The sequence below is a fragment of the Elephas maximus genome, chromosome 1, assembly GCF_024166365.1.
Source record: "Elephas maximus indicus isolate mEleMax1 chromosome 1, mEleMax1 primary haplotype, whole genome shotgun sequence".
In the NCBI taxonomy this organism is placed as follows: Eukaryota; Metazoa; Chordata; class Mammalia; order Proboscidea; family Elephantidae; genus Elephas; species Elephas maximus.
This window is the reverse complement of record NC_064819.1, coordinates 145,666,293-145,810,471: the sequence shown is the minus strand read 5'-3', so window position 1 is coordinate 145,810,471 and position 144,179 is coordinate 145,666,293.

Genomic DNA, 144,179 nt, shown 5'->3' with positions numbered 1-144,179 from the left:
TGCCAGGCACTGTGATGAAATTGTTTCTGTCTTCAAGGAGCTTATGGTCTAGAGGGGAGACATACATTCAAACCCATAATTATATAAAATGAGATAGTCCTCTTATAAATATATATACCAAGTGCATTCAGAATATAGGAGAAGCTCCTAATTTTCTCTAAAAGATTTAAAGAAGACTTCACAGTGGCAGTGATGCTTGAATTGAGACTTTAAGAATGAAGAGTTTTCTGGGTACATAGGTGAGGAAAGTATATTTTAAGGAGAACAGGCAGAATATGCAAAGGAATGGAAGCAAGAAAGAGCACTACATGTTTTGTACAAGTAGTTCATTACGGTAAGAGAGTAAATTAGAATGAAGAGAAAGTGAAGGAAAGACAGAAAATGAGAATGGACAGGTCGTTAGAATCCGCATCATGAAGGTCCATGTATAAATCAGTTGTCGTGTTGCTGAGTGCCTTTGAGTTGATTTTCAACTTATAGTGACTCCATGTGACAGAGTAGAACTGCCCCATAGGATTTTCTAGGCTGTAATCTTTATGGGGGAAACCCTCGTGACGTAGTGGTTAAGTGCTACGGCTGCTAACCAAAAAGTCAGCAATTCGAATCTGCCAGGAGCTCCTTGGAAACTCTATGGGGCAGTTCTACTCTGTCCTATAGGGTCGCTATGAGTCGGAATTGACTCGACGGCTGTGGGTAATCTTTATGGGAGCAGATTGCTAGGTCTTTTTCCTGTGAAGCCACTGGGTGGGTTCTAACTGCCCACCTTTCATTTAGCAGCCCAGTGCTTAACCGTTGTGCAACACCAGGGCTCCTTGTATAAATCAGAAGGGGTTAAATTTCACCTTTTAGACAATTCAGAGCCACTAATGAATTTTGAGCCAAAATATAAAATAGAAAGGTCTCTCTGGTAAAATTGGAGAGGATAGACTCAAGGTGGGGAGGAGGATCTAGAGACAGAACATTCAGGGGTACTTCAAGGGTCTAGAAAAGAGGTGATGAATCCTGAAAATAGACTCAGGAATAGAGTAAGAATTTGAGAGACATTTGGGAGGGAGATTCACAGTACTGGAGTTTCACTGGAGTGAGGGTGCAGGAAATGGAAGAGTGTAATATGACTCAACAATCTAATCCAGGCAACTGATTTCAGTGACAGGCATCGGCAGTACATGGGGAAATAGGTATTGGAGGAAAGATGATGCTTGGAGATGTTTAGAAGATATTAAATGTGTAAATGTATAGAAGACAATTGGATATACATGTATATATGTGTGTGTGTGTGTCTGTAACTAAAAGAAAAAGAAGGTCTTGGCTGGAGATAAATAATTGGAGGTTATTTGCATTTTTTTTCTGAACAGCTGATTGTTAAACATTTACCAGCATACACTGCATCTAACCTGAGCCAAGGAGTCTGGGTAGAGTCTCACGGTTGCTCCTAGGGAGGCTTTTACCCTCTGATAAAAGAGGTGCATGAAGAGATCCACTACTAACTTTACTGCCTTTGGATTATGTTGAGTGAGGAAGTAATGCTAAAGATGAAGGTCAACATGCTGAGAATGGCACAGTGGAAAGATGGAAAGAGCTGGGTCCTTGATGACATCAGCGAATACACCAAGCCTGAACCTCAGTCTTCTTGTTATGTGAGGCTCTTTATGCCCTTGCTGTTTAAACCACATTCATTTTAGTATGTTACTAAATAAAATAAAATAAAATAAAATAAAATAAAATAAAATAAAATAAAATAAAATAAAATAAAATAAAATAAAATAAAATAAAATAAAATAAAATAAAATAAAATAAAATAAAATAAAATAAAATAAAATGATCCAAACTAAAAGTCCTCTTTCTCTGAGACAATATAGAAAGAATTAAAAATAAATGGAAAAGTGACTTTATTTTCTCTGTGGTTTAAGAAGCTAGATGATAAGAGAGGAGGTAATGCTGAGGACTGATGACAATAGTGAAGGGAATGGGAGAGACATGTAATAAGATTGACTAGATATCATATGCAGATGGTGACACCAATCTACATGGTTGTATACTTTTATCCATTTTGTCTGTGCTGGATAAGAAGAAAGTGGGTGTAGAGTGACTGATATACTTTTGGAACAAAGAAGAGCATAAGGCCTGGAGAACACAATAAGAGGAATGGACATAATAGAGTGAGGGGATTAGAAGGAAAAGATGTTTTGGTCAAAGAATGGACTTTTGAGGTCTAAGATTTCGACAGTGAAAATAGATCCAAGCTAAGGAGTCCTGGTGGCACAATGGTTAAATGCTCGGCTGCTAAACAAAGGTCAGCGATTTGAATTCACCAGACACTCTGTAGAAGAAAAGACCTGGCTATCTGCTCCCCTAAAGATTAAACACCAAAACGAAACCCATTGCCATGAAGTCTATTCCGACTCATAGCAACCCTGCAGGATAGAGTAGAACTGCCTCATAGGGTTTCCAAGGCTGTAAATCTTTATGGAAGCAGACTGCTACATATTTCTCCTGTGGAGTTTTTGGTTAACAGCCAAGCACTTAAACACTGTGCCATCAGGACTCCTTTCTGTAAAGATTACAATCTAGGAAGCTCTCTGGGGGCAGTTCTACTCTGTCATATAGGGTAGCCATGAGTCGGAATCAACTTGATGGCACACAACAACAACCACCATGTCTAGGATGCGAAAAAAAGGCCAGTGTATCTGGAATGTAGAGATAAAATTGGAAAGATGGTTATGAACCCAATGTTGTAGGGCAACCATACAAAGAATTTAGGTTTAAATGGGCTAAGAAGACTATTGAAGGAACTTAAGCAGGTAAATGACATGATCTGATATTTTTAAAAGACCACTTTGGAGGCTGTGTAGAGAATGGATCATAGGAGGGCAAGAAAGGAATCAGGACTACAGTTAGTTGGCTGTTGGGATAGTTTAGGTAAGAGATAATGATGGCTTGGACAAAGGTGATGCCAATAAAGAGAGAAGGAGAAGTTAATATATTCTGCATATAATTAGAAAGTAGAACCAATAGGATCTGCTGATGGATTAGATTATGGAGTAAGGAAAAGCAAATAATCAAAGGTAAACTAAATTTTGGTCTTTAGCAAAGTGATAGTGGCACCATTTACTGATGAGGAATTATTGGAAGAGGAACAAGTTGTAGTGGGGCAAATGAGACTATGAGAGAATCAAGAGTTCTAGTTTGGCTGTGTCACATGGAGATGTCACATAGAGAGTTGGATATTTAAGTTCAGAGATAAAGGATAATTTTGGGTACAGTGGTTGCTTCCACACTATCCTTTCTTTCCCACCACTTTTGTGTGGCATCCATATTATTTGGAGGGAATTGACTACTTGCCTGGCATCTAACATGGACCATGGTTGTTTTAACTCAACTTGGATAACCCATCCTGTCCTATGTCATCATTATTGATTTAGATAAACCAGATTTAAGCTACTGGGTTAAGCACATGGCATTACTCTATCCAAAGGTATTGGATCACGAATAGGTCTGTGAAAAATTTGGGCAAATGAAATGCACAGTCTCGTTTTCTGGGTTCTTCTGATAAAGAATGTTTTCTGCCCTTCTGAGAGTGCTGAGAAAGTTACCATAAATTAGTCTTCACTCTCATTTTGGATTGCATGACTTGTAGATATGAAGTCTGGAACTGCTGCAGCCATTTTGTTAAAAGGAAGGGCATTGGCTTAAGAATGAAGCTAATAATATGGAAGGAAGAGTAGTGAGTTGGGAAGAAACTGGCTACCCAATGATATCAATAAGCCCAAAGACCACCTTTTTTCTGAACTTTTGTTATGTGAGCCAATAAACCCACTTTGTTACTTAAGAAAATTAGAGTTTGAATTTTGTTTATTTGCATATGAGAATCCCAACTGATGACTCCTGAGCCATTAGCATATAAATTGTATTTAAAGCCATAGGATTGGATGAGAAAACCTAGGGAGAAAATGTAGAGAAGGAAGACTATATCCTGATGCATTTTAACCTCAGAGGTTAGGCCAAGGAAGAGTAGCATTCAAGGAGAGAGAGAAGAAACTGGCAAAGAGATAAAAGGAGAATAAGAAAATTGTGGAGTCATCCACTTCGAAAGAGGAAAGTACTTAAAGAAGGAAGGAGTGGTCACCTCTTTGAGATTCTGAGAGTTTAGGTAACCTGAGAGAAGACACAAGACCCTTAGAAATGGCTATATAGACTTGTTAGTAACTCTGGTAAGAATAGTCAGTGGCATTTGGGATGAAAGACTGGAGTAGGCCGAAGATGAGGAAGGTTAGGAAGCAGAGGCAGTAAATGGATATGACAGTGTCAAGAAGTTTTGCTGTGAAGAGGAGCAGAGAAGTGAGTCAGGAATGGAGGGTGTATTAGTTAGGGTGCCCCAGAGAAACAGAACCAACAGGAGATACACACACATACACATATACATAGAGAGAGAGAGAGAGAGAGAGAGAGAGAGGGATTGGTTTAAATCCATAGGTCAGGTGGCAGGCTGGAAACTCCAGCAGGACATCTATGTTATAGCCTTGAAGCAGGATTTCTTCCCCCTCCAGAAAACCTCAGTTTTTGCTCTTAAGGCCTTCAGCTCATTGGATAAGGCCCACTCACATTATGGGGGGTAATCTGCTTTACTTAAAGTCAATTGATTGTAAATGTTGATCACATGTAAATACCTTCACAACACCATGCAGATTAGTGTTTGACTTAACACCTGGGCACCATAGCCTAGCCAAGTTGACACACAAATTTAACTATCGCAGAGGGTGATGTGGGATCTAGGGGAGTTTGTTTTTAATTGTTATTGTCTTTTTTTTTCAGAGTGGAAATTACAAGCATGTTTATATGCTGATGGAATGATCCAGAAGAGAGGAAGAAATAGAAGATGCAGGAGAGAAGAAATGATTGCTAAAGTAATGCCTTTGTAAAGGTAAAAGGGGATGGGTTTCAGAGACTAAGAGGAGATACTTCATAGGGACAAAGACATTTCTTCCCTTGTCAAAGGAGAGAGAACAAAGACCATGAGCATGGGTAAAAGTTGATTTGTGGCAAGAAGATGGAGAAGTCTTTGTTCTCTCTTCTCAGGTGAGTATGAATGAGCATCATTAGCTAGGATTCAGGGAAAGAGTGTAATCAAAATATGTGTCATTTATTCTCTGCAGGACTCTACTAGGTTCTTGGAAAATGACAGTTTAAAAATATTTCAGAGTTGAAAAACTCTTTATGGTGAATATCTTGTGTATCAAATTCTAAAGGGTTGCTATATTTTGCAAGTTGGAAGTGATGGAAGGTGGTAGTTTCTTTCACTGTCAGTGTAAGGTTTAGGCACCTGGATTTGGATTCTCTTGAAGCTGGTTTCAGTAAAAGGGGAATTTAAAATTTTCTAACTAAAATAATCATAAGCCAATGACATATACAGTGAAACCTGTGAGAGCTGGAACTAGGTGGGATGCTTTTTTTTCTTTTCCTGATCTCACGAGTTTTCTGCCTTTGACAAGATACAGGCTCACCACTTTTCTATTGCTTGTCTTGTTGCAGTGAGAAATATTTGAGTTTTCCTTCTCTGACAGGTTTTCACTTTACACAGGCTCTGGCTTTCCCTGGTTTTACCGTACATTATTTTCTTCATAACATGGATTTTATGGATTGAATTGTGTCCCTCCAAAATGTGTTGTAAATCCTAAGCCCTGTACATGCGGATAAGGAGCCCTGGTGGCACAACGGTTAAGAGCTCAACTGCTAACTGAAAGGTTGGTGGTTTGAACCCACCCAAAGATTCCACAGGAGAAGACCTGGCAATCTGTTCCCATAAAGACTGCAGCCTGGAGAACCCTATGAGGCAGTTCTACTCTATTACATGGTGTTGCTGTGAGCCGAAATCCACTGGATGGCACCTAACAACAACGTACATGTGGCCATAATCCCTTCTGCCAAAGGGGTTTTCTCTGTCTTGTCAATGAGGTTATATCAGTGTAGGTGTATCTTAAGCCCATCAGTTTTGAGACATAAAAGAAGTAGCTTAGGCACAGAAGCAGCAAGCACAAATGGAAGGGAAGATACACAGCACACGAAGATAGCCAAGGAACAGAAACTAAGAGACAAAAACCCTTCCCCAGAGCTGACAGAGAGAAAGCCTTCTACTCTAGCCGGTGCCCTCAATTCAGACTTCCAGCCTCCTAAACTGTGAGAAAATAAATGTCTGGTTGTTAAAGCCACCCACTTGTGGTATTTCTGTTATAGCAGCACTAAGTAACTAAGACAATGGAGTCTATTTGTTGCGTTAATTAGCTTATATGTGTGGCCTTCGTTGATGTAGTCCTAGCCTTTTTTTCTTTTAAAAAATTTCCTGTTTCTTTGGTATTGGGAGAAGTTAGAGAAATAATTTATAACACTTTTCCAAAATCATAACTAAAATATATATTCTTAATAGCCTAGATGAAAGAAATTTCATATTTCATTTCTCTGGACAGTTTTATAATAAGCATCAAATTGAGAAATTGCTTGATATTTCAAGATGATTAGCTATGACTTCTAGTTATAAGCTAGTAGGAGGTTTTTATTACATCTCAATTATAGGTTTTAACTAACAAAATAATTTAAGTTAATTAGACTATCATAAAGACCATGTGGAGGAGGAAAGAGTGTGTGTGTGTTGTTTTGTGAACACTCTGCTGTGTTTGTCCTCACTTTAAAAACAAACCAAACCCATTGCCATTGAATTGATTCTGGCTCATAGCAACTCTATAGGGCAGAGTAGAACTGCCCCGTAGGGTTTTCAAGGAGTGCCTGGTGGATTCGAACTGTTGACCTTTTTGTTAGCAGCTGTAGCTCTTAACCACTACATCACCAGGGTTTCCATCCTCATTTTAAAAAAGAAAAAAAAAAATTTTTTTCTTTTCATTTTAGGCTATGTTAAATCACTTTTATTGCATGAAGGCACCTCTACCAATTGTCAACTTGATTCTAATTAATGGTAACCCCATGTGTGTCAGAGTGAGTAGAACTATGCTCCATTAATGGCTTATTTATTTACTGTTTTTGGAAGTAGATCACCAAGTCTTTCTTATAAGGTACCTCAATGGGCTCGAAATGTTAACCTTATGGTTAGCAGCTGAGTGCTTAACTGTTTGTGCCACCCAGGGGCTCTGTTAAAGTCTTGCCAGGGACTTGCAATACAACCTATTTGTGTGCAGCCTCTCTGACTGCACATTTCTGAAGAGCCAGCCCATCCGTCATGACCTGTTTGCAGAGTTGCCTTTCTTGTAATTGGTTTCAAATCCTAGATACACATGGCTGAGAACAAGGACCAATTCTATTCAGGCCAGTGAAACTGAGGTCAATCTCATTGTTCATAAACCAAAGAAGTTTGGGGCAGAGATGAAAACACAAGCCTTATTAGTTATGTCATTTAAAACATATGGCCCAAGAGGGTAAACCCGCACATTCACGAAACATATTTACTGGGTCAGGTCCTAACTTTTTGAAAGGGCACCAGCTAACACTACTTTAAAAATGTTTTGTTTGAGTAGACTGTTTCAATCTTCTAGTCTATACCTGAGTTTTAACTTAGATATGTAACTACATATATTATATACATAATATATGTAGTTTTTTTTATATGTAGTGATATATCATGTATATTTTTATATTATATACATAGAATTACATATATGTGGGTGTACATGTGAGTTTTTGTATATGTATGTTGTATGCTGGTGAGTCAATTGCAACTCATAGCAGCCCGATAGGACCGAGTAAAACTGCCCTATAGCATTTCCTGGGCTGTAATCTTTACAGGAGAAGATTGCCAGGTCTTTTCTCCTGCAGAGCAGCTGGTGGGTTTGAACTGCCCACCTTTTGGTTAGTAGCCACGCACTTAATCACTGCACCACCAGGGCTCCTTGTGTGTGTGTGCTATATATATATACATATATATTTTAATAAAGGGACCTTTAAAAATTATTTTTGTTGTTGAGAATATACACAGCAAAAGCACACCAATTCCAGTTTCTACATGTATACTTCAGTGACATTGATTACATTCTTTGAGTTGTACAACCATTCTCACCCTATGTTTCTGAGTTGTTGCTCCACATTAACATAAACTCATTGCCCCCTAAGGTTCCTATCTAATCTTTCAAGTTGCTATTGTCAATTTGATCCCATATAGATAGATCTTAAGAGAGCACAATGCTCAAGGCAAATATTTTTTTACTAGTTAAGCCAAACTGTTGTTTGGTTTTAAGAGGACTTCAGGGGATATTTTTGGTTTAAAGTTTAAAGATCATTTTAGAGCAATAGTTTTGGGGGTTCATCCAATCTCCATGACTCCAGAAAATCTGTAGTCCATGAGAATTTGAAATTCTATTCTGCCTTTCCCTCCTTTTGACCAGGATCCTTCTATAGAATCTTTGATCAAAATCTTCAGTAATGGTAGCCAGGCACCATCCAGTTCTTCTGGTCCCTGGCAAAGGAGGCAGTTGTTTGTGGAGACAATAAGACTCACATTGCATTTCCTCCTTTTATTTCTGACTCTCCTTCTTCCTGTGTTGCTCCAGGCAAATAGAGACCAATTGTTGTATCTTGGATGTCTGCTTCCTAGCTTTTAAGATTCCAGGCACTGTGTAATGAACTAGGAGGTAGAACAGAAACACTAAACATGTTATTAGGCCAATTAACTGGGATAGCCCATGAATACATGACCCTAAACCTCCAAGCCAAGGAACTAAATCTCATGTGGTGTTTGTTGTACATAAGCAGCCTCAGCAGCTACTCTTTTTTTTTGTCATTGTTGTAAATATATCTATCACACAACTTTGTCCAATTCAACTTTTTACAAGCATACAGGTTATTGACAGCAATTATATTAATCAACCCTTAATTAATGTAATTTTTCCATCACTACAAACCCAAACTCAGTACTCTATAAGCAATAACCCCCCTTTCACCCTCCCTCCTATCCATGGTAACCACTAATAAACTTTGGTCTCTATACATTTGCTTGTTCTTATCTTTTTATATAAGTGAGGTCATACAATATTTGTCCTCTTGTGATTGAGTTATTTCACTCAGCGTAATGTCTTCAAGATCCATTCATATTGTAGCATGCACAAAGAATTCATTTCTCTTACCAGCTACATAGTATTTCATTGTATGCATGTACAATGTACAATTCCGTTGTATGTATGTATTCATTCATCTGCTGATGGACGTCTATGTTGTTTCTCCCTTTTGGCTATTGTGAATAGACCTGCAATGAACACTGGTGGGAAAGTATCTGTTTGAGTCTCTGCTTTCAAGTCTTTTGGGTGTATACCTAGGGGTGGAATTACTGGGTCATTCTGGAGCCCTGGAGGTGTAGTGGTTAACAGCTCAGCAGCTAACCAAAAAGTTGGCAGTTCAAATCCACCAGCCACTCCCTGGAAACCCTATGGGGCAGTTCTACTCTGTCCTATAGGGTCACTATGACTCAGAACTGACTCAACGACACCTAACAACAACAACAAAAACATGGTAATTCTATTTTTAGTTTTATAAGGAACTGCCACACTGTTTTAATGGAGGGACTTTTAATGGTTTAATGGTAGGGTCAGTGGTAGGTGAAACAGAGTTCAAATAACTGATCAAAAATTTTAAAGCTGGCTTCAGAAGTGGTTCTCTTATGGCATTGAATGAATCTGTCACCTTAGGTCATGAGTTAAAACATAATTCTTAAAGAAGTGGAGCTCACTGAGTAATCCTTAGTGGTGAAATGTTTGATATGGAATTATTATTAGGGTTATCAGTAAAAAGTTTGATGGGCTTTCAGGTTGCAGGCTGGAAAGTAAATTTTGGGATCAGTAATTTGCCAATCAGTTTAGTCAATTGCTCAAAATCATACCTACTATTTTTATTTTTCTAAATTGTATCAAGTAATTTCTGTCCCCTGACCAATTCGGAGGTAAAAGATGTGAGGGCAGGAATTAAAAAAAGAAAATACAGTCCTGTGATGACTAATTTTATGCATCAACTTGACTAGGCTATGATTCTCAGTGGTTTGGCAGATACTTGACTGATTGCGCTTCCATAATGTAATACACACACCTTCCGTGATGTGATCTGTTGTGATCAACCAATCAGTTAAATGTGGAGTTTCTTTGGGGTTGTGATCTACCTCCAGAAAATAAATGGATGTTCTGGTAAAGCTTGATCTCTCTCTACCCTGCCCTCTTCTCATCTCCTGACCTTTGGCTCTTGGGACATAAGCCTGCAGATGTCTCCAGCCTTCTGCCTGACCTGCAGTTTTGGATTTCCAGTCCCCCACAATTTTGTGAGCCACAGAGTTCTCCAGCCTGCTGCTTGACCTACAGATTTGGAAATTGCCAGCCCCCACAATTGCCTGAGCCATTTCCTTAAAGTAAATCTCTCTCTCTCTCTACATATACATATACATACACACACACACCAGACACAGACATATAGACACACACACACACACACATGCACATATATGCCTCACTGGTTTTGCTCCTCTGGAGAACCCAAACTAAGACAAGTCCCAGTAGTTAACCTTGGATTTGTGCCTTTTCTTTTTAATGCTCTATTTTTTTCCCAGTAAGAGAATGCCATGCTTGATCACTGGGATTTTGAAGCCTTTGGTCAGCTTTGTTATTGGTTCAGATAAAGCCCAGAGTCAGGTGGTTGTTTGGACAAAACTATTTGCTTTTCGTCATGTCACCCAGACCTATCTTCAGTGACAACTTGGCAAGGCCAAGTAGGGAAGCTTACACAGCCCTGTCAGAAAGGCTGAGCTCAGCGCTGTGAGGAGAGCCCTACTTTAACTTAAAACACAGAGCTTGGCCCCATTTAATAGCTTAAAGCAGAAAACCAAGCAAACCCTGTTCTCTTCAAAGAGAAGCAGGCAGGTTTCTATTTTCTTGGCTGTGTCTAGCAACCAGAATTTTTAGACAGAAGATAATTTTAAGTTTTAATGTTTTTCTTCTTTTAAAATTTTTTAGATATATTAAGCTAAAGGAATGAAATTTTGGACAATTACACTGCCTTTCTTTTGATTCCTACTCTCTTGAAATCGAAAGAAAAGCATAAACTACAAGTCTAACAGATTGGGGATGAAATCTGAAACTTGAATGTGCTCTAATTTAGCACTGCCCCAGAGTTCTCATTTCTTCTTCTGCCGTAAGGAATACAGGGTTCCCCAAGCCCAGAGAGGTTTTCAGCTTCTGTGTTTCTAATGAGGGGTTTCTCAGAGTACGTTCCACACAGAATCAGTTCTGCAGGAGGATTATAATGCCTCACCCTATTTACACCAGGCTTGGCCTTGTGACTTACTTCCATCAATAAGATGTGAACAGAAGTGCCGTATGTCACTTCCAGCAAAAGCCTTAATGCCATCACATGGTTCCACCATCTCTCTTTTCCCTCCTCCATGAGACCAGCAATGGCCCAGATGGAAGCTACCCTTTCAACATTGATCCAAGAGTAAAGAAATTAGCGAAAGCCACAGACAACTAGCAGCTGTCATGGAAACAAGAAATAAAGCATTGTTGTTATAAGCTACCGAGATTTTCTGTGATTTTGTTGCTGCGGCAATACCCAGCCCACCCTTAAGGATACATTTCCAGAAAAAAGGGGTTCTTCTTGTCAAATAAATTTTGGGAATACTGATTGTTATATCTCCCTTAGAAAATAATAACGTACATTGATGTTTTTTTTTTTAAATTAATTTTTATTAAGCTTCAAGTGAACATTTACCATTCCAATCAGTCTGTCACATGTAAGTTTACATACATCTTACTCCCTTCTCCCACTTGCTCTCCCCCATTGAGTCAGCCCTTTCAGTCTCTCATTTCGTGCCAATTTTGCTGTCTTCCCTCTCTTTCTATCTTCCCATCCCCCCTCCAGTCAAGAGTTGCCAACACACTCTCCAGCGTCCACCTGATTTAATTAGCTCACTCTTCATCAGCATCTCTCTCCGCCCCCCGCTGACCAGTCCTTTTCATGTCTGATGAGTTGTCTTCGGGGATGGTTCCTGTCCTGTGCCATCAGAAGGTCTGGGGGAGCATTGCCTCCGGAATTCCTCTAGTCGCAGTCATACCATTAAGTATGGTCTTTTTATGAGAATTTGGGGTCTGTATCCCATTGGTCTCCTGCTCCCTCAGGAGTTGTCTGTTGTGCTCCCTGACAGGGCAGACATCGATTGTGGCCGGGCACCAACCAGTTCTTCTGGTCTCAGGATAATGTAGGTCTCTGGTCCATGTGGCCCTTTCTGTCTCTTGGGTTCTTAGTTGTCGTGTGACCTTGGTGTTCTTCCTTTGCCTTTGCTCCAGGTGGGTTGAGACCAATTGAGGTATCTTAGATGGCCGCTTGTTGGCATTTAGGACCCCAGACGCCGCATTTCAAAGTGGGATGCAGAATGTTTTCATTATAGAATTATTTTGCCCATTGACTTAGAAGTCCCCTCAAACCAAGTTCCCCAGACCCCAGCCCCTGCTTCGCTGACCTTTGAAGCTTTCATTTTATCCCAGAAACCTCTTTGCTTTTAGTCCAGTCCAATTAGGCTGACCTTCCTTGTATTGAGTGTTGTCTTTCCCTTCACCCAAAGCAGTTCTTATCTACTGATTGATCAATAAAAAACCCTCTCTCTCCCTCCCTCCCTCCCCCCTTTGTAACCACAAAAGCATGTGTTCTTCTCTGTTTTTTCTATTTCTCAAGATCTTATAATAGTGGTCTTATACAATATTTGTCCTTTTGCCTCTGACTAATTTCGCTCAGCATAATGCCTTCCAGATTCCTCCATGTTATGAAATGTTTCAGAGATTCGTCACTGTTCTTTATTGATGCGTAGTATTCCATTGTGTGAATATACCACAATTTATTTACCCATTCATCCGTTGACGGACATCTTGGTTGCTTCCAGCTTTTTGCTATTGTAAACAAAGCTGCAATAAACATGGGTGTGCATATATCTGTTTGTGTGAAGGCTCTTGTATCTCTAGGGTATATTCCGAGGAGTGGGATTTCTGGGTTGTATGGTAGTTCTATTTCTAACTGTTTAAGAAAACGCCAGGTAGATTTCCAAAGTGGTTGTACCATTTTACATTCCCACCAGCAGTGTATAAGAGTTCCAGTCTTTCCGCAGCCTCTCCAACATTTATTATTTTGTGTTTTTTGGATTAATGCCAGTCTAGTTGGTGTGAGATGGAATCTCATAGTAGTTTTAATTTGCATTTCTCTAATGGCTAATGATCGGGAGCATTTTCTCATGTATCTGTTGGCTGCCTGAATATCTTCTTTAGTGAAATGTGTGTTCATATCCTTTGCCCACTTCTTGATTGGGTTGTTTGTCTTTTTGTGGTTGAGTTTTGACAGAATCATGTAGATTTTAGAGATCAGGCACTGGTCTGAGATGTCATAGCTGAATATTCTTTCCCAGTCTGTAGGTGGTCTTTTTACTCTTTTGGTGAAGTCTTTAGATGAGCATAGGTGTTTGATTTTTAGGAGCTCCCAGTTATCTGGTTTCTCTTCATCATTTTTGGTAATGTTTTGTATTCTGTTTATGCCCTGTATTAGGGCTCCTAGGGTTGTCCCTATTTTTTCTTCCATGATCTTTATCGTTTTAGTCTTTATGTTTAGGTCTTTGATCCACTTGGAGTTAGTTTTTGTGCATGGTGTGAGGTATGGGTCCTGTTTCATTCTTTTGCAAATGGATATCCAGTTATGCCAGCACCATTTGTTAAAAAGGCTATCATTTCCCCAACTGACTGACACTGGTCCTTCGTCAAATATCAGCTGCTCATACATGGATGGATTTATATCTGGGTTCTCAATTCTGTTCCATTGGTCTATGTGCCTGTTGTTGTACCAGTACCAGGCTGTTTTGACTACTGTGGCTGTATAATAGGTTCTGAAATCAGGTAGAGTGAGGCCTCCCACTTTCTTCTTCTTTTTCAGTAGTGCTTTGCTTATCTGGGGCTTCTTTCCCTTCCATATGAAATTGGTGATTTGTTTCTCTATCCCCTTAAAATATGACATTGGAATTTGGATCGGAAGTGCGTTATATGTATAGATGGCTTTTGGCAGAATAGACATTTTTACTATGTTAAGTCTTCCTATCCATGAGCAGGGTATGTTTTTCCACTTAAGTATGTCCTTTTGAATTTCTCGTAGCAGAGCTTTATAGTTTTGTTTGTATAGGTCTTTTAGATCCTTGGTAAGATTTATTCCTAAGTATTTTATCTTCTTGGGGGCTACTGTGAATGGTATTGATTTGGTTATTTCCTCTTCGGTGTTCTTTTTGTTGACGTAGAGGAATCCAAGTGATTTTTGTATGTTTATTTTATAACCTGAGACTCTTCCAAACTCTTCTATTAGTTTCAGTAGTTTTCTGGAGGATTCCTTAGGGTTTTCCATGTATACGATCATGTCATCTGCAAATAGTGATAGCTTTACTTCCTCCTCGCCAATCCGGATACGCTTTATTTCTTTGTCTAGCCTAATTGCCCTGGCTAGGACTTTAAGTACGATGTTGAATAAGAGTGGTGATAAAGGGCATCCTTGTCCGGTTCCTGTTCTCAAGGGAAATGCTTTCAGGTTCTCTCCATTTAGAGTGATGTTGGCTGTTGGCTTTGCATAGATGCCCTTTATTATGTTGAGGAATTTTCCTTCAATTCCTATTTTGGTAAGAGTTTTTATCATAAATGGGTGTTGGACTTTGTCAAATGCCTTTTCTGCATCAATTGATAAGATCATGTGGTTTTTATCTTTTGTTTTATTTATGTGATGGATTACATTAATGGTTTTTCTGATATTAAACCAGCCTTGCATACCTGGTATAAATCCCACTTGATCAGGGCGAATTATTTTTTTGATGTGTTGTTGGATTCTATTGGCTAGAATTTTGTTGAGGATTTTTGCATCTATGTTCATGAGGGATATAGGTCTATAATTTTCTTTTTTTGTAATGTCTGTACCTGGTTTTGGTGTCAGGGAGGTGGTAGCTTCATAGAATGAGTTGGGTAGTATTCCGTCTTTTTCTATGCTTTGAAATACCTTCAGTAGTAGTGGTGTTAAGTCTTCTCTGAAGGTTTGGTAGAACTCTGCAGTGAAGCCCTCTGGGCCAGGACTTTTTTTTGTTGGAAGTTTTTTGATTACCGTTTCAATCTCTTTTTTTGTTATGGGTCTATTTAGTTGTTCTACTTCTGAATGTGTTAGTTTAGGTAGGTAGTGTTTTTCCAAGAATTTATCCATTTCTTCTAGGTTTTCAAATTTGTTAGAGTAGAATTTTTCGTAATAATCTGAAATGATTCTTTTAATTTCATTTGGCTCTGTTGTGATGTGATCCTTCTTGTTTCTTATTCAGGTTATTTGTTTCCTTTCCTGTTTTTCTTTAGTCAGTCTAGCCAATGGTTTATCAATTTTGTTATTTTTTTCAAAGAACCAGCTTTTGGCTTTGTTAATTCTTTCAATTTTTTTTTCTGATCTCTAATTCATTTAGTTCAGCTCTAATTTTTATTATTTGTTTTCTTCTGGTGCCTGATGGGTTCTTTTGTTGCTCACTTTCTATTTGTTCAAGTTGTCGGGCCAGTTCTCTGATTTTGGCTCTTTCTTCTTTTTGTATGTGTGCATTTATCGATAGAAATTGAGCTCTGAGCACTGCTTTTGCTGTGTCCCAGAGGTTTTGATAGGAAGTATTTTCATTCTCGTTGCTTTCTAAGAATTTCCTTATTCCCTCCTTGATGTCTTCTATAACCCAGTCTTTTTTCAGGAGGGTATTGTTCATTTTCCAAGTATTTGATTTCTTTTCCCTAGTTTTTCTGTTATTGATTTCTAGTTTCATTGCCTTGTGGTCTGAGAAGATGCTTTGTATTATTTCGATGTTTTGGATTCTGCAAAGATTTGTTTTATGACCTAATATGTGGTCTATTCTAGGGAATGTTCCATGTGCACTAGAAAAAAAAGTATATTTTGCAGCAGTTGGGTGGAGAGTTCTGTACAAGTCAATGAGGTCAAGTTGGTTGACTGTTGTAAGTAGGTCTTCCGTGTCTCTATTGAGCTTCTTACTGGATGTTCTGTCCTTCTCCGAAAGTGGTGTGTTGAAGTCTCCTACTATAAATGTGGAGGTGTCTATCTCACTTTTCAATTCTGTTAAAATTTGATTTATGTATCTTGCAGCCCTGTCAGTGGGTGCATAAATATTTAATATGGTTATGTCTTCCTGATCAATTGTCCCTTTTATCATTATATAGTATCCTTCTTGATCCTTTGTGGCAGATTTAAGTCTAAAGTCTATTTTGTCAGAAATTAATATTGCTACTCCCCTTCTTTTTTGCTTATTGTTTGCTTGATATATTTTTTTCCATCCTTTGAGTTTTAGTTTGTTTGTGTCTCTAAGTCTAAGGTGTGTCTCTTGTAGGCAGCATATAGATGGATTGTGTTTCTTTATCCAGTCTGTGACTCTCTGTCTCTTTATTGGTGCATTTAGTCCATTTACATTCAGCGTAATTATAGATAAATATGTTTTTAGTGCTGTCATTTTGATGCCTTTTCATGTGTGTCATTGGCCATTTCATTTTTCCACATACTTTTTTGTGCTGAGACGTTTTTCTTAGTAGATTGTGAGATCCTCATTTTCGTAATGTTTAACTTTATGTTAGTTGAGTCGTTACGTTTTTCTTGGCGTTTTTCTTGAGTTATGGAATTGATATTCCTTTTTGTGGTTACCTTATTATTTACCCCTATTTTTCTAAGTAAAAACCTAACTTGTATCGTTCTATATCGCCTTGTATCACTCTCCATCTGGCAGTTCAATGCCTCCTATATTTAGTCCCTCTTTTTGATGATTGTGATCGTTTATCTATTGATTTCCATGATTCCCTGTTATGTGTATTATTTTGTTTATTTATTTATTTTTTAGAATTAATCTTAATTTGTTTGTTTTTGTGCTTTCCCTATTTGAGTTGCGTTGATATCAGGACGTTCTGTTTTTTGACCTTGTATTGTGCTGGTACCTGATATTATTGGTCATCAGGCCAAACATTCTCCTTTAGCATTTCTTGCAGTCTTGGTTTAGTTTTTGCAAATTCTCTAAACTTGTGTTTATCTGTAAATATCTTAATTTCTCCTTCATATTTCAGAGAGAGTTTTGCTGGATATATGATCCTTGGTTGGCAGTTTTTCTCCTTCAGTGCTCTGTATACGTCGTCCCATTCCCTTCTTGCCTGCATGGTTTCTGCTGAGTAGTCTGAACTTATTCTTATTGATTCTCCCTTGAAGGAAACCTTTCTTTACTCCCTGGCTGCTTTTAAAATTTTCTGTTTGTCTTTGGTTTTGGCAAGTTTGATGATAATATGTCTTGGTGTTTTTCTTTTTGGATCAATCTTAAATGGGGTTCAATGAGCATCTTGGATAGATATCCTTTCGTCTTTCATGATGTCAGGGAAGTTTTGTGTCAGGAGTTCTTCAACTATTTGCTCTGTGTTTTCTGTCCCCCCTCCCTGTTCTGGGACTCCAATCACTCGCAAGTTATCCTTCTTGATAGAGTCCCACATGATTCTTAGGGTTTCTTCCTTTTTCTAAATTCTTTTATCTGATTTTTTTTCAGCTATGTTGGTGTTGATTCCCTGGTCCTCCAGAAGTCCCAGTCTACATTCTAATTGCTCGAGTCTGCTCCTCTGACTTCCTATTGCGTTGTCTAATTCTGTAATTTTATTGTTAATCTTTTGGATTTCTACATGCTGTCTCTCTATGGATTCTTGCAACTTATTAATTTTTCCACTATGTTCTTGAATAATCTTTTTGAGTTCTTCAACAGTTTTATCAGTGTGTTCCTTGGCTTTTTCTGCAGTTAGCCTAATTTCATTTGTGATGTCTTTAAGCATTCTGTAAATTAGTTTTTTATATTCTGTATCTGGTAAATCCAGGATTGTATCTTCATTTGGGAATGATTTTGATTCTTTTGTTTGGGGGGTTGGAGAAACTGTCATGGTCTGTTTCTTTATGTGGTTTGATATGGACTGCTATCTCCGAGCCATCACTGGGAAACTAGTTTTTCCAGGTAATCAGCTGGTACGCTGGCTCCTGGTTCTGAAAACGATCACTGTCTGCCCGTATTTTTTCGTTCTCCGTCTCTAAGTCTGTGTTTGTTGTTCAGAGTTCGTAGATTGTTATGTATGTGATCGATTCACTTGTTTTTCCGAGTCTTTGTTGCAAGAGGGATCCGCGGTAGCGTCCACCTAGTCCGCCATCTTGGCCCCGCCCCCTTGATGTTTTAAAGGATGTGAAAAATCCTGCAGGAAAGAAACTTGTTTATCACCGTTAACCTAGTATTTTCCCAATTACCTTGATTAAAGCATTATTTTTCACATATTACTTAACAACTTTTCACTGAACACACATTTATAAGAGCTCCCTAATGCATTTTTTTCTTTCTCTTACTGAAGGAAAGATTGATTCCAGAAGCTGGCAATTCTTGGGAGCTTTTGCAATTAATTACTACCTTCATTTTTTTTTGTCTTAGTCATCTAGTGCTGCTATAACACAAATACCACAAGTGGATAGCTTAACAAACAGAGATATATTGTCTTACAGTCTAGGAGGCTACAAGTCCAGTTTCAGGGTGCCAGCTCTAGGAGAAGCCTATTTCCCTTTGTCGGCTCTGGGGGAAGGTCCTTGTCATCAATCTTCACCTGATCTAGGAGATTCTCAGTGCAGGAACCTCGGATCCAAAGGACACACTCTGCTCCTGGCATTGCTTTCTTGGTGTTATGAGGTCCTCTGTGTCTCTGCTTAATTCTTTCTTTTTATATTTCAAAAGAAATTGACTTAAAACAAAACCTGATCTTGTAGGTTAAGTCCTGCCTCATTAATGTAACTGCCTCTAATCTTGCCTCATTAACATCATAGAGGTAGGCTTTACAACACAGGAAAATCACATCAAATGACAGAATGGTGGACATTCAGACAATCCTGGGAATCATGGCCTAGCCAAATTGACACATATTTTGGGGAGACACAATTCAATCTATGATACTTCATTTCTTTGTTCTTTCACACATTTCTTCATTCAATAATGAATATGTCAAGTACTGAACTTGTTGTTGGGGAAGATGCAGAGGCTGTGCTTGTCAGAGCTGGAGCTCCATTATCACTGCTCTTGTTTTCCACTACCGGAAGCAGTTTTCCTCTCACACGCAGATCCTCACAGTGAGGTTGTTTGCAGGTTGGAGATGGGAGGGAAAAATGTGGCGCAGGGGCAGGTGAATGGGCATCACAGCAAATCTGCTTAAGTTCATTGACAAAGAACCCAAATTAGATGGGGAGTGTAAATGCTTTGACCTTCATAACTGCAGGATAAACAGGACATGCTTCTTTAGGACTCCCCAAAATATGGTCATATTCATTTTTATACTCAGTGTGGCTACCTGAGAGGCTTTACTTAAATCTAGCTCACCACTTTTTTAGGTCTTTTTTTACATACAAATGGGAATAATTACTCACTCCTTCCTCTCAGCCAGATAGCATTTTTTGCAATTGTTGCTGTAACATTTATCGCATTATATTAAAATGTGTTGTCACCAAACATTCCACACTCCACCGCCATTAATTCGTTCTTGTTTTCCCGGTACCAAATAAGTCCAGTACACCCAGTAGGCCCTCAGTAATTGAGGAAAAAATGGAAACTTTTTTTTTTTTTTAAACATAGAGCCATAAGGGTTTGGCTTCTAGAATATCTTTTTGCTTACAAATTGACTAGAATCAAGTCTGCTCAAAAGCAGATGCATCTCTGATATGCCCCTCTGGTACTTCAGCCAAAGGTTAAACGTTAGCATTGTGTCTGAGATAGGATGGCCTAGTCCAGGTGGAGAAGGCATATGGTTGTCAGAGCAGGGTCTGAGGCAGTGCCTGGGACCGAGGTATGAGTTATAGGTCTGAACAGTAGGTAAAGGAAGGTCATTTAAAGGGCCCTCAACCAGTAAAAACAACAACAACAAAATCTATAGGGTCGCTATGAGTCAGAATCAACTCGACGGCAACGGGTTTTGGTAGTTCTCCTTTGGCTTTCAAAATGGTCCCTGAAACCACTGCTCAAGGAAGTAGCTGCCCTTAATACCTGTTCCACTCTCTTAAAATTTCTGGCTCTCTCCATCGGCTTCCCCAGTTTGGTTCCTTTCCCACTCCCTGCCTAAGCCCTCCTTCAGCCTCCACCGGATCCAGTGGGAGCTGTTTTTGTAGAATCTCCAGGTGCTGCTTCTCACCTGGGCTTGACTCCTTAATTCCTTTCATCTGGACATACTCATCCTTCTTTGATGGAGGGTTCTCCCTAGCCAAGCTCACCCTGCAGGTACCGCTTGCTTTGCAGGAGCCATGTCCCCCTGCATCTCCCATACCAGCTTTTGCTAGGACTTGTTTGCTGCCTAGCAAGGAGGAGTCCTGTGGTTCAGTAGGATTGGGGATGGAGCGGGGTGGGGGAGGGGGAGCTCTGCCACTGAACCTGGGGAAAGAGAGAAGGTTAGTGTTAGTGTTTCGGCAACACTATTTGAGACTTGGGATGTGTATTCTCAGAAACAATGGAGATGAGGTTCTAGAATATTCTCATTAAAGTACTATTTTGGCTATGCAATGAGTACTATTGACCATTGTAGGCTGATCTAAGCATTTCTATGGGAAAATGCTTTCTCAGTTCCCAAGGATGTTGTAAAGAAGAAATTTGATTCTGCAATTTGTTGGGTACTTGCCTGTTTCTCAAGTTTCTCCCATGGAGCTTAATGTTTTTCTGTCAAGATTCTGAGCTGGTTCTGATTTCATGATCAATTTAAATCAGGGCCAAACCATAGGTTCTTGGAAGTGAGTAATGCTGAGAAAAGAAAAGGTTTTTCTGAAAACATCATTCCAAAAAGGACCAGCAAAACCTGGGCACCTCATTTTGAACAAAACTCAGAAGAGTCTGACCTTGGATTTGATTCCTGTTTTTAATATTCAGGAAAAAGAATTTCATTGAAGTAACTTCCTCCTCTGTCACCTGCCCTTTCTTTCCAAGTTTTTTTCAAAGTATTACCATTAGAACACAAGTCCAGTATGATCTCAAAAATATCTCTTTGTTGAAGTGTTTGTCCTTACCCGTTTCTGATTGGATTGAAGTTGTAAGATGTTTTCTGAATGAAAAAAATGTGATAATCAGAGTTTCCTTATATTCACTCAATCCTGGCAAGCTTGGCTAAGATGTTGGGTGAGTTCTGAGGAATAGTTAGACTTGGTTCCTATTTTTTACAGCTTATCCCCACTCTTGTTCACATCAGCCCCTTAAGTGTCATTAAATGAGCTACAAAAATAATTCCAGTCTTTCTTTCCACACAGTTTGGTTTCTTTCTGTTTGCTGACTAGTTTAATTCCACCATTTGCAACAGTATGAAGTAAATTGGCTCAAGTTTAACACTCAGAACTTTAGAAGGACAGGGTTTTTGAAATGCAAGGGAGTGGGAGTGGTACTATAAAAAAAAAAAAGGTACTATAGTATTACCTTAATAATAAGGCAGTGTTTCTTCTCATTGGAGTCCCTGGTTTGTACAAGTGATAAAAGTAATGGGCTGTTAATTGAAAGACTGGCAGTTTGAGTCCACCCAGAGGTACCTCAGAAGAAAGGCCTTGAGATATACTTCCAAAAAACCAGCCATTAAAAACCCCATGGAGCACAATTCTACTCAGACACACATAGGGTAATCATGAGTCAGAGTTGACTCGATAGCAATTCGTAACTGGTTTCTCTCATACCCTTAAAATGCAAGGTGTGTTTCTTCATCATCTAAGAAAATTCACAGGCAGAGAATGTCCTTCTCTCTTATTTTAACTTTCTGGTTCCTACTTAAGTCTTATCTTGGAATGGAATAGTGAATCCAGAAAAGAGAAAAAAATAAAAGGCAAAGCAACACTAAAAAGCAAAATAAAATAAAAACTCTACTTCTGAAACGAAAAATAAATTGTTTTGAGTAAACCATGAAAGTATCTGCAAGGCTGCCTGCTGAGTCTCTGCTAAGCTCTGCTCCTTACATACTGTCCCGTCACAGGGGAGGGGGGAGAATTGCTTGATGAAAATCAGAAGTTGAAGCTCCAGGCTTCTATTAAAAGGCAGACCTGTCTTTAACATTTTTGTTTTCCTCCAGAGACATCTCACAGCAGCCCTCATTGCACAAACGACTCTGAATAAGATCCAATAATTAACACAATGGATGTTTAATATTTATCATGTTAAGATCTTAATAACCTTTAATAGTCACTAATCTTACAAACTTATTAAGAATCCCAACAAATTTGTGAGGAACCATTTTCCTAGGGTGTTTTATAAAACCACAGAGACCTATCAAATTTCAGCAAATCATTCCTTGAAGTGAAAATAATTAAAAAACTAATATAAATCAAAACAAATCCGGTGGTGTCTGCTTATGACTTAAATGGAATATTAATGTCAGTTCTTTGATGCTACTTGTTATGTCATGGAAAAAAATGGCTTTGAGTTTTAGTAGTAACAATAAGCAATTTTATTCAGAAGCTCATGATTATGAAAGGCTTGCAAAGCCTCTATGGTTTTATGGTCTGTGATACTGAAGTGAGAAGAACATTGCCTGTAGGTGGGAATTTTGTTTTGTTTTTTAAAAACTGGCCACTTCCCTAGTAGGACAGTGAATGAATTTAAGGAAAGTGGAATAGATGCAAGTCCAAACACTAGAGTTGATGAATAATATATTAGACATTTTTAATTCATAATTTTCTACTTTGTATCCTTTGATGATTAAAAAATAAAAATAAAACTTTTTTTTTCAATGGCAGCCCCCATTTCCCTTCTGCATTCTCTCTACTACTTTTCAGTTGAATGAATGTACCCTGGTGGATATATATTTTTTCTTATTGAGAAGAATTCTTTTACATCTTGAATTCCCAGGTTTTAATCAAACAGTAGCTCTCCAGCTCATCCATGGATGACAATTGTAGGCTTTCATTATTGGCTAGATTTTTTGCCCAGTGTCTAGGAAAGGAACATAGATTTAATTTCTGCAGAACTGGGTTATCTTTGGGTGTTGTTGTTGTTAGCTGCAATGGATTTGGCCTATGACTCACAGCAACCCCATGCACACAGGATTGGACTGTCGTGATCCACAGGGTTTTCACCAGCTGATTTTCAGAAGTAGATCACCAGGCCTGTCTTCCTAGTCTGTCTTAGTCTGGAAGCTCTGTGGAAACTTATTCAGCATCATAGCAGCACACAAGTTTCCACTGACGGATAAGTGGTGGCTCTGCTTGAAGTGCACTGGTTGAGAGCAAAGCCTAGGACTCCCCACAGAAGGTAAGAATTCTACCACTGAGCTGCCACTGCCCTCTATCTTTGGATACAGTCATCTAAATATTAGCCTGACATTTTTTTAAAGTAACTTTAAAAAAATTTCTAATTATAAAAATTACTTCAAGAAACTTAAATTTCAGAAAAGCTGGATGAAGAAAATAAAAATCTAGGAAGAACTGCTGCTAGCATTTTGAATTTCCGTATATTAATAGTGCCTTTTGTTCCTTTTAATTGTTTAATTTCACAGTAGTACATGTACGATTGCCCAAGAAAATACAAGATTCCCAGTTAAATATGAATCTCAGATAAACAATGAATAATTTTTTAGTATAACTGCCTCAAATATTACAGGGAGTATATTTTTACTAAAAAATGTCCACTGTTTATCTGAAATTCAAGTGTAACTGCATGTCCTCTCTTTTAATTTGGTTAAACTGGCAACTGTAAATACAAACTCACTGCTGAAATATAAATATATATAAACAAAAAGAAAATAAATCATCTGATTTTTTACATTCTCACTGCCCTCAGTATTTTCCTTAATCCTTTACTATGATTGAAACTAGTTTGGGTGTTTACTAACCAAATTATTGTAAGTGAAAATATTTTTCGAATGATTTATCTTCAGCAAAGAATATCAGCATCTTTACTTCGTTTGGGTATTCTTTCTTTCCTGGGAGCCATTTTGTTAAGAAGAGCAAATATGGATGCAGCTCGGAGCAAGAGAAAGCCAGAAACACTGCCAGAGCTATAAATTTTCAGGTCGTTAAGAATTTGCTAAAATATATTGATAAGGTAACCCAGGTTACAGATAGCTTATTGTTCTGATCCTTGGCAACCAGAAGAATGGCAAGGGTACCACTTGCTCACTGATGGTTGTGTGTGTTATTGGTGTGCATCTCCATTCTCTTGTCTGCCTGAAATATTGATAGAGCAGAAAAACAAACAAACATACAGTAGCCCAAGGTTGAGCAAATTTCCCTCTCTTCCTGTTTTTTGGTTGATCTAGGGAAGGTTGTCAAGTATATCATTTTACTTGGATCCACAATCAACACCCATGGGAGCAGCAGTCAAAAAATCAAAAGATGCATTGCATTGGGTAAATCGGCTGCAAGAGATCTCTTTAAACTATTAAAAAGCAAAGGTGTCACCCTGAGGACTAAGGTGCACCTGAACCAAGCTCGAAATCAACTCAATGGCAATGCACTTGGGCTTGGACCCAAGCTGTGGTATTTTCAATCACCTCATACGCATGTGAAAGCTGGACAATGAATAATGAAGACCAAAGAGGAGTTGTGCCTTTGAATTGTGGTGTTGGTGAAGGATATTGAGTAAAACATGGACTGCCGTAAGAACCAACAAATCTGCCAGAATGCTCCTTGGAAGCAAGGATGGCAAGACTGTGTCTCATATACTTCGGACATGACAGGAGGGATCAGTCCCTGGAGAAGGACATCATGCTTGGCAGAGTACAGGGCCAGCGGAGAAGAGGAGGACCCTCAATGATATGGATTGACACAGTGGCTACAGCAATGGGCTCAAGCACAGATACAATTGTGGGGATGGAACAGAATCAGGTTGTATTTCGTTCTGTTGTACGTGGGGTCACTGTGAGTCGGAACTGACTCTACGGCACCTAACAACAACAGGGAGGGTATGTATACACTCCGCCAAGATAAAATGGGAAAATAGGTATTGACTCTCCAAAGAGTTTTTCTGCTGTTTCTGATACCAGGACACACGTGAGCAGTGGATTGTGTTTGTGGGTGTGTCAAGGGGTGGGTGGAGTGCAGATTGTTGGGTAGAGATGTGGGCAGGCATGGTATGGCTCCTTAGACTGCAGAATCTAGTATGAGGCAGCATATCCCCTAGGCTTTCCATGTAAAGCCTGAGTGTATCAAGACATCAACGCTATTTTAATCAAGAATGTAATTGTTTTTGAAGAAGGAGTAAAGGTCAAGTAGGCTTCTTTCCTTCTCCTCTCAGGGATGGGTCAAGAGCAAGGTCATTTTATTAGCCCACAGAGCTGTGGGGAGGTTCTTTTCCTCTGTTAAGTGAAGAGGTCAAGGGCCTGAGCCCACAGGGCACGGTCTCTCTTTGGCCTTTCTGACTCACTTGATCTCCTCATTCCTACTAGAAACGAAGGGCCAGGTCTGCCTTGGGTCTTGGGAACAAACTCTCCCATTGAATTCTCGTATGGCATTTAGCTTAATAAAAGAATCCTCCCCTGCTTTCTGTGGACACTCTTATGGCTTGAATCTGAAGAATAACCAGAGGGTTATAAACCTAATTTTAAAATGTCACATATCAGGGAGGGTCTTTAGAGCTGGAATTGGCTCAACAGTAACTAACAACAATAATAGCAATGATTAAACTACTAAACTCTTTTTTTCCATCTGCTAAATTAAAGGTTGTCTTCTGTCTGGGCAGGAATTCAAAAGAAGACTCCTTCTGGGTCAACTCTTAACACCTACCCAGGATAAGAGGTAAGCCTTCTCCATGTCAGGCACTGAGCAAATTGTTGGAGAGAAAACAATGAAAGTCTCAGTAGTTGCCCCCTAGGAACTCTTCTGTGGGTAAAATAGATGAGAGAGGAAACAATTACAATATGAGAAGTGTTATGGAAGACTACAACCATAGAGATGGAACTTAGATTGGTATGTTTGTGTTTGCGTTTCGGGAGTGATGTGGAACAGAGATCATAAGGTGGTATAGAAACTGAGTCTTGAGGGATCTGAAAGAACAAGGTAAATAGGAATATTATTCCAGCAACTGCACTGAAAATACATAAAGATGGGGAGACTGTTGAATATTCAGAAAACTGCATAACTGCATGTCTGGATCCTGGAGCAGAGGGAGAGATAAGTGAACAGGGGTCTGGCGAGGAGGATGGGGACAATTATGAAGAGCTTGGTGAGCTTTGCTAAAGGGCTAGACTTTATGTTGAGAACCACGATGAAGAATTTTAGGAGAGTGCCATGATTGGACTTAAATTTTAGAAAGATATCTGTTGCAACAGCATGGATAAGGGACTAGGGAAGGGATAGACAGAGACAAGACCAGTGTGAAGTAAGAAAGGAACAAAAGCAGTACAATGGGGGCAGATACAAATGATATTTATGTCAATGGAATGTAGGAGTAAACAAGAGATGGAAGCAAAACAACTCTCAAGTCTCTGGCTTGTGACGCTAAGTAGATTATGATACCATTCATTAAGAAAGAGAAAACAGGAGGAAGATCAGACTTTGAGTTTGAGGCTTATGGGCTATCAAGGTAAGGCCTTGAACTTAGAAGAGAGGTTGGCTGGATTTACAGGTTTGGAAATCATTCGTATTTAAATGTTTTTATTGGTGCTAGGACCTATCTGTGATGTTCGGGAGTCTCTACAATAGGCAGGAACAGGCTTCAGTGTATTATTTTAATATTATTTTATACAGGGATTTATAAATATTCATATACTTTTATAGATATTTAAAGATATTTATTTTTAATATCTAATGGTCCTTACAGTAACTTTGAAAGATGGGAAAGACACTTTTAATCTCATTTTATAGATGAGAAAACTGAGGCTCGGTCTGAATGGCTTTCCTGAGGTCATACAGCTAGTTATGCTGGTCTTCTAACTTCAAATCCAGGACTCCTTCCAGTATACCATGGAGCCTCTTATATTACAGTGAACGATTGCATAACTAACCACATCCTCCTTCCTGTAGCAGGCAAATGTGCATCCCTTAAGAGTTTTAAAGCCCGAAGGTACAATGCCCACACAAAAATTATACCACAGCACTCTTGGCATGCACAACACCGTGCTAGAAGTCCTTATTTTGATGCTAAATGTATTCTTCGTGCATGCTTGTTGTCTGGAGTACAGTATAAAGAAAGTCTGGTTATATAAGGGCTCCATTTATCTGGGTGCTGGCTGATTTCTTTCTTTCAGTGCCATGGAAAATAGAGCCCCTAAGGCTGGCACAATTTTGAGATAAAATTATGCCCACTTCAGAATAGTACCTCTCCCGCAGCTCTGTAGGAGTAGTTGTGACCCCTGGAAGTGGATTATATGGAGAAATATATGGAAATCATGCTAGTGCATAAGGGAGTACCCTATTCTATTTCCTAGGTGGAGAAACCGTGGTTGTTCAGACTAACTTCTCCTTCTTCACCAGTGGGCAAGATCACAGGCTCTCTATAATAGCTCTTCAGGGGTTCTCCTAGGGGTCTGCATCCTACTCTCGCTCTGTGCTCAGTTGATCTGACATCCTCAGGGCTCCGCCTCTCTTCCAGGCCCAGCCTTTCTGGAGGGCTGCTTTGGCTGCTTTGGGTTGTATGCTCTGACTGGATCAGCCTTTCACATAACTCTTGGCCACAGGCAAAATCATACCTCACCTTCACATCCTTCCAGATTCCCGGGAACCCTGTGTGGTCCAGCAACCTTGGCTTCCACAATACTAGAGAGGTGACGAGAGTCATATGGACTCAGGAAGGGAGTTGACCTCAAGTTCTATGTCAGAAGTTTTGTTTTCCTAACTCCGGACATGTGGTTGGATCATTAAATGATATTCCTCATTGGCACTATAGTTAACTTACCCGTTTCCCTATCATTGAACATATTGGTTATTCATAAATGTCTGCTTCTAGATAATAGTACAAATATATTTGTCCATAAACAAAAGCCTTTTATTTCCTTGAATTATCTTCTTGAGTAAGTGGATTAATTAAATCACCTCAATTGGCACAGGAATCAGGAGTCTTGTGAATTCTAAAGAATTCCTCTCTACTAATTCTTCTTTTTTTTACTTAGTAAGAATATGTATATACGTGGAAATATACGTAACAAAACGTGTGCCATCTCAACAATTTCCACATGTGCAATTCAGTGACATTGATTCTTCTTCAAGTTGTGTAACCATTCTTGCTATAAAATCTTACTTTCTAGTGCCAAGTCTACTGAAATCTCTACCTGATCTCTTTTCTTTTTATTCAGTGATTTTAAGTTAATTTCTTATTTAAAATTTTTATTGTGCTTTAAGTGAAAGTTCATAAATCGAGTCGGACTCTCACACAAAAATTTATAAACACCTTGATATATACTCCTAATCGCTCTCCTCCTGATGAGACAGCACACTCCTTTCCTCTTCTATTTCTTTTAGAGTCCATTCAGCCAGCTTCTGACACTCTCTACCCTCCCATCTCCCCTTCAGACAGGAGATGCCAACATAGTCTCATGTGTCTACTTGATCCAAGAAGATCATTCTTCACCAGTATCATTGTCTATCCCACAGTCTAGATCAATCCCTGTCTGAAGTGTTAGTTTTAAGAATGGTTCCTGTTTTGGACTAACAGAAGGTCTGGGGGCCATGACTTTCGGGGCCATTCAAGTCTCAGTCAGACCATTAAGTTGGGTCTTTTTATGAGAATTTGGGGTCCGCATCCCAATGCTCTTCTGCTCCCTCAGGGGTTCTATATTGTGTTCCCTGTCAGGACAGTCATTGGTTGTAGCCAGGCACCGTCTAGTTCTTCTGGTCTCAGGCTGATGTAGTCTCTGGTTTATGTGGCCCTTTCTGTCTCTTGGGCTCATAATAACCCTGTGTCTTTGGTGTTCTTCATTCTCCTTTGGTCCAGGTGGGTTGAGACCAATTGATGCATCTTAGATCCCGCTTGCTAGCGTTAATACCCCAGACACCACTCTCCAAAGTGGGATGCAAAATGTTTTCTTAACAGATTTTATTATGCCAATTGACCTAGATGTCCCCTAAAACCATGGTCCCCAAATCCCCACCCCTGCTATGCTGGCCTTCAGAGCATTCTGTTTATTCAGGAAACTGCTTTTGGTTTAGTCCAGTTGTGCTGACCTGTCCTGTACTGTGTGTTGTCTTTCCCTTCACCTAAAATAGTTCTTATCTACTATCTAATTAGTGAAAACCTCTCTCCCTCCCTCCTTCCCCACTCTCATAACCATCAAAGAATACTCTCTGTTTAAACTATTTCTCAAGTTCTTATAATAGTGGTCATATACAATATTTGTCTTTTGCGGTTTACTAATTTCACTCAGCATAATGCCTTCCAGGTTCCTCCATGTTATGAAATGTTTCACGGATTCATCATTGTTCTTTATTGATGCGTAATAATCCATTGCATGAATATGCCATAATTTATTTATCCATTCATCCTTTGATGGGCACCTTGGTTGTGTCCAACTTTTTGCTATTGTAAACAGTGCTGCAACGAACATGGGTGTGCATATATCTGTTTGTTTAAAGGCTCTTATTTCTCTAGGGTATATTCCAAGGAGTAGGATTGCTGGATTGTATGGTACTTCTATTTCTAGTTTTTTAAGGAAGTGCAAAATCGATTTCCAAAGTAGTTGTACCATTTTACATTCCTACCAGCAGTGTATAAGTGTTCCAGTCTCTCCACAACCTCTCCAGCATTTATTATTTTCTGTTTTTTGGATTAATGCCAGCCTTGTTGGAGTGAGATGGAATCTCATTGTAGTTTTGATTTGCATTTCTCTAATGGCTAATGATCATGAACATTTCATGTATCTGTTAGCCACCTGAATGTCTTCTTTAGTGAAGTGCCTGTTCATATCCTTTGCCCTTTTTTTAATTGGGTCATTTGTCTTTTTGTAGTTGAGTTTTTGTAGTGTCATGTAGATTTTAGAGATCAGAGGCTGATCTGAAATGTCATAGCTAAAAACTTTTTCCCAGTCCGTGGGTAATCTGTTTACTCTTTTGGTGAGGTCTTTGGATGAGCATAGGTGTTTGATTTTTTAGAAGCTTCCAGTTATCTAGTTTCTCTTCTGCATTGTTAGTAATGTTTTGTATGCTGTTTATGCCATGTATTAGGGCTCCTAGCATTGTCCCTATTTTTTCTTCCATGATCTTTATGGTTTTAGATTTTATATTTAGGTCTTTGATGCATTTTGAGTTCATTTTTGTGTATGGTGTGAGGTATGGGTCTTGTTTCATTTTTTTTTGTAGATGGATACCCAGTTATTCCAGCACCATTTGTTAAAAAGACTGTCTTTTCCCCATTTAACTAACTTTGGGCCTTTGTCAAATATCAGCTGCTCATATGTGGATGGATTTATGCCTGGATTCTCAGTTCTGTTGCATTGGTCTATGTATCTGTTGTTGTACCAGTACCAGGCTGTTTTGACTACTGTGGCAGTATAATAGGTTCTGAAATCAGGTAGAGTGAGGCCTCCCACTTTGTTCTTCTTTTTCAGTAATGCTTTTTACTTATCTGGGGCCCCTTTCCCTTCCATATGAAGTTGATGATTTGTTTCTCCATCTCATTAAAAAATGTTATTGAAATTTGGATGGAGTTGCATTGTATCTATAGATCTCTTTTGATGGAATAGACACTTTTACAATGTTAAGTCTTCCTAACCATGAGCAAGGTATGTTTTTCCACTTATGTAGGTCCCTTTTGGTTTCTTGGAGGAGTGTTTTGTAGTTTTCTTTGTATAAGTGTTTTACATCTCTGCTAATATTTATTCCTAAGTATTTTACCTTCTTGGGGCTACTGTAAATGGTATTGGTTTGGTGATTTCCTCTTTGATATTCTTGTTGTGTAGAGGCAGCCAAGTGATTTTTGTATGTTTATCTTGTACCCCGATACTCTGCTGAACTCTTCTACTAGTTTCTGCTGTTTTCTTGAGGATTCTTTAGGGTTTTCTGTGCATAAAACCATGTCATCTGCAAATAGAGGTACTTTTACTCCTTCCTCACCTATCTGGATGCCCTTTATTTCTTTATCCAGCTTAAATGCTCTGGCTAGGACCTCCAGCACAATGTTGAATCAGAGTGGTGATAAAGGGCATCCTTTCCTGCTTCCCCATTTCATGGGAAATGCTTTCAAACTCTCTCCGTTTAGGATGATGTTGACTGTTGGCTTTGTATAAATGTCCTTTATTATGTTGAGGAATTTTCCTTCTATTCCTATTTTGCTGAGAGGTTTTATCATGAATGTGTGTTGAACTTTGTCAAATGCCTTTTCTGTATCAATTGAGAAAATCTTGTGGTTCTTATCTTTTGTCTTATTTATATGATAGATTACATTGAATGTTTTTCTAATGTTGAACCATCCCTACATACCCGGTATGAAACCCACTTGGTCATGGTGAATAATTTTTTTGAGTAGAACTGCGCCATAGAGTTTCCAAGGAGCACCTGGAGGATTTGAACTGCCGACCTCTTGGTTAGCAGCCGTGGCACTTAACCACTATGTCATCAGAGTTTCCTCTTAAGGGATATAGGTCTGTAATTTTCTTTTTTTTTTGTAGTGCCTTTACCAGGTTTTGGTATCAAGGATATGCTGGCTTAATAGCATGAGTTTGGGAGTATTCCGTCCTTTTCTATGCTCTGAAATACCTTTAGTAGTAATGGTGTAAACTCTTCTCTGAAGGTTTGGTGGAACTCTGCAGTGAAGCCATTTGGGCCAGGGCTTTTTTTTTTTTTTTTTTTGAGAGTTTTTTTTTTTTTTTTTTTACCTTTTCTATCTCTTCTTTTGTTATGTGTCTATTTAGTTGTTCTACCAGTTTGCGTCAGTTTAGGTAGGTAGTATGTTTCTAGGAATTCATCCATTTCTTCTAGGTTTTCAAATTTGTTAGAGTACAGTTTTTCATGGTAATCTGATATTCTTTTAATTTCTGTTGGGTCTGTTGTAATATCGCCCATCTCATTTCTTATTTGGGTTATTTGCTTCCTCTCCTGTTTTTCTTTTGTCAGTTTGGCCAATGGTTTATCAATTTTGTTAATTTTTTCAAAGAACTACCTTTTGGTTGTTAACTCATTCAATTGTTTTTCTGTTTTCTATTTCATTTAGTTCTGCTCTAGTTTTTATTATTTCATTTCTTCCAGTGCTTGAGGGTTTCTTTTGTCCCTCTCTTTCTATTTGTTCAAGTTGTAGGGATAATTCTTTGATTTTGGCCCTTTCTTCTTTTTGAATGTGTGCATTTATTGATGTAAATTGACCTCTGAGATTTCACTGTGTCACAAAGGTTCTGATAGGAAGTGTTTTCATTCTCATTGGATTCTATGAATTTCTTTATTCCATCCTTAATGTCTTCTATAATCCAATCTTTTTTTAGTGGGGTATTGTTCAGTTTCCAAGTACTTGATTTCTTTTCCTTGCTTTTTCTGTTGTTCATTTCTACTTTTATGGCCTTATGGTCAGAGAAGATGCTTCATAATATTTTAGTGCTTTGGATTCTGCTAAGGCTTGCTTTATGACCCAGTATGTGGCCTATTATAGAGAATATTCCATGTGCACTAGAAAAGAAAGTATACCTGTCTGCTGTTGGGTGAAGTGTTTTTTATATGTCTGTAAGGTCGAGTTGGTTGATTGTGGTGTTTAGATCTTCCGTGTCTTTATTGAGCTTCTTTCTGGATGTCCTGTCCTTCACCGTAAGTGGTGTGTTGAAGTCTCCTACTATAATCGTGGAGCAGTGTATCTCACTTTTCAATGCTGTTAGTTTGTTTCATGTATCTTGCAGCCCTGTCATTGGGTGCATAAATATTTAATATGGCTATATCTTCTTGGTATATTGCCCCTTTAATTAACATATAGTGTCCTTCCTTATCCTTTGTGGTGGATTTAACTTTAAAGTCTATTTTGTGTGAAATTAATATTGCCACTCCTGTTTTTTTGATTGTTGTTTGCTTGATAAATTTTTTTCCATCCTTTGAGTTTTAGTTTATTGGTGTCTCTAAGTCTAACGTGTGCCTCTTATAGACAGTATATAGACAGATAGTGTTTTTTAATCCATTCTGCCACTCTCTGACTGTTTATAGGTGCATTTAGTCCATTTATATTCAGCATAATTATGGATAGGTATGAGTTTAGTGCTGTCATTTTGATGTCTTTTTTTGTATGTTGTTGACAGTTTCTTTTTCCCACTTAATTTTTTGAGCTGAGTGGTTTATCTTTATATATTGTATTTTCCTCTTATTCATTGTTGTTGATTTTGTTTCTGCTGAGTCTCTATTTTTTTCTTGTATTTTATTTTGATGAGTAGGATAGTTGTCTCCTTTGTGGTTACCTTAATATTTACCCCTAAGTGTAAACCTAACTTTTATTTCTTTATATTGCCCTGTCTTCCTCTCCATATGAAAGATCTATGACTACATTTCTTAGTCCCTTTTTATTATTTTAATGTGGTCTTCTGTTACATAATGACATCGCTGTTTCTCCGTTTGGAGCAGTTTTTTATCTTGATTTATTTTTGTGATTTCCCTGTCTGGGTTAACATCTGATTGCTCTGTCCAGTGTTCTAGTCTTTGGTTGATGCCTGATATTATTGATTTACTAACCAAAGAACTCCTTTTAGTATTTCTTATAGTTTTTGTTTGGTTTTTACAAAATCCCTAAACTTCTGTTTATCTGGAAATGTCCTAATTTCACCTTCATATTTGAGGCGTGGCTTTGCTGGATGTATGATTTTTGGCTGGCAATTTTTTTCCTCCAAAACTTTATATAAGTCATTCCATTGCCTTTTTGCCTTCATGGTTTCTGCCGAGTAGTCTGAGTTTATTCTTATTGACTGTCCTTTGTAGGTGACTTTTCATTTATCCCTAGCTGCTCTTAAAATTCTCTCTTTATTTTGGTTTTGGCACATTTGATAATAATATGTCTTGGTGACTTTCTTTTTAAAATCTACATTATGGGAAGTTCGATAAGCATCTTAGATTGATATCTTCTCATCTTTCACGATATCAGGGGAGTCTTCTGCCAACAAATCTTCAACAATTCTCTCTGTATTTTCTGTTATCCCTATGTGTTCTGGCACTCCAATCACTCATAGGCTATTTCTGTTGATAGAGTCTCACATGATTCTTAAGGTTTCTTCACTTTTTAAAATTCTTTTATCTGATTTTTCTTCAAATATATTGGTGCCAAGTGCTTTATCTTCAAGGTCCCCAATTCTGCCTTTCACTTGCTTGATTCTGCTCCTCTGACTTTTTATTGAGTTGTCTAATTCTGTAATTTTGTTGTTAATTTTCTGAATTTCTGATTGGTATCTGTATGGATTCTTGCAGCTTATTAAAATTTTCATTATGTCCTTGAACATTTTTGATTTTTAGCTGTTTTATCTGTGTTTTCCTTGGCTTGTTCTGCATATTGTCTGATCTCCTTCCTTATGTCTTGAAGATTTCTGTATGTTAGTCTTCTGAATTCTGCATCTGGTAATCCCAGGAAGGGACCTTCATCCAGAAGATCCTTTGATTCTCTGTTTTGAGAGCTTGTTGAAGCAATCATGGTCTGTTTCTTTATGTGTTTTGATTTTGACTGTTGTCTCCAAGCCATCGATAAATTGTTGTAATAGTTTATGTTTCTTACTGTATCCTAGTTTCTCACTTTATTTTGTTTTGATATGCCCAAAAGGGTTGCTTGAGTGAGCTAGCTTGATTATTTTTGCCTTTGGGGCTCTCACATCCTGTCACCAGATGGCTAGAGCTGTTATCAGGTATATGAGCTTATGAGTCCATTCACTTTTCTTGTGTGGATTCAGCTCAGGTGTCCAGGTAGCTGGTCATCAAGTGTGTGGTACAGACTCTGTCTTACAGTCTTAGAGGGGCAGGGGTGTTTGGTGCAGGTACTGGTATCTGGTTGCAGCAGGGCATCACACTCTGCACAAGGTAGGGGGCTGAGAACTGTCCCCTGAGTGTCTCTGAGGAAAGCATGTCCTTCTTCCCTACAGCGTGCAGGTGGGTATGTTCTACACATGGACCATGGGCACCCAGTGCTTTTGGTCATAAGAACTGGGAGGTACCAGACATCCTTGGACCCCTGTCATGAGGGCTGGGTGACCTGAGAGGAGCCACCAGTCCTTAGGCCCCTGATGTGGGTAGGTTAGGACCCTGTTTAATAGGCAAAGCCATGTCAAATATCAAACACCCACCTCTCCTCCACACAGCTTAAACAGTTGTAGTTTGCCTTCAAGGGCCTATTCTCCTAGAACAGGCCCACACAGGTCCAGGCAGTAGGGAAAGGTATTCAAAGTCCATGGACAGTTTATGCCTGGACAGGAGCCACTTCTGTCCTGGGCTCCCTCAGTTAGTGGAGCTGACAAATTATCTTTTCCCCCTATAGTGAATTTATTCCTTCTCCACGTCCAGGAGCATGGCTCAGGGTGTTCAAATGGGCTTATCTCAGGCCCAGGGAAATCAACAGCCACTGAAGCCAGCTTGGGGGTGGGTGGTGCACTAAAACATATGCAAGTACTTAGCTTTTGCCGAGAGTGCCATTCTTCTCTAGTTCCAGAGGTGTGAGTAGGCTGTGCTGCTGGCTGTTTCTCCATGCAGAAACTGTGGCTGAATGCTAGTACCAGCCCGATGCAGCCGCTTCTGGGAATGGTGCCTGAGGGCTCCCGGCAATTCAGGTCCGGCAACTCCTCTCCGCTTCTGAACAGTCTCACTCTCCCCCTGCCACTTAGTCCATTTTCTAAATTGCCTTTGATGTTCAGGGCTGCTAGCTTGTCATAAATATAATCATTTCACTTGATTTTTCTGGTCTTTGTTGTAAGAGGGATCACTGGAAGCATCTGGCTATTCTGCCATCTTGGCCCCACCTCTAATTGAATTTCTTAGGAACTTCTTCTGAACTGTTGCAATAGTTTCCTACATAGTTTCTTCATCTCAAGTCTTACGTCAAACAGTCTTCCTAATACATCAGCAGACTGGGTTATTTCTACTAATAGAGATGCTTAATGTCTGAAAGGACTGATCGTTCCACATTCAAATAACCAGTCTTGCTAATACAGGACAGCCACAAACTATACCACAAGGAAATCTCAGAACAAAAGACCAGTCTTCGACAAGTGCAATCCCTGGGTAATTGGCTATTCTTCGTGAACAGCAAACGGGTGAGCAGTTTTCCCAGAAGTTGCCGTCCTGACAGTTAGTTTGCAGGCTTGAATATGAGAATAGTCAAGCAGTTTTGATTCTTTTTTTTTTGGTTTGCCCAGCTCAACTCCTGGACACACTTGATTAAAAGGACTTTTCTCCTATCAGGATGGAATTAAAGAGAATGCCCCTTTAGCGCAGGTTTTTAAAACTTTCAACATCTGCCTAGGGTTATATGAATCCTCAAAAGAGTTTAGAGTAAGGAAACTTTGTTATGATTCCTCTCTTCTATGAAGTTCATAGCATCATCCATGTACCAAGGTCTGAGTAGAGCCTCATTTTTCTGGGGATGCGTTAATCCAGCTAAAACAAAATGTACTTCACAAGTCTTTATGGTGGTGGGTCATAACTGTTAACTCCTAGCCTCGAAATCTCCAGGCTCAGTTCATCCTTTCCATGTTTTAATATTCAGAACTTTGGAAAACCAACTGAGTTCTGCTTAAGCATTTGGACGTGTGGTATAGCTAGAAGACAAGTCATATTCTCTGTTTATACCCCAAAATGTCAACCTTGCTTTCTACAAGCCTAGAATCTTGAGCATCTAGAACTCACCTACAGAATCCCTTCTTCTTAATCCTCCTAGTGATTCTAATTTTGAAATTTTTACTCTGTGTGTTATGAAAAAATCCATACTTAGTGAAGAAAACTGATGTAGATTCTAGAACATGCCAGTCATTCGCTTAGCTTTACTCCATATTGAATCAGAGAACTGAAGAATTATATGACTTTGTTATTATTGGTGTTAGGTACTGTTGAGTCAGTTTCAACTCATAGTGACCCTATGTGCAATAGAATGAAAAGTGGCCTTGTGCCATCCTCACAATCATTGGTATGTTTGAGACTGTTGTATGTTTGAGCTCCATTTGGTTGAGGGTCTTTCTCTTTTCATTGGCCTCTGCTTTACCAAACAAGATGTCCTTCTCCAGGGACTGGTCCTTCCTGACGGCATGCCCAAAGTACGTGAAAGTCTCACCATCCTTGCTTCTAAGGAGTACTCTGGCTATACTTTTTCCAAGACAGGTTTTTATTCTTCTGGTAGTCCATAGTATATTTAATATTCTTCGCCAATACTGTAATTCAAATGTATCAATTCTTCTTCGGTCTTCCTTAGTCGTTATCCAACTTTCACATGCATATGAGGCGATCAAAAATGCCATGACTTGGGTCAGATTCACCTTAGTCCTCAAAGTTACACTTTTGCTTTTCAACACTTTAAAGAGGTCTTTTACAGCAGATTTGCACACTGCAATACATTGTTTGATTTCTCTCTTTTTGAAAAAATTTTATCATGCTTTAAGTGAAAGCTTACAAATCAAGTCAGTCTCTCATACGAAAATTTATATACAACTTGCTATAAACTCCTAGTTGCTTTCCCCCTAATGAGAGAGCGCACTCCTGTCCACTCTCTATTTTTGCATCCATTCAGCCAGCTTTTGACCCCATCCCCCTCTCACCTCCCCTCTAGTCAGGAGCTGCCCACATAGTCGCATGTGTCTATTTGATCCAAGAAGCTCACTCCTCACCAGTATCATTTTCTATCCCATAATCCAGTCCAAACCCTGTCTAAAGAGTTAGGTTTAAGAATGGTCCCTGTCTTGGGCTAACAGAAGGTCTGGGGACCATGACCTCCAGGGTGCTTCTAGTCTCAGTCAGACCATTAAGTCTGGTCTTTTTATGAGAATTTGGGGTCTGCACCCCACTGCTCTCCTGCTCCCTCAGGGGTTCTCCGTTGTGTTCCCTGTCAGGCCAGTCATCAGTTGTAGCCAGGCACCATCTAGTTCTTCTGGTCTCAGGCTGATGTAGTTTCTGGTTTATGTGGCTCTTTTTGTCTCTTGGGCTCATAATTACCTTGTGTCTTTGATGTTCTTCATTCTCCTTTGCTCCAGGCGGGTTGAGACCAATTGATGTATCTTGGATGGCCACTTGCTAGCGTTTAAGACCCCAGACACCACTGTCCAAAGTGGGATGCAGAATGTTTTCTTAATAGATTTTATTATGCCAATTGACTTAGATGTCCCCTGAAACCATGGTCCTCAAACCCCCACCCCTGCTATGCTGGCCTTCAAAGCATTCAGTTTATTCAGGAAACTTCTTTGCTTTTGGTTTAATCCAGTTGTGCTGGGCTCTCCTGTATTGTGTGTTGTCTTTCCCTTCACCTAAAATCATCATTTGTTTTCTTGACTGCTGCTTCTGTGGGCATTGATTATGAGTTTAGGTCCCTAAAAAAATGCTTTCAAAGATCTACAATTTAGCATTATGCCCTTAGCCTTTGTGAACATCAGTAAAAAGATGGCCATGTGAGGAAAAATGAATCTGCACTGTTGATTAAACCGATGCTGAAGAGTAACCCATCATGTTATCTATAATCCCTTCTGTAAAGATCTGCTTGACATCACATCGATTCTCAGAGTCAGAAATGCCTGGCTTTGGAGAGAGACATCATTCAGCACCATGGCTACAAAACTAGGTTTCAAGTATCACTAGGGACTTCAAGCTAGGGTCTCTAGGAACCTGCCATTCACAGAGAGGGGGCAGGGGTCCTTGGGAGAATAAACCAGGTGGATAAGAGTGTGGACTCTACCCCCACTTCAACCAGAGCAGTTCTGCTTTCATATATGTTGTAGATTGGGTCTCCTTTCAATGATTTTTGTTTAAGAGAAGGGTTCTGTTGCTGCTGTTACATTCAAAAGCCTCTAATGTAGTAGTCAAAAGAACATGTGTTCTGGCTTCAAATGGTTCTTACTCTGTGTCATTGGCTAAGCTACCTACACTCCTAAAATCTTAGTTTGCCTTTGTGTAAAAAGGGAATATTAATAATACCCACTGTTATGGATTAAATTGTGTCCCCAAAAAATGTGTATCAACCTGGCTAGGCCATGATTCCCAGCATTGACAGATTGTTCACCATTTTTTTTTTTTTCTGACATGGTTTTCCTATGTGTTGTAAATTCTACATCAGTGATGTTAATGGGGCAGAATTGGAGGCAGTTATGTTAATGACGCACGACTCAGTCTATAAGATTAGGTTGTATTTTGAGTCAATCTCTTTTGAGATATAAAAGAGGTAATAGAGCAGGAAGATGGTGGGACTTCTTACCACCAAGAAAGTAGTACCAGGAGCAGAGCATGTCCTTTGGACCCAGGGTTCCTGAGCTGAGATGCTCCTATACCAGGGAAAGATTGATGGCGAGGACCTTCCTCCAGAGCTGACCGAGAAAGCATTCCCCCAGAACTGGCACCCTGAATTCAGACTTTTAGCCTTCTAGACTAAGAGAATAAACTTCTGTTTGTTAAAGCCATCCACTTGCGTTATTTCTATTATAACAGCATTAGATAACTAAGACACCTACTCTTGAGGGTATTAATAATACCTACTCTTGAGCATTTACTAAAATTACATTTAAAAAATTCCCATCACATAATTTACAGCCAATAAGCCTTAATTTCCTTATTCCTTCCCCCCCCCCCTTAAGTTCATAGAAGGCAGGTTTTGTGTTTTATTCTTTTTTTGTCTCCCTACTTCCTAGCACAGTGGTTCTCAATTTTTGGTGTCCTTTCAGTATCCTCAGTATAGCCAGGGACCATCTGTAATGAAAAAAATCCCCAGGGGTGTCATTCTGCACATATATTAAAAACAACCTACTTTGTAATAGATACTTACTCAGTAAATCCTTTCTAACTGAACTCTTGGGAAACTGTTTCTATTAATTGACAGTGAGCACAGTGTAACGCATCCCATTTTTGTTTTTACTTTTTGCCTTTGCTGACGGAAAAGTTTTGAACAGAAAAGTTCAAAACGAGTTTCTCAGTTGATGGCAGTAGGTTAACTTAGTTTTGATTGTTTGAAATTAATATCTCCTGCCAACTTCACTATCCAATACTTTTTTAAATCTCAAAAAAAAATTTTCTGTTTTATTCCATCTTTTTTTTTTTTTTTTTTTTTTTACTCTATGTCACTTCAAAACTCATTTTGGAAATATTTAGTACATGAATAATTTTTAAAAAGTAAACATAGCCCTTCACATATTCTTTGTTGCCCGTCTGGAGTTGACTATCTCCATGATTTTGCTCAAGGGGTTCCCTTTGCTTAAAATGTCTTTCCTTCCAAGATCTCAGTTATTAAAATCTCTGACATCCTGTGTGGCCCAGTTCCAATGCTCTGTTCTTTATGAAGCTTGCCCTGAACTTCCTTTGATCTTCCAATGAGGAGTGGCAGAATATCTGTGAACTCACTTCTGGTGTGAGAAATTTAGACAAGAGATAAGTGTGTCATTTAACAGTGTGAAGTGAATCAGTTTTAGAAACTTCTACCAGAAATTCTGAGGTACAGGAAAACACTTTAAGTTCCAGGTTTCAATTAAGGAAGCAGAGGCAAAGAGCAGAGGCAGAGAAGTAGAAAGAAAATGTGCTTCAGGGAAACAGACATGGATTTGAATCTTGGCTTGACCACATACCAGCTGTGTGACTTTGGTCCGTTAAGTGGAGCCTCGGGCTCCTCACCTACAAAGGTAAGTGTATCAGTTAAAGATTATGTTTGGTTCAAATTATAAAAATGACACTAGCTGGGACATGCAGGGCTTTATTTTGCTCGAGAAAAAAGAAGTCCAGAGGAAGCAGTCCAGGACTGCAAGGAATTCATGTTTCTGCCTTGACACCCTTAGCCTGGACTCCCTTCTTCAGGCTTGTAAGATGGCTCCTCTACCCCTAAACATGGTATCTTCTATTTCAAATAGAAAGACGGGAAAAAAGGCACAGGCCAGCTGAATTTGCTTCTTCAAATAGGGTTTCCTAACCCCCGCCCCCCATCAACCACCACTCACATGGACAATTTGAGTTACAAGGAAAATTGGAAAACATAGTTTTTTTTTTTTTTACTTATTTATTTATCTGGACACATTGATACCCTTCCCCCTGCCACCCCCCTAAAAAAAATCAAGTTTCTATTAGTAAGAAAAAAGGGGAGAATGGACACTGCATAGCAGTGCCTGCCATAGTAACATATGTGCTTCTTCGGTGGATGTGGAACCAGAAGCCTGTGAATTTTATTCTTCTATCTCCTGGGTTACTGATTTTCTCCTGTATTTTGCCATTTCTTTTATACCTTGACTTTGTAAATTGAATGACCAGGCAATATCACTATTTCAGCTCATATCCGCTTTCCCATAAAAGATAATTGTTCAATTCATATTTGAGCTTCTCTAAACATGGGTAGAACAGTAATAAGCATCATCATGTAGCTTTATTATTTTACAAAGACCCATTTTTCTCTTTACTAAAGTAACTTTGGGTTAAATAATAAGGAAACAACTAATCCATAAGGCCATACAGAGTACTACTTAATCCTGAGGTTGAGATCCCCAACTAGCACAAAACCAAACTAAGCCAAACTTGTTGCTGTCAAGACTACTCAGACTCATAGCAACCCTATAGGACTATAGAACTGCCCCATAGAGTTTCCAAGGAGTGGCTGGTGGATTCAAACTGCCGACCTTTTGGTTAGCAGCCGTAGCTCATGGTAGGTCTAAACCACTGTGTCACCAGGGCTCCAACTAGGACATGCAGGATTGAAATCTGCTCAGTGACTCTACTATTTTTATATGGACAGCCTAGACCAGAAGTAGATGAATCCCACCATGTCCTCGCACTGAATTAGCTAAGGGAGGCCCCTCAGCGACAGTAAAAAGGAATCTTAGACATCATTATTAAAAGAAAAATCACACTTGATGCTCAGATCTTATTCATTCTCCTTCCTGCTTTCTCTAAGAACTTCTCCTTCTATCCAGTCTGACTGCCCAGCTTTTCACTTCAAATGAGCAAAATAACCAGAAAAATGTGAATCTGAGGCACTTTTAGGGGGATGGGAAGTACAAACAGGAAAAGAGGGTTATGTTCAGGATCTACGGTTTGCAAAGTTGGAGAAGGCTTGTCGGAGACCAGGATGGTTGACTTTATAGTGACCTCTTCCTAAAAACCTACAATAAAGGAAAAACTCTTGTCTGAACCACAGTGATCCACCCCCTTCAAATTGTATTGTGTTATTTTTAGTTTAACCATAGTCTTAGTGGCAATGGTTTCCCATAGTTATTTCTAGCTTTTACTGACAGTATTTATGGTTAGAACAATCAGACCTACTCTTCCTCACTGATTTACCTTCAGATATCATTATAGGATTAACAGTGAATTCCTCTAAAAAAAAAAAAAAAATTGTACCTACAAGGGAGAAGAAAAAAAAAAAAAAGAAAGAAAGAAAGCATACCTATTCTAAAAGTCTCCTCTGGGCAACTTTAATTCTAATTTAGAATGCAATAGTCTGACTCCTGTTTCATCTGAAAAAAAAAAAAATCAGTTATTGAATATGAAGTAGATTAGAATTTGAAAACTGAAAATAGAGTCTATTTTCAAACAAGGTCTACCTTGACGAGGTATTAATGCCAAATAAGCCATTAAGAAAAAATTTACACTGGAGCCTGAGCAGGAGGTAAACAGCAATCAAGTAGAGATACTTCCACTTGAATATCTTTTCTAAGTTCTTCATTTATTCATTTGTTCACAATAATTTATTCCACAAGCATTCTTGAGTACTCATCCCCTTAAAGTGCAAATCTCTGTTACTGGTTCTTCTACATCTCTGAGATGATAGGCTTCAGGGGTGGTATGTCCATTTTCATAGCTAGAAAGGCTGAAGAATAGTGAAGTGGCATGGTTGGCAAGAGGCCTCAAGAGCCACTGAGCAGATACTAGGTCTTTTTTTTTTTTTTTTTGGTGACATACAGCAAAACGCTCAAATTCAACAATTTCTACATGTATAATTCAGTGATACTGATTACATTCTTCAAGTTGTGCCACCATTCTCGTGATCCTTTTCTAAATTTTTCCACCACCTTAAACTTACTGTCCTCTAAGCTTCTCATCTAATCTTTCAAATTACTCTTGTCAATCTGATCCCACATGGGCAATTTTTTTTTTTAAAAGAGCAAAATGCTCAAGGCAGACATTCTTGTCTGGCTAAGCTAAGCTATTGTTTGATTTAAAGAAGACTTCAGGGGATAATTTCCATTTATGGTTTAAAGATTATCTCTGGGCAATAGCTTCAGAGGATCATCTGGCCTCAATGGCTCTATAAAATCAGGATTCTGTGACAATTTAAAATTCTGTTCCACGTATTTCTCCCTCTTAATCAGGATTCTTTTATAGAATCTTTGATCGAAATATTCAGTAGTGGTAGGTAGGTGCCATGCAGTACTTATGGTCTCATGGCAAAGGAGGCAGTTGTTCATGGAGGCAATTAGCCACACATTCCATGTCCCCCTCCCATTCCTGACTCCTTCTCTCCTTCCTTTGCTGCTTAAGGTGAAGAGAGAGCAATTGTTGTACCTTGCGCTACTAGGTCTCTTGATGAATGGGTTTCATAAGTAATTTTCACGTAGCTTCCTTTCAACAGTAAATTAGAGATGAATGTGATAATGTGCATTCTGTCTGAAGAACGCTGCCAGATTTCATGAAAACTCAAATCGAGAAAATTGTAGGAAGCCACTTCAAATAATCACAGTTCCAAATTTCTGCACCAAATTGTTAATAATATTTTTCTTTGCTAAGAGCCCTGGTGGTGCAGTGGTCAAGAGCTCCTGCTGCTAACCAAAAGGTTGGCAGTTTGAATCCACCAGTCGCTCCTTGGAAACCCTATGGGGCAGTTCCACTCTGTCCTACAGGGTTGCTTTGAGTTGGAATCTACCTGACAGCAATGGGTTTGGTTTTTCATTTAAGTAACTTCTATATGTCACTTCAAGAATGTTTGGCCCTCAAACCAACAAAACAACGTAATCCTTTTATTTCAAGAAAAAATACTACATAGAGAGTGGGAGTGTTCTAGTTCAGTGTGAATGGCTTTGCTTAATATCTCTGAGTTGGTGGCATTACTGATTTGCCGATCAATGGCTTCAATGTCAGCATTTTTAGCTTAAATATTTTAACTTTTAAAATGGACATCTTAAATTATAAGCTGGTTTTTGTATAGCTTGCAAACGGAAGACGGTTTTTACATTTTACATTTTTTTTGTAACAACAAGCAGTATATTTATTAGCAATTGCTATTGGGCTGTCAAAGAAAAAGTAAGGACGGAGGATTGGGCAGAGGGAGAATTTGAGCTGCAAAGCAATCCCCAGGAAAGACTCAGCTGACCCTGTGGGAAGACGAGGAGCTGGAACGGCCCCTCAGAGTTTCCTTGAGTAGCTATGAGGGAGCCAGGTGTTTGTATTCTCACACTAATGTGTGAATGCAAGCTGATCCTGGAATGAGGTTAAGGCAGTTTTCTTCATCTAAGGCAATCAATCCTTAAAGAGGGCTAAGAATCAAAGATAATCTTATGTCGAAATTCCTAGCAGCTGGGCGAGCAAGTGCTTCATTCCTGAAGAGGAATCTAGTCGGTGCACCAGGGTATCCACCACACTTGATGTCGTTTGTCTGACAGGAGAGGGTTCAGACAATCATGCTGACAGCTATTGGTAGGAAATCTCAATAGAGCTTTATCGTGGGCCCCTCTAGATAAGTTAGACTTCATTTCTAGCTATTAGGGAAAATTACAGCACCCTGGTTGTATTTCTTCCAAGACAGAGTTGTTTGTTCATCCGGAAGTCCACGGTATATTAAATATTCTTTGCCAATAGCGACATTCAAATGCATCAATTCTTCAATCTTTATTCATTGTCCAGCTTTTGAATGCACATGAGACAATTGAAAATAACATGGCTTGGGTCAGGCATACCTTAGTCCTTAAAGTGACATCTTTGCTTTTTAACCTTTAAAGAGATCTTTGCAGGAGATGTACCCATGCAGTATGTCGTTTGATTTCTTGGCTGCTACTTCCATGAGCATTGATTGTGGATCCAAGTAAAACGGTCCAGTTTTGGGGATTTTTGTTTTCTTTATATTGAAGTGTAATCCGTACTGAAGCCTATACTCTTTGATTTTCATCAGTGAGTGTTTCAAGTCCTTTTCAATTTCAGCAAGCCAGGTTGTGTCATCTGCATATCGCAGGTTGTTAATGAGTCTTCCTTCAATCCTGATACCATGTTCTCCATATAATCTGGCTTCTTTGCTTATTTGCTCAGCATACAGATTGAATAATTATGGTGAAAGGATACAACCCTGGTGCACACGTTTTCTGATTTTAAATCACATACCCTAATTGTGTTTGATCGACTTCTTCTTGGTTTACGTACAGATTCTGCACGAGCATAATTAAGTGTTCTGGAATTCCCATACTTCCTAATGTTATCTGTGATTCATCATGATCCACATAGTCAAATGCCTTTGCATAGTCAATAAAACACAGGTAAACACCTCTCCGGTATTCTCTAGTTTTAGCCAAGATCCATCTGACAGCAGCGGTGATATCCCTGGTTCCAAGACTTTTTCTGAGACTGGCTTGAATTTCTGGCAGTTCCCTGTTGATGTACTGCTGTAACTACTTTTGAATGATCTTCAGCAAAATTTTACTTAAGTATGATATTGTTCAATAATTTCCACATTTGGTTGAATCACCTTTCTTTAGAATGGGCACAAATATGGATCTCTTCTACTCAGTTGGCCAGGTAGCTGTCTTCCAAATTTCTTGGCTTAGTTGAGTGAGTGCTTCCAGTGTTGCATCCGTTTGTGAAGGCATCTCAACTGGAATTCCATCAATTCCTGGAGCCTGGTTTTTCACCAGTGCCTCCAGTGCAGCTTGGACTTCTTCCTTCAATACAATTGGTTCTGGATCATATACTACCTCTTGAAATGGTTGCACATCGACCAATTATTTTTAGTACAGTGACGCCTTGTATTCCATCTTCTTTTGATGTTTCCTGCGTCATTCAATATTTTGCTCATAAAATCTTCCAGTATTGCAACTCGCGATTTGAATTTTTTCTTCAGTTCTCTTTCAGCTTGAGAAATGCTGAGCATATTCTTCCCTTTTGGTCTTCTAACTCCAGGTCTTTGCACATTTCGTTATAATACTTTTTCGAATTTTGTCTTCTCAGGCTGCCCTTTGTAATCTGTTCAGCTCTTTTACTTCATCATTTCTTCCTTTCACTTTAGCTACTGTACATTCGAGAGCAAGTTTCAGAGTCTCTGACATGCATTTTGATATTTTCTTTCTTTCCTGTCTTTTTAGTGACCTTTTGCTTTTTTTATGTATGATGTCCTTGGGCTCATCCCACAATTCATCTGGTCTTTGGTCATTAGTGTTCAATATATCAAATCTATTTTTGAGATGGTCTCTAAATACAGGTGGAATATACTCAAGGTTCTACTTTGGCTCTCGTGGACTTGTTCTAATTTTCTTCAGCTTCAACTTGAACTTGCATAAGAGCAATTGATGCTCTGCTCTGCAGTTAGCCCCTGGCTTTGTTCTGACTGATGATATTGAGCTTTTCCATCGTCTCTTTCCGCAGATGTAGTTGATTTGATTCCTGTGTATTCCATCTGGTGAGGCCCACATGTATAGTTGCTGTTTATGTTGTTGTAAAAAGATATTTCCAATGAATAGGTCCTTGCCATTGTAAGATTCTATCACATGATCTCCAGCATCATTTCTATCACCAAGGCCATATTTTTGAACTACTAATCCTTCTTCTTTGTTTCCAACTGTTTCATTCCGATCACTAGTAATCATCAGTACATATGGATCACATGTTTGATTAATTTCAGACTGCAGAAGTTGGTAAAAATCTTCAGTTTCTTCATCTTTGGCATTATTGGTTGGTGCGTAAATTTGAATAATAGCTGTATTAACTGGTCTTTCTTGTAGGCATGTGGATATTATCCTATCACAGCATTGTACTTCAGGATAGATTTTGAAATGGCCATTTTGACAATGAATGCAATGCCATTTCTCTTCCATTTGTCATTCCCAGCACAGTAAATCATATTATTGTCCAATTTAAAACAGCCAATACCAGTCCATTTTGGCTCACTAATGCCTAGGATATCAATCTGCAAATGTTCCATTTCGTTTTTGACAACTTCCAATTTTCCTAGATTCATACTTCACACATTCCATGTTCTGATTATTAATAGATCTCTTCAGCTGTTTCTTCTCGTCTTGAGCCATGCCACATCAGTAAATGAAGGTCCCCAAAGCTTTACTCCATCTCCGTCATTAAGGTCGACTACTTTGAGGAGGCAGCTCTTCCCCAGTCATATTTTGAGTGCCTTCCAGCACTCTACCAGACAATGTTCTGCTATTCTTCATAAGGTTTTCACTGGCATTTTTTTTTTTAGAAGTAAATCACCAGGTTCTCCTTCCTGGTCTTTCTTAGTCTGGAAGCTCCACTGAAACCTGTCCTCTATGGGTAACCCTGCTGGTATTTGAAATCCTGGTGGCATAGCTTCCAGCATCATAGCAACATGCAAGCCACCAAAACAAACTGACAGATGAAGACGAACACTTGACTCTAAACATTCTTCAACAGCTCCTAGTCAAGTCTACTTTATTTCGTGGTTATTATAATTTTTTGATTCCTCTCATTCTTTTTTTCCCCCCAAGTCTAAAGCATTCTCTTGCTGCAACACACATGCAAGCATTTATTTCATCTAGAAAACTTCTCCTATAATAATGTTTCTGCTTATCTTTTGGTATTTAAAATCTAACATTCTTGCAGTGGTTTTTGATCAATCAAATAAGTCTTTATGGGAGAAATTATTGAATCTGAATGCATAAGGTGATAAAAGAGGTCTTATTTGAAGGCATTTATACTTATGTTTCGTCTGTAAAGAAAGCACTCTTCTTGCAATTATATAAAACTTTGGTAGACATGAAGGGGAAAGAAAGCAGACTTTCAGGAAAGAACTAGCAAATTTGATGCTTGGATTGGCATAAATCTTGTTTAAAAATATATTTACAAATATTGAATAGAATGGGGTGAAAGTGCATAGTAAAAATGGTATAATTATTGTTTTCTCTGTCAAATTTGAAAAGATGCAAAATAAATCAAGGGGAAGTTTGAAGTAAATGTCTCAAACCATGCACAATAGCATTTCTTCTAGTGTTTTCTTTTATTCATAGTAATTATTTCTTTTATAACTCATAGTTCTCACCAAAAAAAAAATTTCTTGAGATCCAGGGCTCTGTAATCTTTTTTATCATTGTCTTCACCTCTAAGAACAAATCCTGGCACCCAGTGCTCAATAAATAAGTGGGGAAATTTTGTGACTCCAGCTTTTCATGAGTATACCAATCTCAGACTATACTTTTATTAAGAACAGTTTTGATGGATTCACTGACACATTAAAAAAGTGGTAAATATCATAAAAGTTATTCATATTTTACGATATAATCTCATTACTTCAAGATTTTGGACCTAATTCCTCAATGTTAATCAGTTGTTTTAAGTTAGCATGTAAGAAAAGGCAGCGTTTTCATTTTAAATCTTCTTTCTACTGGTAAAACAAAAGCTTTTTCTTTAACTTTTATTGTGCTTTAAGTGAAAGCTTACAAATCAAGTCAGTCTCTCATACAAAAATTTATATACACCTTGCTATACTCCTAATTTCTCTCCCCCTAATGAGACAGCCCGCTCCTTCCCTTCACTCTCTCTTTTCGTGTCCATTCTGCCAGCTTCTAACCCCCCTGCCCTCTCATCTCCCCTCCAGGTAGGTTAGATGCCAATATAATCTCAAGTGTCTACTTCATCCAAGAAGCTCATTCTTCACCAGTATCATTTTCTATCCCATTGTCCATTCCAATCCCTGTCTGAAGAGTTAGCTTTGGGAATGGTTTCTGTCCTGGGTTAACAGAAAGTCACCGGGGTCCTTCTAGTCTCAGTCAAACCATTAAGTCTGGCCTTTTTATGAGAATTTGAGGTCTGCATCCCACTACTCTCCTGCTCCCTCAGGGGTTCTCTGTTGTGTTCCCTCTTAGGGTAGTTGCAGCCAGGCACCATCTAGTTCTTCTAGTCTCAGGCTAATGTAATCTCTGATTTATGTGGCCCTTTCTGTCTTTTGGGCTCATACTTATCTTGTGTCCTTGGTGTTCTTCATTCTCCTTTGCTCCAGGTGGGTTGAGACCAACTGATGCATCTTAGGTGGCCACTTGCTAGTGTTTAAGACCCCAGATGCCACTCTCCAAAGTGGGATGCAGAATATTTTCTTGATAGATTTTATTATGCCAATTGACTTCGATGTCCCCTGAAACCATGGTCCCCAAACCCCTGCCCCTGCTACATTGGCCTTCAAAGCATTCAGTTTATTCAGGAAACTTCCTTGCTTTTGGTTTAGCCCAGTTGTGTGACCTACCCTGTATTGTGTGTTGTCTTTCCCTTCACCTATAGTAGTTCTTATCTACTATCTAATTGGTGAATACCCCTCTCCTACCCTCCCTCCCTCCCCACCTCATAACCATCAAAGAATATTTTCTTCTCTGTTCAAACTATTTCTTGAGTTCTTATAATAGTGGTCTTATACAATATTTGTCCTTTTGCAACTAATTTCACTCAGCATGCCTTCCACATTCCTCCATGTTATGAAACGTTTTGCAGATTCATCACTGTTCTTTACCGATGCGCAGTATTTCATTGTGTGAATATACCATAATTTATCCGTTCATCCATTGATGGGCATCTTGATTGTTTCTGTCTATTTGCTATTGTAAACAATGTTGCAATGAACATGGGTGTGGATATATCTCCTCGTGTAAAGGGTCTTATTTCCTTACGATATATTCCAAGGAGTGGGATTCCTATGGTAATTCTATTTCTAGCTTTTTAAGGAAGCGCCAAATCGATTTCCAAAGTGGTTGTACCACTTTACATTCCCACCAGCAGTGTATGTGTTCCAATCTCTCCACGGCCTCTCCACCATTTATTGTTTTGTGTTTTTTGGATTAATGCCAGCTTTGTTGGAGTGAGATGGAATCTCATTGTAGTTTTGATTTGCTCTTTTTTTAATGGCTAATGATTGTGAGCATTTCCTCATGTATCTGTTAGCCACCTGAATGTCTTCTTTAGTGAAGTGTCTGTTCGTATCTTTTGTCCATTTTTTTAATTGGGTTATCTGTCTTTTTGTTGTTGAGGTTTTACAGTATCAAGTAGATTTTAGAGATCAGGCGCTGATCAGAAATGCCATAGCTAAAAACTTTTTCCCAGTCTGTAGGTAATCTTTTTATTCTTTTGGTGAGGTCTTTGGATGAGCATAGGTGTTTGATTTTTAGGAGCTCCCAGTTATCCAGTTTTACTTCTGCATTGTTAGTAATGTTTTATACACTGTTTATGCCATATATTAGGGCTCCTAATGTTGTCCCTATTTTTTCTTCCATGATCTTTATCGTTTTAGGTTTTTTATTTAGGTCTTTGATCCATTTTGAGCTCATTTTTGTGCATGGAGTGAGGTATGGGTCTTGTTTCATTTTTTTGCAGATGGATATCCAGTTATGACAGCACCATTTGTTAAAAAGACTGTTTTTCACCCTTTTAACTATTTTGGGGACTTTGTCAAATATCAACTGCTCATATGTGGATGGATTTATGTCTGGATTCCCAATTCTGTTCCATTGGTCTTTGTATCTGTTGTACCAGTACCAGGCTGTTTTGACTACTGTGGCGGTATGATAGGTTCTAAAATCAAATAGAGTAAGGTCTCCCACTTTGCCCTTTTTCAGTAATGCTTTACTTATCCAGGGCCTCTTTCACTTCCATATGAAGTTGGTGATTTGTTTCTCCATCTTATTAAAGAATGTCATTGGAATTTGGATCAGAATTGCATTAAATGTATAAATCGCTTTTTATAGAATAGACATTTTTATAATGTTAAGTCTTCCTATCCATGAGCAAGGTATGTTTTTCCACTTACGTAGGTCTTTTTTGTTTTCTTGCAGAAGTGTCTTGTAGTTTTCTTTGTATAGGTCTTTTACATCTCCGGTAAGATTTATTCCTAAGTATTTTATCTTCTTGGGGGTTACTGTAAGTGGTATCGATTTGGTGATTTCCTCCTCGATGTTCTTTTTGTTGGTGTAGAGGAATCCAAGTGATTTTTATATGTTTATCTTGTATCCTGATTCTCTGCTGAACTCTTCTAGTAGTTTCTGTAGTTTCCTTGAGGATTCTTCAGGGTTTTCTGTGTATAAGATCATGTCATCTGCAAATAGAGATACTTTTACTTCTTCCTTACCACCCTGGATGCTCTTTATTTCTTTATCTAGTCCAATTCCTCTGGCTAGGACCCCTAGCACAATGTTGAATAAGAGTGGTGATAAAGGGCATCCTATCTGGTTCCCCATTTCAGGGCGATTGCTTTCAGACTCTCTCCATTTAGGATGATGCTGGCTGTTGGCTTTGTATAAATGCCCTTTATTTTGTTGAGGAATTTCCCTTCTATTCCTATTTTACTGAGAGTTTTTACCATGAACGGGTGTTAGAGTTCGTCAAATGTCTTTACTGTATCAATTGATAAAATCATGTGATTCTTGCCTGTTGTTTTATTTATGTGATGGATGGCATTAAATGTTTTTCTAATGTTGAAGCATCCCTGCATACCTGGTATAAATCCCACTTGGTCATGGTGAATTATTTTTTGATAATATTGTTGAATTCTATTGGCTAGAATTTTGCTGAGTGTTTTTACATCTAAGTTCATGAGGGATATAGGTCTGTAATTTTCTTTTTTTGTGGTTTCTTTACCTGGTTTTGGTATCAGGGATATGCTGGCTTCATAGAATGAGTTTGGTAGTATTCCATCCTTTTCTATGCTCTGAAATACCTTTAGTAGTAGCGGTGTTAAGTCTTCTCTGAAAGTTTGGTAGAATTCTACAGTGAAGTCATCCAGGCCAGGGCTTTTTTTTTCTTGGGAGTTTTTAAATTACCTTTTCAATCTTTTCTTTTGTTATGTGTTTATTTAGTTGTTCTACTTCTCTTTGTGTTAGTTATGTAGGTAGTGTGTTTCTCATAATTCATCCATTTCTCTAGGTTTTCAAACTTGTTAGACTACAATTTTTCATAATAATCTGAATGGTTCTTTTAATTTCAGTTGGGTCTGTTGTAATATCACCCATCTCATTTCATATTAGGATTATTTGCTTCCTCTCCTGTTTTTCTTTTGTCACTTTGGCCAGTGGTTTATCAATTTTGTTGATTATTTTCAAAGAACCAGCTTTTGATGTTGTTAACACTTTCAATTATTTTTCTCTCATGTATTTCATTTAATTCTGCTCTAATTTTTATTATTTGCTTTCTTCTGGTGCCTGAGGGTTTCTTTTGTTGCTCTCTTTGTATTTGTTCGAGTTGTAGGGATAATTCTTTGATTTTGGCCCTTTCTTCTTTTTGTATGTGAATATTTATTGATATAAATTGACCTCTAAGCAGTGCTTTCGCTGTGTCCCAGAGGTTCTGATAGGAAGTATTTTCATTCTCATTGGATTCTATGAATTTCTTTACTCCGTTCTTAATGTCTTCTATAACCCAGACGTTTTTGAGTCGGGTATTGTTCTGTTTCTAAGTGTTTGCTTTCCTTTCCATGCTTTTTCTGTTACTGATTTCTATTCTTATGGCTTTATGGTCAGAGAAGATGCTTTGTAATATTTCAATGCTTTGGATTCTGCTAAGGCTTGCTTTATGACCTAATATGTGGTCTATTCTAGAAAATGTTCCATGTGCACTAGAAAAGAAAGTATACTTGGCTGCTGTTGGGTAGAGTGTTCTGTATATGTCTATGAGGTCATGTTGGTCGATTGTGGCATTTAGATCTTCCGTGTCTTTATTGAGCTTCTTTCTGGCTGTCCTGTCATTCACCAAAACTGGTGTGTTGAAGTCTCTCACTTTTATCATGGAGCTGTCTATCTCATTTTTCAATGCTGATAGAGTTTGTTTTATATATCTTGCAGCCCTGTCATTGAGTGCATAAATATTTAATACAGTAAGATCCTCCTCGTATATTGTTGTTTTACTCATTATATAGTGTTCTTCCTTATCCTTTATGATGGATTTAACTTTAAAGTCTATTTTTCAGAAATTAATTTTGCCACTCCTGCTTTTTTTTGATTGTTGTTTGCTTGATATATTTTTTTCCACCCTTTGAGTTTTAGTTTGTTTGTGTCTCGAAGTCTAAGGTGTGTCTCTTGTAGGCCTCATATAGACAGATTGTGTTTTTTTATCCATTTTGCCACTCTCTGTTTATTGATGCATTTAGTCCATTTACAGTCAGCGTAATTATGGATAGGTATGAGTTTAGTGCTGTCATTTTGATGTATTCTTTTTTGCGTGTTGTTGACAGTTTCTTTTTCCCACTTAATTTTTTGTGCTGGGTAGTTTATGTTCTCTTATTGTCTTTTCGTCTTATTCATTGATGGTGATTTTGTTTCTGCTGATTCTCTATTTTTTTCATGTATTTTATTTTGATGAGTTTGATAGTCTCCCTTGTGGTTACATTAATATTCACTCCTATTTTTCTAAGTTGAAACCTAACTTTTATTTCTTTATATCGCCATGTCTTCCTCTCCATATGAAAGATCTATGACTACATTTCTTAATTCCTCTTTATTTTTTTACTGTTGTCTGATGTTCTGTAACGACATCACTGTTTCTTCATTTTGAGCATGTTTTTATCTTGATTTATTTTTGTGTTTTCTCCATCTGGATTGATATCTGGTTGCTCTGTCCTGTGTTCTTGTCTTAGGTTGATATCTGATATTATTGATTTTCTAATGAGAGAACTCCTTTTAGTATTTCTTGTAGTTTTGGTTTGGCTTTTATGAATTCCCTAAACTCTTTATCTGGAAATGTCCCAGTTTCACCTTCATATTTGAGAGAGAGTTTTGCTGGATATACAATTCTTTGCTGGCAATTTTTTTCCTTCATTTCTCTCTGTAAGTTATCCAGTTGCCTTCTTGCCAGCATGGTTTCTACTGTGTAGTCCGAGCTTTTTCTTATTGACTCTCCTTTGTAGGTGACTTTTCCTTTATCTCTAGCTGCTCTTAAAATTCTCTCTTTATCTTTGGTTTTGGCAATTTTGATTATAATATGTCTTGGTGAGTTTCCTTTAACATCTACCTTATGTGGATTTTGATGAGCATCTTGGATAGATATCTTCTCTCTTTCACAATATCAGGGAAGTTTTCTGGCATGAAATCTTCAAAAACAATTCTCTCTGTATTTTCTGTTATCCCTCCCCGTTCTGGTACTCCAATCACTTGTAGATTATTTCTCTTGATAGAGTCCCTCATGATTCTTAGGGTTCTTCATTTTTTAAAAAATTCTTTTATCAGATTTTTCTTCAAATATATTATTGCCAAGTGTTTTATTTCAATTTTGCTAATTCTGCCTTCCACTTCCATAATTCTTCTCCTCCGACTTTCTATTGGATTGTCTAATTCTGTAATTTTATTGTTAATCTTCTGAATTTCTGATTGGTGTCTCTCTATGGATTCTTACAGCTTATTAAGGTTTTCATTATGTTCTTGAATAACCTTTTTAATTTCTTTAACTGCTTTATCTGTGTGTTCCTTGGCTTTTTTTGGGTATTGCCTGATCTCCTTCCTGATATCTTGAAGAGTTCTGTATGTTAATTTTTTGTATTCTACATCTGGTAATTCCAGGAAGGGACCTTCACCCAGAAGACCCCTTGATTCCTTGTTTTGAGAGCTTGTTGAAGCTATCATGGTCTGCTTCTTTATGTGTTTTGATTTTGACTGTTGTCTCCAAGCCATCTATAAGTTATTGTATTAGTTTACTTTATGTTTGCTTACTATATCCTATCTTCTTTCTTTATTTCATTTTGATATGCCCAAATAGGTAGTCTGAGTGAGCTAGCTGATTATTTTAACCTTTAAATCTCTCATGTCCTGTCACCAGATGGCTAGAGCAGTTATCAGGTATATCTGTCTAGGAGTCCATTCACTTTTCTTGTAAGAATTTAGCTCATGTGTCCAGGTAGCTGATCATCAAGTATCTGGTACAGACTGTGTCCTACAGTCTTAGAGGGGCAAGGGTGACTGGTGTAGGTACAGGTGTCTGGTTTCTGCAGGGGGTCATGCTCTGAACAAGGCAGGGGGCCGACAACCATCCTCTGAGTGTATGTGAGGAAAGCATGTCTCTGTTCCCTTAAGCACACACGTGGGTGGCTTCTGTAGATGGACCATGGGCACCCAATGCTTTTGGTTGTAAGGACTGAGAGGTACCAGTTATTTTTGGACCCCTGTCATGGGTGGTTGGATGGCCTGAGTGGAGCTACCAGTCCTTAGGCCCCTGATGTGGGTAGGTGAGGGCCCTGTTTAATAGGCAAAGTACTGTCAAACATCAAACACCCACCTCTCCACTGCACAACTGAAACAGTTGCAGTCTGCCAGCAAGGGCCTATTCTCCTGAAATAGGACCACACAGGTCCATGCAGGGGTGAAAGGTATTCAAAGTCCATGGACCATATATGCCTGGACAGGAGCTGCTTCTGTCCTGAGCTACCTAGGTTAGTGGAGCTGGCAGATTATCTTTTCCCCCAATTGTGAATTTATTCCTTTTCCAAGGCCAGGAGAATGGCTCAGAATGCTCAGCAGAGCCTACCTCAAAAAAAAAGCTAGGAAAATCGATAGCCACTGAAGCCTGTTTGGGGGCCAGGGGTGTGTTAAAATACACTAAGTACTTAACTTTTGTTGAGAGCACCATCTTCTCTGCTTCTGGAGGTGTGAGTAGGCTGTGCAACTGGCTGTTTCTCCCTGAGGAAACTGCAACTGGAATGCTACTGCCAGCCTACCACAATCACTCCTGGGAATGGTGCCTGAGGGTTCCCGGAGATTTAGGTCTGGCAACTCCTCTCTGCTTTGGAACCATCTCTCCTTTCCCCTGCCGCTCAGTCCATTTTCTAACTTAGCCTTTCATGTTCAGGGCTCCTAGCTTTTCATAAATATAATTGTTTCACTTGTTTCTTCGGGTCTTTGTTGTAAGAGGGATTACTGGAAGTATCTGACTACTCTGCCATCTTGGCCCTGCCTCCCCAAAAGCTTTTACTTGATGCAAGCAAAAGCAGACAGAGTACGTTTCAGGGTGATTTTTAAATCATGCAATGTGTATTTTTTCACTTGCCATGTTTTCCAAAAGGCTATCTCTAGACATTATAACCTATTATACAAACAGGCATTATTATGTGAAGTTGCCTGAAAACAGGGCAGAAGAATTAAGTGATGAAAAAATTGAAGAAATTTTTGGATATAGAGTTATAAGTTTGAATAGAAGCTATCATTTATATTTATTGTAGCATAAATTGTCATGGTCTGCTTCTTTATGTGATTTGATATTGACCGTTGTCTCCGAGCCATCTATAAGTTATTGTACCAGTTTATTTTATGTTTGCTTACTATATCCTAGCTTCTTGCTTTGTTTTGTTTTGATATGCCCAAATAGGTTGCCTGAGTGAGGTAGTTTGATTATTTTTGCCTTTGAACCGCTATCCATTTTAATATACACACTTCATCTTAATCTTCCTGATGGCCATTATTATCTCACTTTATAGAAGAAGAAATTGGAAGTTAGAGCTTGTAAATGGCCATAGAAGCAATAAGTCCAATAATCAGCATTCCAACTCAAGTCTAACTCAAAAGCTCATGGCTTTAATTACTGTGAAATCTTCCATTAATAACCTTGAATCTAATTAAAAACTTGTCATAAAGCCAATTGATACAACAGGTTTGTAGTTTACAGCAAACCTTTCTGGAATGACTGTTTCATGCAGAAATGTCTGCCTACAGCCATGCCTCAACTTAAGACAGTATACCAGAATTTAAAATCATTATTCAATCTGGCAATTCAAAGGCCATCAAAGGCACTCCAGATAGAAGTGTTTTCCTCATCAGAGTTCGGTCTACTTTGTGTGACCTGTATTCCTCAGTGAGAAACACTTTGTTTTAACCAACTTGACTATGCACAAAATAGTAATACTGCTCTGTTGTTTTTGTTGTTGTTAGTTGCCATCGGTCAATTCCAACTCATAACGATCCCATGTGTGCAGAGTATAACTGGGTATTCAAGCTCTACAATCTACTTTGGAAGCTGATTGCCAGGCCTTTCTTCCAAGGAGCCTCTGGGTGGGTTTGAACCACCAACTTCTTGGCTAGTAATCGAGTGCTACCCAGGGACTCCTAACAGTGTTCTACAAAGGCAAAAAAACAAAAACAAAACAAAAAAAAACAAAAACAAAAAAAAAAACAGGACTTTGAAGATAATATTAAGGGCAAGGGGCTTATGCCTAAATTAGGTTAATCCTTCTATAGGGGTTAGGGCTTTTCCACGTGTTATAATAATTTCCTATCAAACTAGCTCTGTCTGGGAAAAAGGAGATTTAACTTCTAGAATGTTAGTAGGTCATTAAATTAGAAAAAAAGAGCTTACTTTATTTGAAGCCTGAAGACCTGGGTTCAGGTATTAGCAGCTACAGACCTAGAGCAAGTTGCTTAATTTCTGTGGGCCTCATTTTTCTTTTCCTTAATATAGAAGCAATAATATCTACTTCTCAATGTGTTTCAGGGCTAGAATGAAATAATATGTCTGAAGTTGTTTTCTAAAGCATAAAGAACTAAGCAAGTATGTTACCACTATAGGTAAAAATTTTATTAGTTTATTCTTTCTAGTGGTATTTTAAAAATGTACTGCAATTTATTATTCAGCTCTAAGGAAAATATTTAACAGATACTGTGAATTCCAAAGAATTGTTTCTTAATCTGGTCAAAATTGAGCAGAATGCAGGTGTGTGCCACAGAATACTTTATTTTTTCATAATTTCCACATTTGAAAAAGTTGCAAGGATTTATGGAAAACTGGAAGGGGTCACATGCTAAGTTTTAAACTAAAATGTATAACAAATATGAAATAAATACAAAACACTTGTCAGGTTTCACTGTTCCGATCAGAATTAAGATATCCTTAAAAGTAAGAATGAACACACACACAGATTAAGAAAGTATCTCTTAAATATTGGCTTCAATTTTTAAAAATTTTTATTGTGCTTTAAGTGAAAGTTTACAAATCAAGTCAGTCTCTCACACAAAAACTTATATACACCTTGTTACATACTCCCAACTCCTCTCCCCCAGTGAGACAGCCCGTTCCCTCCCTCCACTCTTTCTTTTTGTGTCCATTTCATCAGCTTCTAACCCCCTCTACGCTCTCATCTCCCCTCCGGACAGGAGATGCCAACATAGCCTTAAGTGTCCACCTGATCTAAGAAGCTCACTCTCCATCCCATTGTCCAGTCCAATCCCTGTCTAAAGAGTTGGCTTTGGGAATGGTTCCTGTCCTGGGCCAACAGAAAGTCTGGGGGCCATGGCCACCGGGATCCTTCTAGTCACAGTCAAACCATAAAGTCTGGTCTTTTTATGAGAATTTGGGGTCTGCATCCCACTGCTTTCCTGCTCCCTCAGGGGTTCCCTGTTGTGTTCCCTGTCAGGGCAGTCATCGGTTATAGCCGGGCACCATCTAGCTCTTCTGGTCTCAGGCTTATGTAGCCACTGGTTTATGTGGCCCTTTCTGTCTCCTGGGCTTGTAATTACCTTGTGTCCTTGGTGTTCTTCATTCTCCTTTGGTCCAGGTGAGTTGAGACCAATTGATGCATCTTAGGTGGCCGCTTGCTATTGGCTTCAATTTTGATATGGTGGTTAAAAAATATTTTTCTTAATAACTTACAATCATCACTAATATTTATAAACTGAAATAGGGGCATATATACAAAATTATTTTATATTAAAAAAACCTTCTATCATATCCAATACCCCTTCCCATCCTAAATAACAGTTTATCTATAATCCATAATTTCCAGTCATTTTCCATTATTTAAAGACTAAGTCTGGTCCAATCTCAAATGTAAGCCTCTGATTTCAAATCTGAGACACATTATCTTCTTTCCTCCTCTGCATCCCCATTTCATGGTAGCTTGTCTCCAAAGGCATCCTTAATGAACCATGCTCTTTGTCTTCGTCCTTTCCCTACCTGCTACACGCCCATCAAAGCTGAGCTGGCCTAGACTCATATTAATCAGTAGAATGCAGTGGAAGTGATGCTGTGCCAGTTCTGAGCCTAAGAATTAAGAAAGCATGGCAACTTCTTTTGTGCTTTTGGAGTGTTGAGGCACCATATTAAGAAACCTGGCATGTGAACAGATCATGTAAAGAGACCACGTGGAGAGAAAGGGAAGCATAGAATATTATAGAATCCTAGCTGAGCCCAGTCTTCCATCCCTGCCAAGGGACATTAGAACATTAGAGCTTACTCAAGCCTCCAGATAATTGCAGCTCCAACGAACTTTGCATGAAGCAGAAGAACCATCCAGTTGAGCTGGTCAAAACTCAGAACCATAGAAAAAAGCCATTATGTTTCTTGTACAGTGATAGATAATGAGAACCTTTTACTCTCTCATCTCTTTCTGGCCTGAGGAGGAGGCAACATGGTTTTCTCTTTCACTTCCCCCTTTTCCTCTTCTGCTTCTAGCTGTGTGTATTGGGAATGGAAAGAGAAGTGAGGGAACAGAGCCAAAGTCTTTTTCTTAACTGACCCTATATCTAGTAATGTGTTGGAGCTGACATATAATGACTTGAAAAAACTGATTTCTAAATTTTCAGTGATTTTACATGCCAGTTGTTAAACACACCTTTACATCTTTATTCAAAGTTAAATGATATAAACTTACAATGAATAAATTATATTAAAAACAGACATAATAAATATTCAAAGTCTGTCATTTCCTAATTATTTTACTATACTATTATCTATCCTGGTTGCACAGTGGTTAAGAGCTTGGCTGTTAATCAAAAGGTCAGCAGTTCAAATCCACCAGCTGCTCCTTGAAACCCTATGGGGCAGTTCTACTCTGTCCTATAAGAGTTGCTATGAGTCAGGATCGACTCAAAAGAAATGGGTTTGGTTTTTATTATCTATCCTATTGAAATTATTTACATGTATCTGTATGGAGGAAATACTATATAATGATGTGCTACGCAATTAGTGATGTCACACTGGTAGCTTAAAGTCAGCCACAGTGGAATTCTTTATAGCATAGAATCAGGAAGCATTACCAACTAGTATTAAGCATTTACCAGAGTCCTGGTGGTGCAGTGGTTAAGTGCTTGGCTGCTAACTGAAGGTTTGGTGGTTCAAACTCATTAGCTGCTCTGCAGAAGAAAGATGTGGCAGTCTTCTCTAAAGGTTACAGCCTTGGAAATCCTGCGGGACAGTTCTACTCTGTCCTGTAGGGTCACTATGAAATGGAATCTACTTGATAGCAATGAGTTATTTGTTTATTTATTTATACCAGGAGACCAATGCCTGCATCTTCACTGGCATATATCTTCATCTCTGGCTCATCCTGACAAGTTGGTGGTACCTTCTTTGTTGTAGGCATAGAAATGTTAGTTCTCTTAAAGGGTCTGTGCATGAGTGTTTCAGGGTACTGTGTGAAATCTGTTTAAATGTCAGAGTTCCTAATATGGGAAGTTTCTGCTCTGCCTCTTACAGCGCTCCTGATCTTGGCTTGTTGAAGAAAATCCCTCAGCCTCGTATTCGAGGTCCTGTTGCCAGCCGACAGCCCTCATCAGGGTAGAACTGGCAAAACAAATTGTCAAGCCCAGCCATCTTTCTTGATGTCCATCTGACCCACCAGATAAGGCAGGGCCTGAAGACAAAGCACTATGATTATCTAGGTAAAGAATTTACTGCTAGCCTAAGGAAGGGTCAGTGTTATGAGCTGGGTTTTGAGGAAGCAAATTATGAGACGAGATTAGCATTCAGGAAGTTTGTTAATGTTGGGGAGGATATGAAGAGAAGGAAGGATAATTGGGCAAAAAGGAAGCTGGGTTGCAGGTAGCCACAACAGGCTCTCTCCAAACCCTGTGGGGAGCTCTGAAGCTTAAATGGCCCATCGATTTTGTCCTGACTTTGGACAAGAGAGCTAGGCTTTTATACTGCATCAGCCAGTCATTGTATCTGGCCTGCCACAGGAGAGGACAAGAACTTGAGAAGGGAGGCCTCTTCAGCTAAGGCAATTCCCAAAGAGTGCTGATATTCAACAACCTTCCCAATAGCTGGGGGGCTAAATCTTTCAGTCCTGAAGGGAGACTCTGGCATTTATGTCAGTTCATCCCTTGTTCTGTTTAGATCTACCTATTTCATGTGAATTCTAGGCCAGATCCTACAGGATTCTGTTGGGCCTCTTTTCATGGGAAGGTTAGTGAGACAAACTACTGCCCTCACCAAAAATGATACTCATTATCTCCCACCTTTGCTAACTCTCTAGATTCCCCTCACCCTTGGCAGCATCTCTGCTGGTCTATGGGGCTTCCCTGGTGGGTGATCCAGACTCATCTCTGAAGGGTCCAAGCCACTTTCTGAAGCTGTGGATGCTGCATTTATTGTTTATCAAATAATTGGGCAAAGGAATACTAAGAGAAGCCCAGGCAGATCACATGGTTGCCAACCTTATTCCTCTCTGTCCTCTTGTCGTAACAGCAGCCCTTCCTCTTCCTGGTGATCAGGGTCATTACCTCTGCCAAATGGTGATTTTTCTTGTTGCCTGCTAGTCCCTTGGCATGAGTTACCTGAAGTGGTTGGACAGCAGGTGTAGCTTAGCATTCAGTGGGGTTCTTGTGAGGTCTCCTGGTAGAGGTGTTCCGACTTTGTAAACCAAAACTCTAAACTCTTACAGGTCAAACTTGGGGGCATGGGAAAAATGAACCCCCTAAGTGGAATGTTGTCGTTATTAGGGGCCATTGAGTCAATTTTGACTCATAGTGACCCATGTGACAAAGTAGGACTTCCCCATAGGGTTTACTAGGCTGCAATCTTTATGGGAATAGATTGCCAGGCCTTTCTTCTGTGGAGCTGCTGGGTGGGTTCGAATTGCCCAACTTTCTGTTAGTAGCTGAACATTTAACCGTTAGACTACCAGGGCTCCTAAGTAGAATGTTGAATCCAAAAAAACCAAACCCATTGCCATCGAGTTGATTCTGACTCGTAGCAACCCTACAGGACAGAGTAGAACTGCTCCATAGGGTTTCCAAGGAGTGGCTGGTGGATTTGAACTGCAGACCTTTGGGTTAGCAGCCAAGCTCTTAACCACTGCACCACTAGGGCTCCCAATATGCATTAGAACAAAGGGATTCTGCTTAAGTGCAAGGTCATTTACTTTTAGGCTCTTTAAAACTTTTAATCCGGTCTCCCTCTGGCCCCTGACCACTCAACAAACTTATCATGAAACTGCATTATAATAATAAAGGGATGAAAAAATTCAGTAAAATTCTAGGTGGCCAAGTATAATGTAGTAATAAATCAGAACATCTAATTGCCATTTCAATTAAGAGTCCTCAGTGTAGTCCTTACTTCAGAATTATTCGTGCTCAGCTCTTTGATGTAGGTTGGTAATCCACACACAGATGGCATCTCAGGTTTCTTTTCAAGTACATCTAGGTAAATATTTGTGTTCAATTTGACACAGGTTCTCACTGATGAATTTAAGCTGAGTGGTTCAGTTTGGTTTAATTAGGAGGTAGTGATCATGAACTCTGATTTGTTTCTCCTTTTAAAAAACAGTCACTTAGGACAGTCACAATCGAATTTGCTATACTCGTTGCTAAAGTGAAAAGTCTCATTGTGCTCGATGTAAGAGCTTTTAATTTCACACAAACTCTGAAAGAAATTAAAAGCCAGCTGCTCTAGTTCTTAGTTTTACCTAATTGATTCCTCTTACAAAACATATTGCATAATGTCTACCAGACAGCCATGAGAAAGATTTCCAAATAGTACCCCGAATTTGGTTCAGAAATCCTGGGTTCTAACTCCTGCTCTGTGATTTACAAGTTGTGGGAAGGAAAACAGATGATATATGAGAAACAGACTGGCCAAGTCTGGACAGAATAGGGATTTAATAAATGTTTATTGTTAAAGTGTATTAAAATAACTTTTATTTAGTAAGCTTCAAAAATCTCACTGAAATTTCTTATTATCTTCCAGAATGAAAGAAGCCTAACACTTTATGATTTGATTAATACCATATTTAAAAAACCCAAAACTTAAGATAACAAATTAGCTCAAGTTAATTTTATTGCATGTATAATTGTGGGGTATTAGACTCCACTTCTGGCTTTGTCTGTGGATTGGGATATCCCACCTGTAAGTTTGAGTCAACTGTGCATCTTAGAGTCTCACTCTTCAGAAACTTCACGGTTGTGGATTCTCAGTGACTCCTAGGGGAGCTCAGTAAGGACACTGACAGGCCTCCTTACCAGCTGTGATTCATCCACTCAGCAGCAAGCAGAGGTGCGTATGTTGTCTTGGAGCACAAGTTACCACTGGTCATTGAGAAACAAAATATCAGGGAAAGCAAAAGTGGCTCCTTTTAGGCGAACTGTTGGGAATTTCAGGCCTCAACTGTTTAAGGCTCTAGCGAAATATGATCAAAGCAAGGAAATATTCCTCAAATTAATTGCAATAATAATGCAGCAAGCAGTCATACCTTAAATCAGAAATCTCTATTAATTTTCAGTGGATTGTTCGAAATTGCCTAAAGTCAACTTATTTTGACCTAAAAAATGGAAGTTGCATGATTCTAATATTTACACACATTTACCATAGAATATTTTGTATTGCAGATCTCATGTATCAGCTGAACCCTAAAAGTTTATGTTTTTATAGTATAATTTTAGTATTAATTATGTTTTTGGATAGGAAGTATGTCTTATTAATTTTTTTTATTATACTGTGACGCCTAGTGCCTTTTGCCCAGAGGAAACATTCAAGCCATGCTAGTTACTGATTAAGTGAAATGATTTACAATTTGAAATCCTCTTATGGAATATGTGGTAATTCTCTATTATATATCCAGAATTCTGTCTATAATTTGACCAGAACCTCTCATTGCCTGGTCTTGTCAAATAAGGGGTGTTCACAGTAGTGGAAAGTTACAAGACCTTAATGTTTTGAAATGCTCCCAGAGCGATGATTACCCAGTCAAGCGCCATCTGATTTGAGGCCACACAAAACAAAGCTATTTCCACTTGATTTTGCTACTGATTAAAGAGCCAGGAAAAATGACACCCGTATCAGAGAATCATGGCACCATTAGCCAGAAAAAGCATCTACGCTTTTCAGGATGTTGGTCAGTAAGGGCCTTTCACTGGTGCCAGGACTCGGAACCCAAAACAATCTTTGTGTTTTGTCTCTGATGTTTCCTTTTGGAGACATTAAAGCTAAATCTTCTCTTCCATGCATAAATGGATGTCATCAGTTATTCCAAATATTGGGTTGATGTTATCAGCAGGCTCTAAAGATAAACTGACAGATGACTGACCTTCAATTGCTGCCCTGAACTAATCATCTGGTTACGTAAAGATGAATAATTGTAATGTGCCATCTGGGCATATAAATGCTGTGTTATTATTTGCATTGGGAGGCTTAGGAGAAAGCTTCATTACTTTACAGAGGGAATGGAAATTCCTACCTGCCAGCTGTAAAGGAACTGGGGTCCTCTTTACTCTGCTTTCTGTGACCTGATTGTCATCAAATATCTGACTTTGGCTCTTTGTGCAGCTGAGAAAATGAGGAAGTTAAAGGAGATGGAGAGGGCTTATAAAAGGTTGATGACAAGGGTACAGAAAGGACTAGACTCTTTCTTCCCATACCTTTATCCTCTAATGTAGCTCCCAGCATGCTTCCTAGCTATCTGGCATCTTGATGTCAGAACGAGAGATTATTTAACAAAAGAGACATTCCAATCAATGTACCTTTTACTGTGGCTAGAAAAGTGCTATATGGGCACACACACACACACACACACACACACACACACAAAGGGCAATGCACATAGATAAACTAATCTCCATGATACTAGTCTCTGCTAATGACACTCTACTAATAGAATGTAGCTGTCTGATTTCAGAAAGTAACCTCTTTGCCTCAATTTCCTTATCTCTAAGGTGATTGAAAGGATTAAATGAGTTAATACATACAAAGTGGTTAGAATAGGAGCCTGCAAACTATGGCTCATGGACCAAATTTACCAGCTGCTTGTTTTTTTATGACTCATGAGCTAAGACCAGTTTTTACATTTTTAAAATGATCACTATCTGATTTTTCAAGAAAAAATATTGCTGACCCTTGGCATAGAAGAAAACAAAACAAAACAAAATAAAACTCGTTGCTGTAGAGTCCATTCCAACTCATAGTGACCCTGTATGACAGAGTAGAACTACTGCATTGGGCTTCCAAGGCTGTAATCTTTATGGGAGTAGACTGCCACATCTCTCTCCCACAGAGTGGCTGGTGAGTTAGAACCACTGACCTTTTGTTTAGCAGCTGAGCTCTTTAACCACTGTACCACAAGTGCCCCTTCGCATAGAAGAAACCAAAACCCAAACCTGTTGCCATCAAGTTGATTCTGACTCATAGCAACCCTATAGGACACAGTAGAACTGCCCCACAGGGTTTCCAAGGAGCAGCTGGTAGATTCAAACTGCCAGCCTTCTGGTTAACAGTCTGAGCTCTTAACCACTGCACCACCAGGGCTCCTGGCATAGAAGAGGGCCTGTCAAATAGTACACGCTTTTAAAATGTAAGCTACTATTAATAGTATTATGTCAACAACAGCAACTACTCTATATTATGTCATATGCAACTATACTCTCATGTCCTCTGAATTAATTGCTAAAACCAAAGAAAAGGAACTAACTGTCAGGGTAATGATTCTTGGCTGACATCAACCCAATATGTTGCTGATTCGAAGAAAGTCTCCAAAATTTTGGACAGTGTTATGGATTGAATTGTGTCCCCCCAAAATATGGGTTGTAAATCCTAACTTCTATGCCCATGGTTATAATCCCATTTGGGAACGGGTTGTCTTTGTTATGGTAATGAGATAGAGTTAGTATACAGTGTCTTGAGTTGATCTCTTAAAAAATATAAAAAGAGCAGATTAGGACAAACAAGCCAGCAGAGATGGAGGAAGATAGATGCCAAGAGGCTCGGAAATCTCCAAGGAACTAGGAAGCAGAAGCTGAAGAGATGAGGACCTTTCCACAGAGCCTACGGAAAGGGAGAGTCTTCCTCTACAGCTGTAGTGCTCTGAATTTGAACTTCTAGCCTTCTAAACTGTGAGAGCATGAATTTCTGTTAAAGCCACCCACTTGTGGTATTTTTGTTATAGCAGCACTAGATAACCAAGGTAGACAACAAAAGGATGGATTCTTGAGAAACCATGGATTAGCACTAAAATGCTGTATGTATGAGATTTTTGAGTTCTAAAAGAAGTACCATGGACTTGGAGAAAATTTAAAATAATGCAGACAGAGTCAAAAGCATGACAGGTGAGACAAGATTAAAAAGCCTGGAACTCTGATATTAAAAAAAAAAAAGAAGTTTGAAAACGGACATACTAAATGTGGGCTAAGATTATGAATTAAGTAGATAGGGTAAACATGGATTTATTTTTAAGTAAATCTTTGAATACTAGCGTTACAGAGAATATGAAGTAGATTACTCTTCCTAATCACTGAATACTGGAATTACGGAACACTTCTCAAAGCTAGACAGAGACTATGCTCTTCCTTTTCTTGTGCCTCCCTAATAGTTTCCACATGCTACCAACTTTTATTTATCAAAATGGAATCATTCTGCAAAGCTGAACTGAATTTAACTTTCCAACTGTTCCAACCTCAGTGAATTCTTTCTCTACTAATATCCCATGCCACTTGCTTGGCAGTGGTTTACTGCTTAGTTTTTATTTTTTTAAATGGATTATAAGTTCTTTAAAGGAAGAAGTTACTATTTTTTGTTTTTTTAGGTTTTTCTCCAATTTCAAGTCAAGCGGTATTGTGTATATGATGATAATTTGCTATTCATTTCAACTTTCCTGCAGATGTTGGGAAACTCAGGAGGACATTTCCTCTGGAGCCAGGGTCCTAGATACAAAGTTGGTCTACCAACTAAATGCACTCATGCAAGATTGGGAAGTTGGAGTCTACCCTCCCTCTGCTTCACAGTTGTTGCTAGCCAGGGGGGTCATGAAGATATCGGATGCCTTTGCAGAGCTTGTAAGTGGCCATTCACTGGCTTCCCAGGCATAGAGAAGGGGTGGCGGCAGTGGTGGTCTCCTGATCTCTGGATTGCACCTGTGGCCGTGAGTTCTTGAAGAAACCTGCTCCAGTGGCAGCCTCCTGAACAGGAGAGGGGGGCAGCTGTCCTTCCAGGGCTGTTTGGTGTTGTAGTTATGAGAGTCCTTCTTGGAGGTCCAACCTAGGCCTTCTCAGCTGTGCTGACTATTCTGTATGCAACTAATTTTCTCTGTTACATGGCTTTTTCTTTTAACATAGCCAGAGTGGTTTGTATTTCCTACAATTAAGCCCTGACTGATGCGATGAAGATAGTTCTCAAAACAATTCCCTGAACTCCAGGTGTCAGATTTTTCTGCACAACATTTGAATACTTAGCAAAATTGTTTTACTCATAGTGATCACTGGGGAGACTATAAACTTCTTGAAGACAGGGCCTGTGTCTCATTTATTTTTTGCATGTCCAGGGCCAGGAGCACAATAACAATTTTATTAATTATAATTTAATTAATTTGTTAATTGTTCAATGAACCAATATTTACTGATAAATTGACTTCAACAAAGAAAAAACTGAAACACTGAGAAGGGTACCTTACTCAGAATAATATCGTTTTTTTTTTAGTGCAGTCAACTGTCCTGCTTCTATTAAATGATAAGCTGCTTATTGTTACGTCAATGATGCCATTGTGTTCATGAGTAACTCCCAGTGTTACTGAAACCGGAAAGGTAGGTCCTTGGCCGGCACACTCAGACTTGCCAATTATCCAAACACCAGTCTTTAAGAAAGAGGAAGTAACTTTATTGTAATGCACAGAGCAAGGAGCTAGGAGGAAGTTCCTTAGATCTGGCTCCCCGAGCTATGGGGAAAAAAATGGGGAAGCAGGGCTTATATGCGATTTGGACACTGAGATGGCAGCCGAGAAGGTGTACTGGGAGGGAAAATTCTAGAAGGCAGCCAGGACACCGGAGGTGATGTGGTTCTTGTCAGACCTCTTGCTTCAGAATAGGATCTGGGTAATGATTTTCCTTCTGATTCGTTCCTGCTGTTGCTGTGTCCTTTGCTGAGGTCAATTAACAGTCACAGTGGCCCTTCTGCACATGCAGGGTGGGTAAAATCTGGCTTGGGCTTGTTTAAGGACTAATGGAAATTCACTGGCATTCAGAGCATCAGATTACACTAGTTTTTTTGTTTTTTAATACAATGATAATTGCTAAAGAAGGTTTTAGGTAAGTGGCATTTAGCTACCCTCCATCAACCTCTCTGTTGATGTTGTTTTTAGGTGCTGTTGATTCAGTTTTGACTCATAGTGACTCCATGTGACAGAATGGAACTTGGCTGTAATTTTTATGGAAGTAGATCTCCAGGTCTTTCCTCCCACAGAGCCTCTGGATGGGTTCAAACCTCCAAGCTTTCTGTTAGCTGTTATTTTTGTTGTGTGCCGTCGAGTTGATTACGACTCATAGCAACACTATGGGGCAGAGTATAACCCTCCCATGGGGTTTCCAAGGCTGTAATCACTACAGAAGCAGACTACCAACATCTTTCTCCCATGTAGTGGCTGGTGGGTTTGAACTACTGACCTCTTGATTAGCAGCCAAGTGCTTAACCACTGTGCAACCAGGCTCCTTCTTTCTGTTCGCAGTTGATGCGTAAGCGTTTGTGCCATTAGGACTCTATCAACCTCACTACATGTTAAGTAATAAAAGTAAATATCAGACTAAATTCTGCCATGTATACAAATCATGACTAAGTTTTATTAGCAAATATGCAGAGGAACAGTTCATACAATCTTTTCTATAGGCTCAAGAATGTCCCATTCCTCAGTGGTTTTAAAAGGTGCTCTGACATCACAGTTCGGGAAGGCTCATTCAAGATTAATGCCCAGATTCCAGAGGCAGAGTTCTGCCATCTTTCTAGATGGTCGTACAGTGGTTAAATACTCAGCTGCTAACTGAAAAGTCAGCCATTCAAACCCACCAGCCATTCCACAGGAGAAAAGACCTGGCACTCTGCTTCCATAAAGATTATAGCCTCAGAAATCCTATAGGGTGGCTCTAATCTGTCAAAGAGGATCATTACGAGTTGGAATTCAACTTGACAGCAATGGGGTGTTTTTTTTTTGTTTTTTTCTGCTATAGATTATTTATGTATTCAGAATTTACTTAGCAGTCTCTGTGCCCTTTGTAACCATAAGGAAACAAAGCTCTTCAGAGTTCACAGCTGGACGCAGCAGGAACTCTGTGAAGTCACAGGATTCATTCTGAAGTATAAAAGGTACAGGCCTCCTTGGGTTCTTTGCCTTGGTTAATTTAAAAATGGAGAGTGCCTCTAAAATAATTTTAGCCAATCCAGATTTTTAACATTTCACCAGGAGAGTCAATTTCTAACCTTTGTCATATTAGTTAACAAAGCACTCTCTTCACTTGTAAAAAACCCTTTTCTGATATTCAGTATTCAAGTAAGTAAAACATTGGTTGTTGATTAAGATACAGAGAACAGAATCTCTTATAGCGCCATTTTTGGATTAGAGACTTCCTGATTAGAACACCAACATACAATCCAACCTAGATTAGCACCTGAGATGAGGTTTAGTTTAAGTAATTATGTTGTTGTTAGTTGCTGCAGAGTTGATTCCGACTAATGGTAACCCCACGTGTGGGGAGTAAAACTACTCCACATTGTGTTCAAGGCTGTGAACTTTTTCTGCTTTGGATGAAGGTTTACAGAGTAAATTAGTTTCTCATTAAACAATTAATACACGTATTGTTTTGTGACACTGGTTTCCAACCCCTCGACATGTCAACACTTTCCTCTTCTGGACCTCGGGTTCCCTATTACTAGCTTTCCTGTCCACTCCTGTCTTCTTGTTCTTGACCCTGGGCTGGTGTGGCCATTTAGTTTCCTTTTGTTTCATGGGCCTATCTAACCTTTGGCTGAAGGGTAAACCTCAGAAGTGATTTGAGTACTGAGTTCAGAGGGTGTCCTGGAGCCGTACTCTTAGGGTTTCTCCAGTCTCTGTCAGATCAGTACGTCTGGTCTTTTTCTGTGAGTTAGTAAATTTTCTACATTTTTCTCCCACTCTGTCTGGGACCCTTTATAGTGATCCCTGTCAGAGCAGCCGGTGGTAGTGGGAGCTGGGCACCATCTAGTTGGCTGGACTCAGTCTGGTAGATGCTGTGGTAGCTGTGGTCCATTAGACCTTTGGACTAATCTTTCCCTTGTGTCTTTCATTTTCTTCATTCTCATTGCTCCAGATGGGATGGAACCAGTGTAGTATTTTAGATGGCTGCCCACAAGCTTTTAAGACCCCAGACATTACTCATCAAAGTAGGATATAGAACATTTCCTTTATAAGTGTTGTTATCCTAATTGAGGTAGATGTCCCCTGAGACCATGGTCCCCAGCTCTCAGTCCAGTAATTCAGTCCCTCAGGGAGTCTGGATATGTCTATGAAGCTTTTATGACCTTGCTTTGGTCAAGTTGTGCTGACTTCCCCAGTATTGTGTACTGTCTTACCCTTCATCAAAGTTACCACTTATCTATTGTATGTTTAGTGTTTTTCCCTCCCCACTCCTCCCTTCCTTGGTAACCATCAAAGATTGTTTCTTTCTGCATTTAAACCTTTCCATGAGTTTTTATAATAGTGGTCTCATACAGTATTTGTGCTCTTTTGATTGACTTATTTCACTCAGCATAATGCCCTCCAGATTCACCTATGTTGTGAGATGTTTTGCAGATTCATCATTGTTCTTTATTGTTGGGTAGTATTCTATTGTGTGTATGTACCATAGTTTGTTTAGCCATTCATCTGTTGATGGGCACTTAGGTTGCTTCCATCTTTTTGCTACTCTGAATAATGCTGGAATGAACATGGATGTGCATATGTTTATTCGTGTGATGACTCTTATTTCTCTAGGATATATTCCTAGGAGTGGGATAGCTGGATTATGCTATATTTCTATTTCTAGCTTTTTAAGGAAATACAATATAGTTTTCCAAACTGGTTGTACCATTTTGTGTTCCCACTAGCAGTGCATAAGCGTACCAATCTCCCTGCAGCTTCTCCAAAATTTGTTATTTTCTGTTTTTTCATTCATAAGGCTGTGACATTTTGGAAGCAGATCTCCAGGCCTATCTTCTGAGGTGCCTCTGGGTGGGTTTGAACCACAATATTTTGGCTAGTAGCCAAATGCTTGTTTGCACCACCCAAGGAGTCAGTAATTAATGTACTCTAAATCTTATTGTATATGCTGAAATGTTTAGAATAAGTTATAGATGTTGAATATTACCTATTTAGAAAATATTTCCTCTATGTCCTTTGTGTCTAAGCTTGGAAGCTTCTAGATTTTTACTAATTTTTGTGTATAGTTCAAATGTCAACAAGAATTCTATACCTAGTGAAAATAATTCTTTGAAAATGAGGGCAAATTAATGACATTTTCAGACAAACAAAAGTTGAGACAATTATTTTGCAACTGACTAGCACACAATACTAAAAGAAACTGTTGAAGTTGAAGGAAAATGATCCCAGATGAAAGCACTGAACTGCAGGAAAGAATGAAGAATACAAAAATTGTAAATATGTGGGAGAATGTAAGATAATGTTGAGTATTCAAAGCAATGATGATGATTATATCCTACATAATTTATACCATATATACAAGTAAAAATATTTGAATAGAAGAGAGCAAAAGAAGGGGTGGGTAAGGGGGTAAAGGGAGTCAAGCTATTATAAGGTTCTGACATTGTTTGGGGAATGGTAAAAGTACTAACTTAAAGTAGATTTTAATAGGTCAAGGATGCATATTAGAATCTTTAGGATGACCACAGGAATATAAAGCTAAAAATGTAATAGAGGAGATAATTGGACTAAAGAGAAAACTTCATTCACTCAAAGGAAGGCAAAAAAAAAAAAAAGAAAGAAAGTAACAAAGAACAGTTGGAATGCATAGAAAACAACAAGGTAGTAAAATTAAACTCAACTATTTCAATAATTTCATTTTTGTAAATGTAAATGGACTAAACAATCCATGGAAAGATAAGGATTGTCAGATTGGATAAAATTATTAGATTCATCTATATGCTATTTACAAGGAGCCCTGGTGGTACGGTGGTTAAAGTGATCAAATGCTAACTGAAAGATTGGCAGTTCGAAACCACGAGCAGCTCCATGGGAAAACGATATGGCAGTCTGCTTCTGTAGACATTACAGCCTTGGAAGCCCTATGGGGTTGCTGTGAGTCAGAATCGACTCGATGGCAGTGAGTTTTTTAATATGGTATTTACAAGAACATTTGAAATATAAAAACATGGTTAGGTTGAAAGTAAAAATGTGGCAAAAGGTACATCAGACAAACACTAACCAAAAGGGGGAAAACAAAACAAAACAAACTAATGAGGTTCAACAATACAAATGCTTATTAACAGTGGAATGGATAATGTAATTGTAGTATATTCATATAGCAATAAAAAAAAAGAACAAACTACTGTTACAAACAACAACAGGGTGAACTGCACAGAAATGATGAGATTCTAAAAGTTTCCAGAAATTCTATTTATATGAAGTTTAATAATAATAATAATAAAACCAAACCCAGTGCCATCAAGTCGATTCTGACTCATAGCAACCCTATAGGACAGAGTAGAACTGCCCCATAGAGTTTCCAAGGATCGCCTGGCGGATTTGAACTGCCGACCCTTTGGTTAGCAGCCATAGCACTTAACCACTACACCACGAGGGTTTAATAATAGATGGTTAAGTTTAATCTATGGTGATAGAAGATTAATGGTTAACTCTTGGAGAGTATTGACTAAGAAGGGGTATAAAACATCCTTCTGGGGTGTTGGAAATACTGTATAACTTGATCTGAATAGTGGCTACATTGATGTGTACACACGTGTGTGTACATCTATATATGTGTGTATGTATATTTATACGTATATGTGCATACATATGTTCATTGATATGTATGCTTAATATCTGTATACATTCTGCATAAATTTTATACTTCAATGAAAACAAAACAAAACAAAAAAAAGCCTAAGACATATGGTGTCTAGTGATCTAGAGTTGTAGTTGAAAAACTGCCGAGAATAATTACCAAAACCCATTGCCACAGAGTTGATTCTGACTCGTAGCAACCCTATGTACAACACAAGGAAACACTACCTGGTCCTGCGCCATCCTCACAATCATTGCTATGTTTGAGCCCATTGTTGCAGCCACTGTGTCAGTCCATCTCATTGAGGGTCTTCCTCTTTTTCCCTGACCTTTTACTTTACCAAGCATGATGTCTTTCTCCAGTGTCTGATCCCTCCTAATAACATGTACAAAGCATGCAAGACAATGTTTCACCATCCTTGCTTGTAAGGAGCATTCTGGCTGTACTTCTTCTAAGACAGATTTATTCATTCTTCTGGAAGTCCATGGTATATTCAATATCCTTGGCCAATATCATCGTTCAAAGGCATCGATTCTTCTTCAGTCTTCCTTGTTCATTGTTCACCTTTCACATGTGCGTGAGAAAATTGAAAACACCATGGCTTGGGTCAGGTGCACCTTGGTCTTCAAGGTTACATTTTTACTTTTCAACACTTTAAAGAGGTCTTTTGCAGCAGATTTGCCCAATGCAATGCATCTTTTAATTTCTTCACTGCTGCTTCCATGGGTGTTGATTGTGGATCCAGGTAAAATGGAATCCTTGAAAACGTCAATCTTTTCTCCATTTATCATAATGTTGTTTATTGGTCCAGTTGTAAGGATTTCTTTTTTTTGTATTGAGGCGTAATCCATACTGAAGACTGTGGTCTTTATGATCTTCACAAGTAAGTGCTTCAAGCCCTCTTCACTTTAAGCAAACAAGGTTGTGTCATCTGCATAATGAAAGTTGTTAATGAACCTTCCTGCAATCCTAATGCCCTGTTCTTCTTCATATAGTCCAGCTTCTCAAATTATTTGCTCAGCACATGGATCAAATAGGTATGGTCAGAGGATACAACCCTGATGCGCACCTTTCCTGACTTTAAACCATGAGGTATCCCCTTGTTCTGTTTGAAAGACTGCTTCTTGGTATGAGTACAGATTCCTCGTGACCATGATTAAGTGTTCTGGAATTCTCATTCTTTGCAATGTTATCCATAATTTGTTATGATCCACATGGTCGAATGCCTTTGTATAGTCAATAAAACACAGGTAAACATCTTTCTAGTAGTCTCTGCTTTTAGCCATGATCCATCTGACATCAGCAGCGGCATCCTCTGTTCCAAGTCGTCTTCTGAATCCGGCCTGAATTTCTGGCAGTTCCTTGCTGAGGTACTGCTGTAACTGATTTTGAATGATCTTCAACAAAATTTTACTTGTGTGTGATATTGTTTGATAATTTCCACATTCTGATGGATTGCCTTTCTTTGGAATTGGTACAAATATGGATCTCTTCCAGTTGTTTGGCCAGGTGGCTCTCTTCCAAATTTCTTGGCATAGACAAGTGAGTGCTTACAGTGCTGCCTCTGTTTGATGAAACATCCATTCCTGGCGCCTTGTTTTTTGTGAATGCCTTCAGTGCTGCTTCTACCTCTTGCTTCAGTATCATTAGATCTTGATCATATGCTAAATCCTGAAATGGTTGAAAGTTGACCAATTCTTTTTGGTACAGTGACTCTGTGTATTCCTTCCATCTTCTTCTGATGTTTCCTGAATCGTTTAATATTTTTCCCACAGAATCCTTCAAAATTGCAACTCGAGGCTTGAATTTTTTCTTCAGTTCTTTCAGCTTGAGGAATACCAACCGTGTTCTTCCTTTTTCATTTTCTAACTCCGGGTCTTTTCACATTTTATCATAATACCTTACTTTGTCTTCTAGAGTTGCCTTTGAAATCTTCTGCTCAGTTCTTTTACTTCATCATTTCTTCCTTTCACATTAGCTACTCTACATTCAAGAGCAACTTCCAGAGTCTCTTATGACATCCATTTTGGTTTTTTCTTCCTGTCTTGTCTTTTTAATGACCTTTTGTTTTCTTCATGTGTGATGTCCTTAATATCACTCCACAACTGATCTGGTCTTTGGTCATTAGTGTTCAATGAGTCAAATCTATTCTTGATATGGTCTCTAAATTCAGGTGGGGTATACTCAAGGTTGTACTTTGGCTCTCATGGACTTGCTCTAATTTTCTTCAACTTCAACTTGAACTCACATATGAGCAATTGATGGTCTGTTCTGCAGTTGGCCCCTGGTCTTGTTCTGACTGATGATATTGAACTTTTCCACCATCTCTTTCCACAGATGTAGTTGATTGGATTCCTGTGTATTCCATCTGGTGAGTTCCATGTATATACTCACTGATTTATGTTGTTGAAAAAAAGTATTTGCAATAAAGGAGGTCATTGGTCTTGCAAAATTCTATCATTCAATCTCCAGCATTGTTTCTATCACCAAAGCCATATTTTCCAACTACTAGTCTTTCTTCTTTGTTTCCAACTTTTGCAACCCAATCTCAAGTGATATCATTGCATCTTGATTTCATCTATAATACATACAAAGAAATTATTTATTCTTACTGAAATAGAGGGTGAGTTGAATGAATGTGATGCTCGAAATAAAAGTAACATCAAAAATGAATTCATTTGAAAATGACTTCTGGTGGTAAATTACACATTGTAGGTATAAGGACTTTCGTTTTAAAGATAGGATTAGGCAAAAGAAAGATGAATAATTTTGGCAGATCACACCTTGATTTGTTGTTCCTTATATAAGCAATAATGTAAACCATTGTGCAACTACAGTGTAAACAAAATCTCATCTATAACCTTATATATTGTTGCTCATGATTCCTAGTAGAAAGTAGGTTGAGTTAGGAAGCCGATAATAAAAATTTGTATGTTTCGTAAAGGGAATGCCAAATGATTTTACATGTACTCTTTTTTTTTTCTTTAAGGGATTTGTTTTTATAAAGATAATCTTATGGCAAATATTTAGAACTCTTTGGAGTACTGAATTGGAGAATATTTTCAAATGTGAGCAAGAATCAGCAGAAAAGGCCAAGAATCATAGTCAGTTAGATGATTTCTTCAATTAGTAGATTTGGTCAGGAGCTGTCTTTTAGAAATTTCCTTTTTTTGAGAATTGTTGGCAGTTGTATGTACTGACTGACACATGTTAAAATCAGACAACTGCAAATAATCTAAGGAGCGTGTTGTTCTGTCTTTAATTTTTTTTCCATAAATACATATTGTTTTAAACTCTTTAACAGAACTGGTTACATAATTTGTGGGGCCCAGTGCAAAATGAAACTGTAAGGTCTCTTCAAAAATTAAGAATTTCAATATGGTAATGGGAAAGCATTAAAACAAGTATGGAGCCCTTTTAAGTGTAGGGCTCTGCGTGAATGAATAGGTTACATCTGCATGAAGCTGGCCCTGTTCCTTAACAATAGATCCAAGTCCTCTATGACCACAGTCTTGGCAAACTCTATAGGTTCATGACCTACCTTCTTTTCCCATGCTCTGACCATAACACATGGCTTGTAGTTCCCAGAAGATTTCGTTCTAGTTCATACATCCATGTCTCTGTGCCCAGGGTTCATTTTCTTCCCAGGATGCTCTTCACCACCTAGACAGCCTGATGTATTCTATTCATTTTTGCCTACTAACTCCCATGAGAGAATTGCCCACTCCTTTCTTAAGCCACCTCTGATCTTGTGAAATCTCTATTATTGTACTTTATGTATTTTATTGCCATTTTTGTTTACTTGCTTGCTGCGTGCCTGTTTTAGTGCTCTACTGTCACCATCTTGAAATTCTTAATTTTTTAAGACACTCTATATTTTTATTTTGCACTGGGCCCCACAAATTAGGTAACCAATTCTGTTAAAGAGTTTAAGCAATATGTATTTGGGGAAAAGAATTAAAGATAGAACCACATGCTCCTTAGATTATTTGTGGTTGTCTGACTTTAACATATGTCAATCAATACATGTAAAATGTGAACTCAGTAAAGTCAGGAATTGTGCTTTGTTTATATCATTCTATTGCACAATGGACAATTAATAAATATATTTCTTGGAGAAAAGAGTAGAATTCTAAAGACACAGAAAGGAAACATTCAGCTACATTTAAAATAATGAATACAACTTTTTTTTCTCTTGAAATAATTTATTATATAATTGTTTTAGAAAGTAAAAGACAGAAAACTGGATTCAGTCTTTTTTGTTCTTTTTGTTTCCTATTTAATTAATCTTTAAGTATCTTGATATTCAGATTTGTAATATAATTTGACCTAATTCCTATACTCTGATTCAATCTAGTATGCTTTCACATTTTCATCTTTTGGTGCTAGGATTAGTAAATTTACTTCACAAAAATAGGATGATAAAAGAGTTATTAGGAATAAGTGATGTTTCAAATAAACTTTCCCAAAGAGATTATATCCTGAATGAATAAATGAACCAATGACTGAAACCTACTAGTAACTGAACTAGTAATAATAGCTTTCCTTAATTTTTTTTTATGTATGAAAGAGTTTTTTTTTTTTTTGCTATTTCCATGCCGCATGGCCAAATTCTTTCTTTTTCCTTCACAATAATTTCCACCAACTGCTGGAAAGTCAACAGGTATGCACTGAAATATAAACTGCAGTTTCTCTAAAGTTTTGTGCTGCCTTTTCACTCAGTGAGGCATTACTTTCCAGCTCCAAGATTCAAGATCATGAATCATTTTATTTCATTTTTTTTCCAGAAAAAGTAATTCATCTGACAAGGCTGACATACTCTGGGTACTATAAAAAGCTCTGTTTAATAACAGGCAAGATGATGAAGGAAGGAGACATCTGCAGATGAGTAAAGGGTAGACTGAGGAGCTTTCTGGCTCTGACTGTAGTCTGGAAGAAAACAGAGAAACAGAAGCAAGTGAAAATATAATGAGGACTAAGCATCATCTAGGCAGTGGTAATCTTAGAAGTAAGGATGGCCAGTAGAGGGTATTAGTCCTCAAAGGGTTGCTATGATTTGGAACTGACTTGACAGCACCTAACAACAGAAAACATCCTCACAGCAAGACTGTTTCAAATCATATTTATTGGGCATTCATAATTTTTAGAAGACATGGCCTCAGACCTGTTGGAAACTAAATCCTCAGAAAACAGATGAATAGAGTGACTGTTGCATGATCCCTTTTCACATGTATTTCATCCTCTAGTCCAAGGTGGGGAAGGTATACTGATTATGGTTGTGGTAGATGCAAAAATACTTTTGCTTTCAACTTTATCGATGTAAGTTCCATCAGAGAATTAAAATGGTTTTTGAAGAAAAAGCAGCATGACAGAGAAGAATTAGCCCATGTATAGTGAATGGCATGGGAAAAGTAGTAGAGTTAGGAAAAGTGAGAGTTGTTTTATTAAACAAGTAGATCTTTTTTTCTTGTATAATGTACCTTGTGATCAATTCAAAGGTTTTTCACATGTGAGTCAAGGTTCGAAAAGCAATTTGAAAGTATTTTTTGGAGGGAAATATCAATAGATAGCCTGAGAACAGATTGAGGCAACTGATACTCATTCACTCATTTTTTCGTTCAAACAATTGCCTGATGTTTGCCAAAGTGATAGATCCTACTGGCTTCTGTTTCCTATTTTTCAATGGAATGGCAAGAAACTAGAGCTATACTTCAACCTGAGCTCTACAGCTACCAGTTTATTGCCATTGCTCATACAATATATATTTTTTTTAGTCAGCTTCACTAGTATCTACAGGCTGACAATATAAAATTAAAACAATATATATGATTAAATATATAAAAGATGGTGTTATATATAATTTATTATATATTTATAATAAATATATACTTATATAATTAATTTATAATTAAATTTATATGTATGTATTATAAGTCTCTGGATGATTTAAATTACCTCAGTACTTATTTAAAAAATTCCTTTTTACATCTGAGAGCAAAATAACTATTTCTGATATAATGATAATGGCTCGGTTATCCACTGCTGCTGTAACAGAAATACCACAAGTGTATGGCATTAACAAACAGAAGTTTATTCTCTCATAGCTTAGGAGTCTACAAGTCCAAATTCAGGGCACCAGCTCTAAGGGAAGGCTTTCTCTCTCTGTCAGCTCTGGGGGAAGGTCCTTGTCTTCTTCAACATGTGTAGGCCTGGTATTCCTTGGAGATCACTGAATGTCTTGGCATCAATCTTCCCATGGGTCTAGGAGACTCTCAGTGCAGGGACCCCGGGCTCAAAAGACATAACTTCGCTCATGGATCTTCTTCTTTCTTGATAGTAGTGAGGTCCCTCTCTCCTCTTCTCACTTCTTTCTCTTTTTATCTGTTGTGTTTTTTTTTTTTAAGATAAAGCAAGGGTGTGACTTGAATCACAGTATCTTGTGAGGCTGTGACTGAAGATAAACCTCATACTGATCCTGCTTCATTAACTTTAGGATTTATGACACATCACAAAGTGGAGAATAATTACATCAGATCACAAAATAGAGGACAACCACACAATACTAAGAATCATGGCCTAACCAAGTTAACACATATTTTGGGGGTACACAATTAAATCCATGACCCTTTGGCCCCCCAAAATTCATGCCCTTGTGACATGTGGAATGCATTTGCCCCATCATATCATCCCCAAAGTCTTAAAATCACTCTAAATCCAAAATTTCATCTTCTGAATCACCTAAATCAAACATGGGTGAGATTTTAGGCATATTCCATCTTGGGACAAAATTCCTCTCTACCTGTGACTACAAGTTATCTGTTTCCAAATACAATGGTAGAACAGGGATAAGGTAAGCATTACAATTAGAAATGGGAGAAATTGGAGGGAAAGAAGGGGTAACAGGCATCAAGCAAGCCCAAAACCCAGCAGAGCACTTTACATTAGCTCTCAAAGCTTGAAAATAACCCTCTGTTCTCTAAGATCATCTAGGCAATGGCCATGCCCTCTGGTCTATGGGTGTTGGCCATGCTTGCTGGATTCTGGGTGCAGGACCCTCAGCCCTGGGCTTTAGCTCCACCTTCCAGGGCCACCAGGACAGCAACTCTGTTCCCTTTGATTTTGTTGGCCCCATTCTTCTAGCCCATCTGAGTGGTGACCTCATACCCTCAGCCCCAGCAGGCCTCATTATTCTGCCCCTTGGTTATGGGAGCCCCACCCCCTCAGCTTTGGGCAGTGGCCTCATTCCCCTGGCACACCTTAACAGCAGCCCTATACTCTGGAACCGAGTTGGCGAAGGCTTGACTTTTTGAAAGTTAGGAGGCTGTGGCCCCACCTGTTGAGATCCAGAAGACTGTGACCCCACCCTTTGAAATTGAGAAGGCCCTCCTTCCCATGCTCCTTCCAACAGTTCTGCTGATTTCCAAGCTGCTCCAGGGATGGTCCTTTTTCTTTCCTGGAGGACAACAGATGTAGCTCCTTTGGCCTGTTTCTTGCCTGTAGAATTGCAAGAGGCTGACGGTGTTCCTTCCTTTAGTCCTTTCTCTGTCCCCTTCAGTCTGAGCTGTTAGGTTTCCTGCTGTGGTAGTTGGTTAGATCCATCAGACACAGGCTTAATCTCTTTAACAAAAGATTGTGTAGCCAGGTCCTTGGTAAATATTCTAAATCATGTGCCCCTAGTTTGTACAACAGAATTTTCCAAATCTTTAAGTTCTGTTTTCATTTTGCACGCTTCATTTTAAGTCTATCTTTTTCCTTTTCCATTTTACTATAAGCAGCAAGGAGAAACCACAGGGCTCTTTTAAGATTTTTGCTTAGGAATCTCATCAGCCAGATATCAAAGTTCATCACTTACAAGTTCTACCTTCCACTAAACATCTGAATATAATTCAGACAAGTTCTTTCCCACTTCATAAAAATCATCACCCTTTCTCCACTGCCCAATCACATGTTCATCATTTTCTTTTAAAGCCTTACCAGAAGCATATTTAATGTCCACATTTCTAGCTGCATTTTGTTGCTAGTACCATATGTATTCTCTAAGATGATAGAAACTTTCTCTATACCTCTCCTCATTTCCTTCTGAGCCCTCACCAGAATTGCGTTTGATGTCCATAATTCTACCAACAGTCTTTTCAAGACAATCTAAGCTTTTACTATTAGTCACCTTAAAACTCTTCCAGCCTTTACCCATTACGCAATTCCAAAATTGCTTCCACATATTAGGTATCTGTTAGAGCAGCATCCCATTCCTGGTACCAAATTCTGTCTTAGTTACCTAGTGCTATTATAACAGAAATACCACAGGTGGCTGGCATTAACAAACAAAAATTCATTCTCTCATGGTTTAGGCGCCTACAAGTTTGAATTCAGTGCAGCAGCTCTAGGGAAGGCTTTCTTTCTCTGTCAGCTCTGGGGGAAGGTTCTTGACTCCTTTCAACATGTGCGGGCCAGGCATTCCTTGGAGATCCCCATGTATCTCGGCATCAATATTTCTCTGGGTCTAGGAGGTTCTTGGTGCAGGGATCCCAGGTCCAAAGGATGTGTTCTGCTACTGGCTCTTCTTCTTTCTTGGTGGTAGTGAGGTCCCTCTCCCCTCTGCTCAGTTCCCTCTCCTTTTATCTCTTCTAAGATAAAACATGCAACTTAAGCAAGGGTATGACTGAAGACATACCCCACACTGATCCTGCTTCATTAACAAATAAAGGTTAGGATTTACAACACATCACAAAATGGAGTATAATTACATCAGATCATAAAAATGGAGGACAATCACACAATACCAGAAATCATGACCTACCCAAGTTGACACATTTTTGGGGGGAACACAAATCAATCCATGACAGGTAATTATAATAATAGCAACATATATTGAGTGTTTACTATTTGCCAGGTACTGTTCCAAGTGCATTATAAATGTATTAATTAATTTAATTCATGTAACTTCATGAAGGAGGTACTACTGTTATTATTTCTTTTTTTTCTCAGATAAAAAAAGTGAGGCCCGGGTGTTTAAATTATTGCCAGGATGACATTGTCAGACAGCAGAGGAGCTCAGGTTTAAATGTAGTCAGGCTGGCTGGAGAACCCACATCCTTAACTCACACACTATACTGCACGTGCAGTGTTAGTGACTTAGAGATAATACTAAAGAGGTGCGTAATTTTGCCAGTGGGTGATGCTACTTCTTATCAATTCACCACTACTGCTTCATGGCAGTAGATGCGTCTTGCGCCTTAGCACATACAAGGTGGAAAAACACAAACACTCTCCTTGATCTTTCAACTCTAGTCATTTAGGAATTTTACCATTTCCTCTTCTGGCCTGTGGACCATTGTTATTTTTCATACTCACAATTCAAATTCCCTCAGGAACCGTACTAGGAGGTTTTTCTTTTCCCTGGTACATAGCCAGACACCTGACAGGAAATGCTAGAAGGAAACCTAAGAATTTGAAGAAATAATTTCCAGAGTTACCTACAATTCCTTTCATTTACTTAGCTTTTTTTCACTTAACAATTCCTCTCTCTCTCTCTCCCCCCCTCTGTCTCCCTCTCCTTAAGACATGTAATAGAAGATTCCTCCTCTTTCTGTTTCTCCAATCTCCCTTGGACCCATCCTTTTAGCTTTTCATCCTGAATATCTTATTTCTATATTATTCTGAAGGAAACAAAAAAGTACTCTGTGTAGTGTAAATATTGCGTCCATGTTTCTCCTCTTTTAAATCTTAAGATGACTTTGGGAGTCAGTGAATTAGTCACAGGATACGTGTGCCTCTAGTTTTGCTCAAGGGCTGTGGAATGCTGGCTGGTCATCATTGGGCAGCCCCTGGACTCAAGCTTCTTTAATGTGCGCCGTTGACTGTGGTGCAGATAGGGCCAGTGGGTGTCACACAGGAGCCAGCTGCCCCCTGCAATTAGCACACTTACCTCTCACAGTGCACAGTTGTCAATGCAAGAAGTGCCCTTGTTCACAGTACTGAACTAATTAGTTCAACTCTATTTCTCCTTTCAGCTTTAAGTTCCCTTTGATATTTTCATTTGCACAGCAGTGTCATCCAGTTCTGCTCCTAACATGTCCTCCCAGCTGCTAATTCCTCTGCAGGTTGGAGCTCTGTCCTGAAGGGAGGAAAAGTGTTACACAATACACTCTGACAGGTTTTGATAAAGCCGCTTTGTAAGTAAAAGGTCACTGAAGAACAGCTACAGCAGAGTGGTGACTTGCTCAGATAAAGCTGTACAGATGTGAGCTCTACGATTGGCCTGGAGCCGTGTGAGTAGCTTGAGTAACCTCTGAATTCAGATATAAAGAACTGGATTCAGATATTATTCCCTTTGTGGGAGCATGGAACCGTATGCCAGATGATTTCTAAATTCTTAAGTATTATTTTTGATGTTGTCAAAGCATCATATGTTGTTACCTTTCCTAGTGAGTGAGGTTTATTTCCAAGGTGGCATAAAAGAGGCAATGTTTTCTTTCTCTTCTACTTGAGGCTATTTTAGTTGTTTATTCATAACCTTTACAAAGATTTAACAGCAGGTTATATGATCTCTTGTAGAGCTGTAAATCTGCTCTGTGTGTGTAATGAATCCTTCGGAAGCCAGTCTGGGTTTTCAGTGCCTTGGGTCCCGGCCGCGGATTCTGTCTGTGCGCACTCCTTTCAAAGTGGTGTGTGAGGAGTCATCGCTGTGGCATGATCTCATTTACGATGGGGATGGGAAATGGAAATTCCAGTTCTGTTTTTACTTCAGAATATTACTGCTTGTTTTTTTGGTTTCCATTTAAATAAGAAAATTTTAAATTCAAAACAGAAGCAGTTTTTTTTTTTTTTAAAACAACACACCTTATTCATATTTACCATTTTACTGCTGAATTATCTTTACTTGGTAACAATATACATGCGTTAAAGATGCTGCTTAATGAAGTTGGATCAGATTTTACACTTGATGACCTTTTTATACTGGTCGGGTCAGTAGTTTGAAAGTAAGTAGCCAGAATAATAAATTTGTGCTTATTTGACTCGTTTGTATCAGTTTTTTTTTCTTTATAGAACTTTTATGAGGTGTATATTGATCCTTGTCAATAAAATCTTATACGAGTGTTGTTTTTTCCTGGAGGATTCTCAATGTGCTTAAACAGCTATATTTAAGAAAGGTTTCATGCAACATCTGGGTAGTTGTGTAGCAGCTGGGTAACAGCGCATAAGGAACTTGACTCAAAGCTCAGAACACTAATTGACAAAGAGCCTGGTGTGTTGTTCCAAGCCAAGGGGAAAGCTATGTGGGAGGTAATTATCCAATTTGGGATATTGCTTGGTTAAAAGAGTTACTGTGTTAATAAAAATGTAGTTCCCTGGGGCTGTTGTTTATTTTTGCATACTTCCCCCAGGAGATATCTCCAGGCGCAAGATGGTTCAGTGAGACCATGTCTTACTGTCGGTGCTGACCCAATTAGAAGGCAGGTGTCCACTTCCCCAAGAATATTGAATCCAATACTGATATGACAGTGGGAGAATAAATGACATCCTAGAACTACAGAATAGCATTCCCGCTATTCTTGGCATTGGTGAGGCACTTAAGCTGTATTCAGGTTATATCATCATATTTTCATTTTAGGAGAAATTAGTGATAGGGAAGAAGGTTCAAGAGAATAAGAGAATGAAAATAGCTAGAGTGTAAAATGGGATTTAGGAAAGAGAGTTAAGGTGCATGTCACTTGTTTGAACAACAGGTGTCTATACTTACCACATTTAAAATGAAATGAAGTGTTTTTTTTTTTTTTTTTAATGAGTCTATGGGAATCATCTCCAAAGTGGGAACAGTGGAAACTGGATTGGAAAAAAATCTATTCCTCCTATCGTTCTGTAACTTGAACAAATAAAATAGCCACTAGCCACCCGTTATTCTCGGCTTCGCCTTCCGAGGTTTCAGTTACCTGAGGTCAATCATGGTTGGAAAATGCTAAATGAGGATGTATGGTGTGATGAAATCTTGTGCCATCCTGCTCGGTAATTCACGTAAATTTTATTACAGTCTATTGTTATAGTTTTTCTATTTTATTATTAGTTGTTGTTGTTTACCTCTTACTGTGCCTAATTTACAAATCAAACTTGATCGTTGGTTTGTACGTATAGGACAAAACATAGTATACTTAGGTTTCGTACTATCTGTGGTTTCAGGCATCCACAGGGGAAGCGGGGAGTGTCTTGGAACATATTGCCCAAAGATAAGGGGGGACGACTGTACTAAAGTAAAAGACATCTTTAGTATAGGAAATAATAGATCAGGAAGTTGGTTTTGGTCTATCTAAAAAATCCTTTTCTCTTCCAGCATGATTTGAAGACCTCTGTCTTTAAATGCTGAAGACCTTCTGTCCTTTGTTCTGTTCTGGTTTTCAGGAAGATTCTCTCATTTTGCTTTCTTCATTTCCAGCTTACTCCCTCCGGCACTTCCAACAGTCCTTTCAAACTCCTGCCCTCAACACCCACCTCCACTCTGGCTTTTTATCCATTGGTCCTACCATCCCTTTGCTACCCTTCATCCCCTTCATGACTGCTCTCCCTTCCTTACCAGCCTAAATTCCAGGGTCAATCGTTATATCATTGCCTTGCGTACATCCTGGGCTACTTTTTGCCTCGCTAATTTTATAGAACTCTCATAGCAAAACTGCAACCCTGGTGAAATCCAGGAGCCTTCTTGCTCTGTGCCTGCCTCTGCTAGCTGAACTTGTCTGAAGAAGCACTCAACTGTGCTGACTGGTATCACTTTAAATTTATTACCACAAAAGTCAAATGAGACTTCAGTGCTGTTTTATACTTTGCTTTTTATAATTTGCTGGTGTGATGGTTAAGATTGTGGTTCAACTAGGCTGGGCCATGATTCTCAGTGTTTATATGTGATCGCTCCCATGATGGAATCTGCTCTGAGTAGCCAATCAGTTGAAAGGGAGTCTCCTTGGGCGTGTGGCCTGCATCTGAACCTAAGCAGATGTTCTGGCTTTTTTGCTTGCTCTGGATCCTGCGGCTGCCTCCTGTTCATCTGATCTCCAGCTCTTGGGACTTGAGCTATCAGCTTATCTGCTGATCTTGGGTTTTTGTCTAACTTCACATCCTCAGAGCAGAAGCCCTTGCTCGCTGACCTGTCGATCTTGGGTTCAACAGCTGCTATAGCTATGTGACTCAGGGCAAGCTTTTCAGTCTTGCCTGCCAATCTTGGGATTTGTCGATCTTCACAGCCTGTGAGCAAGAGCTGTGTTCTCCCCAACCTGCCAATCTTGGGTTTGCCAGCCCCTGTGGCTATGTGAATTGAGAGAAGCCACTATTCTGATCTACGAAATTGGGACGTTCCAGCCTCTACAATCTCATGAGCTGTTTCCTTGATACAAATCTCTCTCTGTATATATTTATACACTTTACTGGTTTTGCTTCTCTAGAGAACCCAGCTAAGACAGCTACCTATTTACTCTTCCATTTTCCTAGGCATTTATTTTATACCTTCTTTTCTCTACTGTAACCTCAAACACCTCCTCTAACATCTTTACTCTCAGCTGATGACCCCACTTCCTGTTTTACAGAGAATATTGAAGCAAACACAATAGAACTTCCATACATTACTACTGCCCTACCTACTTGCTTATCAGTACCCACATCCTCTGCCTTCTGACCTGCACCATAGAGGAACTCTCTGTGCCAATTTCTTCACTTTTGCATGAGATCTCATGCTATTTTGCCTATGAAAGAATGTTGCTCCAGTAATTCTCCTGTTCTATGCTGCCATTTATGGACCTCTGTTAACCCTTGGACCTCATTTTATACTCTCCTTGATAGCCTTGTTCCAACCATATTGGATTCCTTGATGTTTCTCAAAGAAGCAAAGGCACTTGAGAATAAGGGCCTTTGCATTGGCTGTTTATTCTGCTGGATATCCTCCAGATATCAGCTTGAGTTACTATCTCCTGTTGTATTTTCAGTGAGGTCTCCCCTGGCTACTGTATTTAAAATGGCACTGCTCACCTTCCTTCTTATCCTACTCTTCTTTTTCATTTTTTTCCCTGTTACCACTTATCACTTTTTACATTACTAAGTAATTTACATATTTAATATGTTTATTTTCTCTCTCCTTTGCTATGGCATAGATCTTTGTTTACCAATACATTTGAGACACAAAATAAACATTTGTTGAATGAATTTATTAAGTGAATTGCTACCTATCATGGTGTATCCAAAAACAAAACCTAAACCCATTGCTGTCAAGTTGGATTCTGACTCATAGCGACCCTATAGGACAGAGTAGAACTGCTCAATAGGGTTTCTAAAGCTGTAAGTCTCTACGGAAGCAGACTGCCATATCTTTCTCCTGTAGAGCAGCTTTTGGGTTCAAACCATGACCTTTCAGTTAGTAACCGAGCGCTTAACCGTTGCCCAACCAGGGCTCTTGTAACGTATCAAAGGGGTAAAAATGATGATGATAATGGTGTTGATGATGCTAGAGAGTATCTATAGAGTGCTTTTTATGTGCCAGGCACTTTCCTAAGCACTTTACATAACAACATTGTAAGGAAATGGCCAAATGCTGAATGATAGTTTTCATAAAATCCTACATGCCCTCCAATTTTGAGTGGTAAACAAAGTATCTGTCAAAATTATGTGTAATGATTTGAAAATACATACAGATAATTTAATGAAGGAAAAATGCATTTGTCCTCTCCTTATGAAGACAGACTTACAACACCTCTGGGAGCAACTCCTTTGGTCCCTTGCTGCTATGTCTGATGATGCTCCTTTTCTGAAGTCAGAGGCAGGGGACAGGCAACAAGAAACACAGGATTGGGTTAGAATTTGAATGAAATTTTAGGCATGGTGGATATTTTCTGTTCAGGAGACATAGCCCTGACTTAGAATTTATCACACTTTGGTCCCAAGGGATGAGCCTATGGGCTAAGAGGGCACATCTGTTTGAATACTCTACCCTGACAAGAAAACAAGTTGAATAGCCTGAGTACATAATTCAACTAGCATCATTCTGATAAGGGAGAATGTTAGATGAGCTGTCTTCTAATAGGTCTGAACCAGGGCTAGGGGTGACCCTATAATAAGGAGTCCCTTGGAGAACCAAAGTGGTGAAAATTCTGAGCTTGACTAAAATTCAGGGGGTCAATTTATTTATTTATTTTCTTACATATTCTGTTCTTCATCCATTAGTTTATCTTCTCAATTCTTTAGAAGATAGCATATTTTTTTGGATTTTATTTTTCATATTCTACGTGTATCCAAGACATTTAGCGAAATTCAGGGTAGGGCCCAAATAGGTTTTAAGTTTGGGTTCTTGTATTTTCCAATTTTACTAATACATTTAGTTGCTTTTTAGAAAAGTCACAAAACCTCATGGTGTAGCATGGTATTACCTCTTTGGAATCGACTTGGTGGCAACGAGTTTGTTTTTTTTTTTTTTTTGGTAGCCCTATTTTACCTCTGTGACTTTCAAGATGAAGGCACTAAGCACAAAGTCAAAGGTGATCCAGATGTTGTGGTGTTGTTTTAATTACATGGAAGCAAAGATAAACTGCGTTAAGTGGATGCATTGACAGCAAGCATAAAAATATTAAAAAAAATCTGATTAATATATTATGCTATGCTGTACTGAGAAGCACTTCGGCTTTTAGTAAGTAGAGGAGGAATCAAACTAGAATTAGGAGAGAGATTGTCACACTTCAGGAAGATTATTAGGACAGGAGAAATTAAAATAAGACTATTTGCTGAGCAGTGGTCCAGGGAATTAATCCTCCACCAAGAAAGTTTGAATCCAGCGATGCAATTTATTACTTTAGCGATCATGAACGCATTGAACCTTTCTCAGCTTCACTTTCCTTATCCACAAAATGGAAATAATCATAATACGTAATACCTGCTCTGCTTAACATATGTGGTTCAAAGAAGAGCTACTATGTGTGGAAGTGGAAAGTGTTTTACCAAGCATAAAGGATCAGGTATACGGAAACACTGTAATTATCATCAGCATGAAAATCTTCTTAGTTCACTATAAGCTGGAATCGACTCAACAGCAGGGGGTTTGGTTTTTTTTTTAATAGTACGTCTTGTGAAAACCAGAACCTGTGTAAGGTGGAAACTCGTCAGATAAGGAAAACTCAAATATTTTCCACTGATAGAGAGTGATAAAAAAGTGCTAAGACTGCACTCTGTCAAAGGTGAAAAACTTGTGAGACCTGGGGAAACAAGGCAGTCCTATCAAGTACTGGCTCTCGCAGTTAGTTTAGTGAAAGGATTATTGTAACTCTACAAGAAAATTTTTGACACTTGTTTCTTTTTTGTGGTAGAAGAAAATGTTACAAAGAATGTATGTATTTTTAAAAAATCTAATTATGACATTGGAGAAAATTTACATAGCAAATTAGGTTCCTATTTAACAATTTCTATATATATTATTCAGTTTCACAATGTGTCAGTATTCTCATTATTCCCATTCTGGTTGTTCTGTTACCATTAATCTAGCTTCCTTGTGCCCCCTTACCGTCTCACCTTTGGTCTAGGGTAAATATTGACCCTTAGGTCTCATTTAGATGATTGTTTAGAGGAGCACAATACTCACAGGTGATATTTTTTATTTTATGAGCCACTCTGCCTTTTGGCTGATAGGTGACCAATGGGAGTGATAAAGAATATATGTACTTTCTCAATTACTAAGAGGTCAAATTAAAAAAAACAAAAAAGAAACACAAATTTTATCTACTAAAATGTACAGTGTTTTCTGTAGGTTGAAAGTAGTTTCATGAAAATTCAAGTTGGTCAGGTCCATTTTGATTTTTCTTTAATAACTTTATTGAAAAATAGTATAAATATAGAAAGTGTTTTAATTATAAGTATAGGACTTCATGGTTTCACCTACAAAATAAGCACCCCTCGTAAGCAACATTCAGATCAAAAACCGGAATATTACGAGCACTCCAAAAGCTCTCTCGTGCACCCATCTCCTCACTCCAAAGGGTAACTAATTCTAACAGCATGCATCAGGTTCTCTACCTTGTATAACTGATATCATACAGTATGTACTCATTTGTATCTGGCTTGTTTCACTCAACGTTAAGTTTGTGAGATTCATTCATATTGTTATACATCATTTGAGAGTATTCCATTGATACACAGTATTCTCTTGTGTGATGGGCATTTGGCTAGTTTCCAGTCTGGGGCTATTATCAATACAGCTCCTATAAACATTTTAGCACTTGTCTTTGGTGAACATATGTACACATTTTTGTTATTATAAGGTGTGAATATATTCAGCATTAGCAGATACTGCTAAACAGTTTTCAAACCAATTAGCATTCCCACAAATAGTATATGTGAGTCTGTGTATCTACCATTTTATCAATGCTTGGTATTTCCCTTCTTTTTTATTTTAGTCATTTTGTTTGTGTCTAGTGATATTTCATTGTAGTTTTGATTTGCATTTTTCTGATGACTAATGAGCACCCTTTTTATTTATTAACTACATACTGGGATATTTTGTTTCGTACAATATCTGTTCAAGTTTTCACCCATTCTTGTACTGGGTGGTCTTTTTCTTATTGATTTATAGAAATCCTTTATATATTATGAAAATGAGTGCGTCATCAGATACATGTGTTGATAGTATCTTTTTCTATTTTTAGTTTTCCTTTTCACTCTCTTTTCCTGCCTTTTGAGGAGCAGAAATTCTTATTTCAATTTAATTATTTTCTTTTCAATTTAGTATTTTTTGTTTTCTGAGTAAGAACTCTTGGCCTAGTTCAAAGTCATGAAGATAATCTGTTTACTGGGCTGTCTTATAATTGAAAGTCAATACTAACAATAAAGCTATACAAAGAATAAACACCTTCAGCTTGGCTAATCAAATGCAATTAAGCAGACAACTGACTAAGCAATGAACATAAAGAGATGAATCTTTTAGCTTCATAATCTGTCATTTTTTTTTTTAGGGTGAAATGAAAAGCTTGTTTTTCTTGTTTTATACGTCTGATTTCAGTAGTATCAGATTACCTGTGATGACGGCTTTACCCTTTCCTACATGCCCGCAAAAAAGATTCAGCCATCTAAATGACTCTAGAGGACACAAACTTGCAAGTGAGACAGTGTGAGGGATTTCAAGGTAGGAGTTAAGAGGTAAAGGGGAAATACAGATCGTGACTTATGATCTAACTCTCTGAAGGTGTTACATACGAGGGTAAAAGAAAATTTTTTTACTAGGGTTCCAGTTCATACATGCATGGGTTTATTCCAAACAAAACGTGTTTAAACATGTCTCTGTGATCGGTGAATGGCTGCAGACAAGTTCCCTCAGAATACACTTGTCTTAGTCTGGTCAGAGTGCCTTCAGAAAAAAGGTTACTTTCTGTGCCCTGGAAAAAAGCGATTTTCAGGTGAGGGCTAATATCAAACTTTTAACAAAACTCAAGTGGATGTCTTCCCAAATTATTGAAGCTTTGCCACAAATTTATGGGAATGCTGCCCCACATAAAACAACAGTTTTTAGAAGGATTAAGGATTTTAAGGAAGGTAGAGAAAACCTCTAAGATGAGCAAGAGAGGGAAGATCACTCAGAAGGTTACGGTGACTCTTCTTTGGGATTTCAAAGAGGTAGTCTTGATAGATTTTCTTGAAGGACACAGGATGATCACGGGGGCTTATTGCGAAGAAGTTTTAAGAAAATGAAAAACTACGTTGGTGTGAAAAAGGCCAGGAAAATTGTGCCGAGGAATTTTTTTCCATCACGACAATGCTCTTGTTCATTCTTTGAGGTTAGCAAGTGCTGTCATACGAGGATTTCATTGGAAAACCTTACTCCATCCATCCTACAACCTTGATTTTGCCCCTTCACATTTTTTTTCGTTGTTGTTCCCCAAACTCAAATAACATTTAAAAGGAACATGATTTGAGTCCCTTGAGGATGCCCAAACTGCCATTTTGCCGAGGTGTAAATTGAAGAGAGCAGAATTCTTCAAGGAAGGGATAGAGAGATGGAAATGCCACTTTCAGAAGTGTATAGACCTAGATGGATGATATGATTAGAAATAATAGCTTTACATTTTGATATTTTTGTTTAATAAACATTTCTATGATTCTATAACAATACTTTTTAACTTACCTCATATATCTTGGCAAAGTCATTAAAAGTTTAATTTACTCCTTTTTTCCTCTAATAACCATTTTGGCAAATATTGAAGTCAGGGCAATTGCCTTTTGGTGTGTAAGGTTTTCTTCTTTCTTTCTTAAATGTTAAATATTCTTAATAGCAGACTAAAGCACCTTTCCCCTATCAACTCTACTTGGTCCAATAAAGTCAGTTTTGCCACAAGAATAGACTTAGAAGATTTCATATATCCAGTTTTTTTCTCCTTTGGTAAGACCATCAAAGCAAGCATGCATTGTAGCAGCTCAAGGATAAAGTTAATTCAGAATATTTATGGCAAATAAAAAAATACATGGCGGGGGGAGGTGGTATGAAGTTTCTTTGAATTAAGATTTGGGTTCAGGTAGGAGACAAGATTTCCCTGATTTATGTGAGAGCCCTTAGATGTTGAAATATGCTTTTGGAGTTTAGGGACTCATCCTAAGAGATGGAAATAACATTTCTAAGGATTCTAACAGCAAGAATGGGGAGAAAGCGTTATTAAGTTTTTTTGTTTTTTGTTTTTAATGAAATGGTTGAATTACCTTCATTGGACAGCAGAGAAATCCTCACCTACCTAGCTGGCCTCTCTGATTCCCATGACATTAGGTGAGGTGGAACCAAACAACTTCAGCAATGAATGCAGCCAGTTCGGGACGGGAAGCTTGCCTTTCAGGACAGTCCACTGTTTCTGTGGACCATCACAGCTGGGTTTGCTCCATTTGCTGTCTGTTCTTTATCTATAGATAATGTCCCCAAAGATCTGGGAGGTTAGTTTTTTGTGTTTTTTTTTTTTTAATGGGGGATAGTCTGAATTCATCTATGTAAAAGGGACTCTTTTTTTTTTTTTTTTTTAAAGACAGGCCAAGAAGGCAAAATTCATTTGACCCTAACCCAGACTGAAGAAATTAGGAGCTAGCATGGACATTGAAAACTCTAAAGTTTTCTTTCTCTCTTTTCAGATTTAGCTTTTTTGGAAGCATATTGAACAAAAATAGTCCCTTAGGGACTTGCCCACAAGACTTCCTAAAGACCTAAATCAGAGATGCACAATTCATATTACCACCACCTTTCTAATCACTTTCTAACTCAGTGTGTCTTCAAATGTCTATTGAATGAATGAATGAATTGATTAACTTTTTTATTCCTTATTATGATATGTATATAATGATAAACATTAGAATTTGCATTTAAAAAAAAATCTGGGTATGTTGTTGTTGTTGTTGTTAGGTGCCATCCAGTTGGTTCTGGCTCATGGTGACCCTACGTACCACAGAATGAAACACTGCCTGGTCCTGTGCCATCCTCATAAATATTGTTATGCTTGAGCCCAGTGTCGTAGCCACTGTGTCAATCCTTCTTGTTGAGGGTCTTCCTCTTTTTTCCCTGACACTCTATTTTCCCAAGCATGATGTCCTTCTCCAGGGACTGATCTCTCCTGACAACATGTCCAAAGTATGTGAGACATAGTCTCGCTATCCTTGCTTCTAAGGGGCATTCTGGGTGTACTTCTCCCAAGACACATTTGTTCATTCTTCTGGCCATCCATGGAATATTCAATATTCTTCCCCAATACCACAATTCAAGGGCATGAACTCTTCTTCAGTCTTCCTTATTCATCGTCTAGATTTCGTATGTGTATAAGGCAACTGAAAACACCATGGCTGGGGTCAGGCACACCTCAGTCTTCAAGGTGACGTCTTTACTTTTCAACGCTTTAAAGAGGTCTTTTGCAGCAGATTTGCCCAATGCAATGTGTCTTTTGATTTCTTGACTGCTGCTTCCATGGGTGTTGATTATGGATCCAAGTAAAATGAATCTTTGACAACTTCAATCCTTTCTCCATTTATAATGATGTTTATTGGTCCAATTGTAAGGATTTTTGTTTCTTTGTGTTGAGGTGTAATCCATACTGAAGGCTGTGGTCTCTGATCTTCATCAGTAAGTGCTTCAAGTCCTCTTCACTTTCAGCAAGCAAGGCTGTGTCATCTGCATATCGCAGGTTCTTAATGAGTCTTCCTCCAATTCTGAGGCCCCATTCTTCTTCATATAGTCCAGCTTCTCAGATTATTTGCTCAGCATACAGATTGAATAGGTTTGGTGAAAGGATACAACCCTGATGCACACCTTTCTTGACTTGTTCTGTTTGAATGACTGCCTCTTGACCTATGTACAGGTTCCTCATAAGCAGAACTAATTGTTCTGGTATTCCCATTCTTTGCAATATTATCTGTAATTTGTTATGATGCACACAGTCGAATGCCTTTGCATAGTCAATAAAATACAGGTAAACATCTTCCTGGTAGTCTCTGCTTTCAGCCGGGATCTATCTGACATCAGCAGTGGTATTTCTGGTTCCATGTCCTCTTCTGAAACCAGCTTGAATTTCTGGCAGCTCCCTATCGATGTGCTGCTGCATTGGCTTTTGAATGATCTTTAGCAAAATTTTACTTGTTTGTGATATTAACAATGTTGTTTGATATTTTCTCCATTCAGTTGGATCACCTTTTTTGGGAATAGGCATAAATATGGATCTTTTCCAACTGCTTGGCTAGGCAGCTGTCTTCCAAATTTCTCGGCACAGATGAGTGAGCACTTCCAGTATTGCATCCATTTGTTTAAAACTCTCAAATGATATTCTGTCAACTGCTGGAACCTTGTTTTTCTCCATTGCCTTCAGTGCAACTTGAACTTCGTCCTTCAGTGCCATCAGTTCCTGATCATATGCTACCTCCTGAAATGGTTGAACATCGGCCAATCCTTTTTGGTATAGTGGCTCTGTGTATTCCTTCCATTTTCTTTTGATGCTTCCTGGATTGTTTACTATTTTCCCCATAGAATCCTTCACTATTGCAACTCGAGTCTTGAATTTTTTCTCCAGTTCCTTCAGCTTAGAAATATCGAGTGTGCTCTTCCCTTTTGGTTTTCTATCTTGAGTTCTTTGCACGTGTCATTATAATACTTTACTTTGTCTTCTTGAGCTGCCCTTTGAAATCTTCTGTTCAGCTCTTTTACTTCATCATTTCTTCCTTTTGCTTCAGCTGCTCGACGTTCAAGAGCAAGCTTCAGAGTCTCTTTTGACATCTATTTTGGTCTTTTCTTTCTTTCCTGTCTTTTTAATGGCCTCTTGCTTTCTTCATGTTTGATGGATATGGAAAGATTTAAATAGTGGATCACTGAAGAAGACCAACCATAATAGAACTTTTTTTTTTTTCTTTTTGTGCTTTAAGTGAAAGTCTACAACTCAAGTTAATTTCTCATTCAAAAATTTATACACATGTTGTTTGTGACATTGGTTGCAATCCATACAATGCGAAAGTACACCTCCCTTTCCACCCTGAGTTCCATGTGTCCATTCATCCAGTTTCTGTCTCTTCCTGCCTCCTCATTCTGCCTTTGGACTGGAGCTGCATATTTGGTCTCATATATTTGATTGAACTAAGAAGCACGTTCCTCACGTGTGTTATTTTTTGTTTTATAGGCCTGTCTAATCTTTGTCTGAAAAGTGGGCTTCAGGAATGGTTTCAGTTCTAGGTTAGCAGAGCTTATGGGGGCCATAGTTTCAGGGGTTCCTTCAGTGTCCATTAGACCAGCTAGTCTGGTCCTTCCATGTGAATTTGAATTTTGCTCTACATTTTTCTCCTTCTCTGTCCAGGACTTTCTGTTGTGATCTCTATCAGGGTGGCCATTGGTGATAGCCAGGCACCATGTAGTTCTTCTCGTCTCAGGCTGGTGGAGTCTCTGGTTCATATGGTCCTTTAGTCCTTTGGGCTAGTATTTTCCTCGTGTCTTTGGTTTTCTTCATTCTCCTTTGCTCTGGGTGGAATGGAACAAATAGATGTATCTTAAAATGGCTGCTCGGAGGCTTTTAAGACCCCAAATACTACTCACCAAAGTGGGATGTATAATATTTTCTTTTATAAATTATTTTGGTCTAATATGTTTGATTGAATTAAGAAGCATGTTCCTCACATGCTTTTTTTTTTTTTTTAATAGGCCTGTCTAATCTTTGTCTGAAAAGTGGGCTTCAGGAATGGTTTCAGTTCTGGGTTAGCAGAGTGCCTGGGGACCATAGTTTCATGCGTTCCTCCAGTCTCTGTCAGAGCAGTATGTCTGTTTTTTTTTTTTTTAAACATGAATTTGAATTCTGTTCTGCGTTCGTTGGAGGTATTGAGAATTAAAATTAAAAAAAATGAATTAAGTGTGTTGGTGTTTTAACAAATTAAAAAAAAAAATCAGTTGTTGATTATTTTCTAGGCGCTCAATTTTAAACGAACTCCTGAAGGCCTCCAGCCATCATTTGCATCTACCTCACAGAGAAAAGCAAAGGCCCCAAGGTAGCTTGGAGCAGAGAGTGTTTGGGGAGGAAGCTTGAGTTGTTGAGTTGATGATGTAAACACATATATGTGAGAACTTCTTACTCCCTTCTCTTACACCTTTTCATGGGAAACTATCTTGATATCTATTCCTTGACATCATTTAAAGGTAGTGACATTGATCTAATTTAAAACTGTAACATTGATAAAAGGGACTGCCCACCTCTGTATACAATTCAAAGGGCAACCCTGCAACGTCCACTGATGGTAGATGATTGAGGCCCCAGACGTCTAACATCCACTTCATACCCTCTGTTCCCGAGGACCCCTTAGCCACTGAGCTTGGTCCTGCCCTCTCATGACTGGGTCCTTTTCCTCTGATCTAAGAACTCTGATGTGCATTTTAACTGAAGGTAAGGAGTTTTAGTCAAGTCAACACAGGAGTGGGTGTGTGGTTTCTGTGTGCACACACATGTGCTTTTTAGAGCAACAGCATGGAAGAAACTGTTTTGGTTCTCCTATTAATGTGTTAATTTTTTGAAGACAAGAAAATCTCTTTTTTATCTATGTATTCCCCATACTGCTAAGGAGCCCTGGTGGTGCAAAGGTTAATCACTCAGCTGCTAACTGAAAGGTCAAAGATTTGAACCCATCCAGTGGATCCACGGAAAAAGACTTGGTGATCTGCTCCTGCAAAGATGACAGCCAAGAAAACTCCATGGGGGCAGTTATACTTTGTTATACAGGGTTGCTATGAGTTGAAAATCAACTCAAAGGCATCTAATAACAACAATCCCTACTACTTAGCATGGTGCTTTGCAAACTGAAGATGATAAATATTGTGAAACGAATTGTGCTTCTGTAAGTTGGGTAGCAGTGTTTCCAAACGTGGTTAAATGCTTTGATTCTGGAGACAGAGGGCTTGGTCTGATTTCTGGCTGTGACATTTGACAGCTATGTGACCTCAGGTGAGTCATTGAACCTCCCTGTTCCTGAGTTTCCTCATTTAGAAATTGGGGGTAATAAACAGTACTTTTTTTTTTTATAGAATGTTGTGAGCATTAACCGAGTTAATATATATTAAGTAGAATAGTAACTGAGCATGTGATAAGTGCTTGGTAAATATTAGCTAGTCTTATTAGGGCTTTACAGTTTATAGATAGCTTTTCCATAGAGCAACTCATTTGATTTTCACAAGATTTCTGTGAAATGTGAAGGGAAAATATCTTTATTACATTTTGCAGTTGGAAGAAATAGATTTTACAACAAATCAATGACAAGGTTAGAAGTGGGGCACAAATCAAGCCTCCAAAAGCAATCTTATCACTGCCCTGTCTCTACCATCACACAACCCATTAGAGAGAATTAAAAATATATGAATATTAAATTATCTTATGAGGGAGAATCACAGAGATTTTAGAGCACTGGCATCTAAGATGACACTGGGACTCCACATTGACTTAAGTCTTACCATGATCTTGTGTTTCTGAATAGATGGTGGAAGCAATAGAGATGGTGTGGATTACACAGGAAGCAGCTACCTGTACATTCATTCGGGTAGATAGACCTGTCTGCAGTTCTTACCTAGATGCACTGTTTAAAAGTCTGGGTGGAAGTTCACCTTCCTCCCGTGTCCAACTCTTCTTAGGAATGATGAAAGCTAAGCTGATCTTTTAAGGAATTTCATTCCTTCAGACACTGGGCAGGGAAAAAGCCAACATCTCTGTATAGATGTTTTTGACCTTGAGGCTACATTATCAAAGTCTTTCTTATTGTCTCTGTCATGTCCTCCTTTCTGCACCAGGTGCCTGACTTTGCGTATAATAGGTGTTAAGTAATAATAATGGGATGAATGAACATCTTTTTTGTTTTTGCTATTTTATTGCCTAGTAGCATGTATATGAGCACCAAGATAGTAATAAAAAAAAGAATTGTATTTAGAAATTGATTTTACAACTTATATAATCCTTGGTAAAGATTTGTCGGAGGGAATTTAAGCATAATCACTAAAACAAGCCTTTCAAATTTTCTATGCCTCCCGTCTTGATCCACCATTAGATTAAGATAGCATTAATTTATTTACATTTTTAAAATAAATAATTCACCCAATTTAATATTGTAAACTCCACCTCTACCAGTAACCTCCATCCTATTTACTTGAGTTTACTCTTCTTTTTGTGGAACTTACTACATACTGCAATATAGAATTTACTTGTTTATAACATTCATTGTGGATTGTCTGACACTCTGCCACTGGAATCCTAGACTCTTGAGGACAGAGGTCTTTGCCTGATTTTATTACTAATTTATCTCAGGTACTAGAATAGTTACTGGTGTATATTAGTGCTCAACAAGTACATTTTGAGTGATTTAACAAGCATTTATTGGCTCCTTCCTATGTGAGTTGTATATAGAAATAAATGAAAGAACAAGTTCATTCATTCAATTACTACATACATGTGAAACAATCAGTCTTAGAGGGGCAGGGGTGTTTGGTGTAGGTACCAGTATCTGGTTGCAGCAGGGGGTCACGCTCTGAACAAGGCAGGGGGCTGACAATCATCCCCTGAATGTCTGTGAGGAAAGCACATTCTTATTCCCTGTAGTGCCCAGGTGGGTGGGTTCTGCAGACGGACCATGGGCACCCAGTGCTTTTGGTTGTAAGAACTAGAAGGTACTTGTTATCCTTGGACCCCTGTCGTGGGTGGCTAGGTGACCTGAGTGGAGCCACCAGTCCTTAGGCCCCTGACGTGGGTAGGTGAGGACCCTATTTAATAGGCAAAGCGGTTTCAAACATCAAACACCCACCTCTCCACCGCACAGCTGAAGCAGTTGCAGTCTGCTGACAAGGGCCTATTCTCCTGAAATAGGCCCGCACAGGTCCATGCAGAGGGGAAAGGTATTCAAAGTTCATGGACCGTTTATGCCTGGACAGGAGCTGCTTCTGTCCTGAGCTCCCCAGGTTAGTGGAGCTGGCAGGTTATCTTTTCCTCCTATTGTGAATTTATTCCTTCTCCAAGGCTGGGAGAATGGCTCAGAGCACTCAGAAGGGCCTATCTCAGGCCCAGGGAAATGAACAGCCACTGAAGATGGCTTGGGGGCTCGGGGTGTGGTAAAATATACACAAGTGCTTAGCTTTTGCAGACAGCGCCGTACTTCTCTGGTTCCAGAGGTGTGAGTAGGCTGTGCGGCTGGCTATTTCTCCCTAGGGAAACTGCGACTGAATGCTAGTACCAGCCCACCACCATCGCTCCCCGAAATGGTGCCTGATGGGTCCCAGCAATTCAGATCTGGCAATTCTTCTCCACTTCTGAACCATCTCTCCCTCCCCCTGCCACTCAGCTCATTTTCTAATGTTGCCTTTGATGTTCAGGGCTCCCTAGCTTGTCATAAATATAATCATTTCACTTTTTTTTTTGTTGGTCTTTGTAGTAAGAGGGATCATTGGAAGCATCTGCCTACTCTGCCATCTTGGCCCCACCTCCCATGTGAAACAATTAAAAAAAAAAAAAAAATCCAAGCCCGTTGCTGTCGAGTGGACTCCAGCTCAGACTGGTTCTTTAGGTCAGAGTAGAATTGTCCCCATAGGGTGTCCAAGGAGTGGCTGGTGGATTCGAGCTGTCATCCTTTTAGTTAGCAGCTGAGCTCTTAACCACTGCACCATCAGGGCTCCATATGTGAAACGAAGGGCTTATATATTATATATAAAAACCAAACTCGTTGCCGTCGAGTCAATTCCAACTCATAATGACCCTACAGAACAGAGTAGAACTTCCCCATAGAGTTTCCAAGGAACACCCGAACTGCCGGCCTTTTGGTTAGTAACCATAGCACTTAGCCACTATACCACCAGAGTTTCCATATTGTATATAAGTGTAAATATATTTAAACAAATGTAAATACTTTTAAACAAAAAATTGTGCCCAACTTGACCAAAGCATGTCTTTGCTCCTCTGCCTTCTCCCCACCTTGTGGATGACACACTCTCAGATGTGCAGCTCACCTCTGCAGTGCCTCACCACAGCCTACCATACGCCCCTCCCTCCTCCTTTCTCTCCCTGCTCTAGCAGGCAGCTTACAAACCAGGAGTCTGAAGGTCACATCTGGCCTGCACATGTGCATTGTTGGGTTTGCTGGGGCTTTGAAAATTCTTAAGCGGATTGTCAACATTTAAAAATCTGGAGAATGCTCATTAATACCCAGTTTTCCGTCTTCTCTTTAAAATCATCAGCATATTTGTTGACACTGGTCTGGCATTCCCACAGTGCCTCAACAGGCTGGAGCTGAGCAGTAACTGACCCATCACCTGAGTAGATGAGGAATGTGTCCTCCAGGTTACCAATGTCCCCACTAGGCTTGCCTTACCCATTCACCTCCCTACCTGACTCCTGGAGGGGCTGAGTTTGCAACCTCTACTTTAAGATTGGCCTCCTCCAACCTACCTGGCAGAAATTTGATAGTGTTGCAAAGTGTTGGGAAGAGATAATAGATGATAATGCTTGTTATGGACTGAATTGTGTCCCCCAAAAGAATATGCTGAACTCCTAACCTCCGGCACCTGCGAACATGAACTTGTTTGGAAATAGGGTTTTTGAAGATGTTATCAGTTAAGTCAACATGAGGTCATTCTGGAGTAGGGAGGGTCCTAATCTTACATAAGTGGTATCCTTTTAAAAAGAGATGAGACACTGATCGGCACAGAAGAAAGACAGCCATCTGAAGACAGAGGTGAGATTGAAGTGATGCATCTGGAAGCCAAGGATTTCCAGGAACCACCAGGAACTGGAAGAGGCAAGCACAGATTCTTCTCTAGAGTGTTCAGGAGAGCATGGCCCTGATCACACCTCGACTTCAGACTTCTAGCCTCCAGAACTGTAAGACAACAATTTTTTGTTGTTTTCAGCCACCTAGTTTGTGGTACTTTGTTATGGCAGCCCTAGGAAATGAATACAATGCTCAGGTCACGCTGAAGGCAGCTATACACTGTTTTTACATCTAGAGTCAGATCCGTGTATAAATAAAGACTTGATAATTTGGAAAATGGGTCCATGTACCTTTAACTAATACTTTATCTTGGCTGACCAGTGACTAAAATGAATCCTCACCTAAACATTATGTCTTTTGAATGTTCTTATTCTACCAGAAATATTATGCACAGCAGCAGAAACCCAAGATAACCTCTTCAGGGCTCAGTTTCTTTCCCACCTGGGACCCAAGGATCTATCCAGGCCCTTGAGAGATGTTTTTATTGTTGTTACATGGTTTCCTCCAAATGGGGAGCTGACAGCTGGGATTCAGACAAGGTTGCGATTACCTCACTGCCCCTCAATACAATGTGCTCATTTGCTAAACTTTCTCAAAAACAGCATTCTTTCTCCTTGAGGAGAAACGTGACATTAGGGAATAATGACTTAGCAGGCCACAAAGCATCTTCTGATGGTTTTTCTACTTTGAAAGACAAGCCTGGCACTTGAGCTTGTCAAAGTTTGTTTACTAGGCAAGCATGTCTCTTTGCTTTTAAAATAATCCCCCAAATATATCACTTTGGGCAAAATAGCACCATAGGCTTCCCCACACTGTTTATCACAAAGAGGGAGTATTATCTGATATTTCAAGGCAACAAGATGTACCCCAGAACCCTTGTTCATATCTAAATGAAAACACGTCGAAAGGAATTAGACATCTTAAAGTTAATAGATGAAAGGAGACCACTTATTTTGCCCTTCACACTCTGAAAGGAGAAAACATGATGTGAACAAATCTCCTTTGGATGTCTCCCCATTATTTTCATTTTCCTTCCTGCTGTTCTTGTGGACAAGAATTAAAAGGTTATACTGTAAGAGCTAATTTGCATTAGGTGGAACTGAGCCATTTATAGGAAAGCATGGGTGTAAATGTCAATTTTCACTGCTCTGAAACAACGAAGCTAAGCATTAATTAAAATGTTGTCACTGATACCTCTCCTGCAGTTAAAATAATCCAGTGCACAGTAAAGGGGAGCCAGTTTTAAGTAGAAAAGGAAAATGAATGGTTCAAACATTTGGCAAAATAGTGTGCAAATACATGCAGTGATATGAATGCTAGATGTCTGCAGTGGGCTGGTAGGGAAAGAGGCTCCAGTGGACTGGTAGGAAAAGAAGACGAGTGCAATGAAGTTAGGGGAAACCATCCTTAAGTTGGCACCTGATGAAAGTGACCCAAATACAATGTCAAAGATACTTTGGAATTTCAAGATTGATGGGGCCTATCAGCCCTCAAAGGGCATTTGATCTGATGAGTGTGTTGCTGCAGTTGTTGTCTCCAGGAAGTGCTCAGGCTCAGTTGGGGACAGCAGCTGTGGGGGCAGAGTATAGAGTCTAGTGATGCAGGAAGAAGGGATCCACTGGCAAGAGCTAGGCTGGGTGTTAGGATGGGCAGCAAAAGCACATATCAGGTAACTGAGGCAGCCACCCAGTCCTATGGATTGCACAAACTCAATGTGGGCTGGAAAGGTGGTCACTGTCTTTTGAAGGTTGCTCTGAGTGGTCTTGAAATGTCAAATTTGGGAATAAAATCAAAGCTGCTGAAATAAGAATCAGAGTGCTTATACTTAGATTAAGAGCAAAATCCCATCTGTTTAATGTTTTAGTCTTTGCTTCCAAGAATCTGAATTATCTTATTCCCTTTATCTATATATTTATTATGAGCTATTTAACCCATAAAAATAAGCCTCTTTGTGACATCTTAGCAATAGCCAGCTTTCAGGAAATACCAGGTGTGCTTGTTTAATGCTTTGTAATCTATTCCTACACTTCTTGTTAGAATTGTAGCAGTTCAATTATAGGAATGGCATGATTACTAGTAATTGTGTTCTCATCTGCAGTGAAAGAATTTTGGGTGGTGTTAGCAAATCCTTATCACTAACAGCTCAGAGTCAAGGTTGCCTGTTACAACTGTTTTGTGTCATTCAGTTTATGTGTCTAGACTTGAGTCTAGGTGATGGATGGAGCATATGGCCAGCTCTTTCAAAGGGAGAAAAATCTGTCTTCTACTTTTGACTAAACATAACTCTGGGTAAATTGTTAAATCTCTCAGCTTCAATGTCCTACTCTCTAAAATGGGTTTGATTTAGTGATCTCTACAACATGCCTCTACCTCCAGAAATATATTGACTTTGACTTGGCAATTCTGAAGTAACATAGGAGTGGAAATGGGCTGCTTTTTCAGGAGTGAAATAGTGCAATTTGTGCATGGTTTTGGAAAGAAATATCAGAATTAAGGAAATGTTTGTTTGGAAGAGAAAGCTTAGATCATAGCTGAAGATATTTCTTTTACTACTATCACTGTTACTCCTACAGCTGTCACATCACTCTTTTTTTCCAATAGACGATGAGGAAAAGTGGAAGCAAGGACTGGATGGCTCAGAGAGGGGATTCCACTCAAAAGCATCACGTCCATTTCTAACTCCAGGTCTGGTATGGATTAGAATTTTTTCTTTCTGCTACCTTCCAGACCTTGGGAATTGACTTTTCCTCTTCATGGATTTGACAAAAAATAAAAGTACCCATTTTAGTTACCTGTCAGGAAGACAAGAGGAAAACTCTTACTTTTAACCAAAAGGGTGCTTATTAGAACATGGATATCACACCAGTCAGGTGAAACTCCAGTCTTTTGAACACCTGCTATTCCGTCACCATCAAATAGCCACTGTGGATCTGACAGTTGACCAACAGAGGGCCATCAAAAAAGGGAAATCAGAAGCTGATGCAATTACGTTGGCATCCAGCTCTACAGTCTCTCTGAGCCAGTGGACTTCAATAAGTTTCTCCACTTGGGCCAGTTTACATTACTGTAGAACTCAAGTGCTACCCTCAAAAAGTAATCAACTAATTCATTGGCCATTCCTAGCAAGCGATACGGTGACTCCTATCGTAGAGGGTAAGAAAAGGGTAGAGAAATCAGTAATTTACTGGACTTCAGGTGTCAGGAAAAGTCTGGGATTGTCTCCTGCCACTGAAAATCTGATCAATAGTATGTACTTCATAAATCTGGGAGGGAACTGGACAATGAATAAGGAAGACTGAGGAAGAATTGATGCATTCTCATTATGGCGTTGGTGAGGAATATTGAACATACTGTGGACTGCCAAAAGAACAAGCAAATCTGTCTTGGAAGAAGTACAGCCAGAATGCTCCTTAGATGGGAGGATGGTGAGACTTTGCCTCATGTCATTTGGACACGTTATCAGGAGGGACCAGTCCCTGGAGAAGGACATCATGCTTGGTAGAGAGTCAGCAAAAAAGAGGAAGACCCTCAGTGAAATGGATTTACACAGTGGCTGCAATAATGGGCTCAAACATAGAAATGATTGTGAGGATGGTACAGAACCAGGCAGTGCTTTGTTCTGTTGTACATAGAGTTGCTATGAGTTGGGACCAATTTGATGGGACCTAACAACAACAAACAACAACAACAGGATGGAGCTGGGCTGTTTGTGTTATTAAACTGTAGAGAATGTCAGGAATAAAATAAGGAAGAAGAAAAAAGAGAAAGGAAGGTGAGACCTCACAAACAAGTTATCATGACCCTGTAAACTGTTCTGGGTCCCAATTTTATCCCCGGGCATCTTTTGGTTAGTTATTATCCTCTAGAGAGAGTGAAATCTTTGTGCAAGGTCTGGAAGGTGCTAGTCCTTCTAAAGATTCTTTCTCTGATGTGATTTACTGTTTAAGGAATGTTCAGAATCATAATGCTTTATAGTGGATTTTTTGATGCTGTGTTAGTGACCTCTGTGGAAAAAGGATAGATGATCACAACTGCCAAGAATAAGAAAGATGCAAGTTTGCATTTCGTAGGTGAAGAGATCTAGATCAAATAAGCTCCTGTTTGAAAGGAACCAGGTGGTTACAAGAATACTATTACTGAAAATATTGATGAGAGTGTTGGTGTGGTTCTCAAACTATTAACAAAGTAATAGCTGTAAGTAAACTTGATTAGGGTCATGAGAGGGTTATCTTTGGCTTAGTCTCCTTGGAGGCCTACAGACTGCAAGCCGCATTCAGACCAATGTCTCATCCAGTCCTGTTAATTTCCCATCTTCTTCTTCATGAAGTCTCCCCAGACCTCTTTAAACTTCATTGCTCTTGCAGTCTCCTAAGGCTCTTGCAGAATGCACCCCAAAATTTAGAATAAGTTCTATTTTTAATGTATGTTGCTACTTCATGGGCATATGCCTTGTTTTTCTAACAAAACTTTAGGCTTTATTAAACTTTAAGCTGCTTAAGGAAAAGAATGTCTTATCCTTCTGAATCTCCCCAGCATCTAGCATAACATGGAGCATAATCTAGGCAGACTTTCCAAAAAAAAAAAAAAAAACTCATTGCTGTTGAGTTGATTCCATCTCATAGTGACCCTATAGGACAGAGTAGAACTGCCCCCAAAGGGTTTCCCGTGAGTGGCTGGGGGATTCAAACTGCTGGCCTTTTGGTTAGCTAATGACTAATTAATCTTGGGCTGCAGATATTTTGCATAATAAGTCATCTAGTTTGAGTGTGGTGTTTCCAACAGGAAACCATGACTGATGCGAAATGATATCATGTTTTAGGTGTTTAAAGGGTTGCAGTCACTTAAAAAAAGAAAAAAAGCTATGAATCCTCCTTTTGTTAAGACAAAAATTCTTTTGTAAAGTAGGTAATCACCTTCTAAATTATTATTTATGTAACATCTGTAACTTTTAATTTTTTTTTTATGAGGAAATGTCCTCCACAGAACTAAGGGGGGAAAAAACCCAGCAAAATCATGGAGAAACATGAAGCTTTACAGATGATAGTGTCCTGATCTTGTCTGAATACAGGTCTAGATGTGTCTGGGTTTGGTGGTGCAGTTTGTGAGTTGTTCAGTCCTGAATATCTCTCCTTCGAGCTCAGCCCAAAGCTCATCTCTCTTCCTTCTTTTGCTTCCCACTCCCTAACCCTAAGGGGAGGGTTGCAATTTGAGCTCTGAGTGGATGTTGTGGATATCAGATGCTGGAGCCCCTCATGGTCTGAATGAGTCATTACAGTTTCCACCCTCAGAAAATTAAAGTCACTGGTGGTCCAGTTACTCTCTGTTCTATGACCTTATATGGCTTTGCTTGATTTTTTAAATGATTCAAGTCCTTTTCTGAAATTTCTTCCTTGAGTCTTTGGCAATACATTCAAAACCTCAGAAAAGATTCTGGTCTGTCAACTGAGCAATCATGTCTGCTTAAATAAGTATAACCCCTAAAATAATAGAAAAATAAGCACTGCATATGATTCAACAATTTATGGAAATAGATGGTTACAAATTGTACCATGACTATAAGTATAAGTGATTAGCATGACTTGCTTGAGAAGGAGATGGAATCAGTATTAAGTATCTGATCTGCAGCTAAGTCGCACTGAATTGAGCTCCTGGAGAATTAAGGGTCAATTTTAATGTCGTTCATACCTTCTGTAGTGAGTGGGCTGAATGTTAGTCCCTGAAAAGATATTTCCATGTCCTTATCTCTGGATAAGGTTACATTCAGATGTAACCTTATCTGGGAAAAAGGTCTTTGCAGATGTAATTAAGGTTAAGAATCTTGAGATGAGGAGAACATCCTGGATGATCTGGGTGGACCCTAAATTCAAGACAAAGTGTTTTTATAAGAGCTATAAGGAGAAGATTGGCAAGGAGAAGGCAATGTGAAGGTGAAGGCAGAGATTGGAGAGACATGACCACCAGCCAAAATAGCCAGTCACCACCTGAAGATAGAAATGGGATGGGATAAGTCCTCACCTAGAACTTTCTTCTGACACCTTGGTTTTTTGACTTCTGGCTTCCAGAACTGTGAGAGAATAAGTTTCTGTTGTTTTAAGCCAACAAGTTTGTGATAAATTTGTTGCAGCAAGCTATAGGAAACAAATACACTATCTTCCAAAGCTTGCTTTATGTTGAAGACATTTCTTATTAACCTACATAATGGATCAAGGTCAAAAAATAAACCATCACCAAAGGCTGCCGATGGAGAAAACATTGTCATGGTCGCTGAGACTGACAGAGTGAACAGCCAGTGTGACTAGTGCTTATCTTCAATATGGCTGGGGAAGTGGGGATGGGGAAGAGATGAGGGAGAGATTTAGGCATGAAGCCTCTCACCCTGAGCATTTCCAATATAAACCCGTAAACCTGTTGCCATCGAGTCGATTTCGACTCGTAGCGACCCTATAAGACAGAGTAGAACTGCCCCATGGAGTTTCCAAGGAGTGCCTGGCGGATTTGAACTGCCGACCTTTAGGTTAGCAGCCATAGCACCTAACCACTATGCCACCAAGGTTTCCAATATAATACAATGATATTTTTCTAACGCTGAGATAGTCAGAGCTAGAGATATTAGGGCGGTGTCTATTGGTGAGGGGAGCCTAAACATGTGTTCTGTTTCCCTTACCTCCATCAAAAAATACTACATCTAGAAAGCCATCCAGAATCCCATGAGAGAATGCATTCCTGGGATAGGACAGCCCATCCCATCTTCGGACTGCTGTAACTACTGGGAAATTTTTTTTTTTTTTTTTGGTATTTATATTCATTGCATCCCAGCTCTCCTTTTGTACGTCTGCTTGGAAGTTTTGCCCAGTTTATTTAAGAAACTTTGAGGACATTCTGGTCTGTATTTTGTGTAACTACATCTACATTCAGCCAGTGTAACCCCTAAGGTAATGGGAAAACAAATTTCCAAGCAAAGTTGACAGTGTGAGAGAATAGAAGGATTATATATTTTCTTAATGATCATAAAAAGCATATTTTGCTATGAAACAAAATTTATTTACTTACTTATGCCCCACTCTAATTTACAAATGATCCAGTTCCTGGAGAAGGACATCATGCTTGGTAAAGTAGAGGGTCAGCGAAAAAGAGGAAGACCCCCAACGAGGTGGATTGACACAGTGGCTGCAACAGTGGGCTCAAACATAGCAACAATTGTAAGGATGGTGCAGTGTTACATTCTGTTGTGCATAGGGTTGCTATGAGTCAGAACCAACTCAATGGCACCTAACAACAACAAAAACATATTACAGATAGATAAAAATAAATGATAAAATATAAATAGAAAACCAGGACCAAAGGGAAGGAAAATACAAATATGCCATCCATCGATGGTAACACAGTTGCTGAATGGGACTTCATGTTTGACTCTTGATGGAAAAGGCAACATAACCAGTTTAATAGTTTTCTTTATTAGAGAGTGGAAAGCAAAGCAGCCCCTCAGCAGAAGCAAAGTTTATTTAACACTGAAATTAAAACACTCACTCTATTAGTGAGTACTGTGTCATGTAATAAACAATGTCCTCAATAGAGTGAGCTCCTTGGATCAGGTGGACACTTGAGACTATGTTGGCATCTCCTGTCTGGAGGGGAGATGAGAGGGTGGAGGGGGTTAGAAGCTGGCAAAATGGACATGAAAAGAGAGAGTGGAGGGAGAGAGCGGGCTGTCTCATTAGGGGGAGAGTAATTGGGAGTGTGTAGCAAGGTATATTTGGGTTTTTGTGTGAAATACTGACTTGATTTGTAAACTTTCACTTAAAACACAATAAAAATTATTAAAAAAAAAAACAACAATGTCCTCAATAATATTTTTACAATAAACATAACATGTCCAAAGTTGAGATCCTAGTCTCCTCCTCCAAATCCACTTCTTTCAGTCTTCTCCTTCTTAAGTTGTGGAAATTTTATCCTCTAGTTGTTTTTTTTTTTTAGTTGCTCATACCAAAAACCTTGGAGTCACACTTGATTTCTGTTAACTTTACCTCCAAAATATACCTAGATTCTAAATCCATCTCACTTCCTTCCCTGCTACTATTCTGGTTTGACTCTCCATCACCCATCTCTAACCTAAATTATTGTAATAAATTCCTACTTAGTTTCCCTGAGTCTGCTCTTGATCCCTTTTAGTTTATTTTAAGAGCATCACCAGAATGATAGACCATGCTACTCCTTTGCTTCGAACTCTGCAGCACCTTCCTATTTTACACTGAGCCCAAGCTGACGTTTTACTGGAGGCCTAATAGCCCCTATGTGATTTGTCTCTTGGTTGGCTCTACTCCAGCCACACTGGCCTCCTTGATGTTCCCAGAACACAACAAGCATGCACTTGCCTCAGGGCCTTTGCACATGCTGAACACCTTGTTACCATTCCCTTTGGGGGAATGCTTTCCCCCTAGACATGCGAATGACCAACCTCTCACTTCTTCCAGGTCTTGACTCAAGTATCACGTTCTTAGTGAGACTGCCCTGATCATACTATACCAAATTGTCTCCTGCTTCCCTGCTTGGTTACTAACAATCTGAACATTTTACTCATTTATTTCTCTTCATCTGTTTCCCTTCGCTAGGATGTAAGCTACATGAGGGAAAGGATTTATAACTTTTTGTCTACTACTGTATCCCCAACACCTGGAATAATCAAATAAATTAAAAAATCTATTTTATAAATAATTATGTCATCCAGTTTCTTATTTACTTATTTATTTTTCATTTTGTTTGAATGCATCTGGAAAAAAAAATTTTTTTTTCCAGCTAAGATACATGGGCTGGGAAAGGTTGATGACAGAAAAACACCTTTATTTTGTTCTGAACAATGAATTGATGTTCATTGTTTAAAAAAATTTAAAACTGTTTAAAAAAATTTAGGTTCAAGATGGTTTTCCCTCAGGAATTTTAAGATAATGCTTCATTATTCATTTAGCATTCTTCAAGATGCATAAAATTCTGATTCTTTTAGATAATTTGTATTCCCAACTGGAAACTTGAGAATTTTCTTTTTATCCTTGGTTAATTGATTTTCTTGAATATGAGTCTGGGTTGGTGTCTTAAGAAAATTTTTTTTCCCTTGTTCGTCTGTTAGTGGGTCCTTCATATCTAAAGATCTGTTTTTGTCTCTAGCTCAGAGAAATTTTCTTGTAGGATTTCTTTTTGTTTTCCTTTCTCTATATAGTCCTTGCCATCTCTTTCACAAACTCCCCTTGGACACAAATTAGACCACCTGGATTATCCTTCAAGTGTTTTAATTTATCTCTCATATTTTATATTACATTGAACTTCCTCTCTGTTTTGTGAGATTGCCTTGATTTATTTTTCAGCCCCCCAACTTCAGTTGTTTATATTCTATTATGCAGCTCATTCACTACCTATTTGCTAATATATATATATATTTCCCTCTTATTGCTCTTTTTCATAGTAATTTGTTATTAAAAAAAAAAAAAAGGCAGCCCCCAAATATCTCTGGGGATGCTAATTCAGGTTTTTTAAAAAGACCTTTTCTGTTCCCTGGTTTGTTTGTTTACTCCATGGTTAATTATTGCATAATTTTATTTTAGTCCCTCTCTTTCATGTTGTTAGTTTTCCTCCCTTTTTCTGATAGTCCTTTGTAGCCCATCCATATGTGGAATAGGCAACTGGCAGGCATTTTCTCTGAAATTCAGTTGATTAGGTGTTTATCACTTATTGATTTTGGTTATAAATAAACACATACTATTGTATTAAGTACATAAAAAATAAAAGAATATAAAGAAGGAAAAAATATCACGCATAAGTCCATCACCTAGAGATTATGACTGTTAAAATTTTTGTATATTTTCTTTCTCACATTTTTCTAACACACATGCATGAAGTGGCTACCTCTCCCCATTTCAAAACACACTGGCATGTATTGAGAAAGACAAGCTTCTGCCCTAATGAAGTTATATTCTAGTAGCAGGGAAAGACAGAACTAAAATAATAACATAAATTAGGGCATAATTTAGAAATTTCTGTTAAGAGCCATGAAGAAAATGAGCGTAGTTCAATGCTTTCGTATACAGAGTAACAAAAGAAAACTGAGCTAAACTTGGACACGTTACATCCTGAGTAAGACTTTAACTAGAGGAAGAGAGGGAGATTATCATTTCAGTTATGAGGAGGTCCCGTGGCAGGAGAGAAAAGGAATATTGAAGAAAGAGGCTGGTTTGTGAGAATAAAGGGGAGGATGGGGTAAAAGGATCTGGAAAGATAGTTAGATATGATATCATGTAGGGTCTGTAGATTGCATTTAGGGTTTTTTTTTTTTTTTTTGGTCTTTATCTTAAAAACAACTGCAGGATGTATTAGTTTCCTAGGGCTGCCATGACAAAGCACAACTTGGTAGCATAAAACAAAAGCAATTTTTCTCAGTTCTGGAGGCTAGAAGTCTGAAATCAATATATCAGCAAGTCCATGCTCTCTCTGAAGGATCTAGGAGAAGATCCTTCTTTATCTCTTCCAGATTGTTATGGTTCTTGGCAATCCCTGGCATTCCTCTTATAGATGTTTCACTACAATTTGTCTCCATCTTTACATGACTGTCTTCCCTCTGCATCTCTTCTCTTTTGTAAAGATACCTGTCATATTGGGTTAGGACCCATTCTATTCCAGTATGACCTTGTGATAGTTAAGGTTATGTATCAGCTTGGCTGGGTCATGATTCTCAGTGGTTTTGCAGTTATGTAATCATCTCCATGATGATATCTGATATAATGTAATCATCTCCATGATGAGATCTGCTATGAGCAGCTAATCAGTTGTCAGGGCAGTTTCCTCGGGGGTGTGCCTTGCATTCAATATATATGGTTGTTCTGGCAAAGCTCAATGGCTTTTACTTGATCCGGAAGCCTCATCCAGCTCATCATCATCTGACCTCCAGTTCTTGAGACTTGAGCCAGTGGCATGTGGTCTTGCCTGCTGATCAGAGATTTGTCAACCCCTGCAGCTATGTGAGTCAGGAAAAGCCTCTGCCTGATATTGACACATGGACTTGGGAATTGCCAGCCTCTACAACTGTGTGAGCCATTTCCTTCAGATAAATTTCTCTCTCTCTCTCTTTGTCTCTCTCTCTATATGTATGTATATGTACACACTTCACCTGTTTTGCTTCTCTAGAAAACCCAGCCTAAGACATTTGGTACTGACAGTGGTTCTAGAGAAACAAAATTATAAGGACGAGTTTTGTAAATTGATTCTAAAATCTGGTTAGTCTTAAAGATGTTGATGACTCTGCTTCCAGTCGTAAAAAGGCCACTGCTAATACACAGCGTGAACTGATGATAGCAATTCACAAAATACCACCACCAATAGATCAAGAATTGGTGAGATGAGAGACGAGGCTCTGGGTAATCATGTTTGATACTTTTCTACAATTTTGTCAGAATGAGAAGTATAGGGAAGCTGTTTGGTTGGTCCTATTTTCACTAGACAAAGTGGTGAAAGAGTGAGATGAGCTCAGGGCTTCCGAGTCACAGCACAAGCACTGCATAAAGGACCTCAAAGTTGCCACTTGTGCCCTGAAAGAAAGACTTATTTCTTGTAGCTTATATTGCCAAAACCAAACCCAGAGTCTTATGTAAGAGCGGCCGAATTATAATGCCAATTGAACTCCCAACCTTAAACAGTGTCTGAAGTCAAAGTGAGGTCACTGATTGGGAAGAAATGGGATCCTGAAACTTGAGATGGGGACATTTGGGCAGATAATCAGGAAGCTGGGGACACTGAGCCTCTAAATTCAACTAAATCACTCCTTCCAACAGAACCAGCCCTCTCACTCCCACCTGAAGAGATTACTCCATCTTTGTCTGCTAATCCACCCTCCCCAGTGGAACTATTAGCCTTTCTACCGCCATCTGATGAGATTAACCCAGCTGTGTCTGAAGAGCCTTTGTCTGAGTCATCAACCGGGGTGGTGTCTGATTCATTGTGTGGGGCATTAGCTGAGGAAGATACCTTACAAGATATTGCTGAATGTTCTGAGAACATCCCCACCACCCATTTTTTCTTCTAGGCCTAAAACTAGACTTAAGTCGTAGTGAACTCTAAAAGGTGAAGTACAAAGTGTGACCCAGGAGGAGGTATGCTGCACTTTAAAAGAACTGCTTGACTTTTCTAATATATGCAAACAGGGGCCTGGGGAATATGTGTGGAAATGGATATTAAGGGTGTGGAACAATGGTGCAAGGAACATAAAGTTGGGTCAGTCTGAGTTTATTGATATGGGTCCACTAAACACAGATTTTTCATTCAATGTTTCAGCTTGAGAGGTTATGAAAGGATCTAGTAGTTTATTTGGTTGGGCCACTAAAGCATGGTGGATCATGTGGTGAAGTACCAGACCTGTCTTGGTATACTGTAGAAGGAGGTATCCAAAAGCTTTGGGATATTGGCATGCTAGAGTGAATTTATCAGGTTATACTCATAGACCCAAACATGGAGTGCTCAGAGGACACAACTTTTACCACAACTGTGAGGAAAGAATTTGCGAAGGGAACCCCAGCTGCCTTGAAGACTGCTGTGGTTGCTATTTTATGTAAGTCAGATTTGACAGTGAGAACTGCCCTAACTGAATTAAGATACCTAACTACAAGGGGGCTAATTGGACCCCATGGTTGTAGGGCACAAGTGGTGGCACTCGATCGACAAAGACAAGGTTGGCGTGGTTACCATAATGGACAGTGGAGTCAAAGCAGTGATCAGAAGAGGCTGACTCATACGGAATTATGACATTGGCTACTTAGTCATGGTGTCCCTAGGAGTGAAATAGATGGGAAATCTACTGAATATTTACTTGGTTTATACAAGCAGAAGAATTCTAGGTCAAGTGAATGGCAATCTAACTTGAATCACCAGAATAGAAAGTCATAGGCTTTCAATTCCCAGACTTGAGTGAGTTGAAAGACCCACAACCCTTGAATGAAGGGGCAGTCGGGTCCCATGAGGAAGGACTCCACTGCATTGCCAAAAATTTATACTGTTAATCTTTCTCCTAGCCTTCCACAAAGGAATCTATGGCCTTTTTTGAGAGTGACTGTTCACTGGGGAAAAGGAACTAAGCAGGCTTTTTGGGAATTACTGGATACTGGCTTTGAACTGACACTAATCCTAGGAGACCCAAAACATCACTGTGGCCCACCAATCAGAGTGGAGGGAGTATGGAGGTCATGTTATTAATGGAGTTTTAAGTCAGTTTCATCTCACTGAAGGTCCAGTGTATCCCTGAAACCATCCTGTAGTGATTTCCTCAGTTCCAGAATGCATAATTGGAATAGATATACTCAGTAACTGGCAGAACCCCCACGTTGGATCCCTGACGAGTGGAGTAAGGGATATCATGGTAAGAAAAGCCAAATGGAAGCCATTATAATTGCCCCTACCTAGGAAAACAGTAAACCAAAAGCAATACTGCATTCCTGGAAGGCTTGCAGAGATTACTGCCATCATCCAGAACTTGAAGGGTGCCGAGTTGGTGAATCCCACCATATTCCTACTCAACTTGCATATTTGGTCTGTGCAAAAAACAGATGGAACTTGGAGAATGACAGTGGATTGTCATAAACTTAACCAGCTGATGATTCCAATTGCAGCTGCTATTCCAGATGTGGTTTCATTGCTTGAGCAGATTAATGCATCTCCTGGTACCTGATATGCAGCTATTGATCTTGCCTTTTTCTTGATTATGGTTTCAAAGAAGTACCAGAAGCGGTTTGCCTTCAGCTCACGAGGCCAGAAAAACACCTTCACTGTCCTACCTCAGAGTTATATCAACTCCTCAGCCCTATGTCATAATTTAGTCTGCAAGGACCTTGATCGACTTCCCACTCCACAAGACTTAACACTGGTCCGTTACATTGATGACATTATGCTGATTGGACCTAGTAAGAAAGAAGTGTCCGTGATTCTGGACTTATTGGCAAAATGTTTGGGTATTAGAGGGTGGGAAATCAATTCCACAAAAATTCAGGTGTCTTCTATCTCAGTGAAATTTATAGGAGTCCAGTAGTGTAGGGCATGTCGAGATATTCCTTCTAAAGTGAAGAGTAAGTTATTACATCTGGACTCTCCCACAACTTTAAAGGAGGCACAATGCCTGGTGGACCTCTTTGGATTTTGGAAACAACATATCCCTCATTTGGGTGTGCTACTCTGGCCTATTTACTAAGTGACTCAAAAAGCTGCTAGTTTTGAGTGGGGCCTAGAACAAGAGAAGGCTCTGAAGCAAGTTCAGGCTGCTGTTCAAGTGGCTCTGCCACTTGGGCCATATGATATGATCCAGCTGATACAATGGTGCTTGAAGTGTCAGTGGCAGATAGAGATGCTGTTTGGAGACTTTGGCAGGCCCCTGTCAGTGAATCACAGTGCAGACCCTTAAAATTTTGGAGCAAAGCCTTGCCGTCCTCTGCAGATAACTATCCTCCTTTTGAGAAACAGCTTTTGGATATTACTGGGCCTTAGCAGAGACTGAACATTTAACCATGGGCCACCAAGTTACCACGGAGCCTCAGCTATTCATCATGAACTGGTGTTGTCTGACCCACAGAGTCATAAAGTTGGGCTTGAACAGCAGCACTCCAAAATTAAATGGAAGTGGTATATATGAAATTGGGCCCAAGCAGGACTGGAAGGCACAAGTAAATTAAATGAGGAAGTAGCCCAAATGCCCATGGCCTCCATTCCTGTCACATTATCTGACCTCTCCCAGTCTGCATCTGTGGCCTCATTGAGAGTTCCTTATGATCAGTTGATTTCAGAAAAGAAAATTTGTGCCTGGTTTACAGATGGTTCTGCATGATATGCAAACACCACTCAAAAGTGGACAACGGCAGCACTGCAGCCCCTTTCTGGGACCTCCCTGAAGAGCAGTCATGAAGGGAAATCCTCTCAATGGGCGGAATTTCAACAGTGCACCTGATTGTTCACTCTACTTGGAAGGAGAAATGGCCAGATATGTGATTGTATACTGATTCATGGGCTGTGGTCAGTGGTTTGGCTGGATGGTCACAGACATGGAAGGAACATGATTGGAAAATTAAAGATAAGGAGGTACAGGAAAGAGGTATGTGACTAGTCCTCTCTGAACAGTCCAAAGAAGTGAAGATATTTGTGTCTCATGTGATTGCTCACTAAAGGGTGATCGCAGCAGAGGGGTATTTTAGTAATCAAGTGGATAGAATGATGCGTTCTCTGGAAACCAGTCATCATTTTTCCCCAGCCACTCCCATCATGCCCAATGGACTCATGAACAAAGTGGCCAGGGATGGAGCTTATGCATGAGCTCAGCAACGTGGACTTCCACTCACCAAAGCCAACTTGGCGATGCCCACTGCTGAGTGCCCAGTCTGCCAGTAGCGGAGACCAACACTGAGTCCCTGATATGGCACCATTTCTAGAGGTGATCAGCGAGCAACCTGATGGCAGCTTGATTACATTAGACTGCTTCTGTCATGGAAAGAGCAGCATTTTGTTCTTACTGGAATACACACTTACCCTGGGTATGGATTTGCCTTCTCCCAATACTACCATCTGTGAACTTGCAAGAAGTCTTACCCACCATCATGGTATCCCACACAGCATTGTCTTAGATCAAAGCACTCACTTTATAGCAAATGAAGTACAGCAATGGGCTCTTGCTCATAGAATTCACTGGTCCTACCATGTTCCCCCATCATCCTGAAGCAGTTGGCTTGATAGAACAGTGGAATGGCCTTCTAAAGACACAATTATGGTGCCAACTAGGTGGCAATACCTTGCAGGGTTGGGGAAATGTTCTCCAGCAGGTTGTATATGTTCTAAACCAGCGTCTTATATATGGTACAGTTTCTCCCATAAGCAGGATTCATGGGTCCAGGAATCAAGGAATGGAAATGGGAGTGGTACCATTCACTATCAATCACCCTTGTGACCCACTCACAAAATGTGTGCTTCCTGTCTTCCCGACCCTATGCTCTGTGGATCTAGAGGCCTTAGTTCCAAAGGGAGGAACTCTCCCATCTGAAGACACAATGATGATTCCATTGAACGGGAAGTTAAGAATGCCATCTGGCCACTTCAGTTTCCTCATGCCTCTGGATCAACAGGCAAAGAAAGGAGTTACTGTATTGGCTTGTGTGATTAATCCTCATTATCAAAGGGAAATTGGATTGATATTACATAACAGAGGTAAAGAAGAGTGTGTCTGGAATACAGGAGATCCTTTAGGATGTCTTTTAGCACTACCATGCCCTGTGATTAAAGTCAATGGGAAACTATAGTAACATGTTTTCTAATGGCTCAGACTCTTCAGGAATGAAGGTTTGGGGCACCCTACCAGGCAAAGAATCACAGTTATTATGAGGTGCATGCTGAGGGCAAAGGGAATATGGAATGGGTGACAGAAGAAGGTAGTTCTAAATAACATTTATGACCACATGACCAGTTGCAGAAATGATGACTGTAATAGTTATGAGTATTTCTTCCTTGTATGTGTGCTTTGAATATTTTTGTTTTCTTCACTTTTATGTAATATAAATTGGGCTAGTGTGTTTTCAGTTGTACATATGTTAGTTATATCATGTTATGCATATGTGTGGTTTTCTAATTGGCTTTATTTAGAAATTGTGTATAGTTTAAGGAGATGTGTATAGCTGCCAAGCTGACAAGGGGTGGACTGTGAACATTAAGATTGTGTGTCAACTTGGCCAGCTATGATTCTCAGTGGTTTGGCAGTTATGTAATCACTTACATGATGAAGTCTGCTATGAGCAGCCAGTCAGTTGTCATGGAAGTTCCCTCAGGGGTGTGGCCTGCATCCAATATATGTGGTCATTCTGGCAAAGCTTGCTGGCTTTTGGTCCATTTGGATCCTGCATCCAGCTCATTATTATATGACCTCTGGTTCTTGGTCTTGAGCCAGTAGCCTGTGGTTTTACCTGATGATCTTAGATTCCTTGGCCCCTGCAGCTACATGAATCAGGAGAAGCCTGCAGCCTGATGCCTGACCCACAAACTTGGGACTTGCATGCCTCTACAACCACGTGAGCCATTTCCTTTAGATAAATGTCTCTCTCAATTTCTCTTTCTATATATACATGTATATATACATAGATACACACTTCACTGGTTTCACTTCTCTAGAGAACCCATCCTGAGACAGACCACATGATAATTTAACTAACAACATTTTCAAAGACCCTGTTTCAAAACAAGATCACATTCATAGGTATGGAGGGTTAGGACTTTAATGTATCTTTTGGAGGGATATAATTCAATACAGGACCTTAAGCAGGGAGATTGACATAATTAGATTTAAACTTTGAAAAGATTACAGTGGCTGCAATGAGCATAAACCATCAGAGGAATAGAGTGGGTGTTAGGGATCAAGTTAAAACAAAACAAAACAAAACAAAACAAAAAAACTCAGTGCTGTTGAGTCGATTCCGACTCATAGCGACCCTATAGGACAGAGTAGAACTGCCCCATAGAGTTTCCAAGGAGCGCCTGGCAGATTCAAACTGCCAACCCTTTGGTTAGCAGCCATAGCACTCAACCACTATGCCGCCAGGGTTTCTTTCCATGGACCAAGTTAGGAGATTATAATAGGAAATGATGATAGCTTAAACTGGTGTGAGGACAGGGGAAATGGGGAGAAGTCATTAGAGGGAAATGCCAAGGATGCCACTGAGATTCCTGACTACCACAACTAGATGGATGGTGGTGCTATACACCAGACAGGAACACTATCAGGGGACCACATGTGTGGAAGTTTGAGTTCTGTTTTGAACATGTTGGCTTATAGAACCCTTGAGACAGTTAAGTTGAGATGTCAAGTTGACAGTTGATTATTCATATTTAAAGCTTAATGAGAGGTCTGAGCCAGTGGGTGATATAAATTGGAGAATCATAAGTCTTGAGATGGGAACTGAAGGTATGACATGGAAGAGATTGCTTAACATAATGGAGCATCCTCCAAAAACATGGCACCAGCTCATGAAGCTTCAACAGTATAAGGTGCTGGTTTCTCCACACCCTTGGCAGCACTTTGCATTATTAAATTTTTTCATCTTTTCCAAATTGACAGCTTAAAAAATAGTATATTGTTATTATTCTGTCTGAAATTTCAAGTGAGATCGAATGCCTGTTTCTATGTTTATTAGCCCTTAAATTTTTTTTTTTTGCTGTGACTATCTGTTCACATGTATATTTTTCTGGAGAGGAAGTACATAGATTCCTCAGTTCTCAAATAGTTCAGAACCACTAATTTAGATTTGTTTTGAACAAGGAGGTTTCATTTTACACATGTCAGCCCTTCAAATAGTCATTGCTATCCCAGTCCCCTTAAGCCATGTGTTCCAAGAATTGTATGTCCTCAGTTCCCTAAGCCTCCTGATTTCTGTCTTCTTAGGTTCTCCAGTGTATCTATTTTTGAGCCTCCAAAGTGTGGCAATAGTCATACTTCATCAGCTTTGAAATCACCTGTAAAGACTGGGACATATCTATCATAATCCTTTTTCCTGTTTTCCTGTATCCTACTAACACTTCTCCTCACAAAATAGGGAGATCTGATGAAGTTTTATTACACTGTGATGGAAACTCATTCCTTCCAATCTATTAATTTCTAGATATAGGGCTTTCCAAATATGTCTTTCCAAACACAGAACGCAGCATCAGCATATGTGTCAGGCAGGGAGTGGGGGAGGTGAAGGTGCACATTCTTAAAATCGTCAGTACTCAGGGATGGCCCTTCTTTGCGTCTGTCAGTGAGGTGTGGTTCAGGTCATTGAAAGGCATGCATTCATGGGGCTGTCACTAGGGGGAGTGTAAGCCAAATTTTTCACTTAGAAAATGCCAGAAAGGGGGATTGGATGCTGGGACATAGAAAATGCTGAGAATTTAGAAAGGAATCTGTGGGTGGTGGCCTGCCTCTTACACTGACTGTGAGTCTGGAACGGCTGGAAGCTTAGCCCTTGGTGGTGAATCTGCTCCAGCCAGGAACCTTAACTGAACCAAACAACCCAGTTACTGTTGCAGGAAACTCAGGCAGGGGTAACAGCAGAGGCCAGGGAGGTAGAGGGAGGAGGAATACTACCTGCCCTTCCAGGGATAGTGAGGGATGTAGGTACATGCCACTTAGATCTTGCTTTGATATGTTTCTGAGATACAGCATATCTTCTTGGATGTGCCATGTGGCAGTTGCTGTTCAGTGAAGCTGATCAGCATAAACTCAGGTACCACGATGTCAAGCGGTGAATAAATGTTTAGTGAGCTCTACTTGGTATAAACCATTATACTAAAGACAATGACTAAAAACCAAACCAAAACCGTTGCCATTGAGTCAATTCTGACTCTTAGTGACCCTATAGGACAGAGTAGAACTGCCCCATAGGATTTCCAAGGAGCAGCTGGTGGATTTGAGCTGCTGACTTTTTGGTTAGCAGCTGATCTCTTAACCACTGCACCACCAGGGCTCCAAAGACAGTAACGGGCAGGTATGTTTAAATAAAAAAAAAAAAAGAAAGGAAAAAAGAAAGGCACACCCCTTGCACTTGCAGTTTTAAATCTTGTTTGGAAATTTGCAATATATCATTTTGTCTCTTGCCTTACTTTATCAGTATTTTCTTCCCTATTGTATACCTTCCCGCTTTTTGTCTCTCTGTATTTAAAAACAAGCTCAAGTCTAAAAGAACTTTTCCTTGAAATGAACAGACTTCACCAAAGAAGACCTTCAAGCAGTCAACAGATAAGTGAGGAAATGCTCACGATCTCTAACCATTAGAAAACTGCAAATCAAAACCACAGTGAGATACCATCTCACCCCAGCATTACTGGCATGAATCAATAAAACAGGAAATAACGGATGTTGGAGAGGGTACAGGGAGATCGGAACTCTTATGCACTGCTGGTGGGAATGCGAAATGATACAACCACTTTGGAAAATGATACTGCACTTCCTTAGAAAGCTAGAAATAGAAATACCATATGATCCAGCAATCCCACTCCTAGGAATATATCCTAGACAAATAAGAGCCATCACATGGACAGACGTATGCATACCCATGTTCACTGCAGCATTGTTCACAATAGCAAAAAGTTGGAAACAACCTAGATGCCCAGCAACAGATGAGTGGATAAACAAACTGTGGTACATACACACAATGGAGTATTATGCAACGCTAAAGTACAACGATGAATCTGTGAAGCATCTCATAACATGGATGAATCTGGAGGACATTATGCTGAGTGAAATAAGTTAATCACAAAAGGACAAATGTTGTACGAGACTACTACTGTCGATACTCATGAAAAGGTTTACATACAAAAAGAAACAATCTTTGATGCTTACGAGGGTAGGGAGGGGTGGGGATGGAAAAAAACTTAACAGAAAATAGATAAGTGGAAGCTTCAGTGAAGGGTAAGATAGTACACAATACTGGGGAAGCCAGCACAGCCTGTACAAGGCAGGGTCATGGTAGCTCCATAGACACATCCAAACTCCCTGAGGGACCCAATTGCTGGCCTGAGGGCTATGAGGACCACGATCTCACGGAATATCTAGCTCAACTGGCATAACATAGTTTATAAAGAATATGTTCTACATTCTACTTTGGTGAGTAGCTTCTGGGCTCTTAAAAGCCTGTGAGCAGCCATTTAGGATATGCCACTGGTCTCACTCCTTCGAATGCAAGGAAGAATGAAGAAAACTGAAGATATACAGGAAAGATTAGTCCAAAGGACTAATGAACCATATATACCACGGTCTCCACCAGACTGAGTCCAGAACATCAAGATGATGCCTGGCTACCACCACTGACTGCTCTGACAGGGATCACAATAGAGGGTCCTGGACAGAGCTGAAGAAAAATGTAGAACAAAATTTTAACTCAAAAAGAAAGATCAGTCTTGCTGTCCTGACAGAGATTGTAGAAACTCTGAGCATATGGCCCCCAGATACCCTTTCAGCTCAGTAATGAGTTCACTCCTGAGGTTCACCCTTCAGCCAAAGATTGAACAGGTCCATGGAACAAAACAAGACTAAAGGGGTGCACCAGCCCTGGGGCAGGAACAGGAAGGCAGGAGGGAACAGGAAAGCTGGTAACAGGGAGCCCAGGGTTGAGAAGGGAAAGTGTTGACATGTCGCGGGGTTGTTAACCAGTGTTATAGGACAATGTGCGTACTGTTTGATGAGAAACTGGTTTGTTCTGTAAACCTTTATCTAAAGTACAATAAAAAAAAAAAAAAAAGAGCTTTTCCTTGATCTGACCTTGCCACACTCAGCTCTGCTCTACCTCTCTCGCTATCCATTGCCAGACTTCCTGAGAGTGGTCCCATTTCTGTCCCTTCCTAATCAGTCTAGCCCTTAACCCACTGCTCCCCTCACTCCATAAAACTCTTGGGGGCAAAGGTCACCAAAAAAATAGCCATCCACGGAAAAGGATTCCTTCTGTCCCTACCATCCAGACACCCAGTTCCCCTCTGTGCAGATAGTCACAGTGAGGAAATTTTTGTGTGTCATTCTAGAGATATCTTACACATGTTCAAGCAATTATATTAATACATTTTCCCTTTTTACATAAAACATACCATGCTGTACACATGGTTCTGTATTGACTTTTTTTTTATAGTATGCAATATATCTTGGTGACCTTTCCATACAAGGAAGCTCTTTCTTTTTTTTAACTGCAAAGTGTTCTATCATATTGATGTAACAAAACATATTTAGACAGTCTTCTTTCAATGGACATTTAATTGTTTCTGGTATTCTACTATTACAAATAATGCTGCAGTGGAATAAAGTCGTATACACGTCACTTCACATGGGTATAAGCATAACTGCAGGGTAGATTCCGAGAATAGAAATTGCTAGGTCAAAGGTATGTGTGTTTGTAAGTTATATATTGACAAATTTTTATTACTCCTGCCAGCGGTATGGGAGAATACCTGTTTCTCCACTCTGCTTGGACTTTTTGCCAATCTGATAGGGACCAAACTGTACCTCTGATACTTAATTTAGCATCTTATGTTTAAGAGTAACTTTAGATTATTTTTTAACACAAGTAGAATCATGTAATAATTTCTTGATATTTCTGACAGCTCCCCATCACTGTTGGGATATAGCACAAGTTCCAGGAGGCAGCCTTTCCTTTCCCTCCTGCCTCCTTTGTCACTGCACCCCTTCCCCACACTCACACTGTACGCTCACTGAGCTTCTTTCAGCTCCAGGAACACTATGCCCTATTTTGTTTCTGTCTCAAATATTCTTTACTGCAGTCTTATATGATTGACAACTATTATCCCTCAGGACTTACATCCTCATGGTAGCTCTCCATAATTCTACCTTCATTCAGCCTCTTCTTAGCCCTATTAGGGCCTTAGTGATTTTCTAACATAATCCCTTTCAGGAAGTTGGCTGTTAATAAATTTTTGCTGAATTGGTGAAAGGCTGAATATCACTATAATTACTCTTCTTTGTTATATATATATATATATCTAAATCTAAGCTGGATTTCAGCTGCCAAATGAAAATTTAGAGAAAAGCTGCTTTTCCTTTATTCTGTTGCTACCTGAGAACTATATACATCAATTTCATTTTCTTCTTTTCCTTTCCATTTGAATGAAAAAAAAAATCACAGAAATAAATGCCTATGAGAGTCTTTGCAATTCAAAGTCATTTTGGTCAGAGATGTGGTAGCTCAAGGGAAGTATGCTTTTTGCTGTGGCTGATATTGAAGAAAAGACCACATTTTTAAGAATTTATATAGTTGTAACTTTTTTTCTTAATGGGAATGGAAAATAGTTGGTTTGCTCATTAGTAGGAGCCACTAGTGCTGACTGGCTAGACTTGGTTATTAGGGCTAAGAGCCCAAATCTAGTCAGTATAGATGCCTTTCATTGTTGTTTCATTTTGGCTTCAAGCAAATTTACATCTGCATCATGTATTAGGGAGTATCTGTTCTGATACAGAGAAGTCTACAGTCCTAGCATCAGCAGGCTTGGATACTAGTCCCAAGTCAGTCAACAACTAGCCATAAGATCAGACAGTTTTCTCACCAGCAAAGCAAGGGGATCAGACTCGTTGGTTACTAAGCTCCCTATTAGTTCTGACAATCTCTAATTTTAAATATGTTTCTATTAAAAATTAGAAAATAGGGTGTCTTAATATAAGATTTTAAAATTCAACAAGATGGGTTGACGCAGTGGCTGTAACAATGGCCTCAATCGTAATGATTGTAAGGATGGTGTACAACTGGGCAGTGTTTCTGTTATACGTAGGGTCACTATGAGTCGGAATCGATTCAAAGACACCCAACAACAATAACATTTTCTAATAATTCATTTCTTACTATGCATGATCGATCATTTCCCAAATGATTCTAAACTTACCCACAGGCAAAATAATTTCACTTTTTAATGTAAGTAAAACCAAATTTTACCAGCTGATGGCAGCCATATTTTCATGTACCAATCCCATTCCCTTGCAAGCCCCACCCATTTATTTCTAGGACACTCTGACGGGTGGCTTCTGTAATTCCATGAGTTGGTGTGGGTCACCTCCAGTCCCCAGTACCCTTCCAGGTATATGGTGACCTGAGATTTTCCAGCATTGTCCCCCTTGCCTCTGCCCAGCTGGAAATTTTCTTCCACAAGTGCCTTTACTTCCTTTGAGCTGAAGCCTGAGGAGTCAAGATGCTGCTGTTGCCTCTGATATCTGAAGTGGGCTGACCAGTGGCTGCTGTTTCCCCTTAACCTCCAGAGTTCAGCTCCTTGATGATTCCAGTCACTAATGTCCTCAATCCTCCTGAAGCTGAGGACTAAAGCTTGCTCTAAGGTGAGGAAGCCATCTTACTTCCCTGTGATATGATCTGTAAAACAAGCCAAGATATAGCTAAATTAGGCCTGGATATGTTAAGAATTTAGTTTATTTATTGAACACCTATGACGTGTTCTACACACTAAAAGTAAGGCAGATTAGGTGTGTACTCTCATGATGGTTGGAGAGCATAAAATAAACAAATAAATCAACGAGAAAAAATTTTGATTAGTGATATGAGTCTAAAAGAAAATAAATGATAATGTAATAAGGAGTGACAGGGGATGGGGCAGCTACTTTAGATTCCATGTATGAACTTTGTCTGAGCCCTAAATGATCAGAGGGAACTAGCCAAGCAAAGGCTAAGGAATGAGTGTTCCAGTCAGAGGGAAGAGTACGTGCAAAGGCCCTGAGGAAGGAGTGATCTCAGCATGTTCAAATAAGTCAGAGGAGAAGACAGGGTCAGATCATGTAGAGCCTTATCAGGCATTGCCAGGAATTCAGATTTTATTGGAAGATTTTTACTGGTGGGTGTAGTGAGAGAGAACTTTACTTCTTACTAAGGAGAAAGCATGTATGCTGCTAGAAGGGCTGGCTTGGTTCAGTACAGGTCCAAATAAGGCCACATGTTTAGTCCAATTACTGCTGCCTTCTGACCTTGGCCCTATTGCTGAATTCCCTGTGATGATCTCTCGAATGGACTCCCAATTAGTTTCCTAATATGCTCACCCTCTTCCCAGTTCTTCTTATCTCACATTCCACTAACCAGTCTGATTCCAATTGTGGACATGGTTAGAGTGTTTTTTTTTTTTTTTTTCAGGGAGATACTCAATCTGATTTACTAAATATGACTCAAACTAGTATACAAATAATCATAAAGAAAGGCAGCATGGTAAACACCAAAATGGAAATTAAAAAAAATTAACAACTGTGTAGACAAATATTAATTCCAGAGGCTGAGTGGAGAGGAGGGGATCAAAGGAGGCCTCAGTGCAGATGAAACGGGAAAGATGGGAAGAGGCTGGGCATGTGTGGAGAGATGTCAAAAAGAGTCACGTTCATTCAATCAGCAAACATGCATCAAAAAGGCAGCAAGTTCCAGAGGTGATCAATGAAAGGGAACTAGGGAATGGTTCATTCTGGCTGAAGTGCAGGGTATATGAAGAACAGGGGTAAGTGATCAAAAGCGAATGCGTGTGGTTCCAGATTTGGGATGTTTGATATCAACAGTTGTGATGATGATGCCAATTTATTAATAAAAGTAAAATTATGCTTAAGAATTGAGAAGGTTAGGAAAAATGTAGTAGTCCTTTAGGTTTTGTTTCATCAAATTCACCATATTTAAAAACATTTTGATACTTAAAAAATAGGTTTTGTTTTTCTAGAACATTCACATCTCAGAACCCCTGAAAAAATATGGACTATACATTGGACTTTATTACTGTACTATTTATGAAGCTTTTTTTTTTCTAGTTCATTTCCCTTAAATACATGGTATTCACATATGTGGTATTGAGTACCCTCTTGGGACTCTAAACAAGAGAGCGCTCTAAGTGGATAGTGGCATCTTGACCTATGCTGCGGGCAGAGCCAGGAGGGGCGAGGCATAATTGTGGTGGTCTGGGAGACACGAGCTGTCTCCTGTGGAAGGGCCATGACTATTACTTTCAAGTGACATCTTGCCAGGGGCACAGCAATGCCACAACTCAAAGTTGTACCTTCTTCCAAAGTCATCGGGAGTATAAAGGGTTATTTTAACCCATGCCTTGGGGTGCTGTGCTTCACAGAGGGATATTTGTCCCTTTGGGGTTTTCTAGTTTTCTGCTGCAACCCTCTATGATGTGGTTCTCTGAGGATTTTACCCCAATCAGTGCTACAGTTGAAGGCCTTTTCTATGTACTAATTACCCTGTTCCAACAGTTACCACTGTGAGAATCTTCTGATTTCAAATTTACAATTTTTATATTATAAAGAATTTTATATTCATCAAATACGTCTTATAGGTACCTTTGAAAAGTTGAAGAGATTAAAATCTAACAAAAAACTAGCATAACAACGTGTGTATGTGTGTGTATATACATAGATGAAGTTTTCGTATGTAAAATCAAACTCAAGGGGACAGAGCCTTTCATTCCACAATTGGAGTCTTGGCCTCCAATAAGAAAATGCTTTTTCCTATGATTCACAAATGTGATATCAGAATCTGTTATATTTTGGTAGGAAGTAGACCAGAACTCCAAGAGTATTTTCCTGGAGTCTGCCTCACTCATGGGCAATAGATCAAAACCCTATCAGACACTGAGAAGAAGGAAGGGCTCCTCTCCCAATCCACTCAAAGCTGCCCGAATTGCCTAGAGTAATTCTAAACCACGTCTGTGGAAACTGTCAATGTCAGTCCAGAGAAACATGTAGATGCTATTTCAGGGTGTTTCATTCCAAGAATATGGTCTCTTTCCATATGTGGTTTCTTTTAAACGTACAATACTTTACTGCCTAGGTTCAGTAGAAAGAAATAAAAATGAGCACATGTAATTAAAATAAAACCAGGACCATAGGACACTGTTTATAGAACAGTGAAATGTTTTTACAAAAAAAAAAAAAAAAGAAAGAAAATCTCAGCCCCCCAAAGAGAAGTCATTTATTTTCATCTATATAATTTATCCAATGCCAAATCTGGGTGAACCCTGGTAATGGGGCCTCAGAGGCAGCCTCCACTCTCAGCACTGAGGTTTACTGCCTTGTTCTTAGCCAGTCTTCAGCCAACCTCACCTGTCAGAGATATCTTTAACGCCCCTCATGCCTTTTGATGAAGGAAACCATTCTCACATGAAGTCGCTGAGAGATTGAACTGAGACCCCGAGAATATCTTACTGCTCAGTGATATAAAGCAGAGTTCACTAGTTAGAAGTCTGAGTTATATTTAGTAAACCACACAAAAACTAGTTTGCCACTCTCCACCTCTCACCCCACCTACCCATGCCTTAATCAATTTAATTCTGAGGTGCTGATAAGGGTCTAGAAAAACTTGAAAGAACAAAATAACCAATTGCAATGAGTTAAAGATATTAATATATCTTAATTGCAGCATCAGGGGGTTACTTGATTCTCCCAAATGCTTTTCGTAGAGTTCAAGGCAGTCAAAGTCAGTTCCTCTGGACACTATTTGTTTCTGTCATTAGCCAATTTCATGGAGCTTATATTTGCAGGGGCTCAAGAAGGCCACACAAGCTTGTTTGGTATTTTTTTTTTTTAGTCATTTTATAAAGTGTCTAGGTAATCTTTCTTTTCTCCATCTCATGTTGCCTGGAACTTTATCCCTACTTCTTCTCTCAAGAGTAAATCATTACTGCTTACCAAGGGTTACAGAGTTGCTGACCTCAGGAACCATCGACAAGACCATTTTCTCCATACAGAGGCCTTCCTCTAATGGTCCCTCACTCATTGTCCTCCTCTGCAGAATGGGGTATATCAAACTTTTACTTCAGCAAAGTAATGTGACACACTAATCATAGGGGACATTTGGAGACACTCAAAATTTCCATTTGTACCCCTACATATCCCTCCCATAAGAATGCTTTCCTTTAAACTTTGGGGTATGACTCAGAGATAGTGATAGTGAGAGCTGGAAAAACCTAGTCTCCCAGGAGACCTGGCAGTGAAAGCCTGCCTTCAAAGCAAGTTCTTCATGGAAAAGATTTTTTCTCAAGAGTACAAAATCTACTAATTATGCAAGAAAAATTTGGATTAGCTATTGCTACCCAAATGTGTCCACATCTGTCAAGCTGCCAATGTGTGACTTTTGGAAATATCCCTTGTACAGTCTGTTTTTTTCATAGGGTTTATTAATGTACACTGCAGCAACTCTGAGGCCTTTTAAAGGAGAAAGTGTTGAATATCAGTTAAACTTAGCATTAAGCCTTGACCACATTCCTAAGAGTCTGGTCCTATGTTGCTGAAGGGGAATGCAAACTTGGCCCGCTGTACTCTGTCTTTTTACAGATGCTGTCACCCCTCCGATTCTTCTTTCCAAACCAAATGCAGATCATTACACAGAGTGGAATGGTTGAATTGGCGTTCAACAAAGGCAAATGTGTTTGTACACATGTATGCACGATCTTAGGGGAGGTACTGGAGAGTACATCCAAGGTACCTCAAGAGCCTTTGAGTTCTGGAAGATAAAGTTGCATATAGTTTTACTGTGAAGTGCATCTTTTGCATTACCATTCTTCGAACTTTAATGACCCAGATATGAAACATGCAGTTATTTCTATTGACAAAGCATGAGATAACTAGTGTCTGATTGGATAACAACTTTTACATCATGTAGAGTAGGTACTGTTTTAGGAGGGATCCTTGGGTAGTGCAAATTGTTTGAGGTTTGAGTCCACCCAGAGATGCCACAGAAGGAAGGCCTGATGATCTCCTTCAGAAAAATCAGCTATTGAAAACCTGTGGGTCACAGTTCTACCCTCACACACATGAGGTTGCATGAGTCAGAATCAACTTGATGGCAACTAGTTTATTTTTTGAAACTGTCCCCTTCAGAGCATCATGTGGTGCTTGATTTTACTCTCTGGAAAAAACATGTTGTTTTTGTTAGGTGCCGTAGAGTCGGTTCCAACTAATAGTGACCTTATGTACAACAGATGGCCCCTGCACCATCCTCACAATCCTTGCTATGTTTGAGCCCATTGTTGCAGCCACTGTGTCAAACAATCTCACTGAGGGTCTTCCTCTTTTTTCCTGACCCTCTACTATACCAAGCATGATGTCTTTCTCCAGGGACTAGTTCCTCCTGATAACATGTCCAAAGTATGTGAGACAAAGTCTCACCATCCTTGCTTCTAAGGGGCATTCTGGCTGTACTTCTTCCCAGACAGATTTGTTCATTCTTTTGGCAGTCCATGGTATATTCAAATATCCATATAATGTTCATATAATTCAAATGCATCAACTCTTCTTTGGTCTTCCTTGTTATTGTCCAGCTTTCGCATGCATATGAGGCAATTGAAAACACCATGGCTTATTGTTAGGTGCTGCTGAGTCAGTTTCAACTCATAGGGACCCCATGCATAAAAGAACGAAACACTGTCTGGTCCTGCACTATTCTCACAATTGTTTTTATGCTTGAGTACATTTGTGCAGCCACTGTGTCAATCCATCTCATTGAGGGTCTTCTTTTTTGCTGACCTTCTACTTTACCAAGCGTGATGTCCTTCTCCAGGGACTGATCCTTTCTGATAACATGTTCAACGATGTACGTAAGATGTAGTCTTGCCATCCTGGCTTCTAAGAAGCGTTCCGGTTGTACTTCTTCCAAGACAGATTTGTCTGTTCTTTTGGCAGTCCATGGTATATTCAATATTCTTTGCCAATGCCACAATGCAAAGGCATGAATTCGTCTTTGGTCTTCCTTATTCATTGTCCAGCTTTTGCATACACATGAGATGATTGAAAACACCATGGCTTGGGTCAAGCACACCTTAGTCTTCAGGGAGACATCTTGGCTTTTTAACACTTTAAAGATGTCTTTTACAGCAGATTTGCCTAATGCAATGCGCCTTTTGATTTCTTGACTGCTATATCCATGGGTGTTGATTGTAGATCCAAGTAAAATGAAATCCTTGACAACTTCAATCTTTTCTCTGTTTATCATGATGTTGCTTATTCGTCTAATTGTGAGGATTTTTGTTTTCTTTATGTTGAGGTAAAACCTATACTGAAGGCTGTGGTCTTTGATCTTCATCAGTAAGTGCTTCAAGTCTTCTTCACTTTCAGCAAGCAAGGTTGTGTCATCTGCATATTGCAGGTTGTTAATGAGTCTTCTTCTAGTCTTGATGCCTCATTCTTCTTCATGTAGTCCAGCGTCTCCGACTATTTGCTCAGCATACAAATCGAATGTGTATGGTGAAAGGATACAACCCTGATGTACACACTTCCTGACTTGAAACCATATAGTATCCTTTTGTTCTGTTTGAACCATGTTCTGTTGATCTATGTACAGGTTCCTTACGAGCACAATTAAGTGTTCTGGAATTCCCATTCTTCCCAATGTTATCCATAATTTGTTATGATTCACATGGTAGAACGACTTAGCATAGTCAATAAAACACAGGTAATCATCTCTCTGGTATTCTTTGCTTTCAGCCAGGATCCATCTGACATCAGCAATGATATCCCTGATTCCAAATCCTCTTCTAAATCCAGCTTGAATTTCTGACAGTTCCCTGTTGATATACTACTGCATTGGCTTTTGAATGATCTTCAGTAAAATTTTGAGTGTGATATTAATGATACTGTTTGATAATTTCCACATTTGTTTGAATCACCTTTCTTGGGAATAGGCATAAATATGGATCTCTTCCAGTCAGTTGGCCAGGAAGCTGTCTTCCACATTTCTAGGCATAGACAAGCGAGCACCTCCAGAGCTGCATCTGTTTGTTGAAATATCTCAGTTAATATTCCATCAATTCCTCGAGCTTTGTTTTTCATGAATGCTTTCAGTGCAGCTTGGGCTTCTTCCTTCAGTATATTTGGTTCCTGATCATGTGCTACCTCCTGAAATGGTTGGACATCAACCAATATTTTTGGTATAGTGACGTTGTATTCCTTCCATCTTCTTTTGATACTTCCTGTGCCATTTAATATTTTCCTCCATAGAATCCTTCATTATTGCAACTCAAGGCTTAATTTTTTTCTTCAGTTCTTTTAGCTTGAGAAATGCTGAGCGTGATCCTCTCTTTCGGTTTTCTATCTCCAGGTCTTTGCACATGTCATTATAATACATTATTTTGTCTTCTCGAGCCACCTTTTGAAATCTTCTGTTCAGATCTTTTACTTCATCATTTCTTCCTTTTGCTTTAGCTATTTTACATTCAAGAGCAAGTTTCAGGGTTTCTTCTGACATCCATTTTGGTCTTTTCTTTCTTTCATGTTTTTTAAATAACTTCTTGCTTCATGTATGATATTCTTGATGTCACTCCACAACTCTTCTGGTCTTTTTGGTCATTAGTGTTCAATGCATCAAATCTATTCTTGAGATAGTCTCTAAATTCAGGTGGGATATACTCGAAGTTGTACTTTGGTTCTCGTGGACTTGTTCTAATTTTCTTCAGTTTCAACTTGATCTTGCATATGAGCAATTGATGGTCTGTTCTGCAGTTGGTCCCTGACCTTGTTCTGACTGATGATATTGAGTTTTTCCATTGACTCTTTCCACAAATGTATTTGATTTGATTCCTGTGTATTCCATCTGGTGAGGTCTACGTGTATAGTCACCATTTATGTTGGTGAAAAAAGGTATTTACAATGAAGAAGTTGTTGGTCTTGCAAAATTCTGTCATGCTATCTCCAGTGTCATTTCTTTCACCAAGACCATATTTTCCAACTACCGATCCTTCTTCTTTGTTTCCAACTTCCACATTCCAATCACCAGTAATTATCAATGCATCATGATTGTATGTTTGATCAATTTCAGACCATAGAAGTTGGTAAAAAATCTTCAATTTTTTCATCTTTGGCCTTAGTGGTTGGTGTGTAAATTTAAATAATAGTTGTATTAACTGGTCTTCCTTGTAGGTGTATGGATATTATCCTATCGCTACCAGCATTGTACTTCAGGATAGATCTTGAAATGTTCTTTTTGACAATGCATGCAACGCCACTCCTCTTCAAGTTGTTATTCCTGGCATAGTAGACTGTATGATTATCCGATTCAAAATGGCCAATACCAGTCTAGGATACCAATGCCTAGATAGCAATGTTTTTGTGTTTCATTTCATTTTTGACGATTTCCAGTTTTCCTAGATTTATACTTCATACATTCCAGGTTCCAATTGTTAATGGATGGTTTGCAGCTGTTTCTTCTCATTTTGAGTTGTGCCACATCAGCAAATGAAGATCCTAAAATTTATCTCCTTCTATGTTATTAAGGTCAACTCTACTTTGGGGAGGCAATACTTCCCCAGTCGTATTTTGAGTGCCTTCCAACCTTAGGGACTCATCTTCTGTCATTATAGCAGACAATGTTCCACTGCTATTCATAAGGTTTTCACTGGCTGATTCTTTTCAGAAGTAGATCACCAAGTCCTTCTCTCTAGTCTGTCTTAGTCTTGAAGCTCAGCTGCAATCTGCTTGCCATGGGTGACCCTGCTGTAGATCTAATAATTGTTTAGGGGTATTTATAGTAGTGATTATTTAATATGTGCTGAATTGAATATAGTGAAGAATTTTTATGAAATTTCTATAGCAGACATAGTACCTGAGAACTTAATCTTAAATCATGTTGTCTAGAAGGTGAGATTATTGGGCCTGGAAATCTAAGTGTACACCTTAGCTAGCAAATAGATTGCATTTTAGATCATACCAAGCAATGTACTGGGTGTGACTGGATTTACAGAAATATTTGTAAATAACTGTTTACAAGGAACCCATAATTTTATTGATAATACAAAGCTGATATTTCAGGTAACATAATTTGCTTACTGCTTAATGGATTTTATTTTCATGAAACTCAATCTTTTGTTCAATCATTTGGCTTATTGGCATACTCCTATTTACAGTATTTATTATTATTATCTTAAACCATTGGTTTTCCTTCCAGACCTTTAAACAGCTACCCTGGCTGTTTCTTGCTCTTGGCCTTTTAAAGTTAAACATTTGTGCTTTTATGATGTTAAAGTATTGCCTTGTTCCCTATCTGTGCATATCCATCAGACTCACAATTTAACAGCTGGATAGAATTGTTAAAACATTATCTAATTCCTTTTTCTTAAACTAGATATAAGTGTTTGAGAAATTATTTAAGTGTTTTGTGCAATCCCATGCAGCTGTTATGGCTGATCTAAGGCCAGCTAGTCTTCTGACTTACCTCTAAAACTATGCCCTTTTCACTGCTCATGTGGTCTCTTTCTATTGGCTCATTGTTACTTGTTCTCTTCCTCCTTTCAAAACCTGTTTCAGAGAAATCAGTTTCCTTCACCATATTAGTATCTATTCTTCCTGTTTACTCTATGACCCTGGGCACTCGAGAAAAAAAGCTGGTCCTTATTGACTTTTCTAGTTTCTATTCTATATTTCCTTTCATTTTTCTTCTATAGAAGTTTTAATGCTACTTTTATTTTAAAATTCCTGTAACAGGCATAAGGTTTTTGTTTTCCTTTATTTGGTTTTGTGTTTTTTCTATATTCTTAGCATATTTTGTTTACTTATACCCTCTATTTTTTATTTGTAAGGTTAAAATACGTGATTTCTATAATTTTTTCCCTTCATATTTTCTTTAAGAGAAAACAATCCTAAATTTTGGTTAGCTCATTTCATTTCCTTATACAACATCATGTGTCACTTTGTTTGGGTATTAATATTCTTTACTTACAAGAGGAACCTCTTTCATAGAATCTTTGAATATCAAAAATTCGTGGTCCAAGCTAATTTGCAATGCTTTGATTCCCTCTAAAGTACACTTCTTATTTATTAAGCCATTGCTTGAGTACATCCTAAGATAAAGAATTCGGTATTTCTCATGAAATTCCAAATACCTTAGGACATCTCTGTATTTTACAACCTTCTTTTTTTAATCCAGTTGAATCAATCTCTCTTAGTAATGTAATTCTGATGTCAGAGCCATAAAAAACAACTCTAGTTCTAATTTCCAACCAGCTGATAATGTATTTGAAAGCAAATTTTGTATCTCCCCCTGTGTCTGTTCTTCTCCGGGCTGAACATTTCTATTTCCTCCAAACAGTGCTCCTATAATTTGGCTTTAAGTTCCCACATCATCCTGAACACTTTCCCTTGGATATGTCTGTCAAAGGCCCAGAACTAACTACTGCTCCTCAGGTGCATTCTGACCAGAGAGGAAGAGCTATCTCCTTATTCCTGATCTAAGTGATCATGTTTTTCATGGCAGGCACATTGCTGTTAATTCACACTGAGCTGTCCTTTCACCAAAGCCCTGTTTTTTAGATGCCATTAGATAATCTTTCCTCATCCTTTCTTGTAATAATACTCTGGTTCTTCGAACCCATGTGAAAGGCTCATTATTTATTTATTTTTTAAGTTTCATTTTTTGTTTGATTTTGCTCATTATTTAATCCTTTTGAAGTCTTTTATAACCTGTTTCCATCAAGTGGGTATTTCTATCTCTCTTAGGATAAACACCCTCAGAATTGATGAGAAATCAAACCATTGATAAAAACATTGAATGAGATAGAGTTGTTGCTTTTGGAATTCCCTTTAGCTTGACAATGACTTTTTGACCATAGTTATTCAACCAGTTGTTGTTGTTATTGTTGTTAGGTGCCATACAGTCAGTTCCAACTCATAGTGCCCCTATGTACGACAGAATAAAACACTGCCTGGTCCTGGGTCACCCTCACAATTGTTGCTGTTTGAACCTATGGTTGCAGCCACTGTGCCAATCCATCTTGTTGAGGATCTTCCTCTTTTTCACTGACCCGCTACCAAGCATGTTGTCCTTCTCCAGGAACTGGTCCCTCCTGATAACATGTCCAAAGTATGTAAGACAAAGTCTCTTCATCCTCCCTTCTAAGGAGCGTTCTGGTTGTGCTTCCAAGACAGATTTGCTCATTCTTCTGGCAGTATGTGGTATAGTCAATATTCTTCCCCAACACCATCAGTCAAATGCATCAATTCTTCTTTACTTATTCATTGTCCAGTTTTTACATGCATATGAGGAGACACCACGGCTTGGATCACGCACAGTTTAGTCCTCAAGGTGACATTTTTACTTTTGAATGCTTTAAAGAGATCTTTTGCAGCAGATTTGCCCAAAGCAATATGTTGTTTGATTTCTTGACTGCTGCTTCCATGGGTGTTGCTTATGTATCCAAGTAAAATGAAATACTTGACAACTTCAATCTTTTCTCCATTTATCATGATATTGCTTATGATGCATAAGAATGTAATCCATTCTGAAGGCTGTGGTCTTTGATCTTCATCAGTAAGGGCTTCAAGTCCTCTTCACTTTCAGCAAGCAAGGTTGTATACCCAAATGATTCCCCTAATCCAATTTATAACTCTCTATCTTTAAAGCAAGTATATTAGAAAAGACTGTCTAACAACTTGTTGCAATCATTGTATGTTATATCCATATTGTTCTCTTTCTTGCCAGTTTAGTAAGTCTACCAACAATACTATGTCTGCTTTCTTTTTATGTACTATAAGCCAAGTTTTAAATAATTCAGTCAAGAATTTTACCCCCAAAACACATCAGATCATCTGGTTTATGATTTGCAAAATCTGTCTTTCCTCTTTGAAAATGTGAACCACGTTGTCCATCTTCTGTTTTCTTTGGCCCTTCAAAGATTCAATTTGGAGAACTAGTTTGCACTCCCCTCCCCCCAACAACAACAAAAAATTTTTAAATGTATTTTGCCCAGGTCTGGAGACGAGTTCTTTTAGAGCCACTTTTACAATCTCTACACTTATCTTTGGTTTCAGCTCCCTCTTATCATTACTTCTTTTGAACTTTTCAAAATGAAGAGTGTTCTTCTTGACAGAGAAGGTGAAAGCATGGTTTTAAACTCATATGTAAAAATCTGATGACAATTACTTTTAATATTTTTAAGTTGTGAAATAAAAACATTTCTGACATATTACTCTATATTATAGATGGGCAACTACCATTATCATGTGTATTTTCTTGCTTAAAATTTTACTTGACACAAGTACCAGTCACAGGATATTTTCTCTAAGCAGTATTTTCTCAACTGTAACTATAATTTCCCTGACCAAGGAGCAAAGGTTTATGTCTGCTTGATAAAATTTCAGAATGTCCTACAACAGCCTATAACATTTTGACTAGATAATTTTAGAAGATTGCAGGATGTAGGTAAATACCAAAATATAAATTGTATGCATTTTTTATAAGGCTGTATACCAAACTGGAGAAATAACATTTCATATATGATATGGCAAGACATCCAGTGCTTTGCTGTTTGAGGAGCACAGAATAAAATTTGAGTTTACCTAGGAGATCAAATTCAAAATAGGTAGTTTGTCAATGGTAAGACATGGTCTTACCTATAAGAGGCATTGGACTCAGGTATAGATTGTCCTTGTCATATTTTGGAAATTATTGGCAAGGGCTGCCTATTAGCTAAAGTAGGGCATGGCAGCTGGAGGGATTAATCTGATACTAGGCCTTCCACACTAGATGATTTGCTTAATGGCCCAGTGCTGGCACAGCAAGGGACAGCATAGAGTGCGAGTGAGAAGTAACAGGCCTCAGATACTTTTCTGGCAAATTGTTGACGTTGGTGCCAGGATACACAGGGCTGGCCAAGCTTCAACTCAACTCAGCAAATGTTTATTAGGCACCTATTATGTGCCAGACATTGTGCTAGGAGTTGACAATCCAGGAAGGATTGTCATCATAGATACCTGGCTGGTGTTTATGGTTAGATATCACTCTCTGAGAATTGAGCTTGATAAAATTAAGGCAGAGTTATAGCCTTTTCAGGGGAGCCAGGATCTTAAACAGGAAGTAAATATTACCAGAGTGATCACATGGAGAGACCTCAGGATGGGGAGCTCAGGAGGAGAGCAGTGTAATCAGAGTGAGGTCTATGTTAGGCATGTGGAGATGTGACTTAAGCATCACTTAGGCACTCAGGGGTCATCTTTTAGTTACTGTATCCCAGGTTAGACTATGAGTATAGTCTTGGGCAGAGGAGCCACATTTTAAGACTGGTCAGATTGGGTGAAGTTTGGTGAGGTTGGATGAGAAGATGAGGGAAGCCAAGGTTGTTTACATACTCCTAAATCTGGGAATTGGGCTAGGATTGGTGTTTTCTAATTTATCATTGATTGATTTCCCTTATACGTGTTATCATCGGAATGTGAACTAGATGGCCCAAAGCCACCTATTGGGGTAGCATATACCATGGATCCTAGGACTAGGGAGCGGAAGAGAAGAAATAACATTTGGCACTTAGGAAATTCTGGAAGATGTCAACCTTAGAATTGTAGGTACCCAATGAGACCCTGAAGTCTCTTCATGGTGTCCCTGATCTTACGGTCATAGTTACTCCTGGATCCCTTTTGTATTAGCCAGGACCCCATCTAGTCTGGTCAAGGCTTTGAACGTTAATATAACTTCTCATTCTTTTTAATTTCTCTTTTATTACCACAAATTTGGTGAAAGGATATTTTAAAAAATCAGAGTGTACTGTCGCAGAGACTGTTCCTTTGTGCAGGATAATCCATTGTTTGAAAAACTTATACAGTTTTCCTCTGAGGAATTATCTGAGAACATTTTGATAGACAGAAATGCATTTTATCCAGAACTTAAAGTTGCTGTAGTAGCTATCAAACATTTCTCTGAGATCTGGTGAGAGAGATTTATTTTTGAACATCTCCTTGGTAATGGCAGTAAATTGTGCCATTTTTCTTATCACTGTCACTAGCAGACTTCTTGGTTCATCTGATACTGCTGTCAGAAAGAGATTTTACATTCTTTAAGAATGAAAGCTTTATGGACACTTTAATGACTACCTTATATGATACTGCTCTAGTTAATATAGAATTGACTTGCTTTTACAGTCCTCTTCTAAAGTAAATGGGAGATTGGAAAACAGCCCACAGGACATTATTTTATACCCTAAATGTATGTTATTTTTGTTAGGTGCCATCGAGTTGGTTCTGACTCATACTGACCCTATGTACAACAGAACTACACACTGCCCAGTCCTGTGTCATCCTCACAATCATAGTTATGCTTAAGCCCATTGTTCAGGCACTGTGTCAATCCATCTCATTGAGGGTCTTCCTCTGTTTCACTGACCGTCTACTTTACCAAGCATGATATCCTTCTCTAGGGACTGATCAATCCCCCCTGACAACACATCCAAAGTATGTGAGACATAGTCTCACCATCCTTTTTTCTAAGGAGCATTCTAGTTGTACTTCTTCTAAGACAGATTTGTTTGTTCTTTTGGCAGTCCACAGTATATTCTATATTCTTTTCCAACATCACAATTGTCGGTTGGCCAGGTAGCTGTCTTCCAAATTTCTTGGCGTAGGTGAGCAAGTACTTCCAGCATTGCATCTGTTTGTTGAAGCATCTCAGTTGGTACTCTGTCAATTCCTGGAGCATTGTTTTTTGCCAATGCCTTCAGTCCAGCTTGGACTTCTTCCTTCAGTGCCATTGGTTCTTGCTGATATGGTACCTCCTGAAATTGTTGAATGTCCGCCAATTCTTTTTGGTATAGTGGCTCTGTCTGTATTCCTTCCACTTTTTTTTTTGATGCTTCCTGAGTTGTTTAATATTTTCATCGTAGAATCCTTCAATATTGCAACTCGAGGCTTGAAAAAAAAACCAAACCCCTTGCCGTCTAGTCAATTCCGACTCATAGTGACCTATAGGATGGAGCTGAACTGCCTCACAGGATTTCTAAGGATTGCCTGGTAGATTCGAACTGCCAACCTTTTTGGTTAGCAGCTGTAGCTCTTAACCACTGTGCCACCAGGGTTTCCATTTCCTAAATGTAAAGTGGGTATTTGTCCTTTTATAAATGTAAATATTATTTCAAATATCCCTAATGACATCATAATCACTTGTTCTAAACACAAGGTCTAAAAGTTCAACTACCCTGCCTCACCCTCTCCCTTTCTTCAACAAATGTTAATTTTTTTCTTCCTCCCCTTTTTCCTGCCTTCTTCTATTTGTCTCAAGGAGCCCTGGTGACACAGTGGTTAAAGCAATCAACTGCTAATCAAAAGGTTCGTGGTTTGAAAACCGTCAACAGCTCTGCAGGAGAAAGATGTGGCAGTCTGCTTCTGTAGAGATTTACAGCCTTAGAAACCCTATGGGATCACTATAAGTCGTAATCAATTCGAGGGCAGTGGATTGGTTGATTGGTCTCTTTGTCTCTTCCATGGTTCAGCAACTATTTATTGAGGGACAACTATGTGACTGAATTGGGCACCTTACCTGCCCTCATAAGGCTTGCTCTCAAGTAGAAGAGACAGTCACTAGACAAATAATGTGAAAATTAATTTATGAGAAGCACTGGCTATTGCTTATTGGCAATTGGGTTTCTTTCATTGACAATCTGAAGTCCTTCGCTCCATTATATTCACTTGCTTCTGTTTAACAAACCCCTAAGATGTTGCATGGAAGTAGTTACAAACCACATTGATTGAGCCTCACATAATTCAGAGCCCTCTGCCAACACCTAGGCCATTGTGGCTAATAATTCTCTATTATGTCTCTCAGATGTATTTCCAAGGAAGCTCTTCCTAATGTTTTCCACTCTTCTTAATCACCAGACCTTAACTCTGCACAATCTGCCATTCTCTTCTTTCACGAGAAGTCAAGGCCAACATAATTTTTTCAGCTAAGAATTTCTCTGTATTCAGCTCAAGGTCTATTTTCCAAGGATATATTAATTCTTATATCATAGCATGTCTCCTTTCTCCCTCTCTTGGAATAAGAAGTATCACTTCTGTTATCCAAGAATTTTCTCTATTCATTCCATAGCCTCTGATTCTCTCTGAAAGTTTGTTCCATAAATCATGTTCTCATTCTCTCCACCACCCCCTCCTCCACTCCTTATCTCTCTCCTCCTTTCTCATCCCTTCTTTCTCTCTTGGAACTTAATCATCCTTTGATTATATTTTCTGTACAGCCTATACAGGGTCAAAAGTCTCCTTTATACTTAAAGGCAAAAGCAAACCACAGCAGCATCAATCACCACTAACACAAAATCAAAAACCTCTCCTAACTCCTTGTGCTATCAGTTTATCTCACTATTTCCTTTCAGAACATTTCAGCTTGCATTCATTGCTTCTGATTTCTTACTACTTACTCTTTAACCTCTTCCTTTACCTCATAATTAACAGTATATTTTTTGAAGGTGACAATGAGTAACTTCCCATTCATTCATTCACTTATTTAAGAAATAATTATTGGGTTAATTTTATACTTCTTGCGCTATGGTAGGCTTGGAGTAAGACCCAAATCCAAGCCTTTGAGGAAAGTTTGTGCTTTATTATAACTATGCAACATGTGTGCTATGTATAAGATATGGTAGTTCCCCCAAATCACAGCCTCTTTATTCATTTCTACAGAAACATGGTTTTGAGTAATCTATTCTTCTTGAAATGCTGCTGTCACAGATTGAGTTGTGTCCCCCCAAAATATGCATCAACTTGGTTAGGTCATGATTCCCAGTATTGTGTGATTGTCCTCCATTTTGTGATTTTCCAATGTGTTAAAAATCATAATCTCTGCCTGTGGTTACAGAGTATTAATGTGGGATGCAACACCCTTGCTCAGGTCACATCCCTGATCCAATGCAAAGGGAGTTTCACTGGAATGTGGCCTACACCACCTTTTATCTTACAAGAGATAAAAGGAAAGGGAAGCAGGCAGAGAGAGAGTGGGGGCCCTACATATCACCAAGAAGGCAGTGCTGGGAGCAGAGTGTGTCCTTTAGACCTGAGGTCCCTGAGTGGAGAAGCTCCTAGTCCACGGGAAGATTGATTAGAAGGCCGACAGAGAAAGCCTTCTCCTGGAGCTGAAACCCTGAATTTGGACTTTTAGCCTACTTTACTATGAAGAAATTTCTCTTTGTTAAAGTCACCCACTTGTGGTATTTCAGTTATAAGACAGCTGCCTTATATATTGCAGGTTCTTACTTCTTAGAGCCCTTCTTCTCTGCCTTTTTTTTTTTTTTAAACTGGTATTTGTATTCTTCCACTAGTTTCTGTTCCTATACTTCTGTCTGATCCTTTTGATAAATTGTAAAGCCCAAATTCTATTAATTGCAGTAGAAGGATGAAAACTGGGAAGAATTGGGACCTTGAATTTAGGCATCCCCACTAAGCTCCAGGCTCAGGAGGACAAATTCAGCAGTAAATCATGGAAAAAATTTTAGTCAGGTAGATATCGCATGGTACAAAAAGAAGGCATGTACCCAATCAATACACAGCATCAAGAGATGTTACATACGTTGCCCATGAAGATCTTGAGATTTCAAACTCTTTTTGGCTCTCTGGAACCATCTCAGCAGCCTCCTATTTATCTCACTTTCATGTGCCATTATATACACCAATTCCATATTTATCTTGATAAATTATAGCTCTAATCATGTTACTGTTGTTATAAGACATCTTCAATAACACATAACACTCAAGGCTCCCCATGGTTTGGTGTTTTAAGTCTCATTTCTCCATTTTTCCCACTTCGGTATTACATATTTCAATCAAACTGATCTACTTAAACCCACTGCCATTGAGTCAATTCTTGCTAGTTAATAAACATACTTCATGTTTTTTTCCCCCTCCTGTCTTTGCTTTTCCAATGCCTGTTTTTCCTATGCCCCCATCATCTTTATCTGTAGAAGTTTTTCCTTTTAAAATTAGTCAAATGTCAATTTCTTCAACATACCCCTATTCTTACCATCCAAAAGGAATTGCATCCTTCCCCAAATTCCCAATGATATTTTCATATTACATGGGCTTGCTATGAGTTGGAATTAACTTGATGGCAACAGAGGGAGTGAGAGACAATAAAAAAAAACACAATAAGATATTTCTGTGTTTATCTCTCTCATTATCCTGTAAACTTCCTGAAGGAAAGAGATATGTCATAAACATCTTTGTATAATTTTTCAGTTCCCAAGATAGTGCTTTGCACATTGAAAATACTCAATAAATGTTTATTGAATAATTCCTTAAAAAGTGTGCTTCAAAGGAAAGTTGTCATTATTAGTTTGTTCTCTGATTCATATAAATTAGCCTTTCCTACTAGAAATAAATGATCTAAAATCTGTATTTTGAACTTATATTAAGAATATGATCCAGTGAATGACAACCTTCTCTGGGAAACACATAAACTGAGAATGCTATACTGTATCTTTTCAATCAAATGTGAATTTCCCATTGAAAAGAAAAATCATACTTTTAGAAGCGTAAGTAGAATGGCACTTTTGAAAGCATTCCAACTGCATAAACTTAGATCAATTCAAGGAAATTCTCTGAGTCCATGACTTTTTAATTTCTCAATTGGTGTACTTTCATTCATTTTAAGCTTTTTTTTTTTTCTCCTTCTAGATTTGTTCTCTTGAGACTGTGCAAGCACTTGCAATGGCCGCTATAATTTTTCTGTCTTTAGTTCAATGATCTATTTGTATCTATTTAATGCCAGTTAAAGAAAAGTTCATCTTAAATGACTCATTTTTAGAGAATTATTGATCAAGAGCCATTTTTCTTGGGTTTCCACTACATCTCCAGTTTTTATATTTGAACAGTCCAGTAATGGTAACTCAAACTTGGTGGTCAGCTGGATATCACGGAATAAGGAAATCTAATTTGTTGTTGTTGCTGTTGATCTCTTCTTTATCCCTCATCAGTTTTAACAACTGATACTCACCCTGGTCACTATTAATGAGTTACTACTTCTCCAGGCCCATGTATGTACCATCACCTGTGCACACTTCCTTATACTCTACCGTCTACCTGAACAGTCTTGTTTTGACCAAACTACTTCTTTAAAATTAGTTCTTAGAGATTGCAGGATTCTCAAATGTCATTCACTTTCTGAAGTTTGGGTCTATCTTAGTCATCTAGTGCTGCTATAACAGAAATACCACAAGGGGTTGGCTTTAACAAAGAGAAATTAATTTTCTCACAGTCTAGTAGGGTGCCAGCTCCAGGCAGAGGCTTTCTGTCTCTGTTGGCTCTAGGGGAAGGTCCTTGTCATCAATCTTTGCCTGGACTAGGAGCTTCTCTGTGCAGGAACCCTGGATCCAAATGATGCACTCTGCTCCCGGCACTGCTTTCTTGATGGTATGAGGTCCCCCCTTTCTGTTTGCTTCCCTTTCTTTTTATCTGTTCTAAGATAAAAGGTGGTACAGGCCACACTCCAGGGA